Source organism: Lithobates pipiens, unplaced genomic scaffold, assembly GCF_037356315.1.
Source record: "Lithobates pipiens isolate NorthernLeopardFrog02 unplaced genomic scaffold, aLitPip1_a1.2 Scaffold_60, whole genome shotgun sequence".
Lineage (NCBI taxonomy): Eukaryota > Metazoa > Chordata > Amphibia > Anura > Ranidae > Lithobates > Lithobates pipiens.
The window spans coordinates 445,749-589,927 of record NW_027507882.1 but is presented as its reverse complement, the minus strand read 5'-3'; the positions used below and the strand labels follow the sequence as shown (position 1 = coordinate 589,927).

Here is a 144,179-nt window from a genome sequence, read left to right as displayed (position 1 = left end):
TTTATCTGCCCATATAAATTTAATGAATAATGTTTGTATAGTTCTAAAAAATTTCATTGGCATTAGAATTGGGATTGCCTGGAGGAGGTACAGGAGTTTTGGCAGAATATTCATCTTAATTATATTATTTCTTCCAAACCAGGAGTGTATTTCCCTATGCCATCTCTCCAGGCATCCACGTACCATCTTCAATGCCGGCACAAAATTTAATTCATATATTTTATTGGGGTCTGTTGCAATCATTATTCCTAAATATTTCAGGCCTTGATCCGTCCATTTAAATTTATAATTTAATTTTATTAATCTCATTTAAAATCATTTTCTCTGGGACTGCTATCATCAAGGCTTCTGATTTGGAACAGTTTATTTTAAAGTAGGATAGTATACTGTATGCCTCAATTTCCTTAAATAGATTTGGGAGCGAAATTGTCGGATTCGTCACTGTAAAAAGCATATCATCTGCATATGCTGCCTCTTTATTATGAATTCCTCCTATAGTTGTTATTCCTTGGATATCCCTGTTAAGCCTTACTCTGCAGAACAGTGGTTCGAGGGTCAACGCGAATAACAAAGGGGACAGTGGACATCCCTGTCTGGTCCCATTTGTTATCGGAAAAGATGAAGATACCACTCCGTTTACTCTTACTTGAGCTGTAGGTTTTTCATACAAACTTGCTATCCAGCCTATCATTTTCCCCCCTAACTTTATACGTCGGAGTACCGAGAACATGAACCCCCACCCTACCCGATCAAAAGCCTTATCTGCATCAGTTCCTAAAAATATGCAGGGGGTCTCGGTGGAGTTGGCTGTATGCATTAAGTTTAAGGCCTTGATAGTATTGTCTCTTGATTCTCTTGTTGGAACAAATCCCACTTGGTCTTGGTGAATCAAAGAGGGCAAATACTGTTGTATCCTCAAGGCTATTATTTTACTAAATATTTTCAAATCCGCATTCAGCAAGGATATTGGCCTATAACTTCCACATTGTTTCGGGTCTTTGCCTTCTTTCTGTATCACTGTAATTGTATCTTTAGCTGTTTCTGAGTGGAAAGTCGATATGTCTCCTATTTCATTGAACAATTTAACCATATATGAGCATAATTCCGGCATAAGCATCTTATAATACTGGGCTGAAAATCCATCTGGGCCAGGTGCTTTCCCACTTTTTACCTGTTTTATCGTGTTTTGTACCTCATCTAGTGTGATTGGCGATTCCATCTCCTCTCGTGCAGTGCTTGTCAGGCACGGCATTCCACTTGAGCTTATATATTCATTTATCTTTGCCTGATCTGATGCCCTCAAATTCAAATTATACAGTGAGGAGTAAAAATCGCCAAATACATCAGCAATCTGTTCTGGCATCCACACTTCCCCCCCCACCTTTTTTCCTAATTGTAGGTATGTATGTCTTTGTTTGTATTTCCCGTAATGCTCTCGCCAATTGTTTTCCGCATTTATTGCCAAATTCTTAACTACAATTACGTCCTATCTGGATTGCCATTTTAGCTCTGTACTGTAACAAATCTGTCACTTGCCTAAGTGTACTTATTAATTCTTGTTCCACTTCTAAATTCTGAGCGTGTTTATGTCGTGCTTCTAGATGTTGCATTTTTGCTAAAAGTTCTGTTATCTTAATTTCCCTTTCCTTCTTAATCCTTGCTCCATGCTTAATCAGTACTCCCCTTATTACTGCCTTGTGCATTTCCCAGATTGTTCCCGAGGAACTTTCTGGACCTTCATTCTCCTGAAAAAATAATTTTATCTCCTTTCGAACGTCCTCCAGCACTAAGGGGTCTTGAAGGAGGCTCTCATTGAGTTTCCACATCCTGGGGGTTAAATGTTTTTTCCCCGTTAGATTATATTTTAAAAAGATTGGGGCATGGTCTGACCAAGTAATTAGACCAATAGTGGCTTCCTTAACTGAGGATAGTTGTTTATGCGGGATAAAAAATACATCTATCCATGAATACACTCTATGCGGACTAGAAAAAAAAGAGTAATCTCTTTCCTTGGGGTGTAATAATCGCCATATATCTACCAGTTTTGCTTCTATTATTGCCTGAGATATCCCCTTTCTTATTTTAGGTGTCACTGATGATGTCCCAGATGAGGTGTCTTCACTAGGGATTAGTGGGATATTAAGGTCTCCCCCCATAATCAACTGTCCTTCTGCAAATTCCATAAGTTTATCAAATGTCTCTTTAACAAAAGAGTCTTGTTGTATATTGGGAGCATAATATGTTGCTAATGTTACTCCTACCCCTCCTATAGTCCCCTTTACGAACAAATACCTTCCCTTTACATCTATCAAGGAATCTCTGTGACTCCATACTACTGTATTTGATATCAGAATGGTTACTCCCTTCGTTTTGCAATCCGGATTGAATGCGTGTTAAACCATTGGATAACCCGTATTCCTTAACAAAGGGAGATTATTTTCTCTGAAATGCGTTTCTTTAATAAACGCTACATCAATCTTCAGTCTCTTTAAATCATGGAATAACATTAGTCTTTTTTCAGGGACATTCAATCCCTTTACGTTCAAGGACATTATTTTTAAAGTTTCCATTTTTCTTCGGAAAGAGAGAAAGAGAAAAAAGAAAAGAAAAAGGAAACCCCTTTGAATCCACCCCCTCCCACCCCCCTCCCGTCCAATTTCCTACTCCCTCCCTCCCTCACTACCTATCCCTGGGTTGGCCGTTTACCAACAGCCTCCTCACGAATCTCAAAGCTCTACTGCTTTTAACCACTCAACTTCCGGACCCTCCGGACTATGAGTGTTGACCTAGGGGGGTTTTGTGGTTGTGCATGGCTGCTCCAGGCCGAGCTTTCCCAGCGCACTCCGCCAGTCTTTTCTAATAGCGCATTTTATAATGTCACCTGTTACTTCATAGTACATTGTATCTACTCCAACATGGCTCTTGCAAAAGAAAGGGGAGATCACAGAAGAGAAAGAAAAAAAAAGATAGAAAGACCAAATTAAATCTGTCCGTCTATATACATACTTATATATATATATATATATATATATATATACATACATGTATAGACATACACATATAAATGGACATGTGTAAACATACACATACGTGTACCCACACTTGTCCACCACTTAAACCTCCCCTATATTTATATTGATCATACCCCCTCATTCCCATTTTCCATATCTCCTCTCTGTTTCTCTCCCCCCTCCTCACACAAGAGCCATATTGTGTATCAACCTTATTCCAACAGTACAATACAATAATACAACAATACAATAACACCATACATTCCTCATAATTTTTCAGCTTAAAAAAAAAAAAGGGGGGGGGGAGGAAAAGAGAGGAAAAGGAGGGAAGGGGGTAAAACCGAAGGGTACAACTCATGGAAGTATTTTATTCATCTTTAAGTTCAGATAGGGGGATCCAATCCCGTGGGCCCTCCGTCTCCCCCAGGTCCCTGACTATGTGCTTTTATTTTATTAATAATATTAGTGATTAATAGTGTTTGTTATTTAACTCTTTAAAAAAAAAAACAACAATTCCTAGTGTTAATATTAAATATGCTCTGCTTCTAGCTATATAACAACCACACTACAATAGCAACATTACTGCTGATTGATTCTAAACCCCATTTGGCTTGAGTGATTAAGAGAAGTAATTCGCTTTTACGACCCTAGCCTGTGTCTGGTCTGGTATTGGCCATCTTCTCTCGCATATTCAGATGTCTTAAATCAGACCCTATGATGACCAATAGAGAAATGCATGCCTGCTTACTCTCCCTATAAATTTAAAGCAGCCTATGGGGTGGCGCAGGCAGGGGCAAGACGCAGACATCATGGCTCTTTCCTGAGTGGCTCTGTCACGAGTGATGCGCAGTTTCACCGACACAGTTTAATGAAAGCAGGTTCAATAAAGCTGGATGAAGATACAACAAGAACACTGCTCCACTCTGCAAGACGACAAGCAAACCAGCATTTCACATTTATTTTGTATCAAGTCAGATTCTCACTCTATCTAGTACGATGCTCCTCATTCTCTTCCTTCTCACATCAGTGTCTTCTATCCTCAAATTATCCTTATGCCGCATACACACAATCAAACAATCGGGTGGAAAAGTCCGGCAAACTCAAGTCCGCCGGACAATCCCTCCATGTGTAGCCTCGGCAGACTTTTTTGACCCGAAAGTACGGCGGACTTAGAAAGTAGTTTTGCACTCCAATCTTCCCGCCGAACTTGCATTTCGGCGGACAATCCGGCCAATGGCATGCCAGTCTGCCGTACTTTTGAAATGAACAGACTTTTCCCACCCGGAGAAAAGTCCGCTCATTTTAAACGGATCTCCAGGTAGGCAGGGCCCACGAAGGAGATGTCGCTGACCCTGCCACCTAGTATGGACTTAAAGGGGAACTCCAACGCCGAAGAAAATAGACACAACACAGGGTAAAAATTGTTTATTGCAGGGGGCTCCCGGATTCCGATAAGCCCCCCGCCCGCAGACCCCGACAACCAACGGCCAGGGTTATCGGGAAGAGGCCCTTGTCCTCATCAACATGGGGACAAGGTGCTTTGAGGTGGAAGGGCCGCGCGGCCCCCCTTCCCCAAGGCACCCCCCATGTTGAGGGCACGTGGCCTGGTACGGCTCAGGAGGGGGGGTGCTCGCTCATCCACCACTTTCCTGGCCGGCCGGGTAGTGTGCTTGGACAAGGGTCTGATGTGGACCTGGGGGGACCTCCACGCCAATTTTTTTCAGCGTTGGGGTTCCCCTTTAAGTCCATACCAGGTGGCTGGGCCAGCGATGTCTCCTTTGCGGGCCCCGCCTATCTGGAGACACGCTCAAAATGATCTGACTTTCTTCCGCGTGTGTGGGCGAGTCCGTTCATTTCAAAAGTATGGCGGATAGTACGGCGGACTTAGTACGCTGTATTAGTCTGCTGAAAAAGTGCCGTGTGTGGGCAAGTAGCCCATTCGGAAAGTCGGACGGACAGTCCGGCGGGAAGTCCGCCAAACTAAGTCCGCCGGATAGTCGGCTACATGTGTATGCGGCATTACTCTACCCATCCTCTCTACCCTGCAGCATGCACATATCGCCCTCACTCCTACCCTCTCCGTCCTACTGCACCCATCATCTCCTGCATTTGCTGCATCTACATGTTGGCATAAACTCCAAGGCCACTAGACACATGCGCTCATGCACATCTCACTCCCATCTTGCGTTCTTCACCCTCCTCCTTCTCCTAGTCTCAGGTGACATTTCTCCTAATCCTGGGCCGCCATTCTCAAACTGCAAGCCACATCTCCAGTACCCCTCCCTCTCTGGCAACCACCACAATCCACTTAATTTAGTTTCCATACCCCTGCTTCCTCAAAGCAGCCCACCTATCTCATGTGCCCTTTGGAATGGCCGCTCCATCTGTAACAAGCTAACATCTGTACATTGTCATCCAGTCCCCATCGGCTCTTCTCAACCTTTAACTCTCTGCTTCGTCCCCCACCCCCTCTACCCACTAACTCACTCACTGCCCAAGAGATTGCCAATCACTTCAAAGACAAGATTGATGCAATTCGTGAGGACACCTCCACTGTGCGTACATCTTCCCCACCCAACATACCTGGCCTAATAGCACATTCAACACTCTCCTCTTTTGAATTGGCTACTACTGAAGAGGTTACAAAACTTTTCTCAGATGCTCACCTAACCAATTGTCCCTTGGATCCTGTTCCCTCACAACTATTAAGGTCACCCTCTAATTCTATCTTATGCTCCCTCACTCACATCTTCAATCTCTCCCTCTCAAGTGGCACCTTCTCCTCCCTCTAAAACATGCGCAGATCACCCCCATACTTAAAAAATCCTCACTGGACCCCACCAACCTGAACAACTTAAGACCTATCTCATTGCTCCCATTCACCTCTAAACTTCTAAAATGCTTAGTCTACAACTGTCTTAGCTCCTACCTCAGTGAAAATAACCTTCTTGACCCATTACAGTCTGGCTTTCGCTCGCTGCACTCCATGGAAACTGCCTTACTAAAACTCACTAACGATCTACTAACTGCTAAAACCAACAGCCAGTACTCCATACTCATACTACTTGACCTCTCTGCTGCCTTTGATACTGTTGACCACCCGCTCCTCCTCAATAAACTACATTCCCTTGGCCTCCGAGATTCTGCTCTTTCCTGGTTCTCTGCTTATCTATCACAGCGCTCCTTCAGTGTCACGTGCAACTCTGTCTCCTCCTCTCCACTGCCTCTTTCTGTGGGGGACCCCCAAGCCTCTTTTCTTGGTCCCCTTCTCTTCTCTATTTACACCTCCTCCCATGGTCACCTGATGACCGCCCATGGCTTCCAATACCACTTATACGGCGATGACACCCAAATCTATCTGTCTACTCCTCACCTCACTCCGTCACTCTCCTCTCGCATTACTAACCTGCTAACTGACATATCAGCATGGATGTCACACCACTTCCTTAAACTAAACCTCTCTAAAACCGAGCTATTATTATTCCCCCCCGCACATGTCCCCCTCCATGACTTTTTCATCAAAATCAACAATGCATCCATCAGGCCCTCCCCTCACACCAGGGTACTAGGTGTAATCCTAGACTCTGACTTGTCATTTCAGCCCCAAGTCCAATCGTTGTCAAACATTTGTAGAATTCACCTCTGTAACATCTCTAAAATTCACCCCTTTTTAACAAATGAAACCACCAGCTTGACTATTGCAACTCCCTTCTCATTGGCCTGCCTCTCCAAAGGCTATTTCCTCTTCAGTCTATCATGAATGCTGCTGCCAGACTTATCCACCTTAAAAACCACTCAGTGTCTGCCAACCCTCTCCTCCAATCCCTACACTGGCTCCCAATCACCCAGCGAATTAAATTCAAAATACTAACCACAACATACAAAGCCATTCACAACTCTTCCCCAAGCTACATCACCAATATTGTCTCCAAATATCACCCAAATCGCCCCCTCCGTTCTTCCTCCTACTCTCAAACTCTCTCGTCGTCTCCTCCCATGCTCGTCTCCAGGATTTCTCCAGAGCCTCTCCAATCCTCTGGAACTCACTACCTCCACTGGTCCGGCTATCTCCTACTCTTGCTACCTTCAGGTGATCCCTGAAAACGTATCTATTCAGGGAAACCTACCACATCTCCAATGAATCTCCTACCACTTCCATCAGCTCATTCCCGACAGTTATAACCTTTTGTACAACCTGCCCCACCCTATTAGATTGTAAGCTCTTCTGAGCAGGGCCCTCTTAATCCTCTTGTATTTTATTGTATTGTAACTGTATTGTCTCCTTTTTATATTGTAAAGTGCTGCGTAAATTGCTGGCGCTATATAACTCCTGAATAATAATAATAATAATAATTAGAACGTTGCGAGCTAGATTTGGTGACCATAGCAGAGCAGTGCAGGCCAATAATCCTAAATATAGCGTAGCACGTCATTTTTTCACACATCACCATAGCAATATTTCAGACTTGCAAGTATGGGCCATCAAATCCATACCCGATAAATATTCTTCTGCTGAGAGGTTCTCGCTCTTGTGTAAGCAAGAAACTTACTGGATATACACGTTAAATAGCCTGTCGCCACATGGGTTGAATGAAAATATTGAAGTAAATACTGTCATCTAGACATGAGCGTTTTAGCGTTTTCTTTTCTTTTTTAAGAAAACACACCAATGGCACTTAGTATCATAATCTGCACCTAGACAAATTATGTAATAATAATAACCTATTATCATTTTTTGTGCTTTTATGTAGAATAATTTTCTTTTATGAAAAAGCTATCCAGCTTAATAGTAGTTTGCACTATTAATACTATTAATGCTGCTTGATTTTTTTATACTCAAATTTAAAATTAATTACTAGAAGAATTTCATGGGGTACATGGAGATATATGTGCAGATGTGTTTTCATGCGCATGTCCTTGCGGGGATGTGTATGTGTGTATGTATGTACATACGGCCATGTATGTCCTAAGGTACCTTTTTTAAATTAACCTTTTTTAAATTGATTTTTTATTTTTATTTTATTGATATTGATAATAAAAAACTTTTTTAGGTCTATACAATTTTTCACATACATGTACATGGGTATGTGTGTATATGTGTACATATTATCTCCAATGATTTGATCATGTTTTTGGCATTTATTTCTAGACATGTGCAAAAGGAAAAAATTTGTTTCGTTTAGTTTTAATTCGTTAATTAATTAATTTCGTTTAGTTATATTAGTTAAATTAGTTAAATTCGTTTTCGGATTTCGTTTAGTTTTCTACTGAATTCGAAAAATCAGTCGCATTCGAAAATATTTCAACCAAATTCGAAAATATTTCTACCAGATTCGAAATGATTTCAACATGATTCGAAATTATTTCAACTGCATTGGAAACTATTTCAACCGGGTTCGAAAATATATTGTGACCCGACTTTAGGGCCATGTATCTCGGGGTCACTTGGTGATAGAAACCCAAAATTTGGTGTTTCTAGCTATAAGTGACCCCGAGATACTTGGCCCCAAAGTCAGGTCACAAAATGTCATTCTCTGCTGCAGAAAAGTGCTTGACATTTTGAGACCCGACTTTGGGGCCCCGTAACTCGGGGTCACTTAGAGCTAGAAATCCCAAATTTGGTATGCAAACACAATAGAACTAGCACTACAACATCTCCAAATTTGCCAAGTGACCCCGAGATACATGGCCCTAAAGTTGGGTCGCAAAATATTTTCGAATCCGGTTGAAATAGTTTCCAATGCAGTTGAAATCATTTCGAATCATGTTGAAATCATTTCGAATCCGGTAGAAATATTTTCGAATTTGGTTGAAATATTTTCGAAATGATTTCAACATGATTCAAAATTATTTCAACTGCATTGGAAACTATTTCAACCGGATTCAAAAATATTTTGCGACCAGATTTTAGGGCCATGTATCTCGGGGTCACTTGGTGCTAAAAACCCCAAATTTGGAGATGTTGTAGTGCTAGGTCTACTGTGTTTGCATACCTAATTTGGGGTTTCTAGCTATAAGTGGCCCCGAGATACGTGGCCCCAAAGTCAGGTCACAAAATGTCATTCTCTGCTGCAGAAAAGTACTTGGCATATTGCCTATATCTGGGGTCACTTGGTGGCAGGTGATGTGGCAAGTGGACAATCCACAACTTGGCCATGTGGCACTCGTGGCCGGCCACGTGGCACTCGTGGCAGGTCATGTGGCACTCGTGGCAGGTCACGCAATGTCAAGCATTTTTCTGCAGCAGAGAATGACATTTTGTGACCCGACTTTGGGGCCACGTATCTCGGGGTCACTTATAGCTAGAAACACCAAATTTGGTATACAAACACAATAGAACTAGCACTACAACATCTCCAAATGTGGGGTTTGATGTGTCATTGTCCACTTGCCACAAGTTGTGTATTGTATTTGTCCACTTGCCATGTCACCTACCACAAGTTGTGTATTGTCCACTTGCCATGTCACCTGCCACAAGTTGTGTATTGTCCACTTGCCGCGACACCTGCCACAAGTGCCACGTGACCTGCCACGAGTGCCACGTGACCTGCCACGAGTGCCACATGGCCGGCCACGAGTGCCACGTGACCTGCCATATGGCCGGCCACGAGTGCCACGTGACCTGACACGAGTGCAATGTGACCGGCCACGAGTGCCACATAGCCAAGTTGTGGATTGTCCACTTGCCCCAAAGTCGGGTCACAAAATGTCATTCTCTGCTGCAGAAAAATGCTTGACATTTTGCGACCCGACTTTGGGGCCCCGTAACTCGGGGTCACTTGGAGCTAGAAACCCCAAATTTGGTATACAAACACAATAGACCTAGCACTACAACATCTCCGTTTGGGGTTTCTAGCACTAAGTGACCCCGAGACACATGGCCCTAAAGTCGGGTCACAAAATATTTTCGAATCCAGTTGAAATAGTTTCAAATCATGTTGAAATCAATGACGTCACTCCCGCGCATGCGCACGGGAGCGGACACGCGCGGCAGCTCCGTCGCTGAGAATGCCGCGCTCAGTGCGCCTGCGCCATAGACAGCGGTGCCCGTTTTCGGGCAAATATGTTTTCGGGCAAATATCTCCTAAACCATATAGGTTTAGGAGATATTGCTTGGACCTACAGGTAAGCCTTAATCTAGGCTTACCTGTAGGTCAAAGTGGTTTGGAGAGGTTGTAGTGCTAGTTCTACTGTGTTTGCATACCAAATTTGGGGTTTCTAGCTGCAAGTGGCCCCGAGATACGTGGCCCCAAATTTGGGTCGAAAAATTAAATTTTTTTAATTTGATTCGAATTTCGTTTGAATTTGTTAGCATTGTAATTCGGTAATTCGGATGCATCCGAATGTTCGAATAATGAAAATTCGTCCGAATTTCGATTCGGAACAAAACGAAATGCACATATCTATTTATTTCACTCCCAGTGTGAGCATATATATACACATACACTACTATGAGTTTTTACATCTTATAGGCAGATTTATATATCGTCCAGGGATATGCTCTTATCATCCTATTTATTATTTCACTTATTATTTATATTTTATTATTTTTTGATTCATTAAAATCTTCTTTAGCTATCAAATAATCTTTATCAATTAGTACTTTGAGTTATAGTATAGAGTTAATTGTGTTAGATCAGTATTCCCTCCCCCTTAGTCTTTTTAACCACTTTCAGACCGGACCATTTTGCTGGTAAATGACCAGAGGTCTTTTTACAATTTGGCACTGCCATGCTTTAACTGGTAATTGCGCGGTCATGCAATGTTGTACCCAAACAAAATTTGCGTCCTTTTCTTCCCACAAATAGAGCTTTCTTTTGATGGTATTTGATTGCCTCTGCGATTTTTATTTTTTGCCATATAAACGTAAAAAGACCGCAAATTTTGAAAAAAAATGATATTTTCTACTTTTTGTTATTAGAAAAATCCAATAAACTCAATTTTAGTCATACATTTAGGCCAAAATGTATTCAGCCACATGTCTTTGGTAAAAAAAGAGTCAATAATTGTATATTTATTGGTTTGCGCAAAAGTTGTCACATCTACAAACTAAGGTACGTTTTCTGGAATTTACGCAGCTTTTAGTTTACGACTGCCTATCTCATTTCTTGAGGTGCTAAAATGGCAGGGCAGTACAAACCCCCCCCCCAAATGACCCCATTTTGGAAAGTAGACCCCCTAAGGAAATTGATAAGTGGCATGTTGAGCCCATTGAATATTTTATTTTTTTGCCTCAAGCGATTGAATAATGACAAAAAAAAAATTTTTTTTTTTTTTTACACAAAGTTGTCACTAAATGATATATTGCTCACACATGCTATGGGCATATGTGAAATGACACCCCAAAATAAATTCTGCTGCTTCTCCTGAGTACGGGGATACCACATATGTGGGACTTTTTGGGAGCCTAGCCGCGTACGGGGCCCCGAAAACCAAGCACCGCCTTCAGGCTTTCTAAGGGCGTAAATTTTTGATTTCACTTCTCACTACCTATTACAGTTTTGAAGGCCATAAAATGCCAAGATGGCACAAAACCCCCACAAATGACCCCATTTTAGAAAGTAGACACCCCAAGTTATTTGCTGAGAGGCATGTTGAGTCCATGGAATATTTTATATTTTGCCACAAGTTGCGGGAAAATTACAAACTTTTTTTTTTTTTTTCACAAAGTTGTCACTAAATGATATATTGCTCACGCATGCCATGGGCATATGTGAAATTACACCCCAAAATAAATTCTGCTGCTTCTCCTGAGTACGGGGATACCACATGTGTGGGATTTTTTGGGAGCCTAGCTGCGTACGGGGCCCCGAAAACCAAGAACCGCCTTCAGGTTTTCTAAGGGCGTAAATATTTGACTTCACTCCTCACTACCTATTACAGTTTTGAAGGCCATAAAATGCCAAGATGGCACAAAACCCCCACAAATGACCCCATTTTAGAAAGTAGACACCCCAAGCTATTTGCTGAGAGGCATGTTGAGTCCATGGAATATTTTATATTTTGCCACAAGTTGCGGGAAAATTACAAACTTTTTTTTTTTTTTTTTCACAAAGTTGTCACTAAATGATATATTGTTCACGCATGCCATGGGCATATGTGAAATGACACCCCAAAATAAATTATGCTGCTTCTCCTGAGTACGGGGATACCACATATGTGGGACTTTTTGGGAGCCTAGCCGCGTACGGGGCCCCGAAAACCAAGCACCGCCTTCAGGCTTTCTAAGGGCGTTACAGTTTTGAAGGCCATAAAATGCCAAGATGGCACAAACCCCCCCCCCCCAAATGACCCCATTTTGGAAAGTAGACACCCCTAAATTTAGGGGTACACTAGTGAGAGTAGGTAATAAATGGCGGGTGCCCTGAAACTATAAAAAAATAACTAACCAACCAGCGTCACCTGTAACAGTTATATGGTGATCACTGGTGAAAGGGTTAACTAGGGGGCAATCAGGGGGCTTTATGCGGTAGTATATGGGGGTCCCTGGCGCTATAAAAAGCTGCGGCGAACCTAAATACCTACCTGCCTAACTAGCGTCACCTGTGACACTAATACAGCGATCAGAAAAACGATAGATTACATCACTTCCTCTCCTGTGTTTACATTACAGGAGAGGAAGTGATGTCACAAAGGATTTCTATTCGTCGGGAGCGATCGCGAGGGGGTGGCCATGAATGAATGGCCGCCCCCTCATCCCGGATCGCTCGCGAACGAATACCGACCGCCGCAGGCACCGGGCGGGGGCCCGATCGGGCCCCGACCCGCGGGAAGGCAGGGACATACAGGTACGCCCATATGCCTGCCCGTGCCATTCTGTCGACGTACATCGTCGTGCGGCGGTCGGGAAGTGGTTAAGTCACGTCTTTCCCCTGTGGTAGCTTGATCTGAAGAAACAACGGAGTTGTGAAATGCGTCATCCCATTGGCTACCCGCATCACTTGACTTCCGGTTTTTCGATGTTTGCATCCCAGGCTGGAACACACTTCCGGTTCTGGGTTCCGGTCCCGAAATAAGGCATAGGACGCCAGTTCACTGTATCCTGGGCATTCCGGATACCCCCAGCTGATGGTATAAGGACATTACAACAGTACCAACAGTGAATTAGCTGACACTTCTGGACCATCTTTGTACCCAGCCTGATCGAATAACAACAGGACAGCAGCGCTGACCGTAGAAGCACCGTGTTACTCCAGAATAATTTATATGCCTCTATTTATACCACTTTTGTGAGTAGCCACTTGGCTTTGAATTTTAATGATTAAAAAAGTGTTTTTATTACGGCACTTAGTGTGGCGCACCTGTTCTTTCTTCTTCTAGTAATATTATATGTAGCGCCCTGGGGTTTAGTCTGGGAGTTCCTCACTAAATTCCTTGTCAGGGGTAGCTACCATAGTTAAATTGTTAGAGATCCATTGATTTCTCCCTAAATTTGGCCTTGTTGTGTACTTTAATCTTCTACCACTAGGTGTCTGGGCAATTGGTGGTACTAGATATGAGAAGGACAACTCAAGGTCAGGTTATGGGTATATGGGGTATCTCAGCCAATGGGCAAGGGTTTCTTTTAATCCCTTGGCCTGCTGGGAGAGCCTGTACCAGCCATTCTCAATCAGGGTTCCTTCAAAGGTGGCTTGGGGTTCCTTGAGCTGTGGCTAATTTACCTCCTGTTTGATGGGGCCTACATAGATCTGAGCAAATGCCACTTGGAGGAGCCAGTGGTTTGACACCAATGATCTTGGCAAGGGGGCTATTCTTACCACCACTGTAAAAAAGGGCATTCTTCTCACTGAACACCAAAGTAAGGGACGTTGTTCCCACTGACCCCCAATGAATGGGTTTTATCAGGGGCTCCCCGAGACCTGATAATTATTTTAAGGGTTCCTCTGGGGTAAAAATGTTGAGAAAGGCTGGCCTATACTGTATATTCGGATGAGGCCAGGTTCTGCTCCACCCGCGTGTGCGTCTGCCCTGGGCTGCTAGGCTGGAGATTGGCCCAATTCCGGGGGCATCTGGCTGCCAGGCTGTGTGAGGGCCTATCCAGAAGTAAGGAGACAGCACAGGGTTGCGACTGCGGCTTGCAGTCAATCCAAAAGTGAAGGTTCTGCTGGCCGGAGAACCTATCATGGTCAGAGGTAGAAGGGGAGCTTTCACCATTAAGGGCCCAACCACCTTATTACCAGGGACCACTGTGAGTAACTGAATCAAGTACCGGAGCAGTATTCTCACCGAATGGGCACGGTGGAGAATCAGGAAACTTCAGGCGGTGATCAAGTCAGGAACCCAACAGCAGAGGTGACGCTTGCAGAGCAGCCTTGTGACTCAAGTCAGGGGCCGAGCCGGTTAGCGATGGGTGAAGCTTGAAAAATATCCCAAGTGCCAAGCTAGGGACCCAGCAGGGAAGCTTGAGGGAGATAACACCGCAAAAGGCTTGAGGAGCTCACGGAATACTGAGTCAGTGAACCAGCGGGTTCGGTAAGAAATCAGGTGCTCAAGGGGCTGAAGAACTACAAGTAGAAGTTGTAGTAAAGCTGAGAGAACTGATTTCTTTCCGGCAGGGTCCGGCGTCTGCCGGGCTTTCAGCCGAGAATCCCCTGTGCGCATGCGCCGCTGCAGTCAGCGGCTCATTGCGAGGAGAATCTCTCCTAAACCATACAAGTTTAGGAGATATTTTTTTTACCTACAGGTAAGCCTTATTATAGTCTTACCTGTAGGTAAAAGGTAAAAAAAAGACTATACAACTGCTTCAAGTATTGTTGCCATAGGGGACAGCAAACCTGCACATGCAGAAGTGGCACCTTGATGGGGCCTTTCCCTGTACGGATGTCCTCCTATTGAAGCCTCAGAGTCTGTCGTTTGAAATTGCAACTACTTAGGGGTGTCCTGGCCCCAACCCTCTTTCCCTTGCAAAATATAAACTGTTAAAAGAAATAAAACCTCTTTTTCATCCAAGAAGTGTCTGGCACCCGATGACTTTTACCACCTTTGAACCCACTATGCCCCACAACATATTGAAGGATGTCAGCTATCTTTGGCCTTGAAGGTTCTCATTAGACTGGAAGAGGTCAGAGATTCTGCTACATATACGTATTATAGTATAGGCACCTGTGTGTAGGTGAGGATGTAAGTAGTGTGTAGTGAAGGAATACGTGGAAGGTATTTTCTGAAGGCAAGAAGGAAATCCCCATAAACAAAAAAAAACTTGTCAAACTGCCCACCAGCCATGCAAACTTCACCCAGAAACGTAATTTTTTTTCACAATCCCTGATAATATATCTTTGCACAGAAATATTAGGCTACATTCACATATATGCGTGTGCAGGAGTGTGTGTAAATTGCACACATTCTGGCACTTTGGCACCCGCATGGTGCTGCATAGAAAACACATGGGGGTGCCATTTTTTCCACTTGCTGACCCTGGCTTTTTCTGACATTTCTTAGCAAGCAAAATCTGTATTTTTACGTATGCGTTCAATTCTGCACACAAACGCGGAGGGATGGGGGGCTTTAAAATATTTTTTTTATTATTTTACTTATTATTTGTTATTTTTACACCGTTCCTTTAATTTTTTTTTTTTTAATCACTTGTATTTCTATTAAAAGGAATGCAAATGTCCCTTATAATAGAAATAAGCATGACAGGTTCTCTTAATTGAGAGATCTGGGGTCAAAAAGAATCCAGTGTGAGACTTTTCCTTCCTGCAATAAAGACCGCTCACTGCTGCTCTTTTTTGCTTGTGCAGGGTGACTGATCTTGACTCTGCCCCTCAGGTAGTTTCCTTTGGAGGGTGGGGCCTGCTGAGCCCCTCCCACAGCTCTGCACAAGTTAGGTACAGCACAGTGTTGATGTCAATACAAGGTAATACCTGGTTTTGTAAAGGCATTTGGTGCACACAAAGTGATTTTTTGGGATTATTTATTGAAATACATCACATTAAAGCACAAGTTTATCATTCAACTAGGAACCCCATTAACAAAATAAATAACATACTATTTATATTTTTTTGTATTATTTTTACATGTTTTTGTCATTTCTGTTTCAGAACAAATCTCAGGGGAGGTAGAGGTGGAACGCCGGATACAGATTTACAACCCATGAGAAGAGGTCGTTGGTTGAGCCTGATGGCATGGGTTAAGCTGGTCATAGATGGATCAAAATTCGATTGGTTTAGCAGGGACCGGCCAAATTTTGATCCATCTGTGGCCATTCCCACTAGATCTAACAATCAACTTCTGTAGTATGGGAATGTTGGAAAAATTTTATTTGATCAGCGTCTGTAGCATTGATCAGTGTATTCTGATGGTGGAGGAGTCCTCCACGCTGTGCTCTTGTATTCTCACAGTGGGTAGGACTCAAAGTCCTTTAGTCCAACGATCCTCCTTCATCAGGAAAAATTTTTTCAAGCCATGAAAAAGGGGATTGCTGGCTCCTGAAATGCATTGACTGCCTTTGTTTCCATGTTACTCATTATTAAAGGACTTTGGACTCTTGAGATTGAGGTCTATTTGACACCAAGACAAATCTCAGGTTGTGTGACTAACCAGATAACATCTTCCACCCTTTTCTGTTGTCATCATAGGAGGTCTAGCTTTCCTTGTAACTTCCGAGGGCCCATTGGCTTGTAGACCCACATGAATATCCACATGAATATCCCCACCTGTGTTTTATTGGCAATAATAAAATGTTGGTTGAAAGAGTGTTGTTTCTTGGACTTCAAGTGCTTCATATCACGTTGTCAGTACTAAGAGCTTGCTTAGAACTTTCTACAGCAAAACAACTTGAGGTTACATTACATTCAACTGTCGTTTGCTTGGATGTTTGACTAAAATTGTGTTTGCTCCAATAAAAGCTCTGGTCTTGGCCTTCCAATATAAGATAGCCCTGTGTACTATAATTACCTGAACAAGAGCCAAGAAGTTGGGGATAGGTTATGGATTTGTGCCTATGCTTCTTGGTAGGGATGAGTGAAATGAAGATTTTGACTGCAAAAATTTGAGTCAAAGGAGAAATAAAGGTTGTTTCTGGAAGTTTAAGCCTTTGTACACACGGTCAGAAATTCAGATGGAAAAGGTCCGATCAGATTATATTGTCGGAAAATCCGATCGTGCGTGGGCTCTATCGGACTTTTTCCGTCAGAGATTCCGATGGAAAAAATTTGAGAGCAGGATCTCAAATTTTCCGACAACATAAATCCGATCAGACTTTTTCCAATCGTTTGTAGAGAATTCCGATCGGACAAAGTGCCACGCATGCTCAGATCAAAGTACCAGAGCAAAGCTATTGGCTACTAGGCTGAACGTAGTCCCGTCGGATTTTGTGGTCAGAATTTCCGAATGTGTGTACAAGGGCTAAATCCTTGTTGGGGTTTAATTGTCTCACAAGGTCTTGTAGGGTCAAACACAATGAAGATATTGGAGACAGTGGGGAAATTAAGGTGGTTTTAGCCCAACAAAGTTCTGGCCTTGGCTTTCCAATAGCTTTGTGCCTATGATTCTTAGTAAGGACGAGCAAAATTGAGATTTTGCTATTTTAGCTAAATGCTTTGGAGCGAGTGGGGAAATGAAGGTAGTTTTAGTCCAATAAAGTTCTGACCTTGGCCTTCTAATACAAGATAGCCCTTATATAGTTAAATGGGCTAGTAATATACATTTGGGATAGGGATGAGTTATGGTTTTGTGCCTATGCTTCTTAGTAGGGGCAATCAAAATGCTTTGGAGCCAGTGGGAAAATTAAGGTGGTTTTAGTTCAAAAAGTTCTGGCCTTAGCCTTCCAACACAAGATAGCACTTTTTTAGTTACTTGGGGTAGGGCCATACCTTTGGGATAGGGATGGGTTACAGCATTGTGCCTACGTTTCTTAGTAAGGATGAGCAAAATTGTGGTTGGCCTTCTAATACAAGACTGCCCCTATGGGATAGGGATGGGTTACAGCTTTGTGCCTGTGCTTCTTAGAAGGGATAAACAAAATGGAGATTTTGATATTTTGGCAAAATGCTTTGGAGCCGGTGTGGAAATGAAGGTAGTTTTGGTCCAATAAAGTTCTGGCCTCTGCCTTCCAATGCAAGATAGCCCTTATGTAGTTACATGGACTAGGGACATACCTTAGGGATGTGTTATGGTTTTGTGCCTAAGCATCTTTGTAGGGATAAGCAAAATTGGGATTTTGACATTTGACAAAAGGCATTGGAGCCAGTGGCAAAATAAAGCTGGTTTTAGTCCAAAAAGATTTGGCACTGGCCTTCCAACACAAGATAGTCCTCGTGTAGTTACCTGGGCTAGGGTTATACCTTTGGGAATAGATGGGTTATGGCTTTGTGCCTATGCTTCTTGGTAGGGATGAGCAAAATGGAGATTTTCATGGAAAAAATGTATTGGCACCAATAGCGAAATTAAGGTGGTTTCTGGAAGTTGAAGTCTTCGTTAGGGTTTAAATGGCTCCCAAGGTGTATAGAAGCTCCTTTCCACCACCCTTAACCTGTTCTTGTGCATGCCATTGAGATGAAGAGAGGAAGACATGTTTGATGCCCAGCCTGGGTGACAAATATGGCTTCCTCTATAGTGTAGGAGTGAGTATAGATACAAAGGGCAAAAGGTGTTAATTGTAGGATTACCAGGTGAAAATAAAGGGTAAGAAAAGAGTAAAAATTAAAAGAAAAGGAAAGCAGCTACCACATCTAAGAACTTGTAAGCTGCAATATATATTTTTGTTTTTAGCTTTAGACACACTTTAATTTCAAACTAACTCCACTCATCCCTATTTCTCAGCAGTCAAGACCATTCCTAGTGCTGGCAGTTTGATACATAAGGCACCGTTATGTCCTCTATTTCATCAGACTTTGACCTGGGCTCCATGTTGAGCTATTTGGTGGTTCTTAAGACCGGCATGCTCAGGGAACCTCTCTCCACAGTCACTGCATACATAAATAACCTCCTCCACATGGATCTTCTGGTGAATAATCAGATAGGACTTGCGGGTATAACGTTTGCCGCACTGCTGGCACTCAAATGGCCGCTCCCCCGTGTGTATGCGCTTGTGGAGCACCAACTGAAGCTTACGGGTGAATCCCCTCCCACACTCCACACACACAAAAGGCTTTTCGGCCAAATGAGTCTTCTGGTGGCTGGCAAATGTGAGGCGGTTACTCAAACTTTTCCCACACTGGTTACAGATATAAATGGTGCTTTCCGTGTGGAGTTTATGGTGGGCCACCAGGTTGGAGTTGCTACTAAACCTTTTGCTGCACTGGTTGCAACAATACGGCCTCTCCCCGGTATGAGTCCTCTGGTGAATGACGAAATGGGACCGGTCACTGAAACATTTACCGCACTCCTGGCAGGAATAGGGCTTGTGACCCGTGTGTATCCTCTGGTGTAGCACGAGGTGCGAGCTTTGGATGAAGTTCTTCCCGCAGTCTATACAGGCATAGGGCCTCTCTCCACTATGGATCCTTTGGTGAGTAGCCAAAGTCGAACTCCGAGTAAAGCATTTGCCACAGTCGGGACATGGATATGGTTTCTCACCGGTGTGGGTTCTTTGATGTGTCGCCAGCGTGGAACTGTGCGTAAAACACTTACCGCAGTCCAGACACACGTACTGCCGGTGACCCGACCAGGCTCTGTACTTCATCCTCCTACCAGCTCTGTTAGCGCCATAGTTATACCTTGAGGGTAAAATGTCATCTGCGATATAGGTTCCATTTTTTACATCAGTGTCACTAGTATGAGTTGATACCAACCTTTCCCCTTGCTCTTGTAAAGGGGTATTGGGACCATCCTTCTCAACCTGAATATGGCTCTTCAACGCATCCAGTACATTTGTTCCCCAGTCACCGGTACTGATCCCATTTTTATCGGTAGGATAACACCAAGCCGTATCCTCCTCCATATTCTGGAATAATCTGAAACATTCATGAAGTATTCCGTCTTGCTTGTTCAACCTACCAGAAGATATATATTAGTTTTAAAATTTTGGCAAGACATCACAATAATCAAAGAAGATCTTTTTCAGTTTTTTTTTTTTTTTTTTTTTAGCTTTACCATTCCCTACTCCTTCCATCCCAAAGGAAAGAAACATTTTGGTTTTACAAACACTTTGAAGTCTATTTGAAAACAAAAAACAAAAATAATATTGCAAATGTTTTAGCTTTCGCACAGCCTTGGCAAATAATCCCCGTTATGTGTCTAATATGTGTACTTCCTCTGAATGAATGCAAAGTGTTCTCTGATTGGATGAGGTGGAGAGCGTGGCTTCAATGCCACTAACAGACCTCAACCATTAAAATCAAATATGCGCAGGTACAATCTCAAAATTCCGCTAAACACAGTACCTACACATTTACAGCACTATAAAAATAAAATGAGTAACATACATATATATATATATATACACACTATAGGGAAAACAAAGAGTCCAAAGAATGGAAAAGTTCATAAAAAGGAGTGTTGTGATACCAAAGCCCTTAGGTTTGATAGGAGAGTCTTCTCAAAGAATCCACAGCACACCATGCATATAAACAACAGCCTCATGCTCCGTGTGATCCCCACTTTGCCAATGCACTTACCCCTAAGGGTTTAATTTTAGGCGTTGTAAAAGGTTTTTACTGGGAAGTCCTCTTGCACTGCAATCATCAGCCCACCAAAGGCGTCTCCACCCAGGAACTTTTGCTTATACGCCACCTAGGATTCCACTAGGCTCTCAGTCAGTTCATTACCATAATCAGAAAAAACAGACAGAGAGAGAACCCATAGTGTAAACCTGTTTATTTAAAAAACACACTCCACACGCTATAAAAACTGCTTACATTTAAACATTCTTGAAGCATTGCATTAAAATCATCATTATCATCCAGCCGCGATCAGTTAATTCTCACCGTTTTCCTCCTGAAGTGTTCACGAACTGACAGGCAGAGGCTGATGAGACCCGGGATAACCGCCGCTGACATTTAGACAATGGATAGCTGCATAGACACACCCATACGTGTTTAGCAATCACGTCTTCTTCAGCGGGTGTGTCTATGCAGAGCAGCTTGTCTTTTAAGTATACCCGTGCGGCGTAAGGAAGGACTCCTATTCGGCCGCCAAAGCTCATACAGGGGAGCATACTTGTAACAAATCAAATACCCATGCAGGCAAAAACATGTTTTTAAATAGCACTGCAGTCAGGGCCGGATTAACATAGGGGCTATTGGAGCTGCAGCTCCAGGCCCCTTTCTCAAGATAGGCCCATTTGCCCAATAAATAAATAAATAAATAAAAAAAATAAAAAAAAATAAAGATCGACTTTGAGGATTGTAGCTCGGCGATCAGGAGTCACAGAGACCCCACATTTGGGGGGTAGGTAGCTAAAGACCCACTCCAGCACTGGTTAAAATATGGGGCTGCCATCATCTATGGTTCCGGAGATACGGGTCTCCTTGCACAGCCTGTCAGAAGCTACATACAGAGCGGCAGTATAAATACAAGCTGGAACACTCTGCAGCAGACGGAGAGGATGACCTCATAGAGATAATAATTATTTGTATATTACTTATGATAATTAACCCCTTGCCACCCAGGCCCATTCTGTGACTTCTCTCCTACATGTAAAAATCATCTTTTTTTTATGCTAGAAAATTACTCAGAATCCTCAAACATTATATATTGTTTTAGCAGACAGCCTATGGAATAAAATGGTGGTCTTTGCAACTTTTTATATGTTACACGATATTTGCGCAGCAATTTTTCAAACTTTTTTTTGGAAAGAAACTGTTTCATTCATAAAAAAAAAAAACACTAAAGTTAGCACGATTTTGCTTTACATTATTTTTCAGGTTACATGTTTAGAGTTACAGAGGAGGTCTAGTGCTAGAATTATTGCTCTTGCTCTAACGATGGTGGCATATGTAACCTGTGTGTATCTGGCTCTGATACTAACCAATGCCTACCCAGGGACTGACTAGTATCTCTCCCCAGCCTGTCCCGACACACCCTCTCACCTGCTGACCTGTGAATGGGGCAATGACTCCCGCGTGTTATTGTGTTCTGCCAGTGAATACAATGATCAGTGTTGCTAACTATAGCTGGCAGCACTGATTGTTTTGGGGAAAACCTGACAGGCTGGTTGTACTCAAGTCGGTTAATAGGTTGACTTGTGTAAAACCAGCTAGCCCATACATAGATCGACTATGGCTGGTCTCTGCTTAATATGTCTTTCCCACTTAACCACTACGCAGTCCCTAAACATCCTTCCACAAACCTTTACATTTTTCCTTCCCAGATTACTTCATCCTCCTCTCCTATACATAGTGCCCACTGTCATACTCTCCACACTTCTCTCCTATACATAGTGCCCACTGTCATACTCTCCACACTTCTCTCCTATACATAGTACCCACTGGCATACTCTCCACACTTCTCTCCTATACATAGTGCCCACTGTCATACCCGCCACACTTCTCTCCTATACATAACGCCCGCTGTCATATCCTACACACTCCTCCTCTCTTGTACATAGTGCCCGCTGTCATACATTTCTCTCTTATACATAGTGCCCACTGTCATATCGCCAACACTCCTCTCCTATGCATAGTGCCCACCGTCATACCCTCCACACTCCTCTCCTGTACATACTACTCACTGTCATACCCTCCATACTCCTCTCCTATACATAGTGCCCACTGTCATACCTCCAACACTTCTCTCCTATACATAGCGCTGACTGTCATAATCTCCACACTCCTCTCCTGTACATACTACTCACTGTCATACCCTCCATACTCCTCTCCTATACATAGTGCCCACTGTCATACTCTCCACACTCCTCTCCTGTACATACTACTCACTGTCATACCCTCCACACTCCTCTCCTATACATAGTGCCCACTGTCATACCTCCAACACTTCTCTCCTATACATAGCGCTGACTGTCATACTCTCCACACTCCTCTCCGGTACATACTACTCACTGTCATACCCTCCATACTCCTCTCCTATACAATGTGCCCACTGTCATACCCTCCAACACTTCTCTCCTATACATAGCGCTGACTGTCATACTCTCCAAACTCCTCTCCTGTACATACTACTCACTGTCATACCCTCCATACTCCTCTCCTATACAATGTGCCCACTGTCCTACCCTCCACACTCCTCTCCTGTACATACTACTCACTGTCATACCCTCCATACTCCTCTCCTATACATAGTGCCCACGTCATACCCTCCCTCCACACTCTTCTCCTGTAATTACTGCTTACTGTCCTACTCTCCACACTTCTCTCCTATACATAGTGCCTACTGTCATGCCCTCCACACTCCTGTACATATTGTTCACTGTCATACCCTCCACACTCTTCTCTTATACATAGTGCCCAATGTCATACCATCTACACTCCTCTGCTGTGCATACTGCCCACTGTCATACCCTTCACACTCCTCTCCTGTACATAGTGCCCACTGTTAGACCCTCCACATTCCTCTCCCTCACCTGCACATACTTCCCACTTTTATACCATCCATACTCCTCCCCTATGCCTCTTACCCACAAAAACTGTTCTTTAAAATTATACTGAATATCCTCAATGTTACCAGCTCTAGAATGGGCACTTTTGTCAGTTCTAAAGGAAATCTCACAGTCCTCATATTTGTTCTGCCCCATTATTAGTACTTATTTCATTTTGTAATTACTATTGTGATGTATAGAGGAACACGGGGGATGTCAGCTACTCTAAATATAGCACTTGTAAAAAACAAAGCGCCCCTGAAAATATTTTTGAAATGTTGACAACTATGCACTTAAGCACTGCCCAAGGGCCACAGGGTCAGTAGAGGCCCCATGAGAGGCTCCTGTGATATTAAAGCGGTAGTAAACTTTTCTAACATTACTACTTTTTAGAGGCCTTGGGGTAGGTTATGCCATAATGTACAAGTATGCCCAGCATATTAGCACATTAGGGTACACTTAAATTGTCAGACTGAGCCCTCCAGTGCTGTGCTGTGATCAGTCCGGCGGGGCCCGGGCACTTCCATCTTCACCCGGACTTCCTTCTGGGTTCTGTGCCTTCGGTCACTTGCCTTGGCCAGGCTGCGTTGATGTCATTCCCACACATGCTCATGTGCATCCTCTCTCTCCCATCCCCCCTTTCTCTCTCATCCTCCCTCCCTTACCCCTCACACCCTATTTCATCCCCTTTCTCTGTCTCTTTTATTCTCTCTCTCTCTCTCTCTCTCTCTCTCTCTCTCTCTCTCATCCTCCCTCTCTCTCTTTAATTTTATTTGTTATCACAAAAAATAGTTAGCATTTTTATTTATTTATTGTTCATAAAAGGCCCCACCAAAATCCTCAGCACCAGGCCCAAGATGTTCTTAATCTGGCCCTGACTGCAGTTAGGCCATCACAGTGTAAAGGTCTAAATCACTGCACACTAGTATGAACATGCACGTCAAAACGAATGCTGCAGATACATTATAACAAGTTTTTCTATATATTATGACAGACAACGCTATTAGTTATATTGGTTTCAATGCATAAATAAAAACAATCATAATAATCTTAGGTAGTTATATTTGCCTCCCCACGTCACTCAAAGTGAATCAAGAAATCACTGATAAGGACACCCTTACTTCAAAAGAAACTTTCCACAATCCTTTATCACCAGCGCGCAGAGGAGTCACACGCTCACCACCCACACAGCATCAACAGCATATGAAATGGAGAAACTACAGCATGCGATTCATCCCCAGCGATTACACAAAAACCGTGCATCGAAGAGGACAAAAGATCTCCCCAGACATAAAAAATAAATAAAGATAAAAGTGCAGGGCAATGAAATCCTCACCGAAATCAATATACCCCCCCCAGACCCGCATGCGATGCGCATCCATTATACTAATAATTAGGCCAAAAACCTCAGAACCTGAATATGGCCCTCTTCCTCAATTGAGATAAAGGAGCTATCATGATTCGGAGAGTCCTTTAAACTCAACCAGGTTGAGGTCTTCAAACAATTGGTGTTGAAGGACCTAGGAGATTTTCCTTAAAAAAAAGCCTATGTTCGAGGTACATTAAGGAAGGGATCAAATCAATTGAGGAAAGAAAAAATGTCATCATCTGACCCGCTGATAAGGGGGGAAGGGTTGTGATTATGGATAAGGAATTTTACCACTCTCAGTTAACCTCGATGCTTGTGGATGAACAGACATATGTACAATTGGATAGGGATCCAACAGCTAGATACAGGGCCGACCTTTTCAATTTGATTAATTATGGTTACTATATGAGAGTTCTGACCAAAAAGGAAAAACTGTATCTGATGCCAAGTTTTAATAGGATCCCGACCATATATACATTACTCAAGGTCCATAAAAATTCAATAGAGCCTCCAGCGAGGTCTATTGTGAAAGGAATTAATTCGGTCACCTCCAGGGTCGGGGAATATCTGGACCATTTTTTACAAATGAGTGTAATACAGACTAAGGCTTACCTAAGAGATACCACCAATTTTTTACAACTATTGAAGGAAGTCACATTCCTGGAAGAGACAGAAATCTTTTTGGTCACAGCTGATGTGTCCTCCCTCTATACGGTCATTCAGCATGATGATGCACTGTTAGCCCTTAATTGGGCATTTTGTCAGAGGGAGGACATTCCGTTTATCCAAAAAAGGTTACTGAGGATGGCACTTGATTTCTGCCTATCACACAATTATTTCTGGTATGACGGAAAGTTCTATAGTCAGAAAAGGGGCGTAGCGATAGGCGCAAAATTTGCGCCGAGCCTCGCCAATTTATTTATGAGTGAGTGGGAGGATAAGTGGATCTACAGTAATCGTCAGAGAGAACTAATTTTTTACCAACGATACATTGACAACTTATTTTTTTATCTGGCAAGGGTCTGAGGAGTCCTTAATGGCATTTTCAGAGTTGTTAAATACCAATAAGAATAATATCAGATTGGAATTTAACTGGAGTAGTGAATCCATACATTATTTAGATCTGCAAGTAATGAAGGGACATGGGTCTCTGTTCACTACGACTTATTTCAAACCCACGGATAGGAACAGCTATATTACGGTTGGGAGCGGTCATCATCCATCATGGTTGCAGAATATCCCTAATGGTCAATTCTTGCGTATACGCAGGAATTGTTCCCGGGATTCCGATTTTGCCATTCAAGCTGAACAGATTAGAAATAAATTTATTGAAAAGGGCTATAACCTTGAACATCTGGATCGGGTGATCAATAAGGTAAAACGGATTCCCCAGGATGTCTTTTTTTTTTTTTTTTTATATATATATTCTTTATTTTTCAAATTTTTCCAACAATCTCGATTTTTACAAAATTCCATCCTTTTAACAATATCTCCAATATAAATCCCTTTTATACCCCCCTCTCCCTCCCTCCCTCCCCCTCTCACTCGATCCTTCCATTATTGGGTTCACTAACGTTCAAGTAACTTCCGATAGTTGTCAGATTTTCTAAATTGTAACCAATGCCTCCACTTATTCTGGTACTTCTCATCTGCATTTTCTGACTTAGAGATCGTGGCTTCGATATTTCTTATCTTTTCCAGTCTCTCTACCCATTCCTTCATTGTGGGGGGATCCTGACTTTTCCATTTCCATGGAATCAAGGCTTTAGCAGAATTCAACAGACAAGGGATCAAGGACTGTCCGTACTCTTCCTCTCTATCTTCTGTCCCGTGAAATAAACACACCCATGGATCACTCCTAATCCTTTCACCTGTTACACTAAAACTTGCTTCTATTATTTTCCCCCAATATGCTTGTATTTTAGGACACTCCCACCATAAGTGAGCAAAAGATCCCACCGCCGAGCATCCTCTCCAACACCTAAAGGGGTTTTCCTTACTAATCTTATTTCCTTGCTGTGGGGTTATATACCACCTAGTCAGAAGTTTATAGGACATCTCCCTTGTTTGTGAGTCTGTCGCTACCGAATACGTACGTCTCAATATTTTGTTTCTCTGTTCATCACTACTTAAAGAGCCTATTTCCCTTTCCCATTTCCCCAGATACTCAGGATATTTATATCCCGCTTCTTCTATCAGAATTTTATATATTTTTGCTATCCTTTTTTCAAGGCTATGCCGGTTCGCTAATAATTTTTCTAAAGGCCTCAGCTGGCTAAGACTGGGTGAAGTAGAATAGTTGTGAGTGTCTCCATTTATCTAAAGGCTTATGTCCCCATTTCCCAATGATTTCTTCATATGTGCATAATCTATCGCCTACCATAACCTCGTGTAATCTAATACTGTCTTTTCCAGCCCACCTACTAAAGTATATGTACTCCTCCTGTCCTGGTCTAAAAAAATTATTATCCAACAGCGGAATTAATGGTGAATTATGTGTCCAACCGTGTCTCTTATTTATTGTGTCCCAAACCCGCAGTGCATTTTTCGTCAGTGTACTTGTATTAACCGCTAACTCTAGTTTTTGCTGGTATCCATATTAATTCTCCTATGTTCTTTGTGCTTAATTTAATTTCTAGTTCTGCCCAGTCTTTGCCTTTTTCATTATATATCCAATCCGTAACACGTGATATCATAATAGCCTCATAATACTTTTTAAAATCGGGTAGGGCCAGCCCCCCTCTCTCTTTACGTCTAGTCAGGATATGAAATGCTACCCTCGCTACCTTACCCCTCCATATAAATCTTCTGATCATGGTTTTAAGTTTATTTAAATACGCTGGGGATAATAAAATAGGGATCATTTGGCAAGTGTACGTAAATATCGGTAAGATGAACATCTTTATAACATTTATTCTTCCCATCCACGAAAGGGCTCTATATTGGATCTTACTCAATTGCTGCTTAATTTTGTTAAGGAGAGGGATATAGTTAGCCTCAAACAAACCTCCCATTTTTACTGTCAAATTAATTCCAAGGTACCCTAATTCTTTCGAGCACCATCTGAACGGCAGCTTCGCCTGCAACGCATTCTGTTCAGCTGTTGACAGATTTAAGTTTAGTATCTCAGACTTTGACATGTTCACTTTAAAATTCGAGACCTTCCTGAATTTCATAAGTTCTTTCATAACTCCCGGGATAGAAATCCTCGGGTTGACCATATAAAGCAAGAGGTCATTTGCAAAACCTGCCGTCTTATACTCCTTGCCCATTACTTTTATTCCCTGGATGTCTTGGTTTTTTCTAATGGCTGCCAGAAGGGGTTCTAATACCATTATAAAAAGAAGCGGGGAGAGGGGGCAGCCCTGACGCGTCCCATTGAATAGCTCAAGGGGGCGGGACAGGGATCCATTAATTCTTATTCTGGCTTTGGGATGGTCATAAAGAGCTTCTATCCATCTTCTCATTCTTTCCCCTAGTCCATAATACCTTAATGTTTCAAACAGGAACCCCCAACTGACCCTGTCGAATGCTTTTTCAGCATCAATCGACACGAGTACAGTGGGGGCTCCCTGTCTGATTGCTTCCTGCATTAACACAATGGTTTTCAAAACATTATCTCTCCCTTCTCTCCCTTGAACAAAACCCACCTGATCTTTCTGGATCCAATCCGGCACATAGGGCCTCAATCGCTCCGCAATAATTTTTGCAAACAATTTAATGTCTGAGTTCAGGAGAGATATTGGCCTATAGCTTTCAACTGCCATGGGATCCTTTGCCTCCTTCAGGATTAGTGCTATATGTGCCAGCATTGTTTCATCTCTGAACTTACCTCCCCCCTCCCCCACCGCATTAAAATACTCACATAATTTTGGCGCAAGTTGTTTTTGAAATTTCTTGTAATATAAGATCGGAAACCCATCTGGGCCAGGACATCCCCCCACTGCTGTATTTTTGATTGCTCTTTCCACTTCCTCCATCACAATTGGGGATTCTAATGAAGCCATTTCCTCTTGCGTAAGTTTATGTAAATCTAACCCCCTCAGATAATCACCTATCTCCTCCCGGGTCGCGCCCTCCCTCCTGTGTCCAATATTATAGAGGGCACTATAATATACATGAAACGTGTCCACTATCTTTTCCGGAATAATTTGTACTTCTCCCTTTTTATCTCTTACTTTTGGGATAAAGGTTCTATTTTTTTTCCTTCACCTTCCTGGTCAACCATTTTCCTGATTTATTTCCCCAAAGATATCTTTCCTTGTCTAGCATATGATAAGCAGCCTTCCTCTCTTGCTCCAAACACTCTTCCAGCTCACTCTTCATCCTAATCAACTCCTGACTCTCCGGGCCTCCCTCCATCCTCCTACTCTGTTCCCCTCTCTGTATTCCCTCATACAGTAGCCGCTTCCTTCTTTCCCTCTCTTTCTTCTTCCCAGCTCCAATCCCAATTAATATACCTCTCATTACAACTTTATGTGACTCCCAAAGTATTGGGATGGAGACTCCCGGGGTATCATTCAATCTAAAAAATTGTTCCATTTCCTGTTCAATCTTATTTATTGATTCCTTATCTCGTAACACAGTGGCGGCACAGTGGTGTAGTGGTTAGCACTCTCGCCTAGCAGTAAAAAAGGTCACTGGTTCAAATCCCAACCATGACACTACCTGCCTGGAGTTTGCATGTTCTCCCTGTGCCTGCATGGGTTTCCTCCGGGTACTCCGGTTTCCTCCCACACTCCAAAGACATGCAGGTAGGTTAATTGGCTTCTGTCTAAAATTGGCCCTAGTATACAACTGGGGATCTTGGATTGTGGCTCCTTGAGGGTAGGGACCAATGTGAGTGTGCAATGTAAAGGGATAGGGACAATTGTAGACACTCACTCAGGTTGAACTGGATGGACTGATGTCTTTACTCAACCTTACTAACTATGTAACTATGTAACTATGTAACAGTAGTTCATTAAGTCTCCAGCTTGTCCCCGGCTCACGCACTCCCCTCATCTCCAGCTGAATTTTTACTGGCGCATGGTCTGAAACCGTTAATGATTTTATTTCAGCTTTCCTCAAAGCTGATAACAGCTGGTACTCTAGAAAAATGTAATCGATTCTGGAGAAGGAGCCGTGTACCGGGGAGAAGCAGGTATAGTCCTTGTCCCTTGGATGTAGTGCCCTCCAAGCATCTTGTAATTGAAAACCTGCCAAAGCCTTTAACAACTTTCCCTGTTTATCATAAGATGGTCTACCTCCTCCTTCCCTGGCGTTCTCCTTCTTCGCGTCCATGTTCCAATTAAGGTCGCCTGCCAAAATCAGATTCCCTTCCTTGAAATCTTCTATCTTTTTTAACACCTTCCTTAAAAATTTATCAGCATTCTTATTCGGAGCATATACATTTACAATTGTACATTTCATATTTAGTAACATCCCTTTTACACACAAATATCTCCCCTCTGGGTCCACTAGACGCTTTTCTACTTCAAATCTTGTTGCTTTACAAAAGCCAATCACCACTCCTCTGGAATAAGGGGAAGGAGAGTCTCCATATATCCACACCGGGAAGTCCACTGTGTTTATCTTAATACCTGAAATATGTGTTATATGCGTTTCCTGGAGGCATACTATATTTGCTCCCATATATCTTAATTCATCATTAACCCTGTATCTTTTACTTTTTGTATTTAGACCTCTAACATTATAAGTAACAACGTTCATTACTTCCATATTTTATTTGGGAGTATTGATTTATTTCCTCTCTTTCTAACGCGTCCAGTGAACCCAGCTAAATCTACTCCTACTAACTCTATGGAAGGATCGAGTGAGAGCCCCAGAAAGCAATCCCCACCCCCCCACATCCTCCCCCTCCCCCCACCCCCCCCCCATCTTATAACGGAACATCTCAAAAGATTGGGTAAGACAACCCTATTCCCGTTGTTCCTATGGTTCTGGACAACCTCCAAGCCTGGTCGACCCACCTCCATAGTATCCCTAGGGCTCGTTCAAACCCACAACCCTAGGAGACCCCACCTCACTCGCCTCCCCATTCCCCCCCCCAGCCCCCCCATCCCCCGCCAAGCCCGCACACCACCAGTGGACCCTCTTTCTCTCTGCCTAGTCCAAGGCTCCTGAATCCCCCTTTTTTTTTTTTTTTTAGGGTTTTCCCTGTCGCCCCTACATCCTCCTCCTTTTCCCCTTCTAGCTGCGGAGGGGGGTTTATACCTAACCGCTCACAGAAATCCTGTAAGTCCTCCGGAAAACGGAGAACCGCAGACCATCTCTCTTTCTTCCCAATTAAACATGACGGGAATCCCCATTGATATGGGATGTTTGCTGCCACCATCATTTCTGTAAGCGGTTTAAGTCGCCTCCTTCTTCTTAAGGTCTCTGCTGCTAAGTTCGAATAGACCTGCAGTTCTGTGCCCCCGTAAGACAGCCCTGGATTAGTTCTAATCTTCCCCATCACCTGAATCTTTTCCTCCACATAGTGGAACCTCACTATTACATCTCGTGGGGATTCTGACCTCATTCCTGAGGATCGTGTTATCCTATGTATTCTATCTATTCTTAGTGGTTCTGAGATTTCCCTATCTAACAGTGGATTGAATATTTGTTGAGCTACTTCTTTAAGTGTTAGACTATTATGAGACTCAGGGAGACCTTTTATCCGTAAGTTCTTTTTCCTACTACGATTTTCCTGGTCTTCTAACTTGTGCATTAATGCCCTATTTCCCTTCCGTAGTGCTGTGACCTGCTCTAGAATTTCTTCTATTTTCTGCTCGTGGGTCTCTACTCTATTTTCTATTTCCTCTACTCTCCCCAATACCTGCCCGATATCTACCCTTATTGTGGCAATTTCTACCTTAAGGGAGGTTTCCATTTTTGCAAACATCTCCCCGAGCATCTCTTTTAGGTGTAAGGTTTGTTCTAAAGGTGACTGCCGTCCGTACCCTCCCGGGGGTATCCCTCCTTCCTCCATATCTTGCCTGCTCTCCTCCTGCACCACCTCCTGTCTTCCCACCTCCCCCTGTGTGGCACCTCCTTTCTTCTGGGTCTCAGATAGCTTTGCGGGGATGCTCCTCTCTATTCTGCTTTCCCCCCCTCTCTGTCTACTAGATCCCACCCGCACAGGTTTTTCCACTCTAGGGTTCCCAATCTCCTCTTCTGTTATAATAGAATTTGCCGCCATATACCTTTGGATCCCTACCGGGCTTGAAACTGGGGTAATCGATTTTGTTTTACTCGATTTCCCCTTCATAATGCACAGAGGTGGGGGGAATTCCCAACAGCCACCAAAACGCCTCTGATATATTCAGCTGTCTGCGTCTGTCCCCACCTTGCTTCACACTACATTAATTACTAAAACACCATATACCCCAGGGTAATATCCAGCATAAGTCCGGGTAAGGTACATAGGTGAACTTCTTCCATCCACCTGCTGTGAGAAAGAGTCCACTTAACGAATTTTTACTAAACACCGTAAGATATTTTGCTTTCAGGATACCACGTCTTAGTCTCCAATGTTACCAGACCACCAGTTGAGCAGGTTCACATTAAGCAATATCAGTCACCATTGTTCACCTTCAATCCTCTATTATTTCCTCTCAGGGCAAGCATAGAACAATGTTCACTGTAGGTACTTTGGTTGTTTCTCCCACCTTAGTCTAGGGGATAATTCCCTTTTCTTTCTTTTCCACTGATTACTTTAAGAAAACTCACAGACCATATGCAATGGTGCAACTTCAGCAATACAGGAACTTCAGCTGTACAGTAACACTTGGCTCTTAAATAGTTCTTCAGTATAATTTCCGTGTAGGATACAGGTACAGGTACCCCTCCTCCGGTATACCTTATGGAGGGTTACTTTCAAAACCTTACATTTCCTGGGCCATTCTCCAGACCCAGGTCATCCTCCCCCTATCACTGCCACCACACTCCCCTCACAGGTACCAGCATGCAGATTTACTATGTGGCTATGTTGCGCCCTCACAGGCTGTCAGTCTTACCACCTCCCTGGTTCAGTCCTGCATAAGCTGTCCCGGCGTTCCGCCATAGCCTTGTTCTTCCCGGGGCTCCGGTCTTTTAACCTCTGCGCTGCTTGGGAAGTACGGGCAGGGAAAACGGGGATCCACCGGGGTGTAAATCACTCATGCATCAGGTGTGTGGCCAACGGAGAGCGGCGGTGTTATACCTCATCCCGGTGTATCACCGGCGCCTGGGTCAGCTGTCCGGTCCATTCAGCTTCAGCTTCTTCGTCGATACGTGCCCTCTCGGCGTCCGAGTAAGGGGGCCGATTCATGGGGCTCGTGCTTGCGATCAGCACGCCGCGCTCCGTACAGCGGGAGGCAGAGGGGAGGCGAAGGTGAGCAGGGAGGACGCGGAGGAACGAGCTCCGAGGCCACGCCCCCTACGTCATGACGTTGTGACGCGCCCCCATCCCGATTCCCCAGGATGTCTGTCTCTAACCTAAAGTGAAAATACAGGATACAGAGCACGAATGGGGATTTATCAGTACCTTTCACGAACAGTATAAGGACATAGAGGCTATCCTTAAGAAACATTGGGGTATTCTTAAATTAGATCGTGCACTGAAGGGAGTTATTCCAGACACCCCTCCTTTCATTTATAAAAGAACACCATCATTTGGTGACAGAGTAGTAAAAAAAGTGTTGGATCCCCCTTCTCGCCCTTAGATGTTTTGGGACCGTGCCGTTTTTTTTGCATGTCGGAAATGCAAATCGTGTCGGCAGGTCCATACTAACCCGAGGGGCCTTAATCATTTTAGATCAACAGCCAATGGGAGAGATTTCAAAATTAAAGAGTTAATTTCGTGTATGTCTACCGACGTGGTGTATGCGCTGGAGTGCCCATGTGGGTTGATGTACATTGGTAGAACTAAAAGAACACTTACTAAGAGGGTTTCTGAGCATATCTATAATATCACGAAAGGACCACAGCGTGTCACTTCACTTTAGAGAAAAGCATGATAGGGACCCGAGTGGCTTGAAATTTTGGGGGATTGATAAAATTCATCCTTCATGGAGGCGGAACAATATGGTGCGAGAGCTCTTGAAAAGAGAAACGGAGTGGATTTTCCTCACCAACTCTTTGAGCCCGAATGGGATGAATATAGATCTTGACTTAAATGGTTTCATCAGTGATTATTAGAGTAACATCAATATTATCTCCCCTATTGTTGGGGAATTTTTGTGGAACTATTCTGGATTTATATAGTATTTGTGGTTGGTTAGGATGCGATTCTCATTCTTTTCGATCTTTTCTGTTTTTCTTATTTTGATATACTTTTCTGATACATTGAATAGAGGTTGTGCTTTGGATTGACTGAATCATGATGAACCAGTATGCAGGTCGCAGTCGGGCACATGCATTTGTTTTTAGTGATGTGAATGCCTGCGATTCCTCTGAGTGGGATTAGATATTATTAGTTTAGAAGACTCTCCAAATCATGATAGCTCCTTTATCTCAATTGAGGAAGAGGGCCATATTCAGGTTCTGAGGTTTTTGGCCTAATTATTAGTATAATGGATGTGCATCGCATGCGGGTCTGGGGGGTATTTTGATTTCGGTGAGGATTTCATTGCCCTGCACTTTTATCTTTATTTATTTTTTATGTCTGGGGAGATCTTTTGTCCTCTTCGATGCACGGTTCTTGTGTAAACGGGGGATGAATCGCATGCAGTAGTTTCTCCATTTCATATGCTGTTGATGCTGTGTGGGTGGTGAGGGCACGACTCCTCTGCGTGCCGGGGATACAGGATTGTGGAAAGTTTCTTTTGAAGTAAGGGTGTCCTTATCAGTGGTTTCTTGATTCACTTTGAGTGATGTGGGGAGGCAAATAAAACTACCTAAGATTATTATGATTATTTTTATTTATGCATTGAAACCAATATAACTAATAGCTGTCATAATATATAGAAAAACTTGTTATAATGTATCTGCAGCATTCGTTTTGACATGCATGTTCATACTAGTGCGCAGTGATTTAGACCTTTACACTGTGATGGCTTAACTGCAGTGCTATATAAAAACATGTTTTTGCCTGCATGGGTATTTGATTTGTTACGAGTATGCTCCCCTGTATCAGCTGTGGCTGAGGGGGCGGAGCTTTGGTGGACTTCCTTATGCCGAGTCCTTCCTTATGCCGTGCGGGTATACTTAAAGGACAAGCTGCTCTGCATAGACACACCCGCTGAAGAAGACGTGATTGCGAAACGCGTATGGTTGTGTCTATACAGCTATCCATTGTCTAAGTGTCAGCGGCGGTTATCCCGGGTCTCATCGGCCTCTGCCTGTCAGTTCGTGAACACTTCAGGAGGAGAGCGGTGAGAATTAACTGATCGCGGCTGGATGATAATGATGATTTTAATGCAATGACTCAAGAATGTTTAAATGTAAGCAGTTTTTATAGCGTGTGGAGTGTGTTTTTTTAAATAAACAGGTTTCTCTCACTGTCTGTTTTTTCTGATTATGGTAATGAACTGACTGAGAGCCTAGTGGAATCCTGGGTGGCGTATAAGCAAAAGTTCCTGGGTGGAGACGCCTTTGGTGGGCTGATGATTGCAGTGCAAGAGGACTTCCCAGTAAAAACCTTTTACAACGCCTAAAATTAAACCCTTATGCTGCGTACACACGATCAAACAAGCGGGTGGAAAAGTCCGGCAAACTCAAGTCCGCCGGACAATCCCCTCCGGCATACTTTTTTGACCCGAAAGTACGGCGGACTTAGAATGCCGTGTTACACTCCAATCTTCCCGCCGGACTCGCATTTCGGCGGACAATCCGGCCGTGTGTATGCCAGTCCGCCGTACTTTTGAAATGAGCGGACTTTTCCCGCCCGGAGAAAAGTCTGCTCATTTCGAGCGGGTCTCCAGGTAGGTGGGCCCGCGAAGGAGACGCCGCGCGGCCCCCCCTTCCCCAAGGCACCTTGTCCCCATGTTGATGAGGACAAGGGCCTCTTCCCGACAACCCTGGCCGTTGGTTGTCGGGGTCTGCGGGCGGGGGGCTTATCGGAATCCTGGAGCCCCCTTTAATAAGGGGGCCCCCGGATACCGGCCCCCCCACCCTATGTGAATGAGTATGGGGTACAATGTACCCCTACCCATTCACCTGTAAAATAAAAGTACAAAAAAAACAGTCTTCGGTGGATGTCACATGGGTTCATGTCACATGGGTTGATGTCACATGGCGACAGTCCCAGCATCCTCCGTGACTGTGACATCGTAAGGGGGCGGGGTCGCCATGTGACATGAACCCATGTGACATCCACCGAAGACCCCGCCCCTTGTCCCTATATAAGTCGCCGCATGCCCGTTCAATGTCATTGTGAGCGGAGGACTCGGCGAGGCAACATCTGAAGAAGAAGAAGAGAAGAACAGAACGGAAGGCGGCGGCGGCGACAGAAGACCGGGCCACCGCCTGTAAAAGAGCTATAAGAAGGCGCGGTGGCCGGCAGAAGAATCGAAGAGGGGGACAAGACCCCCGAAGTCGGAAGAAGAGGCCGGCAGCGAGGAAGAAAGCCGGACTCCTCCGCTAGCAAAAGAGCTACAAGAAGATAGCGGAGGAGTCCGGCGAGAAGACCCCCGAAGACGGAAGACCCCCGGAGCTGTGCAATAAAGTATTTTATCTCGTGTGTTGTGTTTTTTTTCTACTTTTATTTTACAGGTGAATGGGTAGGGGTACATTGTACCCCATACTCATTCACATAGGGTGGGGGGCCGGTATCCGGGGGCTCCCGGATTCCGATAAGCCCCCCGCCCGCAGACCCCGACAACCAACGGCCAGGGTTGTCGGGAAGAGGCCCTTGTCCTCATCAACATGGGGACAAGGTGCTTTGGGGTGGGGGGGACGCGCGGCCCCCCCTTCCCCAAGGCCCCCCCATGTTGAGGGCACGCGGCCTGGTACGGCTCAGGAGGGGGGGGGGCGCTCGCTCGCCCCTCCTTTCCTGGCCGGCCGGGTAGCGTGCTCGGACAAGGGTCTGTTGTGGACTTTGGGGGGACCCCCACGCCGATTTTTTTCGGCGTTGGAGTTCCCCTTTAAGTCCATACCAGGCGGCGGTGACGTCTCCTTCGCGGGCCCCGCCTACCTGGAGACGCGCTCGAAATGAGCGGACTTTCCTCCGCGTGTGTGGGCGAGTCTGTTCATTTCAAAAGTAGGGCGGATAGTACGGCGGACTTAGTACGCCGTATTAGTCCGCTGAAAAAGTGCCGTGTGTGGGCAAGTAGCCCGTTCGGAAAGTCCGACGGACAGTCTGGCGGGAAGTCCGCCAGACTAAGTACATCAGACAGACGGCTACGTGTGTACGCGGCTTTAGGGGTAAGTGCATTGGCAAAGTGGGGATCACACGGAGCATGAGGCTGTTGTTTATATGCATGGTGTGCTGTGGATTCTTTGAGAAGACTCTCCTATCAAACCTAAGGGCTTTGGGATCACAACACTCCTTTTTATGAACTTTTCCATTTTTGGACTCTTTGTTTTCCCTATAGTGTATATATATATATATGTATGGTACTCATTTTATTTTTATAGCGCTGTTAATGTGTAGGTACTGTGTTTAGCGGAATTTTGAGATTGTACCTGCGCATATTTTATTTTATTATTTATGATTATTATAACAGCAGCTGTATACATAGAGAGAGATTTGTCCTTGTAGCGCGCTTGGATCCGTTTCACGACTTGATTGTGTGACTGATAATTTGAGACCTTAACCATTGCCTACTCCATCCAAAAGGATAACGTTTTGCTTGGTTGGGGTCTATAAAAAAAAAAAATCAGCAATGCAAAAGCCTAAGCGTTCACACAGTTGTTGCAAATAATCCCCTTAAAGTGATTGTATATCCCTCTTGCAAATTTGTACCTACAGGTAAGCCTATAATAAGGCTTACCTGTAGGTAAAATGAATATCTTCTGAACCTGTACGGTTTAGGAGATATTCACTTTGCATGCAGCCGCTGACGTCAGCGATGCATGTGCTCTGAAGGTCCTATGGATGCAGCGGGACCTTGCTGGAACGGAGGACTCCCGCACGCATGCGCGGGAGTGACATCATCGTGGCTCCGGCCGCTCACAGCGTCGTAGCCGCGAACCCAGAAGAAACGCTGAGGGAGCATGTCAGCAGCCACAGCGGTGACCGGGGCACTGCTGGCGCTTCGCTCTAAGGTAAGTATTTCATAATGAACTTGTGTGCAGTGCAGAGAGAGAGATATGCGATGCGGTGCATACTAGGCTCATTATGCCTTTGCCTTACAGGTTTTTTTTTTTCAGGGCATACAACTGCTTTAATGTATCTAATATGTCTATTTCCTATGATGTTAGCTCCTTCTCATGGCTATAATGCTGTATTTTCCTAAAATGGGAAAATGCAATATGATACATACAATATTCTCAGAATCAATACATATGATATTCTGGGGAAACAACACATACAATATTACTGGGATAAAATACATACAATATTCCTGGGATATGATACATACAGTATTCCCAGGATATAATACATACAATTTTCCCAGGATATAATGCATACAATATTCCCAGGATAAAATACATACAATATTCCTCGGATATAATACATACAATATTCCCAGTATATAACACATACAATATTCCTGGGATATAATACATACAATATTCCCAGGATATATTACATATAATATTCCCAGGATGTAATACACACAATATTCCCAGGATATATTGTAATACATACAATATTCCCAGGATGTGATACATACAATATTCCAAGGATATGATACATATAATATTCCCGGGATACCATACAGACAATATTCCCAGGATATATTACATACAATAATCCAGGGATATGATACATACAATATCCCCAGGATATGATACATACAACATTCCCAGGATATGATAATACAATATTCACAGGATCTCATACATACAATATTCCCAGGATATAATACATACAATATTCCCAGAATCTCATACATACAATATTCCCAGGATATAATACATACAATATTCCCAGAATCTCATAATACAATATCCCCAGGATATAATACATACAATATTCCCAGGATATGATACATACAATATTCCAGGGATTTGATACATATTATATTCCTGGGATACCATACATACAATATTCCCAGGATATATTACATACAATAATCCAGGGATATAATACATACAATATCCCCAGGATATGATACATACAATATTCCCAGGATCTCATACATACAATATCCCCAGGATATAAGACATACAATATTCCCGAGATATAATCCATACAATACTCCTCCTTGTATGTCTCTCCGGCTCTCTCCCTACCTGCTGCAGAGGGGTCTTTTGTGAGCACAGAGTGGAGGCAGGCGGCCTCTGACAGCCCGGAGCCCTGCGGCATGCGGGGAATTGTAGTTGGGATTGAAGCCGAGTCATTTTAATCATTGCTTATAAAACTACATCTTCCAGAATTCCGCACTCCGGAGGAGCCAGAGAGCTGTACAGCTCAGGCCGGGTTAACCCCAACCTGTGCAATCCTTCCCGTCCTTCACATTGATACAATCCAATCCTGTAACATATTACAGGGGACGTTTTCACAAAGTCCGTTCATTGTGGTTCCATTTTATTATCCAATCGATCAAAATGATCAAATTTCCAAAAAGTCAAAGAGCCAGACCTTCCATTTCAATCAGTTATGGGTGACCATAGAGGATTTTTTTTTTATTTGATTTTTTTATCCGATCGATTTAGGTTTCAATCAAAATGATAGAATTAATAAATCATGGAATAGTCATAACTTCCCTTTGATTGATCTATGGTGCCAATAGAGGCTTAAAAATCCGATCAATGTGCAATCTGATCAGATCTGTAAACAATTAAAGAGCAAGTAAACCCTTACAAACCACTTTGACCTACAGGTAAGCCTAGATTAAGGCTTACCTGTAGGTCCAAGAAATATCTCCTAAACCTATATGGTTTAGGAGATATTTGCCCGAAAACGGGCACCGCTGTCTACGGCGCATGCGCCGTAGACAGCGGCGCGCAGGCGCACTAAACGCGGCAGTTCCAAGAATGGAGCTGCCGCATTTGTCGACTCCCGTGCGCATGCGCGGGAGTGACATCATCGCGGCTTTGCCGAATGACAGCGGCGGAGCTGCGAGACGCCACTCCCGCGCGCATGCGCGGGAGTGACGTCATCGCGGCTTCGCCGCTGTCATTCGGCGGAGCTGCGAGACGCCACAAGCAAGATGGATGCGGCGGACTACAGGGGACAGCGGCGACTTCGCTGGCTCCTGTGTCAGGTAAGTGACACATAATGGGCTACTATGCGATGCATAGTAGTCCATTATGCTTTACCTTTGCAGGGAAAAAAAGAGGAAGTAAACTCATCAGGGTTTACTTCCTCTTTAAATAATCATAACTTCCCTTCCAATCAGATTCGATCAAGCTGAGTTGATCGGTCAGGGCAGACTATTATCAATTATTTTGCATCAATCAGCAGCAAAAAAGATGCTTTGTTCATCAATATGAACGCATTTCAATCAATCGGATTATGAGATTACATACCGGAAAGAGAGACGATCAATAATTTACGATCAACTATCGATGTAAATCCACTTCCCCGTGTGTGGCATATCGATCAAATGGATTGTAGACCATAAATTATTTTATTCCTATTGGAAGAGTTTGATTGGGAAATAAATTGATTTGTTTTCAAAGCGTCATCATTAGATTCAGATCAAATCTGATTGGCCAGGGCAGAAAATGATCAATCCTTTTCTAACAATCAGCGGGGCATACCGGGGAGATACAGTATTTTTTTCATGAATACAGTTGTATTTCAATCAATCAGATTATGAAATTGTATTGGTGGCCATGGACAGCAAAATAGAGCTTTCTTTGGGTGATAATGCCCTCCAGAAGATTTACCCCCCTTAATGACCAGGCCATTTTTTTTGTGATACTGCACTGCGTCAATTTAACTGGCAATTGTGCGGTTGTGCAACGTTGTACCCAAATACAATTTTTTCCCTCACAAATAGAGCTTTCTTTTAGTGGTATTTGATCACGTCTGCGTTTTTTTATTTTTTTGCGCTATATAAAAAAAAATTATATATATATATATATATATATATATATATATATATATATATATATATATATATAATTTTTTCTTTAACAAGAAATTCTGCTACATACTAGTAATGGCGGCAATCAGTGATTTCTAGTGGGATGCGGCGGACAAATCGGACACCTAACTGACACTTTTTTTTGGGAACCAGTGGATCAGTGCTAAAAATATGCACTGTTACTGTACTAAAGACACTGGCAGGGAAGGGACGATTAAAGGGCTAAGTGTGTCCCTAGGGCAGTGATGATGAACCTTGGCACCCCCAAATGTTTCCGAACTACATTTCCCATGAGGCTCAACCACATTGCATTGTGCATGAGCATCATGGGAAATGTAGTTCCAAAAAGTCTGGGGTGCCAAGGTTCGCTATCACTGCCCTAGGGCATAGCGCCCAACTGTTCCCGATTTGGAGGGACTGTCCCTGATTTGGAGGAATGTCCCTCTGTCCCTCTTTGCTCCTCATTTGTCCCTCATGTTGGTCTAATCTATATAGTTGTATATAAAATGTACTTTTTATCTTTCAAAAAGTGTTTCCCAGTGCTAAACCTTTTATCCAAAATCTAAATTGCTGCATTTGCACATTTTAAAAGCCAATATAAAGGAATAGAAGTGGTAAAAAAAAGCCCTTGTGGGTTTAACTAATCTTTTTTTTTAGGTTAATTCTCCTTTAAGGGGGCGTGGCGGGGGCATGCCCTATGCCTACATGCTTTTGCTGGTAAGTGTCCCTCATTCCCATCTCAAAAAGTTGGGAGGTATGCCCAAGTAGGCTGCTTTATAACTGTGTGGGCAAGATAGGGGGAGGGTGCTGAGGTTGATCTGGAGTTGGTCTAACCCACATCCCATAAATTGCTGTATATATGGAAATGTACCTCTTGGGGACTTTTAAGGGAAAGGACAACTACTTAGTATTTTAATGCATTATTAGATATTTATTTTAAAAGATAAAAGTAACGTGAGTAGGAAGACAGCCTACATGAGTATGCAAACTGTATGGGTGGGGGGTGGGGGGGGGGGGTGCTTTGAACAGAGATAGGTGTTCCTGCTTAGCAGAAACACAAGATCTCCATCTTCATCCCTGTGAGAACGGCGATCGCCTTTCTGCCTCGCTCAGGAACGATCACGGGTGGTCGGTTGACATCGGGGTCAACTTAAGACCTTTTGTTGTCGAAACACGTCGGGCTAGCATTTGTATGTCTTCCATTGCTTTTAGATTTTTTTTAATCTATATTTGTGATCACTTTTAGATCCTGTATCTTGCATAGCATTGTAAGATTTTTTTATATTTGAATAAACCATCCCTGGGTGACCTGTATCATATGGGGCCCTCTTCCGTTTTTCCTTCCATTTTTGGTTTCTGCTGATTACTTACCCACCTGCACTTCCTGGATTGTCCTGGACCCACCTGGCTGTGGGGTGCCTATTGCCTGTTGTTTATATGATTTGGAGCTGTACATCCTTCATTGCATCCAGCGTGACATCTCCCAGAACTAAGGATTTTCAACCTTGTTTGACCGACTACCATATGGTATTTGGGTCCACCATTGCCGGTAAGGGTACCTCACCCTTTCTGTGTGAACCTGCACAAGCATCCATAGGTAGACCATCCGGTTTATCGGGAGTACACATCCAGGCCCATATAGGAATGGGGGAACAACATGTCTCTCCACTTCTTATGGACTTGGCTTCTTTGGACTGTGATCCAACACACCATAGTGTTGTTGTACCCAGTACATTCTGAATTACTTTCACAGATTTATTTGATTTTATTACTATGTATTGATATTTTTCACGTGTATATTTTCACAAGCACCAAAACTTTGGTATCCACCTTCGTTTTTGATATTGATATTATTACATGTATATATGTTTCCTTTATTAGGTCACAATATTTAGCGCTACACATTATCTTTGCACATTACTTTGAACTTTGAGTGTCAGCTGCTTTTTGTATACACATCTGTTTCATTTTAGGTTTAGCACATGTCAGGGACCTACCCGCAGGAAAACTGGCATCAATGGCCAGCAGAATCGCAGATCTGCAAATACTGATTCCCCAATGCATGGGCGAGGACGGCCAGGACAACATATTCACCAGTGCGCTAATGCAGGCTCCAACACACGCACCAATGCGTGCCAGTGTGCACACCCGTGCCCCAATGTGCACAGGTGTCCGCCAATGCAATGCACACACAATAGCGAGAGCTGCCAGTGTCCTATTTAAAGCCTGCTGCAGCAGCAACCAACTGCTGCATGATCTTCAGCTTTTTGTGTGTTCCTGAGTTCCTGTTCCCGTTGTCTTGGATACCTGTTAATGACCTGGCTTGCCTAGACCCGTCTGATCTGCGTTGACCCCGGCTTGACCCTTAGCTTGTTCCTGTTTACCCGCTTGATCTGCTGCCCTGTGTATGACCCCGGCTTGTTCCATTGACTTTGCTCCTGCTCGCTGTCCTGTGCATGAACTCTGGCTTGGCTACTGACACAGTTTTTGGTTCCTCCTACTGCACAATCTCATCTGGTACTCCTGAAGTACCCCTGCCCAGCGGTCTACCCAGCTCATCAGCTGCCTACCAGTGGACTTCTCTTCTCCACCTCAGCCTGCCGCAGCTAGCTACCCCTGCTGCTTTGAGTATAGCTCTCCCTGTGTCACCTTCAGGGGGCGCTCTGCAAATAGTCACAAGGGAAGCCCTCCCAGCATTTCAGCCTCTGATCAGGTACGTGATAGCGCAGTATTTCCCCTCCCCATTTGCCCCTTGCAGTTATGCCCCTCCCCCCTTTTTCTCTAATTACAGTGCCCCTTTCACTCTCTTGCCTCCTTTGCATAGTCCTACCTTTCGCAGGTTCTCCCGTCTCAGGATGTCATACTATCACCAGGACAGGGGACGAGAGGAGCTGCAATCTGGGTGGAGGGTGGGAGCTGCCCAACTTATCATAATAATAAGCAGGTGATTACCAACAGGTTAATATGAGAAGACTCCCGCTCTCTGTGCAGATCTTCAGCTGCAGACACACAGGTTTGGCCTGACAGAGGGAGGTGAATGGTGACCATGTTCTGTGATAGCCCTTCCTAGGCCGCGGTCGCCGCTCCCCTCCCGCTGTGCAGCCCAGTCTTCAACAGACTACAGACTGAAGCTGGTCCGCAGTTAGGGACCCCTGCTCTAAGGGATTACTTGCCACCTTGTGTAGATTTCCTGCCCAAATGGATTCTTGCCTTGAAAGATTGCTTTTATGAACTTGCCATCCATGGGAATCAATCACCCCGTCCCTGAGGGCCCTCCATTGGCTAGCCGTGAAGGATCAATTACATTCAAGACCCTCTGCCTCACTCATAAATGTACACTAGGAAAAGCCCCGCAATACCTCAACTAACCAGAACCTCCTCCACATTCCCAAGACCCTTTATAAATTAAAAGGCGAACAAAGGCTTGCAGTCCAAGGACCATGGCTATTGAATGCTCTACCCGCGGACATCCGCTTGGAAGAAAACTATCTGGCCTTCAGGAAGCAGCTTGAGACCCATCTCTTCTGAAAACCCAGACGGACACTGGAGACAAAAGCACCCTGAGGCGATTTAGTTTGCAGATATAGCGCTATACAAGTTATTCATTCATTCATTCATTCATCTGCCTAAGGTATGACAGCTTTATGGGGCACCAGAGAGCTTTGTATATGTAAGTGTATGGAAGATATCTTTGAGACTTGTTTGTGTGTTACCTGCAACTACTTCAATAAAAAGATCTTTATTGCTCATCTACATCTGCGCCATGTTTTCCACGCCCATACACTAACGTCTCCCTGACGTAATTGAGGTGTGGGCTGTGTGGGTCATCCTGCACGGTTGGGTGGTTGTTGCATCTGTGCACCACCTTTGATGGTGGATGTCTTATGGACACCCATGCGTCACTGCCCGTACATGACGTTGGGGGCGTAACCTTCAAGCCCTTGTGGGTATATCTAGACATTCAGCACGGCTGGGATTCTGATTCACAACTTTTTTTGGATAGAGCAGTCACATCTCTAAGAACAAATCGACAACCATTGGATTTTTTACTCCATTGAGGTACAACCTTCTTACTTTCTTGACACCTGTTGGGTCTGTTACATTGTCTTTATACACGTGTAATACTTATAGCAATTCTATATTGCCCCGTAGTCTCTCTGCCCATGCCAGCTTTATAATTATGTTGGTCTGCATTCATGCATTTACCATATTTCATATTTTAGATAGTCTTTCATACCAACATACTCTAATAAGGTTAATTATTTTATTTACATCTTTATGTATATATAAATTTAACTTTAAAACCTTATACATTAAGCCCATTTGGTAATTATGATTAGGGATGGCCGAACGGTTCGCCCGGCGATCGTTTCGGCTGTTCGCGGTCCGCCCGATCGGCGGACTATTGCCGCTGTTCGCCCGGCGGACTTCCGTGTTTACTGTGTAAAAGAACTTTGACCTATGATGACACATCCATCATGGGGTACAGGACAGCCAATTGAGACATTACAGCACATGGACACTTGAACATTCCCCCTAACTTATAAATAGACCCGGCCATTTTACATTCTTTCTACTGTCACTATAGGGAGAGGTTGCTGTGTGGAGCAGGGAGAGACTGCAGTGACCCAAATCGCTAGCTATTAGGTCCACAAAAGTTCTTTTAAGGACTGGTATGGTATAGGTGTTAGGTGTAGTTCAGGATATAGGTTTGAGGCACTGCTATTCAAGTCATTGTTGCAGAAGCCTGTCTTTTGTCAGTGTAGAGAGAGGGACAGGATGCTGTGTGCAGCAGGGACAGTCAGTTTAATCATTAGCTGTTACTATTAGGTCCACAAAAGTCCTTTTCAGGACTGGTATGGTAAAGTAGTACAGGATATAGTTTTGAGTTCTATTCAAGTTATTGTTGCAGCAGCCTGTGTTTTGTCAGTTTAAATAGGGACAGGCAGGAATCTGTGTGTGGCAGTGAGGGACAGTCAGTTTAATCAGTAGCTGTTACTATTAGGTCCACAAAGATTCTTTTCAGGACTGGTATGGTAATAGGCTTGTACACGTATAATATTCTTTCTTCCAAATATAGAAAGAATGTTATACTTGACTGCTGCCCTTCTGCTGCAGTAGTCCTTTATGAGTATAGGGACTGAGGTACAGTCTGCTAATCACAACCTACTAGTTCCACAAAGGTCCTTATAAGGACTGGTAAGGTATAGTGTACTACAGTACATAGGGTTGAGTGAGGTACAGTCTGCTATTTCTTAAGGACTGGTATAGGTCCACAATATATAGGGTTGAGGTGCACTACTGCTGACTGCTGCCCTATTCTGCAGCAGTCCTTTATCAGTATAGGGACTGAGGTACAGTCTGCTAATCACAACCTACTAGTTCCATAAAGGTCCTTATAAGTACTGGTAAGGTATAGCATACTACAGTACATAGGGTTGAGTGAGGTACAGTCTGCTATTCCTTAAGGACTGGTATAGGTCCACAATATATAGGGTTGAGGTGCACTACTGCTGACTGCTGCCCTATTCTGCAGCAGTAGTCCTTTATCAGTATAGGGACTGAGGTACAGTCTGCTAATCACAACCTACTAGTTCCACAAAGGTCCTTATAAGGACTGGTAAGGTATAGTGTACTACAGTACATAGGGTTGAGTGAGGTACAGTCTGCTATTCCTTAAGGACTGGTATAGGTCCACAATATATAGGGTTGAGGTGCACTACTGCTGACTGCTGCCCTATTCTGCAGCAGTCCTTTATCAGTATAGGGACTGAGAGTTTTGTCACAGGGTCATTTAAAAAATGACAGGCAGAGGAAGAGGCAGGCCCTTCCGCAGGGGTGGTAGGGGTAGGGCAGGAGAAACAGGCTTGAGCCAAAGTGGGAAGTTGCAGAAGGTGCGTTCAATTACTTTAAAGGACGCACCAGACTTGGTTGAGTGGCTCACTCAGCTTTACTCTTCTGCACCCTCCTCATCCTCTCGATCTGCACCCTCTTCTTCACTCTCTGCTATGTGCACCCCCAAAGACACTACCACCAACAACACCACCACCACCACATACCTTCCGCTTGAGTCACAGGAATTATTTTCCGATCCATATCAAGACATTTCTGATGCACAGCCACTCTTGGCATTGGATCAGGAAGAGGAGGTAGCAAGAACCGCCACTCAGCAGTCTGACGACAGTACCCAGATCAGCCCAAGGAGGAGGTTGGTCCCCGGTGTTGCTGCCTACTCCGAGATCTCTACTTATAGCGGTGGGGAAGGTGACGTCGATGATGACGTGTCTAGTGATATCACGTGGGTGCCCACAAGAGAGGAAGAGGAGGGGAGTTCAGAGGGAGATATGGACCAGCAGATAGGGAGGAGAAGCAGGAACAACTTACATTGCACAGGAGGGACAAAGCAGACTGCTAATGTATCAGGAGCGAGTCATCGACCATGTACGGTCACATCTGGCGCTCCCAGGACCCCGGCACATGGCTCCGCAGTGTGGGCTTTTTTTAACGTGTCCGCTGCTGACAATAGTGTTGCCATCTGCAATCTTTGCAGTCAACGCATTAGTCACGGGAAGCCCAACACTCACCTAGGGACGACCGCCTTAAGAAGGCACATGAGCAGCCATCACCGAGCCCAGTGGGAGCAACGGAACACACGAAGCCACACTCCAGGCTCTCACCGTCCAGCCTCATCTTCTACTTCTTATCCTCTCTCCTCACGATTGTCCTCCACTCCACCTTCCATCACGCCAAGCTCAAGTTTTTCTGCAAAAAGGCAGGCTTCCGTGGGCTTAATGTTCGAGCGTAAAAAAAAAACCCTCTTGCCCAACGGTTGACGGCTGGCTTGTCAGAACTGATAGCCCGCCAACTACTACCATATAAACTGGTGGACTCGGAGGCCTTTCGAAAATTTGTGGCCATTGGAACACCACAATGGAAGGTCCCAGGAAGGAAGTATTTCTCAGAGAAGGGCATCCCAGAGCTATATGGCCATGTTCAGTGGAAAGTGAATGTATCTCTGGCACACAGTGTCGGTGCCAAGATACATCTGACCACAGACACGTGGTCTAGCAAACACGGGCAGGGAAGGTATATCACTTTTACTGCCCACTGGGTGAACCTTCCGACGACCGTCAAGCATGTAACCCGTGGCACCCGTGTAGATTTGTTTTTTCCGCCACGGATTGCATGCAGGCCTGGCTCTTCTTCTCCTCCTCCTCCTACTCCATCCTCCTCCCTCTCCTTCTCGGCTGACTCCTCCTTTTCCGCTGCTAGCGTCTCTTCCACTGCGCCACCCAAGCTCCCCAGAACCTATTCGACATGCCAGGTGAGACGTTGCCATGCCGTGCTACGTCTGTTGTGCCTGGAAGCCAAGAGCCACACTGGCCCGGCATTCCTTTCAGCATTGCGTTCACAAGCAGATCAGTGGCTAACACCGCTCAATTTAACAGTTGGTAAAGTGGTGTGTGACAACGGGGCCAATCTGCTTAGCGCATTTAAACAGGGCAAAATTACGCATGTGCCATGCATGGCACACGTCTTAAACTTGGTTGTGCAGCGATTCGTTGTCAAATACCCTGGGGTCCAGGACATCTTGCGGCAGGCAAGGAAAATCTCGGCCCATTTCAGAAGATCTTACACGGCCATGGCTTGCCCTGCTGACATTCAGCGGCGACACAATCTGCCGGTTAGACGTCTTATTTGCGATTGCCCGACGCGATGGAACTCAACCTTCTATATGATTGATAGGCTGCTCCAGCAGAAACGTGCAGTTAACATCTACCTGTATGAACTCTGCGGCAGAACAGGTTCTAGGGAGCTGGGTTTTTTTTCACCGCGCCAGTGGCTGCTCATGCGCGATGCATGCAGACTTCTGCGGCTATTTGAGATCACCAAACTGGTCAGTCGCAGCCATGGCGCCATCAGTGACATGGTACCTTATGCCTTCTTTATGGAGCGTGCATTGCGTCGTGTCATTGATCAAGCTGTGGAGGAGCAGGAGCGGGAAGATGAGGAAGTCGCAATGCTGGATGAATTCCCAGGGGGGGCTACTCTATCTGAGACAAGTCAACAACAGGAGTCTGAAGAGGAGTCAGAGGAGGATGGTGCCGGGGCAGGTGAGGAGGAGCAAGAAGAGCATGCTTTAAACCTTTCTGGGATCCCTGTTGTGCGTGGATGGGGAGAGTAGAATGAAGAGGATGACATTATCCTGGATGATGAGCAGGAGCCAGGCCACCACACCGCTTCCAGTTTAGTGCAAATGGGGGCCTTCATGCTCCAGTGTTTTAATAGGGACCCCCGTATAAAAATCATAAGGGTCAAGGACCAGTACTGGGTGGCAACGTACTTAGATCCCCGGTACAAACACAAAATGGCGGAAATGTTACCGCCGTCACAGAGGGCTGTCAGAATGGAACACTTCCAGGCCTTGCTTCGAGAAATGCTGCATTCTGCTTTTGCGTGCGCTGGCAGAGGAGCAATTCCCACTCCCAGGGAAGGAGTTGCGGGTACAAATCCAACAGCGCCTGCAAGAAGAGGCCGGTTTGAAGATGTGTTGGTGACTTCTGATATGAGGTCATTCTTTCAGCCGACCCATCGACAGGTGTCATCCGGATCCAGCATCAGGGAACGCCTAGACCGTCAGGTGTCCGACTACATCGGGTTAACGGACGATGTGGACGCTCTGAGGAGTGATGAACCCCTGGACTACTGGGTGGGCAGGCTTGACCTCTGGCCAGAGCTTGCCCAATTTGCAATCGAACTGTTGGCTTGCCCCTCGTCCAGTGTCCTGTCCGAAAGGACGTTCAGCGCAGAACTTCTTTCTTCATTTGGCTCACTTCCTTGTCCAAAAAAAGCACACCGTACTATATGCCCATACCCTCCTGTTTGAAGAGGTTGAGCGGTGTCATATTTCTACTGGGGCTGCTTATTATGAGGTGCTCCCACCATCCCTGTGCTATGCTGACATCCTCCTGGGGCTGCTTATTATGAGGGGCTCCCACCATCCCTGTGCTGTGCTGACTTCCTCCTGGGGCTGTACCTCTGCTGTGCATATTATGAGGGGCTCCCACCATCCCTGTGCTATGCTCATTATGAGGGGCTCCCACCATCCCTGTGCTATGCTCATTATGAGGGGCTCCCACCATCCCTGTGCTGTGCTGACTTCCTCCTGGGGCTGCTTATTATGAGGGGCTCCCACCATCCCTGTGCTATGCTGACATCCTCCTGGGGCTGCTTATTATGAGGGGCTCCCACCATCCCTGTGCTGTGCTGATTTCCTCCTGGGGCTGTACCTCTGCTGTGCATATTATGAGGGGCTCCCACCATCCCTGTGCTATGCTCATTAGGAGGGGCTCCCACCATCCCTGTGCTGTGCTGACTTCCTCCTGGGGCTGTACCTCTGCTGTGCATATTATGAGGGGCTCCCACCATCCCTGTGCTATGCTCATTATGAGGGGCTCCCACCATCCCTGTGCTATGCTCATTATGAGGGGCTCCCACCATCCCTGTGCTGTGCTGACTTCCTCCTGGGGCTGCTTATTATGAGGGGCTCCCATCATCCCTGTGCTATGCTGACATCCTCCTGGGGCTGCTTATTATGAGGGGCTCCCACCATCCCTGTTCTGTGCTGATTTCCTCCTGGGGCTGTACCTCTGCTGTGCATATTATGAGGGGCTCCCACCATCCCTGTGCTATGCTCATTAGGAGGGGCTCCCACTATCCCTGTGCTATGCTGACTTCCTCCTGGGGCTGCGTACGGTGCAGGTGTCAGTGCTGTATATCACGGTGCTGGTGTCAGTGCTGTATATCACGGTGCTGGTGTCAGTGCTTTATGTCATGCTGCTGATGTTAGTGCTCTCTATCATGGTGCTGATGTCAGATCACTCTATCACTGTGCAGGTGCCATTGCTGTATGTCACACTGCTGATGTCAGTGCTCTCTATCATGGTGCTGGTGTCAGTGCTGTATATCATGGTTCGGGTGTCAGTGCTTTATGTCACGCTGCTGATGTCAGTGCTCTCTATCACGGTGCTGGTGTCAGATCACTCTATCACGGTGCAGGTGTCATTGCTGTATGTCACGCTGCTGGTGATCATCTCCTGCACCCTCTTCTTTGCCTACCCTGACCTTCCCTCTCCTCCATTGCCTTCATGCGCTCCACAGTCCTGAATTCTCACAATTTCACATATAAAAAAAGAATGCTTGTAGTTGTCGATCCCAGATTCACCTCATACATGTGTTATGTCATTGGCCATGTGGTGGGACTATGTTTGCACAGCTAGTAATTATTTTGTGGCTGCAAATTTGACCTGTAGGTTTGCAAAGTTCGCCTCCCATTGAAGTCAATGGGGCCCGCCGCGAACGTTACGGTTCGCAAACTATCGGCCGCGTTCGCGGTCCGCGTTCGCGAAATGTCCCGTCGGAAGTTCGTCCATCACAAATTATGATGCCCTCTGATATATGTGCATCCTTGCAGACGTTTTCAAGACACGAGTTTAGGGACTAAGTGGAGACCGCAGTGAGAAACACCCCTATCGAGACCGTGGTGATCCTCCGGATGTTCCCCTATTGTGGCTTTTGTTTGTTCCGCCCCCTCAGCTCCCGAGCTGGATGCACTACACGGCTACCATTTTGATATCCAGCGTTTGGCGATTTATCTCAGACCTTCAGTAAGTATGAGGTCTGTTTTTGACCTCTCTTGCCAATTATTCCGCCTACCCCCATTCATTAAAAACATGCATTTACTGATATTATTTACATTGCAGATACAATATTCATGCATCCGCCGCTGAAGAAGCGAGCAGGGTCTCGCGAAATGCATAGGGCTCTATTGATGCTTGTTTCATGCCAGTACATGCTGGGTATTATTGATGTCTGCACTATGTTTACATATTTTCCGTCCACATGTATGTACATTTTTTATTGTGTATGTGTATTTACTGACCCAGCAACTTTTACGTTTTATTGTTGCTCATGGATGTATAACATTTGTAATAAATCTTTGTATATTTACTTTCACTTGTGTTGTGCACATTGGCTATTATGCCGGGTAACTCACAATCATTGTTGTTGCCGCTCTGTTACACAACATTTTGAAACAAATAAATTGATTTTGTCTCAGTGTTTGTTGTGGACATTGGCTAAACCTCTCTCACCTCATTTAAAGTCCCAGGGATATTTTTCTTGTTTTTTGTGTATTATTAGGGATGGAGGTGTCAGAGGGGTCACACCAGACCTTAATCTCCCTTCTTTGATTAAACCCAGGTGGAAGACACCTATTCAGCCCACACACTGGTCTGTTGTTACCATTATCCTTTGTGCACACTACATCTAGTGTATTATCTACCTTTGACCAGTTTTATTTGCATACTGCTCCCAGGGGGCCTTGCTGGTGCTGAGCTGTTCCCCTTTCGCTGTTTGTCCTTTATGGTGGTGGTTTTCACCTGGCTCGGGGGTTGCGATGTGCATAGGTCAGTTCTGTTCCTGATCGCTTGCTGTCCTCCCCTGCCTTTTGACGGGGGTGGACACGTGCACATCGTTGCCATGTTTTCCACGCCCATACACTAACGTCTCCCTGACGTGTTTGAGGTATGGGCTGTGTGGGTCATCCTGGACAGTTAGGAGGTTGTTGCATCTGTGCACCACCTTTGATGGTGGATGTCTTATGGGCACCCAAGTGTCATTGCCTGTACATGATGTTGGGAGTGTAACCTTCAAGCCCTTGTGGGTATATCTAGATGTTTAGCATGGCTAGGATTTTGATTCACAACTTTTTTTGGATAGAGCGGTCACATCTGTAAGAACAAATCAACAACCATTGGATTTTTTACTCTATTGAGGTACAACCTTCTTACTTTCTTGACACCTGTTGGGTCTGTTACATTGTCTTTATACACGTGTAATACTTATATCATTTCTATATTTCCCCATAGTCTCTCTGCCCATGCCAGCTTTATAATTATGTTGGTCTGCATTCATGCATTTACCATATTTCATATTTTAGATAGTCTTTCATACCAACATACTCTAATAAGGTTAATTATTTTATTTACATCTTTATGTATATATAAATTACATTTTAGAACCTTATACATTAAGCCCATTTGGAAATTATGATGCCCTCTGATATATGTGCATCCTTGCAGACGTTTTCAAGACACGAGTTTAGGGACTAAGTGTAGACCGCAGTGAGAAACACCCCTATTCAGACTGTGCTGATCCTCCGGATGTTCCCCTGTTGTGGCTTTTGTTTGTTCCGCCACCTCAGCTCCCGAGCTGGATGCACTACACGGCTGCCATTTTGATATCCAGCGTTTGGCGATTTATCTCAGACCTTCAGTAAGTATGAGGTCTGTTTTTGACCTCTCTTGCCAATTATTCCGCCTGCCTCCATTCATTAACAACATACATTTACTGGGGGCCATTCAATAATGTCAAGTCCTTCATCCTCCAGAAACCAACTTCATACTCTCGCTACATGAGGCCGGGCATTATCGTCGTTCAGGAGGAACTCAGGACTAGGGATGAGCCGAACACCCCCCGGTTCGGTTCGCACCAGAACTTTCGAACGGACCCCAAATTCGTACGAACTTTAGAACCCCATTGAAGTCTATGGGACTTGAACGTTTGAAATTAAAAGTGCTAATTTTAATGGCTAATATGCAAGATACTGTCCTAAAAAGGGTTTGGGGACCTGGCTCCTGCCCCAGGGGACATGGGTCAATGCCTAAAATGTTTTTAAAAATGGCCGTTTTGGCGGGAGCACTGATTTTTTAATGACGATTAAAGTGAAAAAAAAAAAGTGAAATATTCTTTTAAATATGGTGCCTGGGGGGTGTCTGTAGTATGCCTGTGAAGTGCCACGTGTTTCCCGTGTTTAGAACAGTCCCTGCACAAAATGACATTAAACGGAAATAACATAATTTAAAACTGCTTGCGGTTTTAATGTTATATCTGGTTCCTGCAATATGGTTGAAAATCATTGAGAAAAATGGCATGGGTAGCCCTCCCTGCCCATTACCAGCCCCTTTGGGTCTTGTACGCATATTAAGGGGAACCCCGTACCCATATTAAAAAAAGGAAATGCGCGTGGCCCCCAGGCCCTATATACTCAGAACAGCAGTATACAGGCGGTGAAAACAAGACAGGGACTGTGTAGGTTTGTTGTGTTAAGTTGAATCTGTTTGTAATTTTCAACTGGTACATTTTTAAAGTGTAGCTCCAGTCAAAAAAACTATTTTTAAGCTTTTTGGAAAACATAGGGAAGGGTTATCACCCCTGTATAATTTGTTTTGTCGTCCATCTTTTTTCGTCTCACTTGCTGTTGTCTCCTTCCGTTTGCAAGTAGGAGATGTTTGTAAGTTGGATGTTTGAAAGTAGGGGCCTGCCCTATATGCTCTGCAGAAATGGCGGAACAAGGTGTTGGTTTTGCCACAACATTGTAAGCCCTCCAAGTGACTCTTGGTGGGCGCTGTAATTACATGCCATTGTTGAACAGTGGTAGAAAAATTGACCTTTGGTGGTTGTGGTGCTGGTGCCACAACACTATAAGTCCTCACAGTTACTCTGGGTGGGCACAGGAACGGGCCCTCCTGTGAAATATTATATCAAGAATTGTAATTACATGTCCCTGTTAAACAGGGGCAGAAACATTGGGCCTTAGGCACTGGTGCTGGTGCCACCACACTGCAACCTCTCCCATATACTCTAGTTTTATTGCAGGAATTAGCCCTGCTGCAAAGCATTGCATCAAAAATTGTAATTAAACGCCCCTGTTAAACAGGGGCAGAAAAATTGGGCTGATGGCATCACCCAGAACCAGAAATGTTCTTCCAACATATCAGCGGAGGAGGAAGAGGATAGACAATCAACATAACAGGACAGTCACTCAGCATCAGCATAGGCAGTCTTGAAGGGATGTGATATTTCAAAAAAAATTATTCGGTTACATCAGGTTCAGGTGCTTGGTAGCTGTGGGTGATCCAAGACTGATTCATCTTGATGAAGGTCAGTCGATCAACTGATTCGGTGGACAGGCGCACCCTGTGATCGGTAACAAAGCCACCAGCAGCACTGAAGGTGCGTTCTGAAAGAACGCTGGATGCAGGACAGGCTAGTAGCTCAATTGCATACTGTGCAAGCTCTGGCCAGTGATCCATCCTCAAGACCCAGTAAGCCAGAGGATTTTCGGTGGGAAAGGTGTCCAAGTCTGACCTTGCCCCTAGGTATTCCTGCACCATGTAAATCAGACGCTGGCGATGGTTGCTGGAACCGATCATACCTTGGGGCTGCGGACTAAAAAATTGTCTGAAAGTATCAGTCAGACGGCCACCTTCTCCACCGCTCCTTCTGACCGATGCCTCAGCAACACGTTGTCCAGGACCAGGAGTTTGTAACCTCCCAGTCTCTGGGAATGCGTTGCACAGACCTTTCTGCAAGGCCTCCCGGAGATGTCTCATCCTCTGCTCCCTCTGCGATGGCAAGATAAGGTCGGCAACCTTACCCTTGTACCGTGGATCAAGGAGAGTGGCCAGCCAGTTATGGTCCCTCTCCTTGATCCGAAGAATACGAGGATCCTTCAACAAGGCTTTGCAGGATCAGGGAGGCCATGCAGCGTAGGTTAGCTGAGGCATTCGGTCCGGAGTCCTCTGGGTCACTAAGGGCAACATGATCCGCAGCTACCTCCTCCCAGCCACGTACAAGTCCACGTGTTTCTTGGGACTGTAAATCATCCCTACAAGACTGCTGCTGCTGATGCTGAGTGGCAGCCTCCACCTCCATGCTGACACAATCATCCTCCTCCTCCTCTTCCTGTGTGATGGGTGGCACAGCAGGAACACTGTCTGGATAAAGGGGGCCTTGAGAGGCAAGGAAGTCCTCCTCTTCCTGCCTCTGTTCTGCCTCAAGTGCCCTGTCCATTATTCCACGCAGCGTATGCTCCAAGAGGTGGACAAGAGGTACAGTGTCACTGATGCATGCACTGACACTGCTCACCATCCTTGTGGCCTCCTCAAATGGTGACAGGACAGTGCATGCATCCCTGATCATGCCCCACTGGCGTGATGAGAAAAAACCGAGCTCCCTTGACCCTGTCCTGGTGCCGTAGTCGCACAGGTACTCATTGATGGCCCTCTGCTGTGTGTGCAGCCGCTGCAGCATGGCCAGCGTTGAGTTCCACCTGGTGGGCATGTCACATATAAGGCGGTTCTTGGGCAGGTTCAACTCCTTTTGGAGCTCAGCCAGCCGAGCACAGGCATTAAATGATCGGCGGAAATGCACACAGACTTTCCTGGCCTGCTTCAGGACATCCTGTAAGCCGGGGTACCTGCCCAAGAACTGCTGCACCACCAGGTTAAGGTCGTGAGCTACACAGGGCACATGGGTCAGTTGTCCCTGTCGAAGGGTGGAGAGGAGGTTGGTGCCATTGTCACAAACCCCCATTCCTGGCTTAAGCTGGCAGGGCATCAACCACCTCTCGGCCTGCCCCTGCAGAGCTGACAAAACATCTGCCCCAGTGTGGCTCCTGTCCCCCAAACAAACCAGCGCAAGCACGGCATGGCATCGTTTTGCCTGCGTACTTGCGTAGCCCCTGGAACGCCTACGGAGCACCGCTGGTTCTGAGGACAGAGCACTGGAAGAGGCCATGGAGGAAGAAGAAGAGGAGGGGGTGGAGGAGAGAGGTGTGTCACAACCAATAGTAGCATTTTGGAGGCATGGTGGCGGAACAACCTCCAACACTACTGCACCTTGTCCTGCATCCTTCCCAGCTGCGAGAAGAGTGACCCAATGGGCCGTGAAAGACAGGTAACGTCCCTGTCCATGCCTGCTGGACCATGAGTCAGCGGTAATATGCACCTTACCGCTGACCGCCCTGTCCAGCGAGGCAAGGACATTACCTTCCACATGCTGGTAGAGAGCCGGAATCGCCTTCCGTGAGAAAAAGTGGCGTTTGGGGACTTGCCACTGAGGAACTGCACATTGTACAAACTCACGGAAGGAGGCCGAGTCTACCAACTGAAAAGGCAGCAGTTGAAGTGCTAGCAATTTAGCCAAGCTAGCATCCAACTGCTGGGCATGTGGATGGCTGGGAGTGAACTTCTTTCGCTGGTCCAGCAGCTGGGGCAGGGACATTTGCCTGCTATAATCGGACGTGGGTGTACTGCTAGCAGAGTGCCCGGAAGCACTTGGCTGTGACACACCTAATTCTACACCTTCATTCCTCTCAGAGCAGGTTTCAGAGAGGACTGAAGGTCTAGTGGGGTTGGAGATGCCAGCTGATGAGGAGCAAGGAGAGGTCCGCTTTGTTCTTTGGTGTGGGTCTTTGAGGTACGCTTGCCAACGAGCTGCATGGCAGGTCAACATATGTCTGGTCAAGCATGTGGTGCCCAAGCGGCTGATGTTTTGGCCACGCAAGATACGCTTGAGACATATGTTGCAAATAGCAGCGGTGCGATCTGATGCACTCGTCTCAAAAAAGGCCCACACCAAAGAACTTTTAGAATAACGCGCAGAGGCAGCGCCCTGCACAGGCGGAGCTCTGCGGTGTGATTCAGTCAGTGTGCTGCCCCTAAGCTGGCTCCCGGAGGGCATCCTGCCTCATTGGACATGTGCCGCCTCCTCCTCCTCTCTCCTACCAGGCACCTACGTGGAGTCAGTGCCCTCATCATCCCCTCCCTCTTCATCGCTGTAGCAAACCTGGCAATATGCTGCAGCTTGTGGAACATCACTGCCAGATTGCTGTCCTTCTTGAGCATCCCCTCTCTCTGCATTCACGCTACTGCCTTCCTCTAGCTGAGTGTCATCATCAGAGCCTACAAAACACTGGGCATCCTCCTGGAGCATGTACCCAACACTGTGCTCAAAGAGTTCAGGAGACTCCTCAGGAGGACGTGGTGGGTCTAGGGAAGGAGTCACTGATGATGACATTGAGAGGAGGGAAGACGATGCGTTGGCAGCTGCTTTGCTAGTACCCTGAGACTGGGTGAGAGAGGATGAGGAGGATGAAGAGGGCTTGGTCATTCACTCTACCAAGTCGTTGGCATGTTGCGGTTCAACATGTCCAGCTGCCGAAAAGGACAAGCGTGTCCCATGGCCACGTGCTGATGACAATGCACCGCGTCCACGACCAGCACTGTTGTCTCTAGACACAGAGCCTGCTTGCCCTCTTTTATCGGCTCACACCTGTCTGCCTCTCCTTGCTGGCCTTCCGGACATGGTAATGGCCTGAAGGGAGTTGGGTAAAACAGCAGTTGGGTAGTGTATATTGTGCTGGAGGCACACAACACCCACTAACTCCTGCAGATGCCTTTATTATAGAACACCAGAGATAAAGGGTGTTGGAATCAGACAGGAATTATTGTTATACATCTACACAGCTGTTTGTACAGCCGAACTCAGCCATAGTGATGCCAGGCAGTTTCATATGTGTGAAAGCAAGGAATGTGACACAATTTGAATGAGTTTCTATTCAGCCCACCTGGAATGTACTGAACTTCAAAGATGTATGGCGCCGGCTTGTCTGCAAGAACAGAGGGACAGTTGGTGGGGCGTCCGAGATCAAGCCACGAGATAGCAATCCAGTCGGAGCAGTTGCAATTATGGGCAAACACTGCCCCCAGAGGCCAAGTATGGCAGGACTGGTAGCCTGGGGGAGGAGACGCCCCAGAGACGCTGATTGGTCTATGGGAAAGAGTAGGATGAGCTATGGGGTGTGGTATGGCTGAGGTATGTTTGACAAAAAGGGTTGTGACCTGAGCTCTCTCTCTGTCCCTCTTTATTCCATCATGAGGTGTGGTTGCGAAGGTCGGATAAGTATGGCGTATATTATACTTTGATTGTATGTTATGTATCATTGTAACTTCTATTGATACCTTATGCACGCTGTATTATTTCCATGGGAAATAAATAAGATTTAATTGACCTTAGACCGTGTATTGATTTCATAGCCACGGGTGATAGCATTGTGATAGTAACAATAACATGTGCTCGGCGTAATAGATTGATAGATTAGCTGAACTATAGGGACTATACAAAGGAATACATAACTGATAATAATAAGAATAGAGTGAATTGATCAGTTACTTCATTTGGCACCCCAGAAGGCGTGTAAAACATATTTTTACACAGAATCCACAAAAATCTAAGGTATTTTTGTTTGAGTCCCTGTAAGCACAGATGCTCAAAGCCACCCAGAACTGGAAGTCATCTTTAGTGTGGACAAGATTAGCGCTGGCTCGCGAATTCTGAAACCACGCTTGGATGAGCAGGAAAATTCTGTGAGATATTTCACTGGTATAAACGCACGCGTAAAACCTGGTGAGAACTGTGACTGATATATATATATATACGTATTGTTGTGTTTGCAAACTGTAACCAGAGGGCAAATTGCCGCACTGGCGAGATAAGGGACTGATCATCCCTGGTTATGTGATATAACCGCAGATTGACAGGATAAATCATACAATTTTGAGGGAAAAGTGGAAATATCCCAATGTCCCAATAGAAATTCCCTATGACCTGCTATCGGGTAGAAGGACATTGAATAAGAGTGTGTTCTCCTACAGAAATTCGTGGGTAAACGGATTTGTATTTGTTGTTTGTTGTTGTTGTTTTTTGTATTTGGAGGGGGGACTACAGGTCAAAGCTAGCTTCTAAACAGCTTCCTCTATGTCTTTGGGTGCTTGGTATCTGATTGTTTAGTGTATTGCTAATGCACAGTGTTGGTTAGAGAGTGGCAGGAATTACCATACATCTTTGAGAAAAAAGTGGGGGAAGTATAGGTTTTTATTTCTACACACGTGAGAGTGAAATAGCTCTGGTCCAATAGAAGACCAAGGCATTGATTAAGAGTGTGCCTTGTGTCTTGTATGCTGTAGAACCACAAGTCACTGGAAATTTAAACGGTTCGTATTTTTTTTTTTTTTTTGTTGTCCATTTGTTATCTGATTTCTTTTGTCTAAGCAAGATTGCTCAAAGAGTTGGTGTGGATAGGCTAATTAGCATATCAATGGAAGCCATTGAAGGTTTCGTTAGCAAGCATGGTGGGATTAGATTTCAAATTACTCACAAAGGTAAATTAACATATCAGTTTAATGAACTTTTAAAACAATGTGATACACATAACAGTCGCATATTTAATAAGTCAAAAAAAGGCAGGAAACAGAGAATGGCCAATGCCTTATGCATGTTAATGAGAATGAAAGAAATTGCGGAACAAAAAGAATTAGAATGGTTTGCTGATAGAGAAAAAGTGATGGAACAGGTAAGTGATATATCAATCAGGATTGAAAAGGCTGATGCGGATGCTTGTAGTCGGATTAAACAATTAGTGGCTGAGAAATGTGTATTGCAACAGAGATTAGATGAATTAGAACAAACGTGTAAATTGAGAGAAAGTTGCATTGCCTCTTTGAATCAAAGGGAGGCTGAGAATTTGCAGGTTATCACAAGGCTTAAGGCACAAGCAGCCATAATGGAATTATCCTCCAAGTGGGCAATAGTGGAGGTACCCTCCACACATGCTCAGTGTATAGAAAAGCCAGAAGTGAAATATGAAGAAAACCCGTATGCTATTATCACTGCAAATGATAGTAATGTGATGGGAATCGATGTGGAAGAAGCAAATAAAGGTGGGATAACTGCACTTGAAATTGACTCAGGAGTTGACACTTTGGATGACTCCTCAGACAACGAAAGTGTAAAGTCTGTGCATTCCAATCGCAGTAATATTATCCAGCAATGTGGATTTCCAGCGCCATATGCTAAAAAAATGGCCTATGCAGGGAAACCAGAACTAAAATGTTTTTTGTGTAAAAGGGGGGGTCACACTTCAAAATATTGTCGGGCGGCGAATAATGATATCGAAAGGAAATTATACCCGAAAACGACCCCAAGGCTTCAGGTGTGTTATTCAGCCAGGTGGGGTAGCCATCCACAGCACAGAACCAATAGTAATCAAACCCATTTCCCGTGTAAAACGCAAATGCGGGGTCTAGAAACTAAAAAGCAATATGTAGGACAGTTGTGTAGAGTCAAAATGGAGATAGACGCATGGTTACTCAAATATAGCACTGGGGAAAACAATGTTAGCAGAACTTAGTGAGCTGCAAGCATGGTAAGAATATTCTGGTCAATGTTTCCCGGCTATGAAAAAGGTTTGATGTAAGTTTCAAGTTCAGAATATGATAGAGGACCTGGATATAGATATACATTTTTTTTGTTTTGTACTTTTAGGGATAAACCCCTGAATTGGTATTGTGGTTTTTCTTTTGTGTGGTTAAAAGATGTTTCTGTTATGAGTTTTTTAATCTTGTGTTTCTTTACTCTTCTCTTGTTGTCAGTCTTTGTAAACTTTTCCTGAGTATCCAATACTGCTGATTAACATAAGAATTGTGTGTAATCACTTGTGTGTCCCTTTTTCCAGAGACCAGGAAGAAGTTAAACTGATTCGTATACGGACATTTGCATTTGTTTGCAGGTCTCTCAAAGTAACAACAGTGGTAAAATATAACAGAACAGGGGTTAGGTTATTGTAAATGCATAATCGATTATCACATGGTACCATGAGCTCATTAGTCAGTAATTGTTTGCAAACAATGAAAAATAATAGTACTAAAAAGAGTTACAAATGAAGCTAAAATGTTGTGATGATACATATGCTTTGTTTTGTTTTTCGTTTTCCCCATTAACTAATTGTATTTCAGATTGGAATAAGCACTCTTTGCAGGAGAGAAGTCCATGGATGGTGTTAACTAAAAGTTGAGTGTTTGTCATTGTTTTATGATGGTTGTCTTGTCATGTTGTTTGTGTGATCATGGCCAGATTTTAAATTTTTTTTAAAAAAAATAATTTTTATTTTTATTTTCATCTTTATTTTTTTATTTTTATTTTATTTTATTTTTTATTTTTTTTTATTTATTTTTCTTCTAAAAAAATTTTTTTGTTGATATTGATTTAGTCCTCTATGTTAGTTATATTTTTATTCAGGTGGAAAAGTAGTAGGTCTAATCCACCTGAAAGGGGGGGAATGGACAATGCCCTCAGAACCAGTCACCTGAAAAGGGGTAGTGCATACATCGTAAAGATACAGATAGATGCATTGTTTTTTAGTTTGTAAAATTTGAAGTTTTTGAGAAGCAACACTGACGTTCAGTTTTAAACGTTTTTTGATCATACCATGGGGATCCATTTTACAGTGGGTGTAGCCTAAAGAGGTCATGGTTGTTTGGATAGTTTGGTCAGAGTTGCAGAAGCCAGGAATACTGAGGTCCTGGGCTCCAAGGAGGGAACTATAAGTAAACATGGTAAGCGAGCAGATATTGTGGATAAGAAGTTGATACTGCTCTTGTTTTTCACTTCCAGAATCCAAGTGGAGCGAGAATTGGAGAGGCTTCTGGAACATGGATGACAGATGATCATCTGGTTGGCAGTTTGTCTGTGCCACACCATACCATAAATTAGTTCCAATACACATCAGGAGAGAAGGAAAACTGAAAGATTCAGATTAATACCTGTTTTTTTTCGTATGGACAATTTGGTGCTAATGCTGAATCTGAAAGACTGTGCCTAGCAAGAGAACTTGTGAAATATTTTTGCTGAAGTCTCTCCTGATGAATGCAAACATGTTATTTATACATGTGCAATGGGTTGGAGGTTGGGGAAGAATTGACACATCCAATCCGTCAAAACATGAAAATGTAAAATATGTGTTGTTTATGTTGGAAGGAGGAATTGAAAGAAGTAAGGTTTTAATGTATGACATGCATTGGTGTAAGGGAGTTAATATGGTGCAGGTACCCAGGAGGCATACTGGCGCTTATGCATAATAAGGTAGCTGTGGATCAGACTAAAGGGTGCCAGGTGACACATCAATGGGGGAAAACTTCCTCGTAGGGGTGGTGTCTCAATCCTAGCGGTCCTAGAGAGAAGCTTTCGGGTACAGGACATGCGGGACACCAGAACTAGACACGAGGAAGATACGCCCGGTTGGTGTCTCACCTGAGAGGTTGAAACCCTGCACAGATAATGCCAGTGAATACACACAGGAGCATGCTCTGTTAAAATAAAGGGAACAAACGCTGGCTACCAGGGTACCGTAGGACTTCACCACATGGTGCTGCAACATCTCATGGTGGTTGACAAAAACCTATCACCCTATATGTGCTGAGTATACACTGAATCAGGTGCGGTTATTGTACCAGTGACTTACTCCCAGAGATGAGAATGAGGTCCATGCAGGATGCTTATTTCTGAGGAGTAACCCGAAAGAGAAGGGATGTATTCAGCACTATATTGGGGGGGAACAATAGCTGGGATGGGTGTTGTTAATGGAGGGGACATCAGCCTCCTGAGGAACAAACTCACAGCCATAGCTTCAGAGAAGGAGCGTGACTTTGTTACCCCGGGAGATTGGTGGTATCCTTGATAACATTCAATGAAATCACAGAAACACTCAGGTTAGAGTGGCTCCGGATTTTGTCAACCATGTTGAGAGGTTGGTAGGGAAGACAGAAACCTGTCATTGTCTCTGGCGCGCACTCTGTGGCAGGTGGAAATATCAGCCAACATCAAGCTGATTATACCGTCTCTGTATGAGGGGCAGTGGCCTGATGAGTTAGCGTCACCGCTCAGTAAGATTTTGCCAAAACACGTTGCTTACACTAATCCAAAATAGTGGTCGAATGCCTGTATGGGTGGTACTAAGTTGGATTGTGAAATGTGTTATGCTGTATGTTCTCATATACAGAAGTGCAGACTTGGTCTGTATATTTGGTGGCATCAATGGGCTTACTGACTGGGGACTCTATCTTGTTGCATTTGAGGCTATATCACACATGTGATCAGAGAAGATAAACGCTGGAGGCAGGTTGATATTTCCCTTTGTCGGAAGCATGACCATGATGTCCTTTGTAGGCTAGATCAATACATGGGGACGAACGAGTAATGTTGGGAAGTTATTTCTCTCTGTATTCTGGATGGAGAGGTCATTGCTGGGAAGAAGGCACCCAGGTATTATTTAGGACATAGGCGAGTTTTGTTTCTTTGTCCTAAAGAATACCGGTGTAGTGTTAGTCATGGGACTCGAGGGTTCCTTGAACCTAACCGTAGGTAGAGGTGCATGGTACACAATGGGCATGATCTCTGAAATCCAGGTACAGGGGTGGAATTGTGTGGGTTTGGTAATTGTTGTAAACTTATATGTGTAGTTTTTGTAGCGATATTTATCTAGAAGGGTCTCCCAGTTGTCTATGCAAGTTGAGGGATGATTTGACGGTGAGCGCTCTGTGTACAAATTGGAGACGTTGCTGCCAAGTCAGAGCCCTGCAACGCCGCTGCGAGCAAGCCTGCCTAATCCCGACCCGTATTTACAGTAAAAGGTTATAGGAGGTTGGGAGCGGGGTGCGTAATACATATATAAGGATATATTATGGTAATAAGTTGATTTATGTTTGTGGTAGAGTATGACCTATGGGTATTGTAGGCTAGTAATATGGGCAAGAAAGGCCCTCCTCAAGACTCTGGGTCTGAAAGCTGGGTGATATGTCGCTCTGAATGGGTGCTGGTGAATGGTGAATGAATGGGCACCCCTTGCCTGTACTGCCATCCTGAATGGTGGAGATGTGTCACTCAGTGGCAAAGCGGCACGTGTTGGGAAACATCACGTGGTAAAACAATTATGGACTGCTCCATAGGACCTGTTTCTGCACACGTTGAAAACACAACGTGGTAAGACACTTGTGTACTGTTCCATAAGAGATGTCTCTGGAGCGCTCGTTGGAAACAACCACGCGTTACACAAGCTAAGGACTGTGCCACAGGTACTGGTTCGGAAGCACATGTTGGGGAACCACACACGTTAAGACAGTTATGGACTGTTCAAAAGGAGCCGTGTCTGAAGAAGGGTGGTATGCGCCGTGTTTAGGCGCAAAGCGGCATATGTTGGAATCATTATTGTTATACATCTACACAGCAGTTTGTACAGCCGAACTCAGCCATAGTGATGCCAGGCAGTTTCATATGTGTGAAAGCAAGGAATGTGACACAATTTGAATGAGTTTCTATTCAGCCCACCTGGAATGTACTGAACTTCAAAGATGTATGGCGCCGGCTTGTCTGCAAGAACAGAGGGACAGTTGGTGGGGCGTCCGAGATCAAGCCACGAGATAGCAATCCAGTCGGAGCAGTTGCAATTATGGGCAAACACTGCCCCCAGAGGCCAAGTATGGCAGGACTGGTAGCCTGGGGGAGGAGACGCCCCAGAGACGCTGATTGGTCTATGGGAAAGAGTAGGATGAGCTATGGGGTGTGGTATGGCTGAGGTATGTTTGACAAAAAGGGTTGTGACCTGAGCTCTCTCTCTGTCCCTCTTTATTCCATCATGAGGTGTGGTTGCGAAGGTCGGATAAGTATGGCGTATATTATACTTTGATTGTATGTTATGTATCATTGTAACTTCTATTGATACCTTATGCACGCTGTATTATTTCCATGGGAAATAAATAAGATTTAATTGACCTTAGACCGTGTATTGATTTCATAGCCACGGGTGATAGCATTGTGATAGTAACAATAACATGTGCTCGGCGTAATAGATTGATAGATTAGCTGAACTATAGGGACTATACAAAGGAATACATAACTGATAATAATAAGAATAGAGTGAATTGATCAGTTACTTCAAAGGGGTATACTGTAATGGAGTCACACAACACCCACTGAGAACAGCAATAAAGGGTAGATACAGGTGTATATTGTGCTGGAGGCACAAAACACCCACTAACTCCTGCAGATGCCTTTATTATAGCACACCAGAGATAAAGGGGTATATACAGATGTATACTGTGCTGTGCTGGAGGCACACATAACTTCCAATAACTCCTGCAGATGGCAAGTGGGCTCAAATAGAGAAGAGCTATGTAGGTGGATATAGCGGTGTGTACTGGGTACAGAGCACGCAGACAGCACGCACAAGCTCCTAACACTACTGACTGCAAGCTCTATTATAAAAGATAGATCACTAGCTATATAGGTGAGGTGAATATAGAGGTGTATACTGCGGTCAGGGCACGCAGACAACAACCACTACAGAAGAGCAAGATCGAAAATCGTCCGATAACGATCGGTGTATACTGTGTTGAAGGTACACAGAACACCCACTAAATGCTTCAGACGCCAACACACTACACAAGGCCGCCGCGCTGGCGGCCTTATATACTGTGGGGCGTGTACTACACAGCCTGAGCTATGATTGGCCACAGGCATCCTGCCTGTGGCCAATCATGGCTCTCCTCGCTGCTGGCGCTGTGATTGGCCAAGCATGCAGGGTCACAGTGCATGCTTGGCCAATCATGAGCCAGCAATGCACTGCGATGACGCAGTGCATTGTGGGCCGTGAGCGCCACACGAATTTGGCGCGAACGGCCCATAACGTTCGGAATTCGCAGAACGGGCGAACAGCCGATGTGACTCGAACACGAAGCTCATCCCTACTCAGGACCCACTGCACCAGCATAGGGTCTGACAATGGGTCCAAGGGTTTCATCCCAATACCTAATGGCAGTCAGGGTGCCATTGTCTAGTCTGTATAAGTCTGTGCGTCCCTCCATGGTCATGACCATCACTGACCCACCACCAAACCGGTTATGCTGAATGATGTTACAGGCAGCATAATCTTCTCCACTGCTTCTCCAGACCCTTTCATGTCTGTCACATTTGCTCAGGGTGAACCTGTGTCAGGGCTGGCTTAGCCCTTCCTTCTCTGGGCTGGCCTCTCAGCTGTCGGCTAATTGCTAGCTCTCTTCTCTCTCCACAGTTACCAGCTGTTCCCGATGATGCTCGTCTGACCTGCCTACTCAAAGCCTTCCAGCTCACTTCACCTCTGCCTTCGCGTTGGTCACATCTCAAGAAACCACCTCCTGTGGTTTGTTTCAAGACTGGCTTGCTGACATCCCTCCTGGCTCCTTATCCTGCTTGCAGTTGCTCTACTTGGATCCCTGACTTCAGGCCTGGCTGATTACCCGATCTGGTTATTGAACTTTGGACTGGCTGACTACCCGATCTGGTTATTGGACTCTGGCTATGCTTGACTATGCTTTTTCTATTTACCTTTTTATTTTTATTAATAAACAAGTGTGATTTAAATGTACTTCTGTCTCAGTCTGATTCATGGTTTCTGACAACCTGCTCTCTTCTGTTAAAAGCACAGGACGCCAGAGGCGGACCTGCCAATTATGTTGTTCAATAGCAAATGCCAATCGAGCTTCATGGTGCCGGGCAGTAAGCATAGGGCCCACTAGAGGACATCGGGCCATCAGGCCACCCTCATGAAGTCTGTTTCTGATTGTTTGGTCAGAGACATTCACACCAGTGGCCTGCTGAAGATCATTTTGTAGGGCTCTGACATTGCTCATCCTGTTCCTCCTTTCACAAAGGAGCAGATACCGGTCCTGCTGAGTAAATGCCTGTCTTCTGGAATCTCCTCCATGCTCCTGAGACTGTGCTGGGAAACACAGCAAATCTTCTGGCAATGGCAGGTATTGATGTGCCATCCTGGAGGAAGTGGACTGCCTGTGCAACCTCCATAGGGTCCAGGTATCGCCTCATGCTACTAGTAGTGACACTGACCCTAGCCAAATGCAAAACTAGTGAAAAACAGTCAGAAAGGATGAGCATTTTTAGGGGTGTCTTTGAATTCAGCCCTCTGCAGTGTGATAATTTAAATTTTCATCTAACAATGTGGCATCCTTTCCTTTCCTAAGCCCTTGTACACACAGTCGGAGATTCCGACAACCAAATCCGTTGGAGCAATTCCGACGGATTAATTCCAGAAGAGGTCCGGAAGTTATGTTGCATACACACGGTCGGACTAAGTTGTCGGAAAATCCGATTGTACATAACGTGGTGACATTATTTCGTTAGGACAGGACTACGTTCAGGCTAGTAGCCAATAGCTTTGGTCTAGGAATTCGATCTGAGCATGCGTGGCACTTTGTCCATCGGAGTAGGCTACACATGATCGGAGTATGTCCGATCGGAGCATTTTGTCGGAAAATTTTACCGGCAAGTTGGAAAAGTTGGTCCGTCGGATATTCCGACGGAAACAGTCTGATGCAGACCACACACAGTCGGAATATCCGTCAAGACGGTGCAATAGTAAACATTCCGTCGGAATCTCCGACCGTGTGTACAAGGGCTAAGACATTACCCCATTCATATCAGTATAGATATCCAGCATGAGGTTTTTCCACATTGAGATTGAAGTAACTGAAGAATACAAACTATTATTAACTTGTCTCTTCCCATAGTTATCTAGTTTATAAAACCCTACTAGGCACACTGATATAAAGTTACTTATGAAAACACACACACACACTGCTGCTAGTAAAACTCTATCTTATTTATTTCCCAAGAAACTAGGAAAGCTAACATAAAGTATTAAAAAAGACATTACAATATCACAAAGCTTACAATCAGAACATATCAGGGGCGGATCCAGGGGGGGCAACGGGGCAATTGCCCCCTCCGAGAATACCGCCAGCTGATGACAGAGCGGCCGGTTCCGCGGGTGCAATCGTGGCCGGTTCCGCGGGTGCCAGCGCGGCCGGTTCCACGGGTGCTAGCGTGGCCGTTTCCATGGGTGATTGCACTGAGTGGACGGGTGAGGGGGGGCAGCTGGGCGGCTTAGGAGGGCTGCTGGCTAATCAGGAAGCCAGCGGGCAGGGGAGCAGGGAGATGACATCATCTCTCACTGCCCTGCATCCCTCCAGTTCCACCCTCACTGTGCGGGAAGCTGTGTGCAGCAGAGAGATTATATCATCTCTCTGCTGCCTATCTTCACTCTGGGACTCAACAAAAGAACACCTTAGCAGAAAAGTGACAATCCGTAATGTGTGGTAGGCTACGTGGCAAGTGGCAATCCGCAATGTGTGGCAGACTACGTGGCAATCCGCAATGTGTGGCAGACTACGTGGCAATCCGCAATGTGTGGCAGGCTATGTGGCAAGTGACAATCCGCAATGTGTGGCAGGCCATGTGGCAAGTGACAATCCGCAATGTGTAGCAGGCTATGTGGCAAGTGGCAATCCGCAATGTGTGGCAGGTGACGTGGCAAGTGACAATTCGCAATGTGTGGCAGGCTATGTGGCAAGTGGCAATCCGCAATGTGTGGCAGGTGACGTGGCAAGTGACAATTCGCAATGTGTGGCAGGCTATGTGGCAAGTGGCAATCCGCAATGTGTGGCAGACTACGTGGCAATCCGCAATGTGTGGCAGACTATGTGGCAATCCGCAATGTGTGGCAGGCTATGTGGCAAGTGACAATCCGCAATGTGTGGCAGGCCATGTGGCAAGTGACAATCCGCAATGTGTAGCAGGCTATGTGGCAAGTGGCAATCCGCAATGTGTGGCAGGTGACGTGGCAAGTGACAATTCGCAATGTGTGGCAGGCTATGTGGCAAGTGGCAATCCGCAATGTGTGGCAGGTGACGTGGCAAGTGACAATTCGCAATGTGTGGCAGGCTATGTGGCAAGTGGCAATCCGCAATGTGTGGCAGGTGACGTGGCAAGTGACAATCCGCAATGTGTGGCAGGCTACGTGGCAAGTGACAATCCGCAATGTGTGGCAGGCTACGTGGCACGTGGCAATCCGCAATGTGTGGCAGGCTATGTGGCAAGTGACAATCCGCAATGTGTGGCAGGCCATGTGGCAAGTGACAATCCGCAATGTGTAGCAGGCTATGTGGCAAGTGGCAATCCGCAATGTGTGGCAGGTGACGTGGCAAGTGACAATTCGCAATGTGTGGCAGGCTATGTGACAAGTGGCAATCCGCAATGTGTGGCAGGTGACGTGGCAAGTGACAATTCGCAATGTGTGGCAGGCTATGTGGCAAGTGGCAATCCGCAATGTGTGGCAGGTGACGTGGCAAGTGACAATCCGCAATGTGTGGCAGGCTATGTGGCAAGTGGCAATCCGCAATGTGTGGCAGGTGACGTGGCAAGTGACAATCCGCAATGTGTGGCAGGCTACGTGGCAAGTGACAATCCACAATGTGTGGCAGGCTACGTGGCAAGTGGCAATCCGCAATGTGTGGCAGGCGACGTGGCAAGTGGCAATCCGCAATGTGTGGCAGGTGACGTGGCAAGTGACAATCCGCAATGTGTGGCAGGTGACGTGGCAAGTGACAATCCGCAATGTGTGGCAGGCTACGTGGCAATCCACAATGTGTGGCAGGTGACGTGGCAAGTGGCAATCTGCAATGTGTGGCAGGCGACGTGGCAAGTGACAAACCGCAATGTGTGGCAGGTGACGTGGCAAGTGACAATCCGCAATGTGTGGCAGGCTACGTGGCAATCCGCAATGTGTGGCAGACGACATGGCAAATGACACCCTCAGGGCTCCCACTGATTCTGCATTATGGTGAGTTGAACCATTTAATTTTATATTACAATGTATTAATAGAAATAATGCGCTTCAATCATTCTGACACCATAACAACCATGGTGCCGTAATGATTGAAGCGCCAATACCAGCCATTTCCCATATAAATTGCCCCCAAAAAAACATATTTTATAGCAGTGCCCCTCCCGAGACTGGACTCTGGATCCGCCCCTGGAACATATAATACAAGAATATGAAAAATACTTATCAGATGGTCCTCCGTGAGGCTTTGCTGCATCGGCTAGGCTCAGACCAGGAGAGGGCCTTCACCATGAGGTTTAGGCCGGAGCCGTCACCCAGAGTAGGCCTCGAGATGGCCAAAGCATCAGGTCAGCAGAAACACATGGCAGGCTCTTGCAGCGAACAGAGAGAGCGCATTGTCTGTGTGTGAGCCTTTTCATTCAAGCATACACGCCCACTCGTAGCCACCCCCATTTGCCTTCCATCCAATAGATTTCAAGCCAAGAGGTAATCCTTCACATGTATGCCCATTCTTCAGGAAGCATGCTGCATTGTCCACTATGGTCAGTGTCTCTATTAACCCTGAGCCGTCTAGCTAGCTCTTATTCCCTTTGAAGCCTGCAATCACACATATCACGGCAGGTGGGTCTGAGCCAAGCTATTGTTGTTCTGATTACAAAGCTTTCATGTGCTTCATTCAACTGAGGCTAAGTGGCTATCTCAATCAGGAACAAATACCAGAAGTATTATATGAATTCAATCCAACAGAGATCTGATGTGTTTTCAAATGCACTTCGGGGGTCAGTCACCATAAGCTGGTTTGGGCTGCTCAAACTGCTGCTGACTATCCAGCTTAGTACTCTAATTTTTTTATTTCTAACTCAGTTCAGCAGACTTTCTTTTCCTATTCTAAAGCCCTGATGAAGGGGGCGTTCTCTGACCCCCAAAATGTGTTGGCCCTGTGATGATATCTGTTCACTTGATCGCATTGAAACTTTGGAAAACTTTTGGTGTGGAGGATCTTCCAGCCCAGAATTCAGATATTTGGCGGCTCAACTACAATTCCGTTATCATTAGGATAACTCTAGGGTCCCTGCCCCTTCCTCCCACTTTTTTTAACTGGTTTCCATGCACTGCACTGATGATGGCTACAAAGCCTGAAACAGCTGTATGCAGTTTGAAATTAATGGCTCTATAATATTCAGCTGTGTTTGCAATATACACCTACATCTGTTCTGGATGTGCATCTGGCCAAAGGTGGAGTAAGTAAGTAAAACAGTGATTTGCGTGGCCACTTTACTGAAACCGTGCAGAAGTCTGTATGTACTGCAGAGATGTACGTAGGTTTTGCTTTAAAGTCCCCAGAGCAATGGGTGAATGTCTTACCGTGGTCTTCCATTTTTAGTCGGGATTAATGGATATTTACATGACGCTCCCCAGCACTTTTTTCAAGACTGGAGATCCACTGCTGCACACCCCCAGCCAGTCTAGTTGTCTGACTTTTCAGGACAATATGAAGACACCACCATGGACAACCAATGGGAAGTGCCCACATCTCCAGACAGAAATATAAGCACCCAAAGAAAGACTAACCCCTTTAAATTGCTGAAGAAATAATGGGAATTGGAGTGCCATGTGATCACAAACACAGGCAATTCAAAGTGGTGTTTAGACTCTTCAGAACAATTTGAAGAATCCCTCAATGGATTACCAATGGGAAGTGTCCACTTCTCCAGACAACCATATTAGCACACAAAAAAAAGATCCCCCCCCCCCCTCTCTGTTGCTGAAGAAAGAAAGCACGGGACTTGTCATGCCATGTGACCCCAAATTTAGATAATTATAAGGGATATTAGACCTCTTTAGGACAATATGAAGACACAACCAATGGACAACTAATGGATAATGTCCACATCTCCAGACAGCAATATTGGCCCCCCTATGAAAGACCCCCCCTCTCAATTGCAGAAGAAAAAAACACGGGAATTGGAGTTAGTGATGGACGAACTTCGGACGGGACGTTTTGCGAACGCGGCCAAAATTTTGCGAACCTCAAGGTTCGCGGTGGACCCCATTGACTTTAACCTCCCTGGCGGTACGATTATTTTGGATTTTAGGTGCTGAAAGCGGTACCATTATTTTGCATGAAAATTTGGTGTTTTATATTGTAGTCCTGTAATTCTTGGCAAAAACTCACTTAAATCTGTCCAAACCAGAGTCTAGCAGACATCCCGAGTATGATAAAGTTTGAAAAATTAAATCATAAATTATAATATAATAAATAATTATAAATAATTGTACCAAATAATAATATAACAATAATAAAAATTATTCAATAATGTAATCAAAACAAAAACACTGAAATTTGCTCAATTGCAGAATTGTCACTGTCATTACTTTTCAATATTTGATGAAGGATCTCCCCACAAATCGCTATCGCTCAATTCTGCGAGTGATTCCCATTTATTATCGCTGTTTTCTAGCTAGTTTAAAATCATTTTTGATGTAAAGTGACAGTTTTGGTTGCTATGGACAATCTCCAGTTTCCAGGCATAAAGAACAGTTTTTATAATATAAAACTGCATGCAGGACGCTGGGCAGACCACTATGGACAAAGGGAATGTGAAATAATTACATTATACTTTATGTATACTGTGTGTTTCACTTTTTGAATTTGGCGCCGATCTCCGTCCCCGTGAGTCGCAACGCTCGCAGGGCATGGAGATCGGCAATGTGATGAATCAAGCAAGACACGGCTCGCTCGTACAGCGGGGGGACATCGCTGGATCCAAGGGAGAAGGTAAGTAAGCGTCCTCCTGGATTCAGCGATGCGGTCCCGAGTCTGGCTCGGGGTTACCGCTTTTGGCGTAAAAATTCCACCCCGAGCCAGACTCGGGAATACCGTCAGGGGGGTTAATGGCAGGCGAACCTTAAAAACCTCCAGGTCATATTTTCAGCCACAAAATACTTACTAGCTGTGCACACACAGTCCCACAACATGGACACTGACATAACAAAAGTATTAAGTGAATCTAGGATCGACAAGCATTCTTTTTTTTTATCTGTGAAATTTTGACAATTTGAGAGCGCATGAAGGCCATGGAGGAGAGGCAAGGTCAGGGCAGGCTATGAAGGGGGTGCAGGAGATGATCAGTGCCATAGTCAGAGCAGCGCAGTCCTGTCCCAGTGTGCCAACCTGTGCTTGAGCCCCTCCCTCTGCCCGGCCCTTACCCCCACCTATGCAGAGCTCCACTGCGGTGGTCCGGAGGTGCCAGTCCAGTGCTGATCCTCAGCCATGGTCCTGGCACTGCCTGCTGATTGGCTTCTCCGCTGCTATCTCCCTCACTGTCTGACACCAGCACCATGATAGAGAGCACTGACACCAGCACCGTGAGGACACTGACACCAGCACCCTGATAGAGAGCACTGAGACCACACCAGCACCGAGATAGAGAGCACTGATACCAGCAACTCGCTGCGGGACCCAAAAATATGGCACCGCTCAACCTCTTCAAACAGGAGGGTACAGGCATATAGTACGGTGTGCTTTTTTTGTGCAAGGAAGTGAGCCAAAGGTAGAAAAAAGGTCCGTGTGCTAGATTAAATAAATCGTTTATAGAGTTATGCATATACATGGTCTACTGGTCACATGTGTTAAATTCCTCAGATCCAAGTATCATTAATTTTTATAAATGTGAGGTAGTCAACACTGTCGTGAGCTAGGCAAATGCGCTTATCGGTCACGATCCCCCCCGCTGAACATCCTTTCGGACAGGACACTGGACGAGGGGCAAGCCAACAGTTCCATTGCAATTTGGGCAAGCTCTGGCCAGAGGTCAAGCCTGCCCACCCAGTAGTCCAGGGGTTCATCACTTCTCAGCGCATCCACATCGGCCGTTAACCCGATGTAGTCGGACACCTGTTGGTCTAGGCGTTCCCCGATGCTGGATCCGGATGAGACCTGTCGATGGGTTGGCTGAAAGAATGACCTCATATCAAAAGTGACCAACACATCTTCAAACCGCCCTCTTCTTGCAGGTGCTGTTGGATTGGTACCCGCAACTCTTTCTCTGGGAGTGGGAATTCCTCCTCTGCCAGTGCACGCAAAAGCAGAATGCAGCATTTCTTGAAGAAAGGCCTGGAAGTGCTCCATTCTGACAGCCCTCTGTGATGGTGGTAACATTTCCGCCATTTTGTGTTTGTACCGGGGGTCTAAGTACGTTGCCACCCAGTACTGGTCCTTAACCTTTATGCTTTTTAATAGGGGGGTCCCTGTTAAAACACTGGAGCATGAAGACCCGCATTTGCACTAAACTGGAAGCGGTGTGGTGGCCTGGCTCCTGCTCATCATCCAGGATAATGTCGTCCTCCTCGTTCTCCTCTCCCCATCCACACACAACAACAGGGATCCCAGAAAGGTTTAAAGCATGCTCTTCTTGCTCCTCCTCATCTGCCCCGGCACCATCCTCCTCTGACTCCTCTTCAGACTCCTGTTGTTGACTTGTCTCAGATAGAGTAGCCCCCCCTGGGAATTCATCCAGCATTGCGACTTCCTCATCTTCCTGCTCCTGCTCCTCCACGGCTTGATCAATGACACAACGCAATGCTCGCTCCATAAAGAAGGCATAAGGTACGATGTCACTGATGGCGCCACGGCTGCGACTTACCAGTTTGGTGATCTCATCAAATGGCCACAGAAGTCTGCAGGCATCGCGCATGAGCAGCCACTGGCGTGCTGAAAAAAAACCAAGCTCCCCAGAACTTGTTCTGCCGCAGAGTTCATACAGGTAGTCGTTAACTGCACGTTTCTGCTGGAGCAGCCTATCAAGCATATAGAAAGTTGAGTTCCATCTCGTTGGGCAATCGTAAATAAGACGTCTGACTGGCAGATTGTGTCACTGCTGAATGTCAGCAAGGCGAGCCATGGCCGTGTAAGATCTTCTGAAATGGGCCGAGATTTTCCTTGCCTGCCGCAAGATGTCCTGCCTCCCAGGGTATTTGACAACGAATCGCTGCATGACCAAGTTTAAGCCCCTGTACACACGGTCAAAGATTTCGACAACCAAATCCGTCGGATTTTGTCCGTCGGATCTTGTCCGAAACTGTTGCATACACACGGTCGGACTAAGTTGTCGAAAAATCCGATCTTTCAGAACGTGATGACGTAATTTCATTATGATGGGACTACATTCAGGCTAGTAGCCAATAGCTTTGATGTAGGAATTTGATCTGAGCATGCGTGGCACTTGGTCCGATCAAAATTCGCTACACATGATTGGAGTATGTCCGACCGGCCCAGTTGGTCGGGAAATATTTCCAACATGTTGGAAAATTGGGTCCGACGGATATTCCGACAGAATCAGTCCGATGCATACCACACACAGTTGGATTATCCGACGACACGGTCCGATAGGACACATTCTGACGGATTCTCCGACCGTGTGTACAAGGGCTAAGATGTGTGCCATACATGGTGTGTAATTTTGCCCTGTTTCAATGCGCTAAGCAGGTTGGCACCATTGTCACACGCCACTTTACCAACTATCAAATTGAGTGGTGTTAGCCACTGATCTGCCTGTGAACACAAAGCTGAAAGGAGTGCAGGGTCAGTGTGGCTCTTGGCTTCCAGGCACAACAAACGCAGCACAGCATGGCAACGTCTCACCTGGCATGTCAAATAGGTTCTGGGGATCTTGGGCGGCGCAGCGGAAGAGACGCTAGCAGCAGAAAAGGAGGAGTCAGCCGAGGAGGAGAGGGAGGAGGATGGAGTAGGAGGAGGAGAAGAAGAGCCAGGCCTGCGTGCAATCCGTGGCGGTAAAACCAAATCTACACGGGTGCCACGGGTTACATGCTTGACGGCCATCAGAAGGTTCACCCAATGGGCAGTAAAAGTTATATACCTTCCCTGCCCGTGTTTGCTAGACCACGTGTCTGTGGTCAGATGTATCTTGGCACCGACAGTGTGTGCCAGAGATACACTCACTTACCGCTGAACATGGCCATATAGCTCTGGGATGCCCTTCTGTGAGAAATACTTCCTTCCTGGGACCTTCCATTGTGGTGTTCCAATGGGCACAAATTTTCGAAAGGCCTCCGAGTCCACCAGTTTATATGGCAGTAGTTGGCGGGCTATCAGTTCTGACAAGCCAGCCGTCAACCGTTGGGCAAGAGGGTTATCCGGCGGCATCATTTTTTTACGCTCGAACATTTGGCCCATGGAAGCCTGCCTTTTTCCAGAAAAACGTGAGGACGGCATGATGGAAGGTGGAGTGGAGGACAATTGTGAGGAGAGAGGAGAAGGAGAAGATGAGGCTGGACGGTGAGAGCCTTGAGTGTGGCTTTGTGGGTTCCGTTGCTCCCACTGGGCTCGGTGATGGCAGCTCATGTGCCTTCTTAAGGCGGTCGTCCCTAGGTGAGTGTTGGGCTTACCACGACTTATGCGTTGACTGCAAAGATTGCAGATGGCAACACTATTGTCAGCAGCAGACACGTTAAAAAAAAAGCCCACACTGCGGAGCCATGTGCCGGCATCCTGGGAGCGCCAGATGTGACCGTACATGGTTGATGCCTCGCTCCTGATACATTAGCAATCTGGTTTGTCCCTCCTGTGCAATCTAAGTTCCGCCTGCTTCTCCTCCCTATCTGCTGGTCCATATGTCCCTCTGAATTCCCCCCCCCCTCTTCCTCTCGTGGGCAGCCACGTGACATCACTAGACGCGTCATCATCGACATCACCTTCCCCACCGCTATAATTAGAGATCTCAGAGTAGACAGCAACACCGGGGACCAACCTCCTCCTTGGGCTGATCTGGGTACTGTCGTCAGACTGCTGAGTGGCGGCTGTTGCTACCTTCTCTTCTTGATCCAATGCCAAGAGTGGCTGCGCATCGGCAAGGTCTTGTGATGGATCGGAAAATAATTCCTGTGACTCAAGCGGAGGGTATATGGTGGTGGTGGTGTTGGTGGTAGTGTCTTTGGGGGTGCACACAGCAGAGAGTGAAGAAGAGGGTGCAGATCGAGAGGATGAGGAGGGTGCAGAACAGTAAAGCTGAGTGAGCCACTCAACCAAGTCTGGTGCGTCCTTTGACGTAATTGAACGCACCTTCTGCAATTTGCCACTTCGGTTCATGCCTGTTGCTCCTGCCCTACCCCTACCACCCCTGCGGAAGGGCCTGCCTCTTCCTCTGCCTGTCATTTTTTAAATGACCCTGTGACAAGTCTCTAGAGAAGTGCAGTATGTATGTGGAAGAAGGTATATAACACCCCGCTTCAATCTGTCGTTTTGGGGGGCCACTGGTCTATCACACCAGTTATAATACTTTTTTATAATTGCGTTTGTCACTCTTTGTAGTATCGCTGCAGAACCGCTCAGCAGTCACAATGCTGCACAGTGGAAATGCACTATACTATGCTTTCTATATTTGCAAGTATTTTATACGTGTATTACACCCCTATATACTGCACACCAAATAGTACACCTATACCAGTCCTTAAAAGGACCTTTGTGGATCTAATAGTAGCTCGTGAATTGCAGAATGTCCCTGCTCCAAACACCAAACTGTTCCTCCCTACACTGAGGAATGACAGCTGCAGAATCGGTCAGCAGCACAGCAGTGCAGTGCACTATAATATGCTTTCTATATTTGAAAGAAAGTATATTATACGTGTACAACCCTATATACTGTACACCTATATCAGTCCTTAAAAGGACCTTTGTGGGCCTAGTAGCTAGTGATTTGCAGACTGTCCCTGCTCCAAAACACCAAACTATCCCTCAGTCCCTACACTGATAAAAGACAGCTGCAGAATCTGTCAGCACCCCGCAGCACAGAAGTCAGCAGTGCACCATAATATACTTTGTATATTTGAAAGAAAGAATATTATTATTGTACAACCCTATATACTGTACACGTATACTAGTCCTTATAAGGAAAGGACCTTTGTGGACCTAATAGTAATAGCTAGTGATTAAACTGACTGTCCTTTCCATACACTGACGGCCAAAAGACAGATGCAGAATCGATCAGCAGCACAGCAGTCAGCAGTGCACCATAATATACTTTGTATATTTGAAAGAAAGCATATTCTAAGTGTATTATAACCCTATATACTGTACACCTATACCAGTCCTTAAAGGGACTTTTGTGGACCTAATAGTAATAGCTAGTGATTAAACGGACTGTCCTTGCTCCACACAGCGTCCTTTCCCTACACTGCCAAAAGACAGAATGTAAAATGGCCGCCAGATCAGGTCTATTTATAAGGTAGGGGGTATGTCCAATTGTCCATATGCTGAAATGTCTCAATTGGCTGTCCTGTACCCCATGATGGATGATGTGTCATGGGTCAAAGTTCTTCACAATGTAAATGCATATGTCCGCCGCATGAACAGCGCCAGAAGTCCGCGGTTTGGCGAATAGTGAACGACCGAAATTTGCCAAGAACCGACCGCCGGGCTAACTGCAAGGCCATCTTTACTTGGAGTTCCTTGTGACCACAGATTTAGGTAATTAAAAGGGATATTAAGACTCTTTAGGAAAATATGAAGACACCACCAAGACAACCAATATGAACTGCCCAGATCTCCAGACAGCAATATTTGAACCCAAGGAAAGACCTCCCTCCCCCATTGCTGAAGAAAAAAAGGGACATGGAGTGCGATGTAACCACAAATTTAGGTAATTAGTAGGGGTATTAAGACTCTTTAGGACAATATGAAGACACCACCAATGGACAACCAATGGGAAGTGTCCACATCTGCAGACAACAATATTGGCACCCAAAGAAAGACTCACCCCTTTATGTTGCTGAATAAAGAAATAACAGGACTTGGAGTGCCATGCGATCACAAACATAGGTAATATAAAAGGGGTATTTAGACCCTTCAGGACAATATGAAGGCACCCTCAATAGATTACCAATGGAAAGTGTTCACATCTCCTGACAACTATTTTGGCATGCAAAAAAAAAGACCTTTCCCCTCTCTGTTGATGAAGAAGGAAAACATAGGACTTGGCATGCCACATGATTACAAATTTCAGTAGTTTAGACTTCAAGACAATAAGAAGATACCACCAATGGACAACCAATAGGAAGTGTCCGCATCTCCAGACAGCAAAATTTAAACCTAAAAAAAACACAAAAAAAACTTTCCCTTTTATCCATTGCTGAGGGAAAAAAATACAGGACTTGGAGTGCCACATGACCACAAACTTAGGTAATTAAAAGGGTATTAAGACTCTTTAAGATAATGTGAAGACACCACCAATGGACAACCAATGGCCTTGGAGTGCTATGTGACCACAAATTTAAAGAGGAAGTAAACCCTGATGAGTTTACTTCCGCTTTCATTCCCTGCAAAGGCAAAGCATAATGGATTACTATGCATCGCATAGTAATCCATTATGTGTCACTTACCTGACACAGGAGCCAGCGATGTCACCGCTGTCCCCTGTAGTCTGGCGCATCCATCTTCTCGGTGGGTCTCGCTGCTCCGCCGCTGTCATTTGGCATGCGCACGGGAGCCGCCACGCGCGGCATCTTCGTAGTTGACGGTGCCGCGCTCAGTGCGCCTGCGTGCTGCTGTCTACGGCGCATGCGCCGTAGACAGCGGTGCCTGTCTTTCGGCAAATAGGTTTAGGAGATATTTCTTGGACCTACAGGTAAGCCTTAATCTAGGCTTACCTGTAGGTCAAAGTGTGTTGTAAGGGTTTACAACCACTTTAAGTAATTTATAAAGGATTATAAGACTCTGTATGGACAATATGAAGACATCAACAATGGACAACCAATGGGAAGTGTCCACATCTCCAGATAGCAATATTGGCACCCAAAGAAAGACCCTCTGTAGCTCCTTTGATGAAGAAGGAAAACGTGGAACTTGGTGTGTCGTGTGTCTTTTTTAGTTATTTTTTTTCATGGAATTGAGGAATTAGCTAGAGGGGGTTGGTAGGGTAAACTTTATTTGGACGCTTTTAAGTTTGTTTATCTGAATTAAGAAGTATAGCTCCAATGCATTTGCATAATAAACACAAGTAGAAATTAACAGATCTACAAACTGAACTTTTTAGTACTTAACTTTGTGCTCTGTACCAACAGGTTAGAAAAAGCACATTTTGTAATAGTAGAGTTCATTGATGCGGTCCAAATACATATTCACAAATACATTCAAGAGAACAGTTCCTTCAGGTTTTACAAACAGAACCAATAACCTAAAGTATGATAATAATCAGCACTTAGAGTGGAGCTTTTCAACATTCTGACTATGGAAAATGTCCAATGGGCAATCACTCCAATGTGGGTCTGGAAGCATCCTGATCCATGTTGAAGACAAGGTAGCATGTGTCAAGTCTGTCTGGACCCATACTGTGTTCAAACTGGGGCTGAAGATCTTCTGGTGTTAGGCCTTTTAGGAACTGACTGGAGAGCTCATTGTACAACGTTGGACCAACGTTATCTAGGGAAAGCACAGATAATCAGATCATGTTATGACAGTAAATTTGCAGGATTTTATATGCGGCTTAATAGTATTCTGTGGGAGGCTCTTAGATCTCAAAACATCCACTGATCCTTCAAGACACACTGTCACTTTACCCATTTAGGACTATGATAGTGCTTACTGACAGCTTTCCTCAGCAAAGTTTGCTCACCCCATCCATGCTTTTTTGCTACCTTTCAGCTCTGTCTGAGCCCTCACACTGTTCCTCTGTCACCTTGGATACCAATTTGCAGCCCTTGGAGCTCCAGCAGTTAGTATTTTGTGTCTTAGTGACTACTCACCTTTTATGTTTTATGTTTTTGTTTTTTTATCATAGAGAAAAAAAAAAGAGGATGGAGGTTGTAAGCACAATTTGGGGGGATGTATTATATGAGTTGTCGGAGACTGTGGACATGGGGCTGTCACTGCCATGATTTTTAGAAAGTTCATGTAATGTGTCTCCAGCCTATGGCTGTCTCCCAAAGCATGTCACCGGTCTCCAACAAACTTCTATAACGTGTCTTCCTTCTCCAACAAACTCCAATAGCATGTCCCTATGCCCCCCTCCCCCCCAAACTCCTATAACATGTCCCCAGCCTCCACCAATTCCTATAACATGTCCCCAGCCTCCACAAACTCCTATAACATGTCCCCAATCTCAGACATTTCCTATAGCATGTCCCCAGTCTCCAACAACTCCTATAGCATGTCCACAGTCTACAACAAACTCCTATAGCATGTCCCCAGCCTCCAACAACTTCTGAAGCATGTTCCCAGTCTCCATCAACTCCTATAACATGTCCCCAGTCTCTACCAACTCCTAGAACATATTCACAGTCTTCAACAACTCATGTAACACGTCCCCAGTCTCCAACAACTCCTATAGCATGTCCCCAGTCTCCAACAAACTCCTATAACACGTCTTTCTTTGCCAACAAACTCCAATAGCATGTCCCTATTGCCCCCCCCCAAACTACCATAACATGTCCTCAGTCTCCAACAACTCCTGTAACATGTCCGCAGTCCCCACCAACTCCCGTAACATGTCCCCAGGCTCCAACAACTCCTATAGCATGTTCCCGTCAGGGCTGGCTTAGCCCTTCCTCCTCTGGGCTGGCCCAAAAAAAGAGCGCTCTGTGGCGCAGCCAATCGCGCCACAGCTTCCGGGTCGATTGACTGGCCGAGCAAGTGCATAGACTTGCACTTGAGTGGGCGGTGCTTCCGACGTAACTCAAGGAAGTGACGTTGGCACGGCACTTCTCTCTTCTGCCCGCCTGAGAGGATCAGGTAAGGGGCTGTTGCATGGCAGCTTACAGAATCTTGATCATTTATTCTGCCCAGCCGCCGGTACCCCCTCCACATCGATGTAACTTATGGTGGTCGCACTCGGCAGCATACCCCAACCCCACCCCCTGCTAAACAAGATTTAAAGAAAAAGTGTTATCAGTGACTGTCAGCATACCCCCCCCAAGAAGCTTTAAAAAAAGGGTTATTAATAACCCTTTTTTAAAAAAAAAATCTTGTTTAGGGGGGGTATGCTGCCGACCACCGATACTAACCCTTTTTTAAATCTTGTTTAGCGGGGGCGGGGTGGGGGATTAATGATGCCGACCACTGATATTAACCCTTTTTTTAATCTTGTTTGGGGGGGTATGCTGCCGACCACCGCAGCATACCCCCCAAACAAGATTTAAAAAAAAGGTTATTATCGGTGGTCGGCAGCATTATCCCCCATACCTGCCCCCCCAACAAGATTTACAGGTTGTAGATATGTACGATTTGCATGTTGTAGATATGTGCGATTTACAGAATGCGATTTACAGAATGCAGATATGTTCTATTCACAGGTTGTAGATATTTGCGATTTGCAGGTTGTAGATATGTGTGATTTATAGGTTGTAGATATGTGCAATTTACATGTTGTAGATATGTGCGATTTGCATGTTGTAGATATGTGCGATTTACATGTTGTAGATATGTGCGATTTATAGGTTGTAGATATGTGCAATTTACAGGTTGTAGATGTGTGCAATTTGCATGTTGTAGATATGTGCGATTTACAGAATGCAGATATGGGCGATTTACATGTTGCAGAATGCAGTTATGTGCGATTTACAGGTTGCAGATATGTGCAATTTACAGGTTGCAGAATGCAGTTATGTGCGATTTACAGAATGCAGATATGTGCAATTTACAGGTTGCAGAATGCAGTTATGTGCGATTTTACAGAATGCAGATATGTGTGATTTACAGGTTGCAGAATGCAAATATGTGCGATTTACAGGTTGCAGAAAAGGTGCCTGATGTGGTTATACACAAGATAGGCATGATTCAGCTGCTTTAGTAGAGCCCTGTGTACAATGTGCAGCCTGGTATATGATGTGCAGAGCCCAGTGTATAATGTGCAGCCTGGTATATGATGTTAATTCGACAAGGGGTGTAGCTTGTGAGAAGTGGTAGGGGCCAAATATGAGGGGCGTGGTCTTGCACCCCCCCATCCTAAAACTTCACCAGCCGCCACTGGTTCAAAGGTAGGTTGGGTTTGTTGGAACGCTATTTGGATATAGCTTTTGAGACACATACCTATATCTAGTAATAACTAGTCACATACCTATACACTGCTGGCAAAGTGTCTTTAGTGTTTCTGACAAAGTATGGACATCCTCATCTTCTTGATCATCATGAAAGCTACCATTATCCGCATTCACATCCATTGCTGACCGAGCATGGTTCATCATCATTTCCAGAGTGTTTTCTTCAGCCTCTTCAAAATCATCAGGATAATCATCAAGCCCTTCATCACCACCAATACCTTAAAATAAAAAATCAATGTAACCGATAAACAAAGAAAAAAAAGAGTTAAAGTGTATCTCTAGGCAAACTTTTTTTTAGTTTTGGATGGAGTAGGGAAGGGTAGATTTCTGTTAAGTTTTTGTCCCCATCCACCCCAGTACCTATACTGTTACCATTGTCCATGAGAATGTGTCAATTGTCAACAAAGGGAAATCCAGAACTAGAAATGACAGGAAAATGTCCAATGGAAACACATGTTTAGGGATAACTGTCTAAGGCCGGGTACACACGATCGGAATTTCGGTCAGCAAAAGACAGATGAGAGATTTCATCGGAAAATGCGACCGTGTGTATGCTTCATCGGAATTTAGCTGGCCGAATTCCCGCCAGCAAAAATTTGAGAACTCAATTTTTCCGACGGAAAAACTTTCTATTGGAAATTCCGATTGTGTGTATGCAATTCCGACACGCAAAAACTCACGCATGCTCAGATTCAACTACGAGATGAATGCTATTGGCTACTGGGTATTGAAATTCCTTTTTCTAGTCCGGTCGTACGTGTTGTACGTCCCCACGTTCTTGACGGTCGGAATTTGGTGTGACCGTGTATATGCAAGACAGCTTGAACTGACACCAGCAATGGGGTGCTATTTATTCCACTGATACCAACAATGGGGTACTAGTACACCTACTGACACTAACAATGGAGCACTATTTCTCCCACCATTGCCAACAATATCACTGAAGGGGCACAATTCCTTCTACTGAGACCCTATATAATTTATTTTTTACTTCCACTGATCACTAAGCCTGAGGCATTGTTTACACCCACCTAAGATTTGAAGGACAGTAAATTGGCCCTTTATTTAGAAAGTTTGGAGGCCCCTGTTCTAGCGTCCTTTTGTTCTGAGTTCATGCCTGTAGCTGCCAGGGCCCACTATTAATTCAACACCTGAGGTCCTGATCTATGACTCTTAGCTGTATTAAGAGACAAACTCACAGGTGCCACAGCACCTGGAAATTAGGAAAATTCACCCCAGTGGGGTCACAGACAAATGAAAACATTACCAAATGTTATGCTTGTTCTACTCTATTGAAAACACAAAATATTTAACCGTTGAAAGCCTTTATTTCCCAATTTTGCTTTATAATATTTTTTTTAATGGAGTGGCTCCCTTTTTTCTGCTCTCATCAACAGACACCCTATTGGACCTCAAAGGAAACACCAGCCAAAAGGTTTGTGGAGTAAAACCCATGTGATAAATGGCATGGATTGAATTTTATATACAAAATAACAAAAAGAATAGTTGAGGTATGGGTAAAATAAAGAATGCCACTTGGTTCAGGGTCTTCTATTTTCTTCTCTGTAGATTAGGAGGGATGTCTTTGGGTGTCCATGTCATTGCCTTCATGATGTGTGTGGGATACACTTAGAGCCCAAGAGCCTGTAGCAGCATACTCACCCCTGAATTGGGACCATCGAGGGGCACTGAGTGAGGGCTTGGTTGAGAAAAAGTAAAGAAACATTTTTAACAGGTGCTAAATGGGTTAGAGAGAAGTGATGGAAGTGGAAGTAGGGCATCTTTGCCAGGTGGAGGTTTTAAATTCTACTTTTCAGGGTGCCCTCATTTTCATGTTTCAACAGGGTTGTTTTAAATAGATGACTTTTTTTTCCTCTCTAGCTATGGGTCTAGAGGGCTTATACAATGACCACAGCCCTGTAATAGTCACTGCATACTAAATCCTAGTTTCAATAGTAAACCTGAATTCCTGAAGGCAAATAAAGACACCCATTGTATTACATTACACCTAAAATACAAAGCCAGGGGGTTTTCACTGTCAGGGCAATAAGGCTGTGGAACTCTCTTCCACAATTGGTGGTAGCAGTGAGTATGGATATTTTTAAAGGACTCTTGGAGGTGCATCTTAAAGAACACAAAATACAGGGATACGTGAAATAAATATAGACATTGACACATGTACATCTACACAGGTTGAACTGGATGGACTATTGTCTTTATTCAATGTTACCAAGCTCCTCTGGAATCTCCTCATTCTGGCAAGTTTCCACATCCAGGTCTTCCTCAACAGAAGCCAAACTGTCTTTGTCAAAGTCCTCAGAGTAGTCCGATCCATCCGCAGTACCCGATAATTCCTCAGAATCCCACAATTCACAAGAACCAACCAATAGTCTGTGGGAGCTTGGTGGAGCAGATTTAGATCGATAGTTTTCTTTAGAAACATCATGGTAGGCCATGGATGTCTTGCTCCGAGTTTCCGATGAACCAAAGTCTCCGTTGTCTGTCTTCTCCCAAGTTTTCTTATATAAATAAAATTCATGTTTCTGTATAAATTGTTTTAAATGTTCCTGAACAAATGATAAACATAGAATGCTATTTGCACTAGGTCTAGTTTCAGGGCATTTGTCCAGAATGGTTTTAACCAACAGATGTAAATCGGTGGAGTAACAGTCTGCCAGGGGGGCATAATTCTCTTTCACAATTTTGAAAAACAGACTTAATAAGTTTGTTGCATCAAATGCTGGTTTCAAATTACACATTTCATAAAGTAAACATCCAAGAGCCCAAATATCTGACTTGGAACTATATGGCACGTCTTGGCACATCTCTGGACTGAGATAATAGGGCGTTCCCACGCACGTGCTTGCCATATCTATAGTATCAGACATAATCTTGGAGATACCAAAATCCCCAAGCCGAATTGTGCCCTTTTTGGTAAGGAAGACGTTTGAAGCTTTGATATCTCTGTGAAGAATTTTCAAGGAATGGATATATTGAATGGCCATCGTCAACTGAATAAACAAGTCCATGATGGTGTTTTCTGGAATGAGGACATCGTTCCTTTGCTTGATGTGATCATCTAGCGTCCCTCCATCACAATAATCTTCGACGATAAAAACAAATTCACCCTCTGGGTCACAGAAGTATTCATGACACACAACAACATTTGGGTGGATAAGTTTGCCCATGATAACTGCTTCGCGAAGTATAGACTCTTTCGTTCTGGTACGCTTAGATGCATCTACTTTAATTTTTTTCACAGCATATGTTTTTTTGGTCTCTGTATTCCTCATAAGATAAACCTCAGCTGTTGCTCCTCTGCCGATTTTTAATATGTTCTCATACTTCTCCATGTCGTGTCATATATCTACATCTATAACAAAAATGTGTTATGGTTAGCATATTGTAAATACTTAGATAAACTACCCTACATAGCCAAACCTTTGTGTAGACCTGCCCATCACACCTACCTACAGTATATGGTGAAAAGCATGAGGAAACGCCTCCACATGATTGAGTTCAGATGTAAGGGTACTGGTAATTCTTCAGCATACAAAGACTTGTGGTAGCAGTGTGATGAAGGCCTTTTTCCGTTCCAGCATGACTGTGCTCCTGTGTACATAGCCAGCTCCAGAAAGACATGGTTTGACCAGTTTGACCAGTTTGGTGTGGATGAACTAATGGTCTGCACAGAGCCCTGAGCTCAACCCTAATGAACATCTTTGGAATTAATTGGAATGATTCAGGTCTTCTCAACCAACATCTCCATAAAGAAATGGTTCTACCAGTTTGGTGTGGAAAAACTTGAGTGGTCTGACCCGACCTCAACTATACTGAACACCTTTGGGATAATTTGGAACACTAATAGCGATCCAGGTCTTTTTATCCAACATCAATGCCTGACCTCCTGACCTCACAAATGCTTGTTTGATATATTTTGAATACTTGTGGAAAGCCTTCTCAGAAGAGTGGAGGCTGTTCTAGCTGAAACGTGGGGACCACATATAAGAGGATCTAGCTTGAATAGGCATTCCAGTTCATACGAAGGGCGTTCAGTAGGGTTGAGGTCAGGGCTCTGTGCAGGACGCTTGAGTTCATCCACACCAAACTGGTCAAACCATGTTTTTATGGAGCTGACTTTGTACACAGAGGCACAGTCATGGTGGAACAGAGCCTTCACAAAACTATTGCCATAAGGTTGAAAGAGCACAACTGTCTATAATATCTTTGTATGTTGTAGCATTAACAGTACCCTTCAAGGGTTAGCCCTTGTACACACGGTTGGACATTCCGACAACAAAATCCGTCAGATTTTGTCCGAAACTGGTGTTTCATACACACGGTCGGACAAAGTTGTCGGAAAATCCGATCGTTCGGAATGTGATGACGTAATTTAGTTACGTCGTGACTACATTCAGGCTAGTAGCCAATAGCTTTGGTCTAGGAATTCGATCCGAGCATGCGTGGCACTTTGTCCGATTGGAATTCTCTACAAACGATCGGACAAAGTCCGATTGGATCATGTTGTCGGAAAATTTTATAGCCCAGCTCTAAAACTTTGTCGGTCGGATATTCTGACGGAAACAGTCCAATGGAGCCCACACACGGTCGGATTATCCGACAACACGGTCCGATCGGACATTTTCTATCGGAATGTCCAACCGTGTGTACAAGGGCTTATGAAGCTTGAACGCAGAGGCATAACAAGAACCTTGGGCGCTGATGAAAGAAACCATAAAGGGCCCCCCTGAATTCCAGGCTCTTTTCCATCAAGCCCGGGTCCCTTATGTCTGGTCTATGGGCCCTTCTGTCTGAGCCAGGGGCCCTTCCCTCCAAGCCCGGGGCCATCCCCTCTCTTTTTTTTTTTTTTTTTTTTTTTTTTAGCAATTCCTACTTCTCAGGTGAAGTCTTACAGTATATGCTACTTCTTGAAATATTGCCGTTATCCCATTCTCTGGTGCCTCCTTTTCCTTTACAGGGTTCTTTTGAGCCACCCTTCCTGCATTCCTGGTCAAGAGCTGTGTGGGCCAACACAAACACACATCCCTGAAGCCTTAGGAAGGCAAGCCACTCCCCTGAACCCGCATCCTCTCTCCTCAAAACCAATAGATGGAAAGCTGCTGTCTATTGGGACTTGGTAACCACTAAGCGCTCGCCCCGACAGCGAGTCCTGGGAATTTGGAGACTTCAACAGTGAAGCTTCAAATGAGGAAGTGTTTGGCACATATATGAACTAAATAATGTATCAGGGAATGCTTTCCTGCAAGCTAAGCGAATTCTATCAGTTAAAAGAAAAACAGTTTAATAATAGCTTCACCAGAAACGCACCTGAACTCAGTCATTTGGAGGTGTGTCCATGTAGTGTAATACTCAGATGTCCACCAACTTTTGGTCATAAAGCAGTTGCATAGAAACCCCATGGAAACCTGAGGTTCCTCCAAAGATTGCTATGGGTTCCTTGAACTGTGGATGATTGACCTCCAGTTTGCCGGTACTGGCATAGTGTCAGGTCTAAATCAACTTGACAGAGCCACCAGCATTTTTAACTGTATGTAAAGGTGGCATACTGACCACCACTCTAAAGGGACATTCCCAGAGACCTGAAAATTATTTTAAGGGATCCTCTGTGGTAAAAAAAGGTTGAGAAAGGCTGGTGTAGACTGACCAATGGATATTTTGATTTGATAAGGCCAGCACACAAACTTAGCCATTAAAGAAAAATGGACCCGACTGCCTAATGCCTTGTGTTATTTCAATACCTTGTTCTGTAACAGCCATCGGCTGCTGGCAACCTGATCTTCTGGTTCTGGTTCCTGCCCATCCAGTCAAACAACCTAGAAGCTTTAAACCACAACCTGCAGAGTCACATTGAGGCACAAGTGACCTCAAAGTGGCACCTTCAACGACAAGACGAGAAAGTGTCTGGCTGTGACCAAAGTGTTGTTGCTTCTGTTAGGTGTGCAGATTCAAAAAGGACACCATCCACTCTAAGGCCAATGTGCAAACAGCTAGTAAAGCACAAACAGTATATGGGGTATCCTGATAATCAGAAAGAATAGCTCTGTAAACACTGGTTACTTTCCTTAAGTGCCACTAAACCCACATCATAATAAAACTATCAATAAATTGTGTATTACAGTGCCTTGAAAAAGTATTCATACCCCTTAAAACTTTCCACATTTTGTCATGTTACAACTAAAAACGTAAATGTATTTTATTGGGATTTTATGTGATAGACCAACCCAAAGTGGCACCTAATTGTGAAGTGGAAGGCAAATGATGAATGGTTTTAAATTTTTTTTTACACATATAAATCTGAAAATTGTGGCGTGCATTTGTATTCAGCCACCCAAGTTAATAATTTGTAGAACCACCTTTTGCTGCAATTACAGCTGCAAGTTTTTTGGGGGATGTTTCTACCACCATTGCACATTTAGAGAGTGAATTTTTTTACCCATTCTTCTTTGTAAATTAGCTCAAGCTCTGTCAGATTGGATGGAGAATGTCTGTGAACAGCAATTTTCAAGTCTTGCTACAGATTCTCAATTAGATTTAGGTCTGGACTTTGACTGGGCCATTCTAATGAATATGTGATATATATAGATATATATATCTTCCTGTTATAGGGTGACAACCACTCTGTCCCTGTCTCCCAATTGCACCTTGGGTTGTCACCTTGTCACAGGGGCTTCCAATGGAGACTACAAGTGACCGATTCACATTATAGAGGGATGGTCTGCCACCATCAGGGAGCCCCAACTCCCATGCCCCATGTCATGCAGCCATTGCCAGAGTTACGCAGGATGTGGCTGCAAAGAGACTGCATGAGATCATCACATAACAAAAGGTGTCTAAGCAAGAGCCCTCATGGCGGGGTCACCAATTTTATTATAAAACTTCTATTAAAATAAGATCTGGTAATTCTGCCATAAGGGTCCTTGTTCAGAAACTTCCTGTTATAGGGTTACAATGCTCTGTCCCTCTCATGCAGCTTTTTGATGGAGACTAAAAGGGGTTGATTTACTAAAATTGGAGAGTGCAATATCTGGTGCATGGTAGCCAATCAGCTTCTAACTTCAGCTTGTTCAATTAAGCTTTGACAAAAATACCCGGAAGCTGATTGGGTTCTATGCAGAACTGCACCAGGATTTTGCACTCTCCATCTTTAATAAAGTGTCCATTTCCATACATTTCCATACACATTACCCAAGCGGGTCCACTGTTGTCACCATCAGGAAACCTGAAATGAAATATGCCATGCCACCATCGCTGGAATGTATGTAGATGGGAAGTCGCTGCAAAGAGGCTGTAGGAGATCTGCAGTGCTGAGATGCAACAACAGATGAAAAGTAGATGAAAATAAGTATATTATGGGAAAAAAGAATTGCTTATGACACACTGGGCTTCAGCAAGCTAAATACCATCCAGTTAGGGATTACGCCTACTTTGAGGCTAATCTCTTAATGATCACCCAACAATCTTCTCCCACAGTAGCACAAAAGAGCGATTTTGGGATTTTTTTTTTCAGCCTCCAAAGCGGAAAATCATCTGTGTTGCCCAAAGCTTATTGTTCAGTAAACCAACAGATGCTGTTGAAAATATGGTCTGTTCTCCAAGGTTTCTCTTACCCCCGGACATTAAGGAGTTAAGCCTTGTATAGCCCCAGGAGGGAGGTTAGACCTGAGTCATATAGAATAATAGGTGTCCCCAGGAGAGCAAAGCTGCTGTTTATGTACATGGAGAGATGGAGGGTGACAGCATCTGGAGGATATGGGTGACACCATCTGGAGGACATGGGTGACACCATCTATATAAGGAGAATTGGTGGTGGTGCATTCATGCGGTGTGGGAATATTGGGAATGTTATGTCGGAAGCTTGCTGAATCACAGGTACAAGTGGGAAGAACCAACCATGGAGATTTCCCAGGAGGAACGCACAGGGCTGTCTTTAATATAGATTGGATCCTGGGCAAAATTTTTCTTGCCCCCCCCCCCCATGCAATTTGCCTCTCCACCTGCTCTGAGAAATACAGTAAATAGCAGCTAGACTTAAAATCAGTTTACTGTATCAGATCAGGCAGCAATTGTGATTGGTTGCTAGCAGTTACAGCATTTCATTACTGCTTACTGACTGGTTGCTAGAGGTTACAGCACACATTACGGCTCACTGATTAGTTGCTAGAGGTTATAGCACATCATCTCCTCACAGCAGGGGAGCATGATATACATATGAATGCCGCCTTTATTTACATATCAATGCCGTCGGCCACAGCTATTTACTTAGTATTGTCGTCGCTATTTACATATGAATGCCAGTTATTTACATGTAAACACAGGGTCTGCAGGTGAGTCATCTGCACACAACAATAGTGCAGAGCTGGGCAGCATTAGTACCAGCACTTTACACTGATATATTGGGACACAGCACAGGAATAAAACTTCAAGGGACAAGGGAATTTAAACCTGGATAGTTGGCAAGTATGAGGCAGCTGTAATGGGCCCCACAACAATGACAGGGCCTAGGGCAGCTGCCCCTTTTGCCGTGCCTTAAAGACGGCCCTGGGAAAGCACATTAAAGCGGTTCTCCACCCTAAAGGGGAAGTTCCGCTAATCTGATCCCTCCCCCCCTCCGGTGCCACAATCTGCACCTTTCAGGGGGGAGTGGGGTGCAGTTACCTGGATAATCCAGGTATCTGCACCCACTTCCGGGACAGACCGCCGCAGACCCCCATAGATGCCCCGCCCCCCGTTGTGTTCTGGGAAACACACAGTTCCCAGGATACAGCGGGGACCAGAAGAGACGCGCAGCGCGACTCGCACATGCGCAGTAGGGAACCGGGCAGTGAAGCCACAACGCTTCACTTCCCGATTCCCTGACAGAGGATGGCGGCGGGGGCAGCAGAGAAACGAGCAATCGCTCGTCATCTGCCGCCGACATCGCTGGACCCTGGGACAGGTAAGTGTCAATTTATTAAAAGTCAGCAGCTGCAATATTAGTAGCTGCTGGCTTTTAATATTTTTTTTTTTAGGTGCAGAACCGCTTTAAAATGCAATGTGACATCACCACGCAGATGATTCAAGATGCGTCTTTCCTTTTTTTCTTTTTTGTAAAACTTTTTTATTTAGGTTCAGGTAAAACTTGACAAGCAGATAATGTTTGTACATATCTATAACAGCTTTTATCTGTACAACAAGGTAGCATAATGGTAAGCTATGTGAAACCATAACAAGTATAGCATAAAAAGAAAGGTTATTCTTGGAGTTAGTAACAGAATTTTATAAAAAAAACTTGATATTCCAGTCCCAAGGATTGGGGAGTAGGGTGGTGGTGGGGGGAGACGGCCGGGGGATGAGTGAACCCCCCCTCTCCTGTAATAGGAGGGGGGGATAAGCGATAGCAGCCGACAGGCTGGACTGCATGTTCCTTTTGCAAACCCCCGGGGTTGTCTCCCCTTCCGTCCCCCCCCTCTCGCTCTCCCCCTTCCGCTAAAGGGGGGGAGGGGACGGGGAGGTAGTCGGGGGGGGGACTGAGATCCTCCGGGCATGTCTAGTATTCATCTCGCAAGTAATAGGCGAGATGGATGGCGACGCGGCCGAACAGAACTCCACCCTAGAACATAGGGATATAAGGAACAAGGAGGTCCGGAGAAATTATCAAATGACGGGACGGGAATGGGGGAGGGGGGCTGGGGAGGGAGGGAAAGTGGGTTGGCCCGAATCCAATAAGAGAAAAGGTTTTAGAAGTACTGGATGGCAGAACTTAAAATAGTAACATACAATGTGAGAGGAATGAATTCTCCAAGGAAAAGGTTTAATATTTTTGAAGAACTGGAGGGCTATCTTGCAGATATTGTTTTCTTACAGGAGACACATCTAGCCCTGGATTCCAATACTCGGATAGATACGAGAAAATATCCAACTTGGTATTATGCTGATTCCCCGAATAAGGGAGCTAGGGGGGTCGCTATTGGGTTTGCAAAAGCTGTCAGGTGGAAGTTAGATGAGATGAAGGTGGACCCAGAAGGGAGGTTTCTACTCTTAAAGGGTAATATACTAAGGCAAAAATACACATTAATTAACATTTACTGCCCCAATAAGACCCCCAAAAAATACCTAAATGGGATATTGAAAATAATAGAGAAATATAAACAAGGCCATGTGATCATAGCTGGGGACCTGAATTTTACCATGAAGCCCGAAATAGACAGTACATCAGTTATTCCCCTCCAAGACATTAAACAACAAAGAATATTAAAAACATTTTTTTACACACAACAGCTTGTGGATGCATGGAGAGCATGCAACCCAGTGGAAAAGGATTATACATATTACTCTCCGGTTCATGATACTTATGCAAGACTGGACTATATAATCTTAGACCATGAAACATTGGAAATGCTGGTAAATGCCCAGATAGGTAACATTACGATATCGGATCATGCCCTGGTGATAGCCAAAATTAGGCAGTGGGAAAAAGAGACCAGAAGGGGGACTTGGAGACTTAATGAGGCGCTGTTCGAGAACGAGGACGTTGAGAGTAATATAAAAACAGAGATAGAACAATACTTTAAAATAAATTACACCATAGAAGTCTCCAAAGCCACCTTATGGGAAGCGCATAAAGCCCTAATTCGAGGGAAGTTAATCAGTATAGGCTCGGGTAAAAAAAAAAAAGAAAGCGAAGCAAGATACCATAACTTAAAAAACGCACTTTACGAGTTAGAACAAAAACATAAAGAGATATCTAGATAAAAAGATATACAAGGAGATCATCCAAAAACGTACACAATTAAATGATTTGATAGAGCAAAAACATAGAAGTATGTATAAAAATGTAGCTAAAGAAAGATATCTGTGGGCGAATAAGACGGGGAAACATCTAGTAAGAATAGCACGGGAAAAAAAGCCTTAAATTATATTGAGAAGATTAAAGATGAACACGGGGGGGGGGGGGGGGTGACTGGATGTGTGTGAGGAGTGGTGAGGGGCGTGGTGTGAGCGGGAGGATGTGGTTAGGCTGAGGCGAGTGAGACACAGCTGCGCTGTCTCCTCCTCGCCCCGTCCCCGAGAGCCGAACGCCGGAAGGACCCGAAGAACAGCGAGGGGGGCAGCGTGGCTTATAGACCAGGAGATCGGGAGCACCGGCGCAAGTCGAAGCCGGCTGAAAGCTCCCGAAGATTTCTACACGCACGACGAGCCTGGCCGAGGACTTCCGGGCTATCGCAGGAACGAAGGCACGGCTACATGTGCCGGCAGCTAACAGCCGAAGTCGCAAGAGAGAGCGGTACAGGCAACACTCAGACGCCGGCACCTCCCAGTATATGGTATTCGTGAGTACCCCCTGTGGGGGAAAATAGCTAAGGATTAGTCCTCTCTCGTCCCCTCTTGATGAGGAGTCAAACTTACTGCATTTACCGCGGCTGGGTTGTGCTATACAGATCATGATACCTGTCTTTTCCGTTTTTTTTTTTTTATCCCTTTGGTATATAGAAGTCAAGTCAGCAGGGTGCAATTTACATTCTTTTTGCTTCTCATGTTTTGCTATGTATTCTTTGCTGACAGGACTGAAAGCACCTACAGTTTATAATGTCAATTGTTGAACAGCTACCAGATTTGTCTTTGTGGGGATGACAAGGATATTTTTTTTTTTTCTATTTTTTTTTTCTCCTGAAAGCCTTCGCACTGATATTTAAAAAAAAAAAAACTGCAACAGGGCACGCTTTCTGTTATTTAAATGAATCCCGGATACAACAATTGGTGGACAATAAGTCTGCAGTAAGGTGCTGGGGGGCTAATCGGGAGGTTTTGGTATTGGGTCCCCATTTTCTCTATTCGGCTCTGGGGCAACGGCCTACATAATTTATAATGTCGAGGAGACGCGGGGAGGAACAGCATGAGGGGCCGGGAACACAACATCTCCGCTCCTCTAAAGAAAAAGAAAAAAGTACTCAGGCAGCAAATTCAGCCGCAGCAAAATTAGAACGGTTTGTGCATACTCCAACACATACTCCAGATCAAACACCAATAAAAGGGGTACAAATGGCACAAATCAAATCTCATAATGGGGGCCCTGCTGACAGAAAAAGTCAAGGTCAAGTAGCCTCATTGACCACGCTAGCTCCTGAGGGTAAGAGCAAAAAGATCATGGGGGACACCCAAGGAGACTTGGTCTCGGCTAGGCCTGGTAGGTCGCAAGAGGAGGAGGCCCCAACATTGAAGGATGTACTACAGGCGGTTAACGCATGTCAACAGTCCCTGGGAGACCTGGCAGTTCAGTTATCCGGAATGAAGGAGGATATAATGTTAGTGCGTCAAGACATCCAGAAAGTAGCAGAAAGAACAGAGGAGTTGGAAGGGAGAATAAGCCAGCTCGAGGACGATTTAAATCCAATACAGCATACGGTTAAGGATATGCAAAAAAAACCTGGACAGCTACGCTACTAAAATGGATGAGTTAGAAAATAGAGCACGCCGGGTTAATATTAGGCTGCTGGGGTTACCCGAGAAAACCGAAGGCCCTGACGCTATAAAATTCCTGGAATCATGGTTATTAGATAAGTTCGGAAAGGAAGGCTTTTCACCTTTCTTCTCGATAGAACGAGCCCACCGGTACCCTTTTAGAACACCATCGCCCGGGGGGCGTCCCAGACCCCTGATGCTGAAGTTTTTTAACTATAGGGATAAGGTCACTTTATTGCGTAAGGCAAGGGAGATGGGGGACATTTCCTTTAATGGTTCAAGGATTTTATTCTACCCAGATTACTCTCCCGAGTTGCAGAGACGCAGAGCGGAATTTCGGACAATTAAAGCCACTTTTCAGTCATATAATCTAACATATGCTCTTTTATATCCAGCAAGACTGCGAGTGGTAACCCCGGATGGGGTACAGATCTTTGAATCGGCAGCTGGAGCATTGCAATGGCTGGAGGATAATAAGGACTCTTTACGGGGTAGACGAGGGGATAGGGAGGGGAGACAGTGAAGGAGGGCGACTGTGAGTGGTTTTGATAAAATCCTTGGTTAGATATAGTAGCTAAGATTTGTAGGATGGGGGGGGGGGGATCACTGCGGCGGTGTCTGTAAGTCAGGGCGTGAGGTGGGATATGGATGGTCTGGTCACGTTAAACTCCCAAGGGGAGCACCTTGTTAGGTGGGGAGGAGGAAGGGAGGGTTTGGTATTAAATAGTTGGGAAGGAGGGTTGGGGGAGGATGGAGGGTTTGGGGGGGGTGGGGTGGGGGGGAAAATAGGGAGGGGGGGGTTGGAAGGGGGGGGGAGAACAGGGTTGGGTGGGGTAGTAGGGGGGGTGAAAATGGTTGGAAAAAATAAACACGCTAAGGTAAAATTTGAAAACAGCACGATAACTACACAAAAGAGTAAACACGAGGAGGGAAAATATGATAGATGCAGGATAATTGCACAAGAGAGAAAGTATATAAACACAAAGCACTATGATAAGATAATATCTGGGGTTAAATCTAATCCTGAGCTATTAATGTACAAATTAGAGAAACACAAACGGTATATGACACTAGGGTGGGTGTACTTAACAGAGATAGGTATCCCAGTAGACTTTATATTTTATAAGTATCATGTAGTCGCTCTCTGTGTAACTGTGTGGCGCTCTTTGCTTGCTGTTTTTTTTTTTTTTAGATCCGATGGTAAATTTGATGCAGGGTAAACCTATTAACATCGGGTCTTGGAACGTGAGGGGCCTGGGTACCCCGGTAAAAAAAGCAATAGTTTTTGCTATGCTGGAGAGATTTGATATTGGACTGGCTTGTTTGCAGGAGACCCACCTTACCAATATATCCAAATTACTGTTAAAAAACAGGAAATATCGACAACAATACCACTCAGTATACTCCTCCTATTCAAGGGGGGTAAGTGTGATAATAAAGGAAGGGGTGAGTTTCTCCTGCAACCAGGTCAGCATAGACGAGCTGGGTCGATATATTTTTTTGTACGGTAAACTTGAGGGCAGTAGCTGTATCTTGGCAAATATATATATACCCCCGCCGTTTAAAATGGAAGTTATGTACAGACTGTTGGAATTTATTGGGGATAAAGAGGATATCCCAGTTATTGCGATGGGAGACTTCAATGAAGTTCTTGATGTAAAATATGATAGGTTTCCCCCTAAGGTGCGATCCAGGGACTTAGGTGAAACCAGGCTGAGCTGCTTTCTGAATGAAATAGGCTTGAAGGACCTCTGGAGAGAGAGGCATCCGAGAATTAAACAATACTCTTGCTTTTCAGGTTCATACGGCACCCTTTCTAGGATAGACATGGCTATAGGAAATGTGGAAATGGCACAAAACATAAGTGAGATAGAATATATGCCTAGGGGGATCTCAGACCACTCCTTGGTGAGGGTCGTGCTTAATACGGGGATCAAAAAAATTCAAGGCTGTTGGAAGATTAGCCCGTTCTGGCTTGAACTTATGAAGGACGAAGCGGAAGTTAAACTAAGCTTAAAAGAGTTTATAAGTCTTAATGCCGGCTCGGCCCCAATGAGTGTGATCTGGGATACCCTAAAAGCGTTTATTAGGGGCGTTTTGATCCAACAGGTAGCAAGAATGAAGAGAAAATCTAGATTATGGGAGGAGAATATTAGGAAGGAACTCCTAGAAGCTGAGAATGCCTATGTCATGGACCCAACCCCAGAAAACCAAAAAATCTGGTTAAATAAACAACAAGATTATAAAATAGCAATTGTAAAAAAAGAAGAGAGTAAACGAATATTTGTGAAACAGCGCTACTTTGGAGAAGGGGAGGGGGTGGGAAGACTGCTTGCACAGCTGGTTAAGACAAACACCTCCCCCTCACTCATTTCTAGCATTAGAAATTCAAATGGGGTGATAACATGCAAGAGGGAGGAGATAGTAGAAATTTTTGGAAACTACTACAGAGAGCTGTATCAGTCACAAGGCTTAGGGGAGCAAGGGGTAATGGATAGTTTCCTGGAAAACTTAGAAATGGTGACCCTTACTCAGGAGGAACGGGAAATCTTAGATACCCCGATAACCATTAATGAGCTACAACAGGCACTGGCTGGGATGCCAAATAATAAGGCTCCCGGCCCGGATGGGCTCCCGGTAGAAATATATAAATATTATGGAGAACTGCTACTTCCCGAGTTGCATAAAACTTTAATAGATTCAGCGGAAGGGAGACACCTTCCGGCTTCAATGACCGAGGCAACGATCATAGTAATCCCCAAAACGGACAAGGACCCGCTGGAAGTAGCCTCATACAGGCCAATATCATTACTGAATGCGGATGAAAAAATCTTAGCTAAAGTACTTTCAAATAGGCTGAATCAGTTCATGACAAAGCTAGTGCACCCAAATCAAACTGGGTTTATCATGGGAAGATCTACAAGTATGAACATCAGAAGAACCTTCCTAAATATGCAGATCCCAGTAGAGAATGTAGGGGCGAGGGCCATAATGTTCCTGGATGTAACAAAAGCTTTCGACAGTTTAGAATGGAACTTCCTATGGCGGGTGTTGGAGAAAGTAGGAATGGGCCCCACCTTTATTGGCTGGGTCAAAAAGATGTATAATGCCCCTAGCGCCAGGGTAAGGGCCAATGGTAGGTACTCAGAAAAAATTGAAATGAGCAGGGGGACAAGGCAAGGTTGTCCCCTGTCCCCTCTGCTCTTTGCATTGGCCATAGAGCCATTAGCCATAGCTATTAGGGCCAATCCCGGGATTAGGGGATTTCAAAGAAGCGGAGAGAGACAGGAAAAGATTGCCCTATACGCAGATGATGTGTTATTGTTTTTGGGAGATACCGGACCATCTCTGACGCAGGCAGTTACTTTAGTAGAAGGTTTTGGAAACTTCTCAGGGCTGGCTATTAATTGGGAGAAATCTGAACTGCTTCGAGTCGACCCCCTGGATGCTGCAGTCCCGCATCCGGGGATAAGGGTAAGAGAGGTGGATGCGCTGAAGTACCTCGGCATATACTTGACATTGAACCCCGATCAATATATCAATAAAAATTTAATCCCTCTTCTGCATAAATTTAAGTGCAAATGCGACGTCTGGAGTAAACTTCCGCTTTCAGTAATGGGCCGTTGCAGCTTGATCAAGATGATTTGGCTGCCACAGCTGCTGTATGTTTTGCATAATGCGCCCATATGGATATGCAAAAAATGGTTTAAGAAAGTAGAGACCCTTTTTCGGGAACTTATTTGGAAAAAGGGTACGGCCCGGATACGACTCCAGACGTTGCAGATGCCAATAGATAGAGGAGGCCTGGCTGTTCCACAACCTAGGAACTATTACCTGGCGGCGCAGATGCAGCATCTGGCGGGTTATGACTCGGAGCAAGGAAGAAAGCTAAAAGAAGGGATTAGAATGATAGGAGCCCCACATGAGTTCATAGCTGAGGTCCTGGAGGCTGACTCTTTTCAGTATAGTAATTCGATAACTAAAATGGTAGGTAAGGTTTGGAAAGCGGTGAAATAAAAAATGGGTTTCTCAGGGCTGTTAGAAACCACACCCCTCTGGGACAACAAAAACTTACCTGAAATATTTAGTATCGGTAAGATTAAATCTTGGGAAAGGAAGGGTATAACTAGACTGATCCACCTTTATGATGGAGGGGTCTTAAGGACATTCTCGGACTTAAAAAAAGTATACGATATACCACAACATTCATTCTTTAGCTACGTGCAGATGAGACATGCTTTAGCAGCACAGTTTGGGGGAAATATGCCACCGTGGGATAAAATACCTCCACTTCAGAAGTTGCTTACCTCAGATAGCGTAAAGGGGTCCATTTCAGGTATTTACAATCATTTAGGTATGAATTCTAATCACAAAATAGACTACCCGAACTTGAAGAGGAAATGGGAAGAGGATATAGGAGAAATTTTAGATACGCAGTGGAGGAGAATAATGGAATTAGGGCCAGTGACCTCGCTCTCCCCTTCTCAAAAGATCTCACAATTGATGCTGGTGCACAGGGCTTATTATACCCCTAAAAGACTACGTCAGTTTGGTAGGAGAATAGATGACAGATGTCCTAGATGTCGGGGACAGGGAGATCTCTTACACATGCTGTGGCAATGCCCGAAGCTCTTTCGTTATTGGAGAGAAGTGACGGCGAGTATCAATAGGATCTTTAAGTTAGAAATGGGAATGGACCCGATCTTGTGCGTACTGGGATATAGGCAAGAGCCGAGAGAAGGGAAATATGTCACGGTGGCAGTGGTAAGATGCCTGTTTCAGGCACGCAGATTGATCGCGCAAAGATGGCAAGCTGAAAGAGCCCCTACAGTAGGAGAATGGACCCAAAGTATTAATGAACTAGTTTGGAAAGAGAAGACACTGTATGTAAGGAGAGGAAACTATAGAGAATGGAAGGGAATATGGTCCCCATGGATAACCGAGATGGGATATCCTATAGATTAGAATGAATAGGAGACATAGTGGTAGCATATTGATGTTTATGTGCAAGTGGGCGCAAGGGAGGGATGTGGAGGGGGGCGGTGGGGGGGGGATTAGGATGCGTAGGGCGGGTAAGGGATAAAATATAGGTAGATTGTTGTTGTCTAGATAGGCCTCAGGAAGGCGGGTAACTTTTGTTGGATACCGTAATAATAATAAAAAAAAAAAACATTGAAAATAAGAATTATAATCCACGATGATGAGATATGATGCTGAGATAAAAATGAGAGGCAATATGAATGAGTCTCAAGCACAGAACCTCTGACGTGGCAAAAAAAAAAAAAAGAAAAAAAGATGAACACGGGGAAGTAAAATTTAGAACGTCAGAGATCGTAGAGGCCTTTAAAAACATACTACAAAACCTTATATTCAATAAGAAGTAATGAGTCAGGGGCACAAAAGGAGAAAAGGAAAATTAAAATTCAGCAATACTTAAGTGAAACAGATTTACCTAAAATATCAGAAGAAAGGGCCAAAAGTTTAGAGGAGCCAATTAGGCCAGAAGAAATATATAAAGCAATAAAAGAAACACCGAATGGGAAAAGTCCAGGCCCGGACGGTTTCACAATCGGGCATTATAAGAAATTTAAACATCAATTGGTCCCCGAATTATACAAATATTGGAATAGACTGGGTGAAGATGAGAGTATGAGGAAAGAGGCCTTATTGGCAAATATAACAGTTATTCCGAAACCAGGTAAGGATGAATCCATCTGCTCCAACTACCGGCCAATAGCTTTGTTGAATGCTGATACAAAGTTATACGCGAAGGTATTAGCAACAAGAATAAAAAACTTGATGCCGGAATTAATAAATGGGGACCAGGTAGGATTCATCCCAGGAAGGGAAGGACGAGATAACAGCTTGAGGATTCTGCTTCTTATAGGTAAAGATAGGGAAAATAAACCCCCAATGGTATTGATTTCTATCGATGCCGAAAAGGCATTCGATAGAATTGACTGGTGTTTTATAATAGAAACTCTCCAGAATATAGGCTTAGGCCCAAAGATGCTGAAGTGGATCAATAACTTATATACACAACCAACAGCTAGAGTGGAAGTAAATGAGAGTATGGGACAAGGCAGGGTTGCCCACTTTCGCCCCTGCTATACGTAATTGCCCTGGAACCATTCTTGGCAAAGATTTGAAATAACGTAAATATAAGTGGGGTTAAATGGGGGGAAGAAGATCATATAGTGGCGACTTACACGGACGACATACTCCTATATATAACTAAACCAACATTGTCCTTACCTAGCTTAATAAAAGAAATAAAAGAATATGGCGCTCTTTCAAATTTTAAAATAAATCCTATAAAAACAGTTATATTGAACATAGGATTGGATAACGAGGAAGAGATGGTATTACAACAAGAATACCCCTTTACATGGGGAAAAAAAAAGAAATAACATACCTAGGTATAAAAATAACAAAGACGGTCCAGGACCTATACCAAGCGAATTATTTCCCATTAGTAAATGAAATCAAAACAGTGTTAGGGAATATAAGAAAGGGATCAATTTCTAGGACAGGTAGAATTAACATCCTGAAAATGGTGGTTTTACCTAAAATTACCTATAAACTCCAAATGCTTCCAATTAATATTCCAAATAGCTTCTTTAAAATAATAAAAACACATTTTTTTAAATTTATATGGCAAAATAAAAAATCGAGGATAAATTATAATATATTTATTAAGAAAAAAAAAATGGCGGGATGGCTTTGCCAGATATTTATAGATACTACAGCGCAATCACGTTGGCGAGAATGGTGGAATGGGCAAATGTGGACACGGAAAAGAAGTGGGTAAAAATGGAAGAGTCACTAACAGGCACACAATTAAAAAAAATTATCTGGATCCCGCCAAAATTTAGATTTAGAATAGGCATAAATAAGGCATATCAAATCAGGATAATAACATTAAAAATATGGGATGCACTACACCGGAGAAATAAATGGGTTTATAATTCCCCATTAATTCCACTAGAGGGCACAGATTTTTTTATCCCAGGAAAGGGCACTCAATTAGGTAAACAAAAGGAAAATATACAATTAAAAGATATTACTTTAGGCGGTAATTTGATGTTAAAACAAGATATACTTAAGAAGCATGGATGGAAAAATTTAAAGGAATGGGAGTACGCTCAGATTCAACATTTTGTTAGTTCAATTCCAAAACCAATAAGAGATGAGAATACTTTAACACCCATAGAAAAACTATGTATTTCTAAAGTAAAAGTAAAGCACTGTATGTCAAGAGTCTATGAATTTTTGTCGGAAATTGAAGCACAAGACGGTATACCAGCTATAGAAAAATGGGAAGTGGACATGGGTATTAAAATAGAGGAGAGGCAGATGATGGAGTCAGTATATAGGCAGGTGTCAGACACAACATCTAGAGAGGTTACTTACAAGTGTATGATGAGATGGCAGTTAAAGTGGTTGTAAACCCTTACAAACCACTTTGACCTACAGGTAAGCCTAGATTAAGGCTTACCTGTAGGTCCAAGAAATATCTCCCAAACCTATACGGTTTAGGAGATATTTGCCCGAAGACGGCACCGCTATCTACGGCGCATGCGCCGTACACAGCGGCACATGCACCGTAGACAGCGGTGCGCAGGCGCACTGAGCGGGGCATCATCGATGACGAAGATGCCGCGCAATGCCGCGTGTCTCAGCTCCCGTGCGCATGCGCGGGAGTGACGTCATCGCTGCTCCAGCGAATCACAGCGCCGGAGCAGCGAGACCCACGGAGACCCACCAAGAAGATGGACGCTCGGAACTACAGGGGACAGCGGTGACTTCGCTGGCTCCTGTGTCAGGTAGGTGACACATAATGGACTACTATGCGATGCATAGTAGTCCATTATGCTTTGCCTTTGCAGGGAATGAAAGAGGAAGTAAACTCATCAGGGATTACTTCCTCTTTAACTCCTGTTAGACTGCATAAAATAGATCCCTCTAGATCTATGTTCTGTTGGAGGGAGTGTAAATCACCTGGAACAGCATTTCACATATGGTGGGAATGTCCAGAGATAAAGCTATATTGGCAGGAGATCTTAGCCTATACAGAAATAATAACCGGAGAAAAAATACCATGCTGCCCGTTGAAATGTTTGTTCTATGGAGTAGAGAAAATAAGTAGTAATTCACAAACGAAAATTAAAAAAGGAAAAAAAATTAATACGCTGGTAGTTTTTTTGCTTAATGCGGCAAAAGCCCTAAAACCGGTAAATTGGACACCAGTTAAAAAAAACACTATTAGAGAATGGGTGCAGAGAATTGAACACATTAACAATATGGAATATTTAGTTAAAATGGAGAATAACCAAATGAACAAATATTGGGCAGTATGGAAAAAATGGAGATCATTCAAAAGGACTGAAACTTACATCCAGGTATTAGTAGAATAAATAGAGGAGGAAGGGCCAACAAACATAGGGGCAGGTTGGGTGGGGGGTTAGGGTATATTTTGGGAAAGCGGTGGGGAGGGAAGATAGGAAATATAAGGAAAGTAAACAAATAGGATAAAAGGCCATGGATCGTACTGTAAAGAACATTTGTTTTGTTCGCTTGTTTTCTTTTTATTCATTGTATTGGTGGCCTGTTTTGTTTTATATTATTTTCCTTTTTGTTACTCTCCCTGCTTGTTTTTAATTGTAAAAATCAATAAAATTTAAATTATAAATTCTTGGAGTTAGGATGAGTGGCTCTCATGTCTATCCAATAAATATATTGTCTACTCATGGTTCGGTCCGTGTTATCTTAGCTATTAGGGGGAGGAGCCTCTGTAGGCAGCTCTCAGGGCGGCTCCTCCCGAGCGTCGCCCAGAGAGAGGGGTGCCCTTCAGGACCTCCATCTTACCTCTCCCCACGCGACACTCAGGCCCTCGTCTCTCCTGCCCTCCCTGCTGTCATCATCAAACTTCACAGCACCAGTGCCATTATTCAGAGCTTTGGCATGTGTGCAGGCGGCCTCACCATGAGCAGTCATCTTAACAGTATGCAGAGAGCCATCATCAAATTTCTAACGTTAATAATTTGTACTAAATAACCATAAGGAAGAGGTACAAGAGCCGAAGAAGAGAGAAAAAAGAAAAGAAAAAAAGGGGGGGGGGAGGAAATAAGATTAGAAAGGAGCGGGGAAAAGGAGACATCAGTGTAGTCTCTAGACCAAACTTAGGAATAGTGGGGGGGGGGGTGTTTGGAGTCTCACCTTTTGCTCCCAGAGGACTCGCCTTGCCCGCACCGGACCGCCAGCTGCCCAGTTGCAACGTAGTAGAGTAGCGAAGGGGGCCAACACCCACAACACAAATGCCAAAACGTCTGCGGCCCAGGCCCCCTCTATTAGGGGGATAGTATCAATCACTCTCTAGTGTCCTATTGTGGTCCAGAGTTGGGTCTGCTAGTCGTAATAGAGATACCTCCAAGCTAGAGGGGACGAATTTATGGGTAGAGAAATAGTCGGTCCAGAGAGCCCATCGGGCCGAGTGTTTGTCTCTAGTACCTTTACAGGTTGCGATCCATTGTTCTGCGTCCCTAATCTGGTTTATCTTGCGCGTCCATTCTTCTTAGTTGGTATCTGCTTTTTCTTCCAGTAAATAGGAAGGAGCCGTCTAGCGGCATCTAGCAGATGAGGTAATACATTCTTTTTGTAATGACTTATTGGCATGGACGGGACGTGCAAAAGAAAGTGGACCGGAGAAAGGGGGATATCTATCCCTAGGACTTCCCTAATCTGATTTTCAATGTCTTCTGAATATGGGACAATTATGGGGCATTCCCACCATATATGTAGGAGGGTTCCCCGGCCTCCACATCCCCGCCAGCACAAGTCAGAGCTACTGGGGTACATCTGCGCTAATTCTGTGGGGACCCTGTACCAGCGTGACAACAATTTGCAATTCTTGCATTTTGGAGACAGCTGAGCTGGAATGTGTCATCTGGTACAGGTATGACAATTGAGAACTTGTAAGTTCCTGCCAGGTCTCTTTCCCATGTCCTTATACAAATGGGCTTGGAGGCCGAGGACCCCAACAGTTGGTACAGCTCCGAAACCATTCGAGGGATTGGTTCGTCTGCTATGAACAAGCCCTCGAAAGGTGTGAGTGATGTGATATCTCTTATTGCGCTACCCCTCATCTCGAAGAAGTGGTGCAATTGTCTATACTTTCAAAAGTAAATTTGTGGTTTCCCGGTTCTGTCTGCTAAGGAGTCATAAGGTATCAGTTTGCCATCCCTCATCAGTTTCCCACAGCTAGCGTTTCTATCATCAACCCACGTACCAAAGAAGTCTGCGCTTTCCCCCGGGGGAAACCAAAGGAACCCCCCAGTGGAGCTAAGGGCGACACAAGGGGGGGGCCTAGGCTTAATGCTCGGTTGATCTTATCCCAAGTCTTAAGCGTCAGGTGTGTCAGGGGGGGATGTGTCGTCTGACAACCCCTTGTGCTCCCTAAGGAGCCAGAGAGCATACGCCAGGTTCCTCCCGGCCATGTATTTTTCCATCGTGACCCATAGCTTAGATTGGTCATGAAATCGCCAATTAAGAAGTCTCTGTAGCACTACAGCCTGATAATACCTCTGTAGGTTCCGGGACTCCTAGGCCACTGGAGCGTTTTGGATGCCTCAGGATCTTCAGAGCTATGCAAGGTTTCTGGGAGTTCCCAATGAACTTAGTAAACATGTGGGATAGGTGGGCAAAAAAAGTTTTGGCTAAGAATATAGGGAGCATTTGCATATAGAACAAAATCCTGGGAAGGACGTTCATTTTTATTACATTCACTCTCCCCAGCCATGTGAAGGCTGTTTTTGTCCAGTGTAGTAAGTCCTGCTTGACCGCGGAAATCAGCTTAGGGTAATTTGTCATGTATAAAGTGTCAAAGCTGTCCAGGTAGTGAATGGAGGACTTAGCCCACACAAAGGGGAAGGTTGACTGCAGTCTGTCGGCCACGTTCGGGATTAGTTGTATGGGTAGGATTTCGGACTTTGCGTAATTCATTTTAAAATTCGAAATTGTCCCAAAATGTTGAAGTTCCTTCAACAGGGCTGGCAGCGAGGTCAGGGGATTCGTTAGGTGAAATAATACATCAGCCGCGTATGCAGAAAGTTTATGTTTCACTGTCCCTATTGTTAGGCCAGTTATGTCTGGGTTTGCTCTCACTCTATGCAGTAGAGGTTCTAATGCCAAAGCAAAGAAAAGGGGTGACAATGGGCACCCCTGTCTCGTGCCATTCCTGATCGGAAACGTGGATGAAAGGGTGCAATTCATCTTGACTTTTGCGCTAAGTTTTGTTTATAGGGCATTTATCCAGTTTAACATGTTGGAGCCTAAACCCCATGTAGAACTGAGCGCAGGTAAGATCAATCAATGCAGTCAAATGCTTTCTCAGCATCTGTGGAGAGTATCAAGTATGGGGGGGGGGGATTTTCCTGTTTCTTAGCCCAATGAATGAGTTAAATTGCTCGTATGGAATTGTCTCTGGCTTCTCTTCCACTAATAAAGCCTGTTTGGTCTAGGTGGACTACCTGGGGTATAAGATATTTTAGTCTGTTCGCCAATATTTTCATGTCAGTATTCAATAGAGATATGGGACGGTAGCATTGTGGGGTGGTGGGATCTTTCCCGTCTGTCGGTATGACAGATATGTGCGCTAGTAGGGCTTCTGGGGGGATGCAGTGGCCATGTATCAGGGAGTTGAGGTATTTACACATTTGGTTGGTTAGTATCTGGGCGAATTTTTTATAGTAAGCCTTGGTGTATCCGTCTGGGCCTGGACTCTTTGGGAGTGCTTTTATAGTAGCTGTTATTTCTTCAATGGTTATGGGGGAATCTAACTCAGTCTGTTGATCTACAGTCAGAGGCAGTAACCCATTCGTATGTAGTTATTCATGGATTTTACTCAGTTTGGCCGCTTTGTCACTCGAGGTCATGTCAGCTTCTATGTTATATAAGTTAGAGCAATAGTCTCAAAACCCTGTGGCTATTTGGGAGGATTGTATAGCAATTCTCCCGAGGGATAGCTAAGTTTGTGTATTTGTTTTTGGGCCCTTTTCTTCCGCAGTGCTCTCGCCAACATGCGGCCACACTTATTATCGTGTTTGTAATATCTGTGCGATAGATATCTCAGCTGCTTCTGCGCCTGTCTTTCGAGTAGGTGTGAAAACAGTTCCCTGAGCTCCGTCAACTCCCCAAGAGTCTCGGGGTCACTGTTGTGTTTATGTTTAAGTTCTGCCTGCTGAAGTGCATTAAGCACTCTATGAAAATCTGCTTGCCGCTCCCTTTTAAGTTTTGTACCCAGAGCAATCAGCTCGCTCCTTACTACCGCTTTGTGGCATTCCCAAACCATGCCCTCCATAAGGGCTGCAGCAGGGTTTTCCAAGAAATAGTGTTGCAAGGTTTCTAATATTTTTGACTCTACTACAGGGTCGTCCAACAAATTTTCATTAAGTCGCCAAGTCCAGGTCCTATGGGTACCTGAGGGCAGGGCGAGGGTAAGAATAATCAGAGCATGGTCTGGAGTGATGTTGCCGATGGACGAGTCCTGCAGCAGTTCCAAAGTGGGCCCGTCAACATACAACATATCTATTCTAGTGTATACATTATTAACCTTGGAGTAATAGCTATAGTCCCTATCCTTAGGATGGAGGACCCTCCAGCTATCCACCAGACCCGCGGTCTGGAGGGATTTTCGGAAGCGCCTCAGGAAGGCCTGTGAATGCGTGGGGTGTCTGTGTGATGTGTCTTGCGAGGGGTCGGGGCTAATGTTAAAGTCGCCCCCTAGGATCAAGAAGCCCTCCCTAAATTCCGCCAGGCGGTCTAGTACTTTGTCTAGGAAGGTCAGCTGATTTGAGTTGGGAGCATAGATGTTGGCAAAAGTGTATTTTATACATGCAATGGTGGGAAGGAAAGAAGTAAACATTAACAGCGATAATCACAGTGTTAAAGTAAACTCTCACAGTAAAACAACAAACTGTCAGAAGTAACTGCAGGTCGAGGCCTGGGGGCACCCCCAACATGGGAGACCCTCCTGGACTGGGCCTGTTATCCCAAATGGGATCAATACACGTATAAGGAAGGCCTACGTGGGGGTCGTGGGCCAACATGGAGGCAAGTAAAAAAGAAAAAGGGGAGGGGAAAAAAAGGGAAAAGGTGAGAGGGGGGAGGGTCTGCTCCACAGCCACCTCTGGAGGAGCGTTTTGGGGCACCAGGTGTCCAGGCGTGGGTACCAAAGTGGGGGGGTGCAGGGGGGTTTTAGGTGCCTCCTATGGGGTCCAGGGTAAAAAAGACTAGGCCCCTAAGAGCAAGGTCCAGGCTTGATCAAAGTGTCCCCATCACGTGCTCCTATCAAGCTTTTCAAGTGATAGTGTTTTCACCCCAAAGCCAGTGGTAATAGGGGGGGGGGGCGATGTGATTGTCCGGTATCTGACTCGCTCGAGAGGTGGGTATCGGTGGTTCAAGTTGGTCCCAGATTGTCAATCCGGATAGTCAGGCAAAGTTAGAGTCCGGTGCGAGTCATCAGTCACTCAGGGCCGAGGGGCCGGGCGATGAAACTCTCTCTTGGCGGTGGCCACTGCGTCTCCTGTTGCGTCTCTGTGGCACCTGAATCCAGGGCTGAGGAGGCCCACCATTGTTACATCTCCATACCAGTCTGGGAAATCCACTGGGCCCAGACCTAGTGCTGATAGGAAGTGCGGAAGATCATCTTTCGTGTGTAAAGTTACTGAGCGGCCATCTTTAGTTGCCTGTAGATAAAATGGAAACCCCCAGCGATAGGGTAGGCCCACTTCCTGTAGAGCTGCCAGCACTGGTTTGAGGGCTCTGCGTTGCAGGAGGGTGTGCCTTGAAATGTCTTGGTAAAAGAAAAAGTGTGTGCCATCAAAATCAAAAAAAGGTTTATTACGCATCTTTTACATGATACGCTCCTTAAGAGTGTACTTGTGCAATTTGCATATGACATCTCTGGGGTTGTCTACGTCTTGAGAGGGAGGTCTCAGGGCTCGGTGGGCGCGATCAATTTCAACAGGCACTGTATTAGGGATCTCTAGTATGTCCCTGAATATCCCAACTAGAGATGGGATTATATCTTTAGGGGCTGTGGCTTCAGGCAGGCCACGGATGCGAATGTTTGCACACCTGCTGCGATTTTCACATAGTTGCCAACTGTCCCGCATTTCCCGGGACATTCCCGGGATTAGGACATTTGTCCAGAATTAATTTTGTCCCGGGAAATGTCCCGGGAAATTCGGTTTGTCCCGGGACCAATTTTTTGCCGCCGGCCGCTAGAGGCAAAAAGACATTGTCTCCGCCGGCCGCCATTTTTAAGAAGACCAGAAGTTGGTCTACACCTGTGGCGCCACCCACCCCCGTTGCCAGTGTGTGTCAGTGTAAAGTGCAGTGGGCGGCGCCACAGTTAAACGTCTCTGCGCGGCAACGGCGGCCAGTCTGTCACTGTGGATGTCAGGGCGGGGGCCAGTCATGGTATGTGGATTCGGGGGCCATTCTGTGGATGTGGGGGCCAGTGGTATGTTGGGGGCCAGTCTGCGAATGTGGGGGCCAGTCTGTGGATGGTGGGGGCCAGTCTGTGGATGTCGGGGGCCAGTGTGTGGATGTCGGGGGCCAGTCTGTGGATGTGGGGGCCAGTCTGTGAATGTGGGGGCCAGTGGTATGTCGGGGGCCAGTCTGTGGATGTGGGGGCCAGTCTGTGGATGTCGGGGGCCAGTCTGTGAATGTGGGGGCCAGTCTGTGGATGTCGGGGGCCAGTCTGTGAATGTGGGGGCCAGTCTGTGGATGTCGGGGGCCAGTCTGTGAATGTGGGGGCCAGTCTGTGGATGTTGGGGGGCCAGTCTGTGAATGTGGGGGCCAGTCTGTGAATGTGGGGGCCAGTCTGTGGATGTCGGGGGCCAGTCTGTGGATGTCGGGGCTAGTCTGTGGATGTCAGGGCCAGTGGTATGTCGGGGGCCAGTCTGTGGATGTGGGGGGCCGTTCTGTGGATGTGGGGGGGCGGTCTGTGGATGTTGGGGGCCAGTCTGTGGATGTTGGGGGCCAGTGGTATGTCGGGGGCCAGTCTGGAGATGTGGGGGCAGGTCTGTGGAGTATGTGGGGGCAGGTCTGTGGATGTGGGGGGGCGGTCTGTGGATGTCAGAGGGGCACCAGATGTAAGGAGGGGCTCCGCTGATGGACACAGATGTGAGGAAGGTACCTCTGATGGGGCACCTGATGTAAGGACAGACTCCGCTTGGGACACCTGATGGCATCTGGTGGCAGGCAACGTGGCAAGTGACGCGCGCATGGCTCCCACTGATTCAGCATTATGGTGAGTGGAATGATTTAATTTCATATTATAATGTAATAATAGAAATAATGTGCTTCAATCATCCTGACACCATAACAATCATGGCGCCGGGATGATTGAAGCGCCAACACCAGGTATTTGGAGTATCTTTATCTGCTGATTGTCAAACTCTGGAAAACACGTATTGCTATTGTGGTGTAGGATCGGGGGGCTGCTGTCTCTCCTTTCCCTCTCCACCCCCCTCCTTTCCCTCTCCATCCCGCATTCATCTCAGACTCTAACCACACCCCTTTGAGCCACGCCCCATGTAAGCCACACCCATCATTTTACGTAAACCACGCCCATATTTTGCTGCGACCCGCATTTTTTCCGTTTCCTATGCCACACCTATAAACGCATGCCCCGCCCCCTAATTATACCACGACTCCGCCTACTGCCAAAAAAGTGTCCCAAATTTTTTTTTTACAATGTTGGCAACTATGTTTTCATAGTTGTCCAACTGTGACAACAGTGCTTCTAGCTTGTGATCCTGTGATACACAGAGCATTTGCAGCTCTGATATGGTGGGAAGGGTTTCATCCAGCCTCTGCTCTAGTGTCTCTACCCGGTTTCCCAAGTGTGTAGTGTCCTCTTTGAGCTGAGCAATATCTTTTTTAAAGGCTTTTTCCCCCTGGATGTGAACCTTTCTGGGTCCTCTCTAGTGGGGAGTGACCAGATATGCCTTTTAATGTCCCCATCTTCCATAAAGTCTGCTACATCAGATCCCCCTACTCTGGAAGTTATAGATCCCGGAGATGGCGGGGGTGCAGAATCACTCACCAGTTCTGGGAACAGTTGTGGAGATGCAGGCTGCGGTGAGGCTGCTGGCTGTGCAGGCTGTGTCTGTGGTGCAGCATGTGTCTTGGCATTCTTCCCGGCCAGCGCCATCTTGGATTTTTCAGGTGCCTTGCCACGGGTCCCGTAAAGGTACGAATCCAGTTGCCCCTGTTTAGATTTATGAGCCCTCGGGTCCTAGTTTGTGTTTCGCCAATGTTGGGACATGTCCTGAGCAGTTTTCAGGCTCAGGGTCTCCGGTGAGCTTATGATATATGCTGCGGTGGGAGAGGAGCAGGGAACTGACATGTCCTGAATGAATGAATGAATGAAATACTTGTATAGCGCACAATGCAAACTGAATCGCCTCTAGGCGCTGTGGCGAGCTTTGATCATCTGCTAAAAGAGGAAGGTCTTGAGTTTTTTCCTAAAAGCCAGGTGATTTTCTTCCAGGCGGATGTTGATTGGTAGAGCATTCCATAGCCGATGCCCTTGGACAGCGAATCTCCGATACCCCTTGGATTCATACCGGGCTTTGGGCACGAGGAGGAGGTTTTTGTTGGCTGATCGAAGACTGCGGTTTGGTGTGTAATGATTTATTTTCTCCATTAGGTATTGCGGAGCTTCTCTATGCACGCATTTGTGGGTGAGGCAAAGGGTCTTGAACGTGATCCGATTTTTTACGGAGCTGTGTCCTCACAGCTCCTTGTCCAGGCCATGCCCCTGCATCTTTCATTTTTAATTACCACCTATTGGGACCAGAGACGTGATAAGTGTCTTGATTAGGGATGGCCGAACGGTTCGCCCGGCGGTCGTTTCGCGGCAGGTTTCGGCTTTTCGTGGTCCGCCCGATCGGCGGACTATTGCTGCTGTTCGCCCGGCGGACTTCCGTGTTTACTGTGTAAAAGAACTTTGACCTATGATGACACATCCATCATGTGGTACAGGACAGCCAATTGAGACATTACAGCACATGGACACTTGGACATTCCCCCTAACTTATAAATAGACCCGATCCGGTGGCCATTTTACATTCTTTCTACTGTCACTATAGGGAGAGGTTGCTGTGTGGAGCAGGGAGAGACTGCAGTGACCCAAATCGCTAGCTATTAGGTCCACAAAAGTTCTTTTAAGGACTGGTATGGTATAGGTGTTAGGTGTAGTTCAGGATATAGGTTTGAGGCACTGCTATTCAAGTCATTGTTGCAGCAGCCTGTCTTTTGTCAGTGTAGAGAGAGGGACAGGACGCTGTGTGCAGCAGGGACAGTCAGTTTAATCATTAGCTGTTACTATTAGGTCCACAAAAGTCCTTTTCAGGACTGGTATGGTAAAGTAGTACCGGATATAGTTTTGAGTGCTATTCAAGTTATTGTTGCAGCAGCCTGTGTTTTGTCAGTTTAAATAGGGACAGGCAGGAAGCTGTGTGTGGCAGTGAGGGATAGTCAGTTTAATCAGTAGCTGTTACTATTAGGTCCACAAAGGTTCTTTTCAGAACTGGTAGGGCAATAGGCTTGTACACGTATAATATTCTTTCTTCCAAATATAGAAAGAATATTATACTTGACTGCTGCCCTTCTGTTGCAGTAGTCCTTTATCAGTATAGGGACTGAGGTACAGTCTGCTAATCACAACCTACTAGTTCCACAAAGGTCCTTATAAGGACTGGTAAGGTATAGCGTACTACAGTACATAGGGTTGAGTGAGGTACAGTCTGCTATTCCTTAAGGACTGGTATAGGTCCACAATATATAGGTTTGAGGTGCACTACTGCTGACTGCTGCCCTATTCTGCAGCAGTCCTTTATCAGTATAGGGACTGAGGTACAGTCTGCTAATCACAACCTACTAGTTCCACAAAGGTCCTTATAAGGACTGGTAAGGTATAGTGTACTACAGTACATAGGGTTGAGTGAGGTACAGTCTGCTATTCCTTAAGGACTGGTATAGGTCCACAATATATAGGGTTGAGGTGCACTACTGCTGACTGCTGCCCTATTCTGCAGCAGTCCTTTATCAGTATAGGGACTGAGAGTTTTGTCACAGGGTCATTTAAAAAATGACAGGCAGAGGAAGAGGCAGGCCCTTCCGCAGGGGTGGTAGGGGTAGGGCAGGAGAAACAGGCTTGAGCCAAAGTGGGAAGTTGCAGAAGGTGCGTTCAATTACTTTAAAGGACGCACCAGACTTGGTTGAGTGGCTCACTCAGCTTTACTCTTCTGCACCCTCCTCATCCTCTCGATCTGCACCCTCTTCTTCACTCTCTGCTATGTGCACCCCCAAAGACACTACCACCAACAACACCACCACCACCACATACCTTCCGCTTGAGTCACAGGAATTATTTTCCGATCCATATCAAGACATTTCTGATGCGCAGCCACTCTTGGCATTGGATCAGGAAGAGGAGGTAGCAAGAACCGCCACTCAGCAGTCTGACGACAGTACCCAGATCAGCCCAAGGAGGAGGTTGGTCCCCGGTGTTGCTGCCTACTCCGAGATCTCTACTTATAGCGGTGGGGAAGGTGACGTCAATGATGACGTGTCTAGTGATGTCACGTGGGTGCCCACAAGAGAGGAAGAGGAGGGGAGTTCATAGGGAGATATGGACCAGCAGATAGGGAGGAGAAGCAGGAACAACTTACATTGCACAGGAGGGACAAAGGAGACTGCTAATGTATCAGGAGCGAGTCATCGACCATGTACGGTCACATCTGGCGCTCCTAGGACGCCGGCACATGGCTCCACAGTGTGGGCTTTTTTTAACGTGTCCGATGCTGACAATAGTGTTGCCATCTGCAATCTTTGCAGTCAACGCATTAGTCGCGGTAAGCCCAACACTCACCTAGGGACGACCGCCTTAAGAAGGCACATGCGCAGCCATCACCGTACCCCAGTGGGAGCAACGGAACATACAAAGCCACACTCCAGGCTCTCACCGTCCAGCCTTGTCTTCTACTTCTCCTTCTCCTCACAATTGTCCTCCACTCCACCTTCCATCACGCCAAGCTCATGTTTTTCTGCAAAAAGGCAGGCTTCCGTGGGCCTAATGTTCGAGCGTAAAAAAATGAAGACGCCGGATAACCCTCTTGCCCAACGGTTGACGGCTGGCTTGTCAGAACTGATAGCCCGCCAACTACTGCCATATAAACTGGTGAACTTGGAGGCCTTTCGAAAATGTGTGGCCATTGGAACACCACAATGGAAGGTCCCAGGAAGGAAGTATTTCTCAGAGAAGGGCATCCCAGAGCTATATGGCCATGTTTAGCGGCAAGTGAATGTATCTCTGGCACACAGTGTCGGTGCCAAGATACATCTGACCACAGACACGTGGTCTGGCAAACACGGGCAGGGTAGGTATATCACTTTTACTGCCCACTGGGTGAACCTTCTGACAGCCGTCAAGCATGTAACCCGTGGCACCCGTGTAGATTTGGTTTTACCGCCACGGATTGCATGCAGGCCTGGCTCTTCTTCTCCTCCTCCTCCTACTCCATCCTCCTCCCTCTCCTCCTCAGCTGACTCCTCCTTTTCCGCTGCTAGCGTCTCTTCCGCTGCGCCGCCCAAGCTCCCCAGAACCTATTCGATATGCCAGGTGAGACGTTGCCATGCTGTGCTGCGTCTCTTGTGCCTGGAAGCCAAGAGCCACACTGGCCCGGCACTCCTTTCAGCTTTGCGTTCACAGGCAGATCAGTGGCTAACACCGCTCAATTTGACAGTTGGTAAAGTGGTGTGTGACAACGGTGCCAATCTGCTTAGCGCATTGAGACAGGGCAAAATTACGCATGTGCCATGCATGGCACACGTCTTAAACTTGGTCGTGCAGCGATTCGTTGTCAAATAACCTGGGGTCCAGGACATCTTGCGGCAGGCAAGGAAAATCTCGGCCCATTTCAGAAGATCTTACACGGCCATGGCTCGCCTTGCTGACATTCAGCGGCGACACAATCTGCCGGTCAGACGTCTTATTTGCGATTGCCCGACGCGATGGAACTCAACCTTCTATATGCTTGATAGGTTGCTCCAGCAGAAACGTGCAGTTAACGTCTACCTGTATGAACTCTGTGGCAGAACAGGTTCTGGGGAGCTGGGGTTTTTTTTCACCACGCCAGTGGCTGCTCATGCGCGACGCATGCAGACTTCTGCGGCCATTTGAGGAGATCACCAAACTGGTCAGTCGCAGCCATGGCGCCATCAGTGACATGGTACCTTATGCCTTCTTTATGGAGCATGCATTGCGTCGTGTCATTGATCAAGCTGTGGAGGAGCAGGAGCGGGAAGATGAGGAAGTCGCAATGCTGGATGAATTCCCAGGGGGGCTACTCTATCTGAGACAAGTCAACAACAGGAGTCTGAAGAGGAGTCAGAGGAGGATGGTGCCAGGGCGGATGAGGAGGAGCAAGAAGAGCATGCTTTAAACCTTTCTGGGATCCCTGTTGTGCGTGGATGGGAAGAGGAGAATGAAGAGGACGACATTATCCTGGATGATGAGCAGGAGCCAGGCCACCACACCGCTTCCAGTTTAGTGCAAATGGGGGCCTTCATGCTCCAGTGTTTTAATAGGGACCCCCGTATAAAAAGCATAAGGGTCAAGGACCAGTACTGGGTGGCAACGTACTTAGACCCCCGGTACAAACACAAAATGGCGGAAATGTTACCGCCGTCACAGAGGGCTGTCAGAATGGAACACTTCCAGGCCTTGCTTCGAGAAATGCTGCATTCTGCTTTTGCGTGCGCTGGCAGAGGAGCAATTCCCACTCCCAGAGAAGGAGTTGCGGGTACCAATCCAACAGCGCCTGCAAGAAGTGGGCGGTTTGAAGATGTGTTGGTGACTTCTGATATGAGGTCATTCTTTCAGCTGACCCATCGACAGGTGTCATCCGGATCCAGCATCAGGGAACGCCTAGACCGTCAGGTGTCCGACTACATCGGGTTAACGGCCGATGTGGACGCTCTGAGGAGTGATGAACCCCTGGACTACTGGGTGGGCAGGCTTGACCTCTGGCCAGGGCTTGCCCAATTTGCAATCAAACTGTTGGCTTGCCCCTCGTCCAGTGTCCTGTCTGAAAGGACGTTCAGCGCAGCAGGGGGGATCGTGACCGATAAGCGTACTCGCCTAGCTCACGACAGTGTTAACTACCTCACATTTCTAAAAATTAATGAGGCATGGATCTCGGAAGAATTCAACACATGTGACCAGTAGACCATGTATATGTCTATAAACTATTTTTTTAATCGAGCACACAGACCTTCTTTCTTCATTTGGCTCACTTCCTTGTCCAAAAAAAGCACACCGTACTATATGCCCGTACCCTCCTGTTTGAAGAGGTTGAGCGGTGTCATATTTCTACTGGGGCTGCTTATTATGAGGGGCTCCCACCATCCCTGTGCTGTGCTGACTTCCTCCTGGGGCTGCTTATTATGAGGGGCTCACACCATCCCTGTGCTGTGCTGACTTCCTCCTGGGGCTGCTTATTATGAGGGGCTCCCACCATCCATGTGCTGTGCTGACTTCCTACTGGGGCTGTACCTCTGCTGTGCATATTATGAGGGGCTCCCACCAACCCTGTGCTATGCTCATTATGAGGGGCTCCCACCATCCCTGTGCTGTGCTGACCTCCTCCTGGGGCTGTACCTCTGCTGTGCATATTATGAGGGGCTCCCACCATCCCTGTGCTATGCTCATTATGAGGGGCTCCCACCATCCCTGTGCTGTGCTGTGCTGACTTCCTCCTGGGGCTGCTTATTATGAGGGGCTCCCACCATCCCTGTGCTATGCTGACATCCTCCTGGGGCTGCTTATTATGAGGGGCTGCCACCATCCCTGTGCTGTGCTGACTTCCTCCTGGGGCTGTACCTCTGCTGTGCATATTATGAGGGGCTCCCACCATCCCTGTGCTATGCTCATTATGAGGGGCTCCCACCATCCCTGTGCTATGCTCATTATGAGGGGCTCCCACCATCCCTGTGCTGACTTCCTCCTGGGGCTGCTTATTATGAGGGGCTTCCATCATCCCTGTGCTATGCTGACTAGTGATGGCCGAACGGTTCGCCCGGCGGTCGTTTCGCGGCGAATTTCCGACATTCGCGGTCCGCACGTTCGAACGCCTTTTTCCGTCGTTCGCCGCGGCGGACTTACGTGTTTAATGTATACAAGAACTTTAACCTTTGGTGACACGTTTATCATGTGATACAGGACAGCCAATTGAGACATGACAGCACATGGACACTTGTACATTCCCCCTAACCTATAAATACACCCGATCCGGTGGCCATTTTACATTCTTTCTTCTGTTAAGATAGGGACAGGTTCCTGTGTGGAGTAGGGAGAGATAAACCACTAGCTATTTGGTACACAAAAGTTCTTTTCAGGACTGGTATAGGTGTTAGGTGTTGATAGGTTTGCTGTGCTGCTGATTCTTGCAGCAGCCTGAGTGTCTTTTGTTAGTTTAGAGAAAGGGAAAGGACGGTGTATGCTACAGGGACAGCCAGATTAGTCTTTCATCATCATCATCATCATCATCATCATTAGCTGTTACTATCAAGGTCCACAAAAGAGCTGTTCCAGTAACCACTAATCGTTCTCTTTTTTTGCCAATTTGTATAGGGACAGGAAGGAAGCAGTGTTGTCAGGCAGTGAGGGTAATTTTAAAGACTTGCTGTTATTATTAGTTCCACAAAGGTTCTTTTCAGGACTGGTATCAGTGGTACAGTAATAGGCTTGTACATGTATAATATTCTTTCTTCCAAATATAGAAAGGATATTATACTTGACTGCTGCCCTTCTGCTGCAGTCTGCTAAACATTCACAACTCACTTGTTCCACAAAAGTTCTTATAAGGACTGGTAACTTGGTATAGGGTGCTACGGTACATAGGCTTGAGTGCGGTACAGTCTGCTGTTCTGTAAGGACCGCTATCGGTCCACAATAGATAGGGTTGACGTGCACCACTGCTGACCGCTGCCCTATACTGCAGCAGTCCTTCAGCGGTATAGGGACTGACGTACAGTCTGCTAATCACTAACACACAACCTGCTTGTTCCACAAAAGTTCTTATAAGGACTGGTAACTTGGTATAGGGTGCTACGGTACATAGGCTTGAGTGCGGTACAGTCTGCTGTTCTGTAAGGACCGCTATCGGTCCACAATAGATAGGGTTGACGTGCACCACTGCTGACCGCTGCCCTATACTGCAGCAGTCCTTCAGCGGTATAGGGACTGACGTACAGTCTGCTAAACACTAATACACAACCTGCTTGGTCCACAAAAGTTCTTATAAGGACTGGTAACTTGGTATAGGGTGCTACGGTACATAGGCTTGAGTGCGGTACAGTCTGCTGTTCTGTAAGGACCGCTATCGGTCCACAATAGATAGGGTTGACGTGCACCACTGCTGACCGCTGCCCTATACTGCAGCAGTCCTTCAGCGGTATAGGGACTGACGTACAGTCTGCTAAACACTAATACACAACCTGCTTGGTCCACAAAAGTTCTTATAAGGACTGGTAACTTGGTATAGGGTGCTACGGTACATAGGCTTGAGTGCGGTACAGTCTGCTGTTCTGTAAGGACCGCTATCGGTCCACAATAGATAGGGTTGACGTGCACCACTGCTGACCGCTCACCTATACTGCAGCAGTCCTTCAGCGGTATAGGGACTGACGTACAGTCTGCTAATCACTAACACACAACCTGCTTGTTCCACAAAAGTTCTTATAAGGACTGGTAACTTGGTATAGGGTGCTACGGTACATAGGCTTGAGTGCGGTACAGTCTGCTGTTCTGTAAGGACCGCTATCGGTCCACAATAGATAGGGTTGACGTGCACCACTGCTGACCGCTGCCCTATACTGCAGCAGTCCTTCAGCGGTATAGGGACTGACGTACAGTCTGCTAAACACTAACACACAACCTGCTTGGTCCACAAAAGTTCTTATAAGGACTGGTAACTTGGTATAGGGTGCTACGGTACATAGGCTTGAGTGCGGTACAGTCTGCTGTTCTGTAAGGACCGCTATCGGTCCACAATAGATAGGGTTGACGTGCACCACTGCTGACCGCTGCCCTATACTGCAGCAGTCCTTCAGCGGTATAGGGACTGACGTACAGTCTGCTAAACACTAATACACAACCTGCTTGGTCCACAAAAGTTCTTATAAGGACTGGTAACTTGGTATAGGGTGCTACGGTACATAGGCTTGAGTGCGGTACAGTCTGCTGTTCTGTAAGGACCGCTATCGGTCCACAATAGATAGGGTTGACGTGCACCACTGCTGACCGCTCACCTATACTGCAGCAGTCCTTCAGCGGTATAGGGACTGACGTACAGTCTGCTAATCACTAACACACAACCTGCTTGTTCCACAAAAGTTCTTATAAGGACTGGTAACTTGGTATAGGGTGCTACGGTACATAGGCTTGAGTGCGGTACAGTCTGCTGTTCTGTAAGGACCGCTATCGGTCCACAATAGATAGGGTTGACGTGCACCACTGCTGACCGCTGCCCTATACTGCAGCAGTCCTTCAGCGGTATAGGGACTGACGTACAGTCTGCTAAACACTAATACACAACCTGCTTGGTCCACAAAAGTTCTTATAAGGACTGGTAACTTGGTATAGGGTGCTACGGTACATAGGCTTGAGTGCGGTACAGTCTGCTGTTCTGTAAGGACCGCTATCGGTCCACAATAGATAGGGTTGACGTGCACCACTGCTGACCGCTCACCTATACTGCAGCAGTCCTTCAGCGGTATAGGGACTGACGTACAGTCTGCTAATCACTAACACACAACCTGCTTGTTCCACAAAAGTTCTTATAAGGACTGGTAACTTGGTATAGGGTGCTACGGTACATAGGCTTGAGTGCGGTACAGTCTGCTGTTCTGTAAGGACCGCTATCGGTCCACAATAGATAGGGTTGACGTGCACCACTGCTGACCGCTGCCCTATACTGCAGCAGTCCTTCAGCGGTATAGGGACTGACGTACAGTCTGCTAAACACTAATACACAACCTGCTTGGTCCACAAAAGTTCTTATAAGGACTGGTAACTTGGTATAGGGTGCTACGGTACATAGGCTTGAGTGCGGTACAGTCTGCTGTTCTGTAAGGACCGCTATCGGTCCACAATAGATAGGGTTGACGTGCACCACTGCTGACCGCTCACCTATACTGCAGCAGTCCTTCAGCGGTATAGGGACTGACGTACAGTCTGCTAATCACTAACACACAACCTGCTTGTTCCACAAAAGTTCTTATAAGGACTGGTAACTTGGTATAGGGTGCTACGGTACATAGGCTTGAGTGCGGTACAGTCTGCTGTTCTGTAAGGACCGCTATCGGTCCACAATAGATAGGGTTGACGTGCACCACTGCTGACCGCTGCCCTATACTGCAGCAGTCCTTCAGCGGTATAGGGACTGACGTACAGTCTGCTAAACACTAATACACAACCTGCTTGGTCCACAAAAGTTCTTATAAGGACTGGTAACTTGGTATAGGGTGCTACGGTACATAGGCTTGAGTGCGGTACAGTCTGCTGTTCTGTAAGGACCGCTATCGGTCCACAATAGATAGGGTTGACGTGCACCACTGCTGACCGCTGCCCTATACTGCAGCAGTCCTTCAGCGGTATAGGGACTGACGTACAGTCTGCTAAACACTAATACACAACCTGCTTGGTCCACAAAAGTTCTTATAAGGACTGGTAACTTGGTATAGGGTGCTACGGTACATAGGCTTGAGTGCGGTACAGTCTGCTGTTCTGTAAGGACCGCTATCGGTCCACAATAGATAGGGTTGACGTGCACCACTGCTGACCGCTCACCTATACTGCAGCAGTCCTTCAGCGGTATAGGGACTGACGTACAGTCTGCTAATCACTAACACACAACCTGCTTGTTCCACAAAAGTTCTTATAAGGACTGGTAACTTGGTATAGGGTGCTACGGTACATAGGCTTGAGTGCGGTACAGTCTGCTGTTCTGTAAGGACCGCTATCGGTCCACAATAGATAGGGTTGACGTGCACCACTGCTGACCGCTGCCCTATACTGCAGCAGTCCTTCAGCGGTATAGGGACTGACGTACAGTCTGCTAAACACTAATACACAACCTGCTTGGTCCACAAAAGTTCTTATAAGGACTGGTAACTTGGTATAGGGTGCTACGGTACATAGGCTTGAGTGCGGTACAGTCTGCTGTTCTGTAAGGACCGCTATCGGTCCACAATAGATAGGGTTGACGTGCACCACTGCTGACCGCTGCCCTATACTGCAGCAGTCCTTCAGCGGTATAGGGACTGACGTACAGTCTGCTAAACACTAATACACAACCTGCTTGGTCCACAAAAGTTCTTATAAGGACTGGTAACTTGGTATAGGGTGCTACGGTACATAGGCTTGAGTGCGGTACAGTCTGCTGTTCTGTAAGGACCGCTATCGGTCCACAATAGATAGGGTTGACGTGCACCACTGCTGACCGCTCACCTATACTGCAGCAGTCCTTCAGCGGTATAGGGACTGACGTACAGTCTGCTAATCACTAACACACAACCTGCTTGTTCCACAAAAGTTCTTATAAGGACTGGTAACTTGGTATAGGGTGCTACGGTACATAGGCTTGAGTGCGGTACAGTCTGCTGTTCTGTAAGGACCGCTATCGGTCCACAATAGATAGGGTTGACGTGCACCACTGCTGACCGCTGCCCTATACTGCAGCAGTCCTTCAGCGGTATAGGGACTGACGTACAGTCTGCTAAACACTAATACACAACCTGCTTGGTCCACAAAAGTTCTTATAAGGACTGGTAACTTGGTATAGGGTGCTACGGTACATAGGCTTGAGTGCGGTACAGTCTGCTGTTCTGTAAGGACCGCTATCGGTCCACAATAGATAGGGTTGACGTGCACCACTGCTGACCGCTGCCCTATACTGCAGCAGTCCTTCAGCGGTATAGGGACTGACGTACAGTCTGCTAAACACTAATACACAACCTGCTTGGTCCACAAAAGTTCTTATAAGGACTGGTAACTTGGTATAGGGTGCTACGGTACATAGGCTTGAGTGCGGTACAGTCTGCTGTTCTGTAAGGACCGCTATAGGTCCACAATAGATAGGGTTGACGTGCACCACTGCTGACCGCTCACCTATACTGCAGCAGTCCTTCAGCGGTATAGGGACTAAGAGTTTTGTCACAGGGTCATTTAAAAAATGACATGCAGAGGAAGAGGCAGGCCCTTCCGCAGGGGTGGTAGGGGTAGGGCAGGAGCAACAGGCTTGAGCCAAAGTGGGAAGTTGCAGAAGGTGCGTTCAATTACTTTAAAGGATGCACCAGACTTGGTTGAGTGGCTCGCTCAGCCTTACTCTTCTGCACCCTCCTCATCCTCTCGATCTGCACCCTCTTCTTCACTCTCTGCTATGTGCACCCCCAAAGACACTACCACCAACAACACGACCACCACCACCACCACCACATACCTTCCGCTTGAGTCACTGGAATTATTTTCCGATCCATATCAAGAGGACATTTCTGATGCGCAGCCACTCTTGGTATTGGATCAGGAAGAGGAGGTAGCAACAAGCGCTACTCAGCAGTCTGACGCCAGTACCCAGATCAGCCCAAGGAGGAGGTTGGTCCCCGGTGTTGCTGCCTACTCTACTTATAGCGGTGGGGAAGGTGACGTTGATGATGACGTGTCTAGTGATGTCACGTGGGTGCCCACAAGAGAGGAAGAGGAGGGGAGTTCAGAGGGAGATATGGACCAGCAGATAGGGAGGAGAAGCAGCAATGACTTACATTGCACAGCAGGGACAAAGCAGACTGCAAATGTATCAGGAGCGAGTCATCGACCATGTACGGTCACATCTGGCGCTCCCAGGACACCGGCACATGGCTCCGCAGTGTGGGCTTTTTTTAACGTGTCCGCTGCTGACAATAGCGTTGCCATCTGCAATCTTTGCAGTCAACGCGTTAGTCGCGGTAAGCCCAATACTCACCTAGGGACGACCGCCTTAAGAAGGCACATGAGCAGCCATCACCGAGCCCAGTGGGAGCAACGGAACACACAAAGCCACACTGCAGGCTCTCACCGTCCAGCCTCGTCTTCTACTTCTCCTTCTCCTCTCTCCTCACAATTGTCCTCCACTCCACCTTCCATCACGCCAAGCTCACATTTTTCTGCAAAAAGGCAGGCTTCCGTGGGCCTAATGTTTGAGCGTAAAAAAATGATGACGCCGGATAACCCTCTTGCCCAACGGTTGGCGGCTGGCTTGTCAGAACTCATAGCCCGCCAACTACTGCCATATAAACTGGTGGACTCGGAGGCCTTTCGCAAATTTGTGGCCATTGGAACACCACAATGGAAGGTCCCAGGAAGGAAGTATTTCTCAGAGAAGGGCATCCCAGAGCTATATGGCCATGTTCAGCGGCAAGTGAATGTATCTCTGGCACACAGTGTCGGTGCCAAGATACATCTGACCACAGACACGTGGTCTAGCAAACACGGGCAGGGAAGGTATATCAGTTTTACTGCCCACTGGGTGAACCTTCTGACGGCCGTCAAGCATGTAACCCGTGGCACCCGTGTAGATTTGGTTTTACCGCCACGGATTGCATGCAGGCCTGACTCTTCTTCTCCTCCTCCTACTCCATCCTCCTCCCTCTCCTCCTCAGCTGCCTCCTCCTTTTCCGCTGCTAGCGTCTCTTCCACTGCACCGCCCAAGCTCCCCAGAACCTATTCCACATGCCAGGTGAGACGTTGCCATGCCGTGCTGCGTCTGTTGTGCCTGGAAGCAAAGAGCCACACTGGCCCGGCACTCCTTTCAGCTTTGCGTTCACAGGCAGATGAGTGGCTAACACCGCTCAATTTGACAGTTGGTAAAGTGGTGTGTGACAACGGTGCCAATCTGCTTAGCGCATTGAAACAGGGCAAAATCACGCACGTGCCGTGCATGGCACACGTCTTAAACTTGGTCGTGCAGCGATTCCTTGTCAAATACCCTGGGGTCCAGGACATCTTGCGGCAGGCAAGGAAAATCTCGGCCCATTTCAGAAGATCTTACACGGCCATGGCTCGCCTTGCTGACATTCAGCGGCGACACCATCTGCCGGTCAGACGTCTTATTTGCGATTGCCCGACGCGATGGAACTCAACCTTCTATATGCTTGATAGGCTGCTCCAGCAGAAACGTGCAGTTAACGTCTACCTGTATGAACTCTGCGAAAGAAACGGTTCTGGGGAGCTGGGTTTTTTTTCACCGCGCCAGTGGCTGCTCATGCGCGACACATGCAGACTTCTGCGGCCATTTGAGGAGATCACCAAACTGGTCAGTCGCAGCCATGGCGCCATCAGTGACATGGTACCTTATGCCTTCTTTCTGGAGCGTGCATTGCGTCGTGTCATTGATCAGGCTGTGGAGGAGCAGGAGCGGGAAGATGAGGAAGTCGCAATGCTGGATGAATTCCCAGGGGGGGCTACTCTATCTGAGACAAGTCAACAACAGGAGTCTGATGAGGAGTCAGAGGAGGATGGTGCCGGGGCGGATGAGCAGGAGCAAGAAGAGCATGCTTTAAACCTTTCTGGGATCCCTGTTGTGCGAGGATGGGGAGAGGAGAATGAAGAGGACGACATTATCCTGGATGATGAGCAGGAGCCAGGCCACCACACCGCTTCCACTTTAGTGCAAATGGGGGCCTTCATGCTCCAGTGTTTTAATAGGGACCCCCGTATAAAAAGCATGAGGGTCAAGGACCAGTACTGGGTGGCAACGTACTTAGACCCCCGGTACAAACACAAAATGGCGGAAATGTTACCGCCGTCGCAGAGGGCTGTCAGAATGCAGCACTTCCAGGCCTTGCTTCGAGAAATGCTGCATTCTGCTTTTGCGTGCGCTGGCAGAGGAGCAATTCCCACTCCCAGAGAAGGATTTGCGGGTACCAATCCAACAGCGCCTGCAAGAAGAGGCCGGTTTGAAGATGTGTTGGTGACTTCGGATATGAGGTCATTCTTTCAGCCGACCCATCGACAGGTGTCATCCGGATCCAGCATCAGGGAACGCCTAGACCGTCAGGTGTCCGACTACATTGGGTTAACGGCCGATGTGGACGCTCTGAGGAGTGATGAACCCCTAGACTACTGGGTGGGCAGGCTTGACCTCTGGCCAGAGCTTGCCCAATTTGCAATCGAACTGTTGGCTTGCCCCTCATCCAGTGTCCTGTCCGAAAGGACGTTCAGCGCAGCAGGGGGGATTGTGACCGATAAGCGTACTCGCCTAGCTCACCACAGTGTTAACTACCTCACATTTCTAAAAATGAATGAGGCATGGATCTCGGAGGAATTCAACACATGTGATCAGTAGACCATGTATATGTCTATAAACAATTTTTGGAATCAAGCACACAGACCTTCTTAATTCATTTGGCTCACTTCCCTGACCCAAAAAAGCACACCGTACTATATGCCCCTACCCTCCTCTTTGAAGAGGTTGAGCGGTGTCATATTTCTACTGGGGCTGCTTATTATGAGGGGTTCCCACCATCCCTGTGCTGTGCTGACTTCCTCCTGGGTGTTCTTATTATGAGGGGCTCCCACCATCCCTGTGCTGTGCTGACTTCCTCCTGGGGGTTCTTATTATGAGGGGATCACACCATCCCTGTGCTGTGCTGACTTCCTCCTGGGGCTGCTTACGGTGCTGCTGTCAGCGCTGTATGTCACGGAGCTGCTGTCAGCGCTGTATGTCACGGAGCTGCTGTCAGCGCTGTATGTCACGGAGCTGCTGTCAGCGCTGTATGTCACGGAGCTGCTGTCAGCGCTGTATGTCACGGAGCTGCTGTCAGCGCTGTATGTCACGGAGCTGCTGTCAGCGCTGTATGTCACGGAGCTGCTGTCAGCGCTGTATGTCACGGAGCTGCTGTCAGCGCTGTATGTCACGGAGCTGCTGTCAGCGCTGTATGTCACGGAGCTGCTGTCAGCGCTGTATGTCACGGTGCTGCTGTCAGCGCTGTATGTCACGGAGCTGCTGTCAGCGCTGTATGTCACGGAGCTGCTGTCAGTGCTGTATGTCACGGAGCTGCTGTCAGCGCTGTATGTCACGGAGCTGCTGTCAGCGCTGTATGTCACGGAGCTGCTGTCAGCGCTGTATGTCACGGTGCTGCTGTCAGCGCTGTATGTCACGGAGCTGCTGTCAGCGCTGTATGTCACGGAGCTGCTGTCAGCGCTGTATGTCACGGAGCTGCTGTCAGCGCTGTATGTCACGGAGCTGCTGTCAGCGCTGTATGTCACGGAGCTGCTGTCAGCGCTGTATGTCACGGTGCTGATGTCAGTGCTCTGTATTACGGTGCTGCTGTCAGTGCTCTGTATCTCCTGCACCCTCTTGTTTGCCTACCCTGGTCCCTGACCTTCCCTCTCCTCCATTGCCTTCATTAGCTCCATAGTCCTGAATTGTCAGAACAATTTCCCAAATAAAAAAAAAATGCTTGTAGTTATCGATCCCAAATTCACCTCATACATGTATTATGCTATTGTCCAGGTGGTGGGACTACGTGCTACCCCCTAATAATTACCCCGTGGCCGCAAATTCGACCTAAAGGTTTGCGAAATTCGCCTCCCATTGAAGTCAATGGAGCCCGCGGCGAACGGTCGTTTTCGCGAACGTTTGTGTCCGTTCGCGTTTCGCGTTCGCGAAACGTCCCGTCGGAAGTTCGTCCATCACTAATGCTGACATCCTCCTGGGGCTGCTTATTATGATGGGGCTCCCACCATTCCTGTGCTATGCTCATTATGAGGGGCTCCCACCATCCCTGTGCTATGCTCATTATGAGGGGCTCCCACCATCCCTGTGCTGTCCTGACTTCCTCCTGGGGCTGCTTATTATGAGGGGCTCCTACCATCCCTGTGCTATGCTGACATCCTCCTGGGGCTGCTTATTATGAGCGGCTCCCACCATCCCTATGCTGTGCTGACTTCCTCCTGGGGCTGTACCTCTGCTGTGCATATTATGAGGGGCTCCCACCATCCCTGTGCTATGCTCATTATGAGGGGCTCCCACCATCCCTGTGCTATGCTGACTTCCTCCTGGGGCTGCTTAGGGTGCAGGTGTCAGTGCTGTATATCACAGTGCTGGTGTCAGTGCTGTATATCACGGTGCTGGTGTCAGTGCTTTATGTCACGCTGCTGATGTCAGTGCTCTCTACCACGGTGCTGGTGTCAGATCACTCTATCACGGTGCAGGTGTCATTGCTGTATGTCACGCTGCTGATGTCAGTGCTGTATATCACGGTGCTGGTGTCAGTGCTTTATGTCACGCTGCTGATGTCAGTGCTCTCTATCATGGTGCTGGTGTCAGATCACTCTATCATGATGCAGGTGTCATTGCTGTATGTCATGCTGCTGATGTCAGTGCTCTCTATCACGGTGCTGGTGTCAGTGCTGTATATCACGGTGCTGGTGTCAGTGCTTTATGTCACGCTGCTGATGTCAGTGCTTTATGTCACGCTGCTGATGTCAGTGCTCTCTATCACGGTGCTGGTGTCAGATCACTCTATCATGATGCAGGTGTCATTGCTGTATGTCACGCTGCTGATGTCAGTGCTCTCTATCACCGTGCTGGTGTCAGATCACTCTATCACGGTGCAGGTGTCATTGCTGTATGTCACGCTGCTGATGTCAGTGCTGTATATCACGGTGCTGGTGTCAGTGCTTTATGTCACGCTGCTGATGTCAGTGCTCTCTATCATGGTGCTGGTGTCAGATCACTCTATCATGATGCAGGTGTCATTGCTGTATGTCAAGCTGCTGATGTCAGTGCTCTCTATCACGGTGCTGGTGTCAGTGCTGTATATCACGGTGCTGGTGTCAGTGCTTTATGTCACGCTGCTGATGTCAGTGCTTTATGTCACGCTGCTGATGTCAGTGCTCTCTATCACGGTGCTGGTGTCAGATCACTCTATCATGATGCAGGTGTCATTGCTGTATGTCACGCTGCTGATGTCAGTGCTCTCTATCACCGTGCTGGTGTCAGATCACTCTATCACGGTGCAGGTGTCATTGCTGTATGTCACGCTGCTGATGTCAGTGCTCTCTATCACGGTGCTGGTGTCAGATCACTCTATCACGGTGCAGGTGTCATTGCTGTATGTCACGCTGCTGATGTCAGTGCTCTCTATCACGGTGCTGGTGTCAGTGCTGTATATCACGGTGCAGGTGTCATTGCTGTATGTCACGCTGCTGGTGATCATCTCCTGCACCCTCTTCTTTGCCTACCCTGACCTTCCCTCTCCTCCATTGCCTTCATGCGCTCCACAGTCCTGAATTGTCACAATTTCACATATAAAAAAAGAATGCTTGTAGTTGTCGATCCCAGATTCATCTCATACATGTGCTATGTCATTGGCCATGTGGTGGGACTATGTTTGCACAGCTAGTAATTATTTTGTGGCTGCAAATTTGACCTATAGGTTTGCAAAGTTCGCCTCCCATTGAAGTTAATGGGGCCCGCCACGAACGTTACGGTTCACGAACTATCGGCCGTGTTCGCGAAACGTCCCGTCGGAAGTTCATCCATCACTAGTCTTGATGCCGTGCTTGGGAATGTTATGTCGGAATCTCCCTCATTGTTGAGCTTGCAGCTACAATTAAGAACCAACTACTGAGTTTTTTCAGGAGGCACATACATTAAAATGTAATGCAACGTCACCACGCAGATGATTCAATATGCGCCTTGCCGTGTTAGTCACCACCTATGGGGGGCGGTGACGTGATAAATGTCACGAGGAAATGATTGAGAATTATTTCCGAAGCTCAGTAAATTTACAGCCACAAGTTGGAAGAACCAACCACTGAGCTTTTGTAGGAGGAACGTACATTAAAGTGCAATGTAACGTCACCACGCAGATGATTCAAGATGACTCTTGCCATTTTAATTACCACCTATTGGGGACCAGTGACTTTATAAATACAAGTTGTAAGGCTCTATTGGTACCATTATTTCAATGGGCTATACGCACAAAAAACAGTAAAAAATAAGTCACTGACACTTTTGAGAAATCACGCTGAAATGCGTTGTGCTGCAACACCTTGCGTTTTGGCGCGCATTAAAGTGCGTGTGTTACCAGATGCATGGGAGGTTCCATTAAGAATTATCCATTATGAACATCTGCAAAAAGGCAGGGCATTTCTGCGTGTTGTGGGAAAATGCAAATGCGAAACCTGGCCTTAGACTCCATGCACACCATCAGAGTGTGTGTGATGTTTTATGCGATTCCATGCGTTGCACGTAGGGCACCCCATTTAGCTCAATGGGCTGCTTTATGGGCGAGAAGCTTGATGGTTTTGGCCATAGCTGATAGTCCAGCTGCATACAGCCTTAACATAGAATGCTGCTGCATCCAGAAGGGTCAACTTGTGCCCAGACGCAAGCGGTTCTGGCTGTAGCTAATATCCAGTTTGCATGCAGTCTTACCATAGCGCAGTGTGCTGCTGCGTTCATAGCAGAGGTTGTACTGGGGGGGGGGGCTGGTAGTGGTTGTACTGGAGGGGGGCTGGTAGCGGTGGTACTCGAGGAGGTGGTAGCGGTTGTACTGGAGGGGGGTGGTGGCAGTGGTAGTGGAGGGGGTGGTGGTACTCGAGGGGGTGGTAGCGGTTTTACTGGAGGGGGGTGGTGGTACTCGAGGAGGGGTGTTGGCGGTTGTACTGGAGGGTGTACTGGAGGGTGGGTGGTTGTACTAGAAGGGGGTGGTAGCGGTTGTACTGGAGGGGGGGTTGTAGCGGTTGTACTGGAGGGGGTTGGTGGTACTGGAGGGGGGTGGTAGAATTTGTACTCGAGGGGGGGTGGTGGTGGTTGTACTGGAGGGGGGTGGCGGTTGTGGTGGTGGGACTCAAGGGGGGTTGATGATGGTTGTACTGGAGGGGGGGGGTGGCAGTGGGACTCGAGGGGTGGTGGAGGTGGGACTCGAGGGGGGGTGGCGGCGGTTGTACTGGAGGGGGGTGGTAGCAGTTGTACTGGAGGGGGGGGGTGGTGGCAGTGGGACTCAAGGGGGGGTGGTGGCAGTGGAACTCAAGGGGGGTGGTGGCGGTTGTACTGGAGGGGGGGTGGTGGCGGTGGGACTCGAGGGGGGTGATTGATTATTAATTCAGGACTGGACTACGCAAACTCGCTTTACATAGGATTACCACAATATCAACTTGCGCGATTACAACTGATCCAAAACACGGCGGCAAGGCTGATAACAGGAAAAAAACCCTGGGAATACATTTCTCCTTCACTGAGGAGCTTACATTGGCTAACCGTAAAAAATCGGATCACGTTCAAGACCCTTTGCCTCACCCACAAATGCGTGCATAGAGAAGCTCCGCAATACCTAATGGAGAAAATAAATCATTACACACCAAACCGCAGTCTTCGATCAGCCAACAAAAACCTCCTCCTCGTGCCCAAAGCCCGGTATAAATCCAAGGGTGATCGGAGATTCGCTGTCCAAGGGCCTCGGCTATGGAATGCTCTACCAATCAACATCCGCCTGGAAGAAAATCACCTGGCTTTTAGGAAAAAACTCAAGACCTTCCTCTTTTAGCAGATGATCAAAGCTCGCCACAGCGCCTAGAGGCGATTCAGTTCGCATTGTGCGCTATATAAGTATTTCATTCATTCATTCATTCATTCATTGTGGTTGTACTGGAGGGGGGTGGTGGCAGTGGCATTCGAGGGGTGGTGGCGGTGGGACTCGAGGGGGGGTGGCGGCGGTTGTACTGGAGGGGGGTGTAGCGGTTGTACTGGAGGGGGGTAGTGGGACTCTAGGGGGGAATGGTGGCGGTGGGACTCGAGGGGGTAGTGGCGGTGGGACTCTAGGGGGTGGTGGAGGTAGGGCTCGAGGGGGGGTGGCGGCGGTTGTACTGGAGGGGGGTTGTAGCGGTTGTACTGGAGGGGGGGTGGTGGTGGTGGGACTCGAGGGGGGGTGGCGGTGGGACTTGTGGGGGGTTGGTGGCAGTTGTACTCTAGAGGGGGTGGTGGCAGTGGGACTCAGGGGGTGGTGGCGGTTGTACTGAAGGGGGGGTGGTGGAGCTCGAGGGGGTTGGTGACGGTGGGGCTCGAGGGGGGTGGTGACAGTGGGGCTTGAGGGGGGGTGGTGGCGGTGGGACTCGAGGGGGGTGGTGGTGGTTGTACTGAAGGGGGGGTGGTGGCGGTGGGGCTCAAGGGGGATGGTGGCGGTGGGAGTCAAAAGGGGGGTGGTGGCGGTGGGACTCGAGGGGGGTGGTGGCGGTTGTCTAGTTCACATGTGACCAAGGACCACAGTGCCGCTGTGTCCAGAGGCGGCATCCATTGTACAAACCAATGGCCGGTGCAGCCACTGTTTATAAGCAGACCCTCGTTTGGGCAGTTCCTTACAATTAGGGACTCTGACTCGACCCTGGCCTGCAACTTGCTTCTGGGGACAGTGGTTCTGCCCGCAGCCAATTGTCCAATTCAGAGGAGCAGCCATTGTACAAACCACTACAAAACTGCTGTTTGCATGCCGCCCAGTTACATGCGACTTTGCCTCATCCAGGTACAGTGGAAGCTGTCTGTTTGCACCAGTTCACATGCATCCTTGGAAAGTATGTAAAAAAAAAACCCCAAAAAAATTATTTTTGCTTGCACATGATTGGATGGTGGACAAAACCTCATTCACTAAACTAGGGAGATGCAATTAGCGGACTTCCAGCTGTTGCAGAACTACAAGTCCCATCACGCCTCTGCCTCTGGGTTTCATGCTTGTGGCTTGAGTCTTGCTATGCCTCATGGGACTTGTGGTTCTGCAACAGCTGGAGGTCCACTAATTGCATGTCCCCGCATTAAACTCTAGGGGGGAAATTCCCTTGCAAAGTGCAACTTCCCTTGCTAGTAAATAGCCTATTTGCCTTTAATAAATCCCCCCCACGTATCTCTGGAGCCGTGTAGGGGTGCCACACCGCCCCACATTCCCCCCCTACCAGGCCCGGTGTACCTGCGCCAGTCACCTGTCCGTCCCTCCTTCCTCATCCGCCTCTCCACACAGGAACCCCAACCGATGGATGCCGAGAGCTGATCCCGGGCACCTTACTCTGGCTGTTGTTGGCCTCTGGGCTGTTTTTTCTTCGTCTCCTTAGAAACAGCCAGAATGACAGGAAGATCAGGGAAGGCTCCACCCACATCAGGAGGGGGGGGGGGGGCTCAACGTTGAATAGACTCCATTCACAAAGCTGGCACACTGGGATAGAGCGTTTTCTTCTCAGCTCCAGTCCTCAAGTTGCCCCGACAGGTCATGTTTTCAGGATTTCCCTCCGATGAAAACGGCTGTTGTGGTTACTAAAGGCAGCGAAACCGATCAAATCACCTGTGCAGAATAATGGAGAAGCCTGAAAACACGACGTGTGTGGGGGCGCCTTGAGGACTGGAGTTGAGAAAACACCGGGACAGACGACGGTGGCGCTTCACACCTATGCGTTTTTTTGTTTTTGTTTTTTGCAGAAACACACTACAGTCCATCTAACATGGCTTCCTATGGGACACGATCACATCTATGCTTTTTTTTTTCATCCCTAATGGGCACCGATCGGCATCCCTGGTGAGCACTGAGCTCTTTGGAACGGGTCAGAGACTTTTTTTTTTTTAAACCCTGCGTTTCTCTGGTTCAATAGACTTCAAAGGAGAAGCTGCAGAAAGAGAACGCAGTGTTCCCCCCACCCCCCCCCCCCCGCGCGGTTTTGCCGCGGTTGGCATTTCCCGTTTTATTAACCAGTTTCTGTCACTTCGCTCCTACATGTAAAAATCAATTGACTTTTTTTGTGCAAGAAAATTACTTAGAACCCTCCCCCAGCATTATATATATATATATAGAAAGGCCAGTATGGTGGCCTGAAATTATGGGAGGAGCCCGGTGGAATATATAACCTGCCGTTCGCCCATCTTCCTCGTCGGTTCCGGTGCGCGATACCTGATACGTCAGATATCAAGGGCCGACTATCCAGACCAGACGCAGTGAGCCTGTTCGTGAGTTCCCACGTTATTCGTTTCCGTCTTGACAACTCGTCTTCCCGTTCATCAGCGTCCGTGAGTTTCGCCGTCGGAGTGTCGTCGTACCCATCGAATTTGTCGTTACACGTTGGGCCGGCTGTCGCAGGTTTGGCTTCGGCACCCCCTTTTCAATTTACGTATTTCGATGTACCATCAACATTCCCTGTACTCACGAACCGCTCGCTTCTTTTCAAATCGAATGTTTTACTGTGGCCCTCGTACGCATGTCACTGTTTTCTACTTTCGATGTAGTCGTTATCACCTTTCGACACGTTCGATTACGCCACGTCAGGCGATTCATTCGCAGGTACGGCATTCGAAACCATTCGACTGCCCGAGCATTTCTATTAGTATCGGTCGAATCGTTCGACTCACAACCGACTGCTTGTTACGACAAGGCAAGCAGTCGGCACGTTTCGCTTGGTCTGCTCCAGTTCGAATATATATCTCTTCATTCATGCAGTTATGTTATGTATCTCATTTCATCTCATTTCAAATCATTTCACTCCCAGTCATTTCTACCGTTTCAAATCATTTCTGTCACTAGTCGCACTCCGGCGCGAATCCTGTCGCACCTCTGGTGCACCGATTCGCTTTGAAGTGCCCCAGGGTTCGGCCTCATTTCTGTACATGCTCCAGAGACTGAATCACTCGCAGGTTCACGCACGGTCCCTGATTCTTGTCTTTGTCATGGCATACCATTTCTGTCACTTATTACGCTCCAATTCGAATCCTGTCGCATTCTTCTATGCACCGATTCGTCCTGGTGTGCCCAGCTGCTACGCCTCATTTCGGTACATGCTCCAGAGACGGATTCTTTGTAACCTACGGTCCAGTCGTTGAATCCTGTCTCTGTCATGGGACATCATTTCTGTCACTTATTACACTCCAATTCAAATCCTGTCGCATTTTTTATGCACCGATTCGTTCTGGTGTGCCCAGCTGCTACGCCTCATTTCAGTACATGCTCCAGAGACGGTTTCTTTATTGCTACCATCAGTCCAGTCGTTGAATCTTGTCTCTGTCATGGGATATCATTTCTGTCACTTATTACGCTCCGATTCGAATCCTGTTGCATTTATTTATGCACCGATTCGTCCCGGTGTGCCCAGCTGCTACGCCTCATTTCAGTACATGCTCCAGAGACGGATTCTTTGTTGTAACCATCAGTCCAGTCGTTGAATCTTGTCTCTGTCATGGCATATCATTTCTGTCACTTATTACGCTCCAATTCGAATCCTGTCGCATTTTGTTTTTATGCACTGATTCGTTCTGGTGTGCCCAGCTGCTACGCCTCATTTCAGTACATGCTCCAAAGACAGGATTCATCTGTTTGGTTCAAGGGCTCGTCCTCTGATTCTTGTCTTTGTCATGGGTTTTCATTTCATTTCACCTATCACGTTCCGGTACGAATAGTCACATCTGTGTACCAAATTCGTCTCGGCGTGCCCCAGGAATGGCCTCATTTCAGTACATGCTCCAGAATCCGTTTCGTGCTCGGTCGCAAGTTGTGGCATGGCGATCTGGATCTCTGTCATGGCAGGTTCTCTCATTTCACTGTCACATACCGCTTCCCGGTTTGGGTCCAGTTGATTCTTCAATGCTTGGACGCCTACTGGGGGCCTTGCTCCTCGGCCTCATTTCATTATTAGTTGCCTCGGAAGGGAAACACAGCTTCGTTTAGGCGGGTCTCGCCGTTTTCTCCACATACAAGCGTAGACTTCTTGCAATCGTTGCAAACACACATCCAAGCGTAGACTTCTTGCAATCATGGCAAGCACGCATCCAGACATAGACTTCTCGTAATCATTGCAAGCACACATTCGAGCATAGACCTCTGGCACTCATTGCAAGCATGCATTCGAGCATAGACCTCTGGCACTCCTTGCAAGCAGGCATTCGAGCATAGACCTCTTGCAATCATTGCAAGCACGCATTCGAGCATAAGACCTCTTGCAATCATCGCAAGCACGCATTTGAGCATAGACCTCTTGCGATCATCGCAAACACGCACTCGAGCATAGACTTCTCGCAATCATTGCAAGCACACATTCGAGCATAGACCTCTGGCACTCATTGCAAGTATGCATTCGAGCATAGACCTCTTGCAATCGTTGCAAGCACGCATTCGAGCATAGACCTCTTGCGATCATCGCAAGCACGCATTTGAGCATAGACCTCTTGCACTCATTACAAGCACGCACTCGAGCATAGACCTCTTGCAATCATGGCAAGCACGCATTCAAGCATAGACCTCTTGCAATCGTTGCAAGCAGATGTCCAGGCACAACTTATGGCAATCATTGTTGGCAGGCACTTCTGGCTGCACGATAGATTGCTTTGGGGAAAGCCTGGATACCTTCCTGAAGGTACGTTGTATTACGGGGTACTTATATTTATAGGAATAGTTGATCCAGGGAAAAATCCGATTGCCTCTCGAGGGGTCAGGAAGGAATTTTTTCCCCTGCTGTAGCAAATTGGGCTATGCTCTGTTGGGGGTTTTTGCCTTCCTCTGGATCAGCTGCGGGCGTAGAATTGGGTGTGTCGGGTTGTGTGATACCTTATTTATTTTGATTTGTGGTGGGACTGGATGGACTTCTGTCTTTCCGGCCTGGCTACCCATGTGACCTACCATAATTCCTTGCAATCGTTGCAAGCACGAGTCCTGGCATAACTCCTTGCATTAGTCGCAGGCACGCATCCTAGCATAACATCTTGCAATCATAGCAAGCACGCATCCTGGGTAACATCTTGCAAGCACGCGTCCAAAACATACATTCAAGCACAACTCCTGCAGTCTTCGCAGTGCACATGCGGTAACACGAATGGCTCGCAGTCACTACGTACACATCTCCAGTGACAAACTCCCGGGCAATTGTCGCAAGCACACGTTTAACACACTTTTGGTCATACCAAGGCTCGCGACTTAGCATAACTTCTTGCAATCATTCGTTGGCAAGCACGTTCTCAGTGGCACACGAACTGGCTACACGTCATTTTCAGCAGCACTTAATTGGCCACTCGTCTCATGTGGCTTTCCTTACAAACCACTCACTGTTGTCTGCCTACTCGTCTCTTCCTTAGGACAGTTGAGTTCAACTTCCGTCCCGCACCAGGATCATGTTGACACACGCAACTGGCTTCTTCCTGTAGCACGCCCAGGCTATTTCTAGCCAGCGTTCAGCATTTCTTATCCTTACAGTGCACGGAGAGCAATCTGTCATTCGGCCCATACAGCAAGATCCCCACTACGAGGCATCCAGAGGCATCAGCCCATAGCCAACGGCAAACGCTCGCCCATCACAACTACCATCTTTAGGGGCATATAATATCCTCGCATATTCCCCAGTCTAGTCATCCAAAAGACACCTACAGTCCCTACACGGCATGTCGAGTTTCCCTATGCGCATCATCCCTCAGGGTTGCGCCTTTGTGTCATGCCTGTTGGTCTTACTGTCCCTCTCACAGGATCCAGAGCAAGTCCTCAGCCTGGATCCCGCGGCAATAGCAGTCCTTGCTATGCGGGAGGAATTCCTATCATCTGGGAATGGCGTCTCCCTGTTCATTCCCTCCGTGTCTTCCCTTTCCCCCCAGGTGATGACCGACGCAGCGGCCTCCACGGGCTTGCGGCTGTTTTTGGCCACCTCTGGCTCGCAGCTCCCTGGCCTCCCCAGTTACTGGCAATTCCTGGCTGCGCCAAGGCGTCCTCTCTGTTGATTATGTCCTTCCTACGTCGACTGGTCCAGCTCTTGTTGTTGTTTCAGTTCAACATCCGTTGTTCCTTTATCCCCGGTAAATTCAATCAGGCAGCGGACGCCCTCTCCCGCTTTAACCTTGTCTCGTTTTCGTTCAGGTACCCGGAGCCGGACCAACATCAGCAGCTACCCGGACTGGTCTCAGCTGACCCTGGATTAGCCCCTCACCTCCTAGCGGCTACTCAACTCATTGATCACTCCCTTTCCCGCAAATAACCTCAAGGCCTATCAATTAGCCTGGAGGGCCTTTAACCGCTTAATCACCTATCACAGCACAGAGACGTCCCGTGTCAAGCAAGTCATAGCCTTCATTTCCTACTGCCACTCGCAGTTGGCGTTATCCTTAATACGATCCGGCTATACCTGACCGGTGTATAACATTTCACCTCCCTCCAGGACCCTACCGTACCCTCCTTATTTTACCACGCCGTTCAGGCTGTTATGCGCGGTATCCAGAAGCGCCAGCCGATGGCCGGCACCAAACGACTGCCTATCACAGGAGACGTTTTAGAAATATGTCAGATATCCTGGCCACTGCACCTTTTCGGTCTCCACGTTAGTGTCATTTACAAGCGGCCGTGCACCTGGCCTTCTGCGGCTTCTTGCGGCCGGGCGGGTTTACTGGTAGTGGCCTCACAGCACGCATGCTGTGCAGGCGCCACCTGGTCCGATTCAAAGACCATTTCGTCGTACACTTGGCAGTCTCCAAGACACAGCAGCTTGGCTCGGGTACGGACATACACTTCTATAAGTCCAACAACCGCTGGTACCCGGTCGCCATTCTCGCCCGCTTGTTGACCCTTTTGGCTGACCAACCAGGAACTAGTACGTTTCTGCCCTTTCACTCGAAACCTCTCAACGCAGCCCAGTTCATGGAGCATGTCAGGATACTCCTGGGCATCCTTCACCTCAATCCTGCTCACTATTCAGGACAGTCATTTCGTATCGGGGCAGCTTCAACGGCCTCCCGCCAAGGGGTCCCGGTCCATGTTATCAAAAAGTTGGGTAGATGGAAGTCCTCCTGTTTTGCCCGTTACATACCCAATCCGCAAATTGAGATGGCCCAGGCCTTTGTCAAACTTACCCAGTAACAGTTTTGATTCAATAAAATGCATCCCCTACCTGAGTGTTTTTGCCCCCTTATTCTTGGTATACCGTACGTTAGACCAGGGCACACTTTCAGGTCCATTTCAAGTAAGCGAGTTTATGTTATCCTTGTTTGTCATCCTTATCTGTATCGGTCAGAGGGCTCCACACCATAAATAGAAAGGCCAGTATGGTGGCCTGAAATTATGGGAGGAGCCCGGTGGAATATATAACCTGCCGTTCGCCCATCTTCCTCGTCGGTTCCGGTGCGCGATACCCGCCCACCCGTCCCCTTTATCAGGGCTTTTCTCTAGCATACTCCTCATATGAGTACTCATTTCACCCATTTCATATTCATTTCATTTTAAGGTGTGCCCCCTTATTCTTGGTATACCGTACGTTAGACCAGGGCACACTTTCAGGTCCATTTCAAGCAAGCGAGTTTATGTTATCCTTGTTTGTCATCCTTATCTGTATCGGTCAGAGGGCTCCACACCATAAATATATATATATATATATATATATATATATATATATATATATATATATATATATATATATATATATATATATATTTTTTTTTTTTTTTTTTAGCAGAGGACCTAGAGAATAACATGGTGGGCGTTGTAATTTTTTTAGGTCGCGCTGTATTTGCGCAGCGGTTTTTTCAAACGCAATTTTTTTTGGGGGAAAAAAACAAAACACTTTCAGGTGGTGGCCCCTGTCTGTTTGATGGGACTCTGTGTGCTATATGGTGGAGCTGTGTACATTTTAGAACTAGATGGAACCCCAATTCCTATAATATAATAGTAATATAGATAATAATAGGTGGTTGTATACTCTCCCGAACACCTATTGTCTGTGTGAAGGTGGTGGCACCTTTCTGTGTGGTTGGGTTCCCTGTGCTACATGGCAGAACTGTGTAAATCTCAGGACTGGATGGAGAGACACCAATCCAGATTATAACATTAAAACAATAGAAATATATACAGTGAAATAAGTATTAGGTATTTGACCCCTTCGCAATGCATGACTTAGTACTTGGTGGAGAAACCCTTGTTGGCAATCACAGAGGTCAGATGTTTCTTGTAGTTGGCCCCACCAGGTTTGCACACATCTCAGGAGGGATTTTGTCCCACTCCTCTTTGCAAATCCTCTCCAAGTCAATAAGGTTTCCAGGCTGACGTTTGGTAACGCGAACCTTCAGCTGCCTCCACATATTTTCTATGGGATTAAGGTCTGGAGACTGGCTAGGCCACTCCAGGATCCTAATGTGCTTCTTCTTGAGCCACTCCTTTGTTGCCTTGGCTGTGAGTTTTGGGTCATTGTCATGCCAGAATACCCATCCACGACCCATTTTCAATGCCCTGGCTGAGGGAAGGAGGTTCTCACCCAAGATTTGATGGTACTGTACATGGCCCCGTGGCGGTTTTCCACTCCCGATCACCTGCCACCTTTGTGAATGCGCCTCTAAGGGGCCCCATTCATTGTCCCTTTGATGTAGTGAAGTTGTCCTGTCCCCTTAGCAGAAAAAACCCCAAAGCATAATGTTTCCACCTCCATGTTTGACAGTGGGGATGGTGTTCTTGGGGTCATAGGCAGTATTCCTCCGCCAAACACGGCGAGGTGAGTTGATGCCAAAGAGCTTGATTTTGGTCTCCTCTGACCACAACACTTTCACAGAGTTCTCCTCTGAATCATTCAGATGTTCATTCAGGGTTGCTCCTAATTTTACCTGCCAGGTATAGCTACCCTGGGCCAATTGTTGAGGATCAATTGATTTCACTCTTTTGTCACTAGGTGGCCGGGCATTTGGTGGCATTAGAAAAGAGGGCAATGCAATGGCAGCTTATGAGTATATAGGGTATCTCAGCCAACGGGAAGGGGTTTTCTTAAACCTCTTGGCCTGCTGGGAAAGTCTATATATTTAGGTGGAGTAAGGTGATCGGGGTTCTGTACCACCTGGACGGCTGTCTGGGTGGACATGTGTGGTGCTGCCCTGAGTTGCTAGGCTGGAGATTGGGCCTATCCTGTGGGCATCTGGTTGCTAGGCTGTCTGATGGCCTATCCAGAAGCAAGAGAGCAGAGCAGGGTTGGGATTGTGGCTTTCAGTCCAACCAGAATGGACGGTTCTGCCAGCCAGAGAACCTGTCATGGTCACGGTAGAGGGGAAGCTGTCGCCACTAAGGGACCAGCCACCTTATTACCAGGGACCACTATGAGTATCTGAAGCAAGTACTGGAGCAGCATTCTTCACCAACCGGGGATGGTGAAGAATCTGGAAACTTCAGCAGGTGCCAAGCCAGGGACCCAGTCAGCGGAGGTGACGCTTGCAGGGCAGCCTTGTGTGCCAAGCCAGGGACCAATCGGGCCAGTGGTGTAAAGCTTGATCTGGAGTGCCAAGATAGAAACCCAGCAGGGAAGCGGCCTTGATGCTTGAGGAAGATACTGAAAGTGAGCATTCGAAGAGCTCAGAGGATCCGGTGGTACTGGATCAGCAAGTCTAGACAGCAAGAGAGACCGGGAACTCAGTTGAGTGAAGAACCACAAGAAATTATTGTAGGGGAAGCAAAGGAACCGTTACAAACTGTGTTAGGAACTCTTAAAGGCGGTTGCCATAGGAGACAGCATTCCTACACATGCAGATGTGGCATCTTGCTGGATGCCTTTCCCTGCATGGCTATCCTCCTGTAGAAGTCTCGGAGTCTGTCAATTAACATTGCACCTACCAATCGGTGTCCTGGCCCTAAACCCTCTCTCCCATTGTTCAAGAGAAATAAAATCTGTTTGCATTCAAGAAGTGTCCATGAATCTACCTTGCGTTACACTCGCTATACCTTGCAACCCACTACATATAGAAGGATGTCAGCTATCTCTGGCCCTGGAGGTTCTCATTAGACAGAAGGAGGGCTGGGACCTTGCTACATTATTTTAGGGTTTTTGAATTTAAGAATTTACAAATTTTCCTTTTTCGGCAATAAATTTTTAAACAGGTTTTTGTTAATTCGAATATTTACGAATTAGTCGAATTTCATTGAAAAACAAATTTGGACTAAAACGGACTGCACATATCTAAAGTACTCTAGAATTTCCTGCTAGAAGGCTGCGCCCAACTTTGGCCTCGATGGACCAACACCAGCAGAGGACATGGCTCCCCAAATCATCACAAACCATGGAAAATTTAGCATTTCATGTGGAAAGAAAGGTCTCAGAGTTCAGAGGAGGAGCGGAGAGGCACAGAATCTGAGTCTCATTTGTATTTTATTCTTGAATCGTATTCTTTACAAAATTATGATGTAAAGCTTATTTATGGTCACCATTTAACCACTTGCCGCCCGCCCTATTACAAATTGACGGTGGCAAAGTGGTTTCATAATCCTGATCGGACGTCATATGACGTCATCAGAATTATGAGCCGTTGCGCGCCCCCGGGGGCGCGCATCGTGGAGATCATTGTTGCGGGGTGTCAGTTTGACACCCGGCAACTACGATCTCGGTAAAGAGTCTCCGACGGAGGCTCTTTACCACGTGATCAGCCGTGTCCAATCACGGCTGATCACAGTGTAAATAGGAAGAGCCGGTGATCGGCTTTTCCTCACTCGCGTCTGTCAGACGCGAGTAGAGGAGAGACGATCGGCTGCTCCTCTGACAGGGGGGGCTGTGCTGATCGATTATCAGGACAGCCCCCCGAGGATGCCCACACTGGACCACCAGGGACGCCACCAGACCACCAGGGATGCTAAGCAAAAGGTAATCCTCCCTAGACCACCAGGGATGCCAGTCAGCACAATGGATGCCAATCAGTGCCCATAATGGATGCCAATCAGTGCCCACAATGGGCATCACTGATTGGCATGCATTATTGTTTGGCACTGATTGGCATCCATTAGTACAGTATAACACCAATGCTGCCTATGAGTGCCCACCTGTGCCGCCTATCAGTACCCACCTGTGCCGCCTATTAGTGCCCACCTGTGCCACCTATCAGTGCCCACCCATGCCGCCTATCAGTGCCCACCCATGCCCATCTGTGCCGCCTATCCATGCCCATCTGTGCCGCCTATCCATGCCCATCTGTGCCGCCCATCCATGCCAATCCGTGCCAGCTATCAGTGTAAATTTGTGCCACCTATCAGTGTCCATCCGTGTCGCCCATCCGTGTCGCCCATCAATGTCGCCTGTCAGTGTCGCCTGTCAGTGTCCATCAATGCCACCTCATCAGTGCCACTTCACTGGTGCCACATCATTGGTGCCCATCAGTGCCGCCTTATCAGTGCCTATCAGTGTAGCCCCATCAGTGCCCATCAGTGAAGGAGAAAACGTACTTATTTACAAAGTTTTGAAACTGAAACAAAAAAAAAATTTTTTTTTCAAAATTTTCGTTTTTTTTTATTTGGAGCGCAAAAAATAAAAACTGTAGAGGTGATCAAATACCACCAAAAGAAAGCTCTATTTGTGGGAAAAAAATGATAAAAAATTTATTTGGGTATAGTGTAGCATGACCGCGCATTTGTCATTCAAAGTGCGACAGCGCTGAAAGCTCAAAATTGGTCTGGGCAGGAAAGTGTTTAAGTGCCTGGTATTGAAGTGGTTAAGGACCGAGCCTCTTTCTGAGATTTGGTGTTTACAAGTTAAAAATCTGGGGTTTTTTTATGCTAGAAAATGACTTAGGACCCCCAAACATTATATATAATTTCATTATACGGTATATAATTATCCTGGGCAGCGAAGGGTTCACACATTTAAAATATGATTTTTTTTGTCAGTTAGAAAAATCAAAGCAAAAAACAAAAACAAAAAAAAGCTCATGTGACATGACCATATGCATATGTACATTTTTCTTTTTTTTAATATATATTTATTGATTTTGTCAAAAATAAAAAGATATTACATACATGTATTAACAGTTACATCTTACACTTGTCGTCATCTTACATATATGTGTGGATATTAACGCCAGAGTGAACATTTTTTAACTTACACAACAGTAGCCAAACAGGGCTTACTGATAGTGACCATAGGTCCTTATTTCTTTATTCCGCAACGGAGGAGTAAACCTTTGTCTAAATTTGTTACAGGTTAATTTATGTGGACCACACAGGGTCCATTTTGGAAAGTTCCAGTTAAGGATGAATCGAACACCCCCCTGTTCGGTTCGCACCAGAACCTGCGAACAGAACTAAACTTCGTGTGAACTTTAGAACCCTATTAAAGTCTATGGGACTCCAATGTTCAAAATCTAAAAAGTGCTAATTTTAAAGGCTAATATGCAAGTTACTGTCCTAAAAAGTGTTTGGGAACCTGGGTCCTTCCCCAGGGGACATG

General features: G+C 46.2%; 2 protein-coding genes across 3 annotated transcripts; both read right to left on the bottom strand.

The window, feature by feature from the left end:
- Window positions 1-15,907: 15,907 nt before the first annotated feature.
- On the bottom strand, window positions 15,908-39,271 carry LOC143958273 (uncharacterized). The gene is made up of 2 exons (XM_077467777.1): window positions 39,161-39,271; window positions 15,908-19,945 (listed from the first exon to the last, which is right to left on the bottom strand). The coding sequence occupies exon 2, from the start codon at window positions 19,891-19,893 to the stop codon at window positions 18,838-18,840; it is 1,056 nt and encodes a 351-aa protein (XP_077323903.1). The 5' UTR covers window positions 19,894-19,945; window positions 39,161-39,271; the 3' UTR covers window positions 15,908-18,837.
- Window positions 39,272-80,299: 41,028 nt separating this feature from the next.
- Window positions 80,300-133,128, bottom strand: LOC143958271 (uncharacterized). Of its 2 annotated transcripts, none has more exons than XM_077467775.1 (4): window positions 132,965-133,128; window positions 85,656-86,798; window positions 83,443-83,643; window positions 80,300-80,810 (listed from the first exon to the last, which is right to left on the bottom strand). In XM_077467775.1, the coding sequence occupies exons 2-4, from the start codon at window positions 86,776-86,778 to the stop codon at window positions 80,641-80,643; spliced, it is 1,494 nt and encodes a 497-aa protein (XP_077323901.1). In that variant the 5' UTR covers window positions 86,779-86,798; window positions 132,965-133,128; the 3' UTR covers window positions 80,300-80,640. The 2 variants fall into 2 exon arrangements, with proteins under 2 accessions (XP_077323901.1, XP_077323902.1); XM_077467776.1 differs by having other exon boundaries at window positions 132,978-133,119.
- Between the last annotated feature and the right edge of the window lie 11,051 nt (window positions 133,129-144,179).

What these genes read in the sequence shown, in the direction of transcription:
- LOC143958273 (XM_077467777.1), bottom strand. Translation starts at nt 19,893, where the DNA reads ATGGAGGAGGATACGGCTTGGTGTTATCCTACCGATAAAAATGGGATC.
- LOC143958271 (XM_077467775.1), bottom strand. Translation starts at nt 86,778, where the DNA reads ATGGAGAAGTATGAGAACATATTAAAAATCGGCAGAGGAGCAACAGCT. An exon ending in GGAGATTCCAGAGGAGCTTG is followed by an intron (nt 83,644 to 85,655) that starts GTAACATTGAAT and finishes TTTTATTTTAAG; the next exon opens with GTATTGGTGGTGATGAAGGG. An exon ending in ACTTTGCCAGCAGTGTATAG is followed by an intron (nt 80,811 to 83,442) that starts GTATGTGACTAG and finishes TGCTTTCCCTAG; the next exon opens with ATAACGTTGGTCCAACGTTG.